Below are 103,049 nucleotides of genomic sequence, written 5' to 3'. Positions count from 1 at the left end.
TGGGCATTGTGACTCTTTCATAGAAATATTAGTATATAAAAATATATTAGTAAACAAAATATGTTTATTTAATTACAGATTAAGTTATTATGTGAAATGTCGTAAGTCATTCATCCCCTCTGCAATTAAATTGTCTCAAAAGTTATTTACACACTGTCACTATTTTTGTAATTAATTAGTTTAATTTAGTTTAATATAATTAGGCCAATTAAATAGTTTTCAAAGCATGCTAATTATATTTATTATACACAATTGTCTTATATAAAAAAATCAATGGCGCTACAACCTTTTTAGGTCTGGACCTCAGATTTCTGTATCTGTTAGAAAGAAAATCCATTGGTGCACACCCGGGGATCGAACCTACAAACTCGGACAGTCGCACGCTGAAGCCACTAGGCCAACACTGCTCTAAAAAAAAGCATTAAATTAAACCTTTTTTTAACCTAACCCAATCTAACACTCGTTACCTACTTAAAGGCTCTAGTTTGCAAGTACTACCAAAGGCTCTTGCATTAATTGTTATCTATTTTTGATTCAAGGTAATGATTACACACTATTAGACTTTAGTATAAAGTAGTTTGAAATATATATTAAATATTTTAAATAAAACTTAAAATTGGGATGCTTAAATTAATGGCGTGGTTAAATGGTAGTTTTGTTCAACTACAAAGCAATTCACTTGGTCTCAGACGCGAACATAGCCACGGGCATAACCAAATGTCAATATAAAATGCAAAGTAACAAACCGGTCCGGTATATCAAGTATTAAAATATGCAAACCCTCGTCGATTCTCGTATGAACATCCACATACATTTACGTAGCTATACGCAATCATTCAGTTTTAAAAAGATTTTACGACGGCTTTAATTTGAAGTCGGTATGTCGAGTGACTGAAATTCATGTCTGAAATTCAGTTTTACTAGTATTTCACGTATAAATAGTACATAGTTCGACAGGCTTTGATAAATATAAAGTGAAATATGCAATCTAACTAAATTTTTTTATAGAATACTTTGAATTTATTTAGTGTTAATTCCCCAATTTCGCTTGGCAGTTCCTGGTAAAAGCGAATACAATTTATGGAAATTGTACTTATGGTATTGTGATTTTACCTCCTCCACCACAATCCACTACTTATATCGATAAGGAGAGGTTTATCTTCTGGAGCCTGGTTGGTCGTACGCTTAAATTACTTCAAACACTTAAGATAGTGTCATAATATTTAATTCCTTAAACTTTTTCCGTACTAGTCAGTAGTAGTCGTAGTCCCCTTAGTAGGGAAACCTCGAACAGCCCGCTTCTGCAGGACAAATATAGATTGAACCACTGCAGCAGCAACCCACAGTAGAATACCGTACGACATAACGCTGTAAAGTAGTTGATACACAATTTCAGCCGTATTTATCAGTTAAAAATTCAAAAGACATATTTGTAGCAAATTACAATATTTAAGTTTGTAATTTTCAATTTAAATTGTATTCAACTAAAGGACGATATACATTTTGATATTTCGATGTAATATAAATAATAATTTAAACAAATATTTGAGTCTTGAGAAGATACCTGTTGATATGTATGTACCTAGTAGTTCAATAATTTCAGACACATTTCTATCATTAAATTAATAATTTCGTACTTATTCCATATACTTTTTGGGTATAAAACAAGCTGGTTTTGTTTTTTGCTGACAAACGATATTGTTTCTCTATCTTAGGACCAAGTGTATCGCACGCCTAAAATTCAATTCACAAGTCATTTCTAAGTTACATATAAAAAAGCCTTTTGATTATTTACCAAATTCAACCGAACAAATAAATTAAAAAATAAACCGGATGGAGCGAATATTTATGCGACATTCAATTAAAATATACAACCTATCTAACGCTTTTGCCGGATTTGGAATAAAATTTGTTTTTTGTTCGCTTCATTCAATTCTGTCAATAATGGTTAATCAAATTGTCAGTCCGTGCTGATGTGAGGTTTTAGCGCACTTCCACGCTATACGTGATTTATTTGCGAGCTCTTTGCTACTTGTTTTATGTGAATATTTCACAATAGTATATAAATACCGGTTACAGCCAAATAAATAGATTTCAAATATGATTCCTTACAATTTAAATTACCAAAAAAATTAAGTTCCTTCGTGTTTTTTTTATTATTATTACGTGGGTGGGTAAAGAATTATAATAATGTAAATAGGAAGATTTATATATTACTAAATTATATAACAATACACATATAAATTTATGAGGGTTGTGGGATATTACAGAGGAGATTTAAACACAAAAAAGATTTTATAAGTACAGACTATGAAGATTTTTACTGTTCTACAAACACATTAGCATTCAAAAATTTAATATAAATAGTTCAAGAGTAGGAAAAGTCTAAGGTTCGTTAATAAATAATTGTAGATATATTTCTAACAATATTCATGAACGAATTCATTATAATATAACCGAACATCTTTGAATTGAGTGTTTTAAAAGGCTTTAAGCCTTTTATTAAAGAGCGTCACAATACTTTAGAGGCATTCTAGTGGAATCACTTAACATCAGATGAACCTCCAGCCTGATTCCCTGTTCTAAAAACGAATACTGTGATTTCTACCTATAAATAAATAATCTGAGCTCTTCAACTAAAGATAATAAAACTAATATTAGACTTTATAAATTACTATTTAGTATTTAACATCTATTAAAAAGAATATTATTCGCATATTTCGTCAAACGCAGTATCGAATATATTGAAAATATTGAAAAGTTTCCTTTCGCATTAGTGAATAGAAATTCTGTTATACGAAAGTAAGAATATTTTCCATTAGGTCGTTTGCTCACGTTTTATCATTCGTGTGTCGGCGTAGTCACTCGGTGCTTCTCTCAATATAACGGCTTCACAAGATGTGAAATGAATGGCGTGAAAGCTTTACCCAGTTATACAAGCAAATAAAGAAATACTCTACAGAATTCTACTCAACCCTGGCGCTGTCATTTATGCTGTAAAAATATTTTATTTGATTTGAGATAACTATTGGTAACGGAAATAGAAATATAAAGGTAAGGGGAAATAGAATCAAACTTTTAACTAGTTTAAGTCTAAGTGCCTTCTGCAACTTCATTAATTGACATTCAATCTCTTCCTGTCGTAATCATCCTTCTTGTTGCAGCTTTTAGCTACCACACCTTAGTTTAAGAATGCAAATCGATTGTGGGTCTCGTTTAAGTGTCTTTAACAGTATCTCAAGTTTAACGTTCACTTTTATTATAATGAGAACAACTAACAATTATTAAGAAGAATCATAACAATTTTAAAGCTTTCAGGACTTTTCCAAGTCCAGATAATCACGTTGTAATTAAGTTGATGTTAAAAAATACGCATAGCTTGTTTCAGTTTAAATTTGAATCTCTCTCGTTGGGTGTCTATTACTTATAATGTATGCTTGATGATTAGAAACGTAGTTTAATAAGATAACATAGAATAGTTATTTAGAATACAAATCAATAGTAGATGACCACGCCCATGTTCGTCGTGTCCCAAATGGAAAAGAATTCAGGTGACATAGTCAGCAAGCCAAAAAAATCTAAGATATCAGCACGCAAATGTCCTTTAAGAATATGTTATTATAGAATATCTATATTTTTTTATCAACATAACAAAAAACTTAAACAAAATTTTATTTTGAATATAGTTTTTATAAAACATCGACAAAATTGCCGGCATTTTAATATTCAAATCAGAATCAAATCAATTATTTGCACGATTGAGAACGCCCATTTGCATAAATGAAAAAATGCATTTAGTTCGCGCCACTACAAAGTATTAGTCAGATTAACAATGTTCAAAAAATACATAAATATGTTGGTTATTAAGCATTTAATATATTTTATGATTTTTGTGGTTGCAAGGAGCAGTATTGGGGGCTACAATGGCCTTTCTATCTCTTGTGCGCATTAACTCTCACTTGTAGGGTAAAGGATAACATCGTGAGGAAACCGACATACCTCAGACCCAAAACATCGACGGCTTTCCTCCGGTACAGAAGACTGATCACCTACTTGCCATTACAAAAACTGATGACGAAACAAATTCATAAATTTGAAGCCCAAACCTGTAAGGTTTCAGCGCCACTTTTTGTTTTACTGTTTTGTTAACGCGGTAGCATTAAAATTGTTAATTATATTTCAATATGTGTATGTATCCCTTTTAAATGAATATTCGTGTATGTTTTTCATTATTGAATTTCGGGAATTTTTTTAAAGTTATGGAGCACCCCAAATAAAAATAGAAATCTATTAACCTAGCAGAACAACAGCTTTTTAATCAATTGATATTACGAGAATTTATATAGACAAGACATTTATTCACAATTATATTATTAACCATAGCTACATCCGCTACTATTTATGTATTATTTTACAAATTCTCAAGAACGAAGACAACTCGTTTCATATGTTATTTTATTAAGTAATATAAGATCATTGTATTTTACATAAACAAAATTATACAATTAACAACAACGTGAGGTTTTTTTTTAAATGTAATAGCGGACAAACGGGCAAGAGGCTCACCTGATGTGAAGCGATAAATAAATAATAATCATACATTCGTTTATGTATGTATTATCATACATTCGTTTATAATAATAACATAAACTAAGCATTAGCTTAGTTTAGAAATTATCATACATTGCTTATAATTATTCATTTTTGTATACACAGTTTAGCAGTTACTCAAAGGACGAACGAACCACTTTAGGAATCCGGCTTGTGTGTCAGATAGAGACTAACCTAAAATGAAAAATTATAAAGAAAAATAAATGCGGTTTTGGTGTCTTGTAAGTAACCGTAACTCGAAATATTTACTAAATGCTAAGCCATTAAAAATACCTAATGTATCTTTAGAGCTGCTACCTACTTTCAGAGCAATCCTTTTCCGAGAGAAACAATTTATTAGCTCGTGAAAAGTCTACAATTCTTTCTGAAATACGAGTTGTATTTTTAAATATTTCGCATAGGAACTACTTTGTCTTCATTCTTAATTCATTGGTCCATATGAAGTTGTAGTTGGTAATAAAAAAACGCTTCAGTAATATCAACACCTCTGTGTTTAAACTGTTAAAAAAAATAAGTTCTACTATACATTTGAATAAAACTTATCTAGATAAATCTATATTGTAAATTTGTATTTTAATTCGACGTTTCGAATACTACGAAGTGTTGTTAGATAGTTCGTTAAAAAGTTTTATTGAAATAAAAGTAAATAAAGGTTTTATATAACGTGGACATTGAGTTTGTACTATTCGATATTCTATGTTGCCATGATAACAATTCTAAATTCACGTTTAAAAATAATGATTGAATTTACAAACGATATCGGCTCTTTCCTGTTAAGTCCATCATTGCATATGGCTATCTGCTAATAAAATTTACTTATTCCAATTCTCTCGTATCATCCGAACGCTGATCCATTGGCAGGCCCAGATATCGCTGGAAAGATGCCGTAGAGACTTACGCGAGCTCCGTAAGTGCCCGTGGCGTTATCTAGTTTCAGAAGCCCAAGCTTACTTTGGGTCGCTGCGCCAGTGGAATAAGTAGTTTTATCGTATCGTTTATATTACTAGGTGTTAACTAAAGTTATAACATGTCCAACCTTCAGCTATTTTCTTCTAAGTCTCTTAAAGAATTGTCATTTTACGCTAGTTGTTCAAACAACTGATCATTCCCTCCGAATCCATACCAAGGTGTCCCGGTAAAATGTTTGCAAATGCAAAAATTTGTCGTAAGTATAGTTTCAGAAACAAGAAAAGACAAAACTAAAATGACTTTTACTTCTTCACGAAATAAAAATGACATTACATAAAGTATTAACAAATAATTTGCCGAGAGCGCGACAAATAAAATGAGAATATTCGTATCGTTAATGAAAAGCAGGAGTTTATTTTGGCGGGAAGCGGCTGGGCCGTCGGGAAATCAGGCGACGACCTCAGCACCCGGGGACGTACTTCCTCTACTCTTTCCAGAAATGTATTTATTGGGCCTCCCATACTTTTGAATTTTATCGAATTAGAAACTGAATACTTACATTCTCTTAGTACCACTAGCTATATGATATAAAAAAATTAAATCAATGACGCTACAACCTTTTAGGTCTGGGCCTCAGATTTCTGTATCTGATTCATGATCGTTTGAGAATTGAATAGGTAAGTAGGTGATCAGCCTTCTGTGCCTGACACACATCGACGTCGACTTTTTGGGTCTACGGCAAGCCGGTTTCCACACGATGTTTTCCTTCACCGTTCGAGCTAATGTTAAATGCGCACATAGAAAGAAGTCTCAGGGATGAGAGTCGCACGCTGAAGCCACTAGACTAACACCGCTCCACAACATATAAAAATATTAGCATACGCATAACCTAATCGCCGATGTTTAAAAGTTGAAATTGCTGCAAAAGCTGACAGTCACAAATCAGGCTAAATTGGACTATGTTTGTCTTTTTCTACAGAAATGGCGCACTTTCTAGAAAAATAATCAACTCCTTGATACAAGTTTCGAATAAGAAGTGGTGGTATTACTTTTACCCGTAAGATTTTTAGTATACTCTGTGTATAAAGTACGTTATTATGAAATCGCTTTGACGGTAATGATTCAAATAAGACGTTACGATACTTTTTATAGTATTAATTAACAAACAAAGTATTATTACCTCTCTGTTTATATAATATCGTGTCCGTATACGTTACTTGTCTCTAATTAATTATACTAGGTCGTGATATAGAAGTAATTGATTCCTTTTGGGGCTTCTTTCGACATTGAGACTATTCGCAATTAACTTATTCGCAATTCGGTCTATTATCATTCCAAGTTCACTCTCGGTCAACGGGCATCGGCCATTCGCTCGTTTCACGGATCGCGAGTCAATATTTCACATCGCAAACAAATTAAATGAGTTCTGTTTAAAGTTTATTTAGTTAGTGTATACAGATTCTCATTAAAAGATTTTTTATTTTTCGATACTCATAGGTGGAAATAACAATAATGGTGATATTTTAATGTGCTGTTCTGACGTAGTACGATTAGCTTTTAGTTCTCCGTATATATAATGTAAATGGCGTATTTGTTTGTCGGTTTGTTTGTGCAGAGTTCCGCAGCTGCGCCGAAGTTTCACTTTGAGCTAACGACTGCGGCTGCATTGTTCACACGTGTTCCGTTGTTTTACAGCTTAAAGCATCTGAACTACCACCTTGCTCTTGTACTGAATAATAATGATACCGAAATAACAATATCAATGCCTTCGTAATTTACCTTCGTTTAGAGCCGAATTGGCACGAACAAAAGTGACCACGGCAGGTGGCATCAATCAAAAATTTAAAGATCAAGTCTTACCATCTCTTAGTTATGTTTATATTTAATTACAGTAGATTACACAGAACAGTTAAATTGCTCGCAACGCATAAATAGGAGCGGACATGTCAGCTTTTCTGTTAACTGAAAGAAAAACAAATCCGAAACAGCCACGTAATTGCAATATTTTAGAACTACCACATAAAATTAATAAATGTGTATTTTATTTAAAATCTCCAAATGTGACTTCGACCAGGACGTAGCGCCACTGGTCTGTTATTAGATTTAATTACGGCTATCAGTATGGCACATCCTCACATTAAGCCTGCAATAACATTTAAAGAGATACCTAATTCCAATCACACGTCGTGCAGTGACAGACAAACAAACATTAATTGCGGTGTACTAGAGTGTTTTGTAAGGGAATTAATTAAGGCCAGGCCCCCATCAAAGAAACTTATGCTTTTGTACTGTTAATTGAAGCCGTCGGTTCTACACGATATCACATACCTACTTTTATCTTTTGGAAACCATTCACTGAAATATGGCTTCTATTACTTCTGTATGGGAGTTATTATTCCTTGTATGAATTTAGTTGTAAGATGTTAGTATATAGCCACGATTGTTTAGTTACTTGCTTATTTTGTCGAGTTTTGCGGTGAGTTTCTATATGTGTGTTTACTTAATGTATTTATTATCAACTATAAATTAATTAATTAACTGCTTTGAACATTGTATGTTTATTTTTTTATTGAAAACATGAGGCAAACGGGCAGAAGGCTTAACAGGCGATACCGCCGCCCTTGGACACTCTCTCACATAGTGGAGGTGGATGGCAAACACTGCCTTAAATAACACTCATTTGTGGACCGACGGACGTCGAGGTGATATGGGTAGAATAATAGTTTTTTCTCTATGATTTAAATTGATTCAAACTGAAATGTATAAACTTTCGCATATTAATTAATATTTCGCTTTTAATTTATATTAATATGGTTATCAACGTAATGTATCAATAATAACGGCGTTGCAGAATTATGCATCTGTAACTCTGGCGTGTGTTTGACAAGTAGTCTGCAAAGTATTTGAACAAAACAATATGAAATAACTACGAATTTTTATTTGCAATAAATTGTGTGAAATATGTTAAAAAAGTACTATTCAATTCACCATACAGTTGAATAGTACTTTTTTAACATATATATGGTTTCCGTATATATGGTTTTGCAGATTTTTAAACATTAATATTTTAATGATTTACACGTGTAATATATGTAAGTTAAACCTCTTTTTATTTATTTTGAATAAAATACGAAGATCAGCCAGCAGATTTGCACCTCATATTAACGTAGACTGTACCACAAAGAACGCTTCGGTTATTTATTTTAACACCCTGAACACATACCACGGTCGATATATTCCTAACTCAACTCGAAAAGAGGCAAACTATGAGAGAGGTTGGACTGATAACAAATACGTACAATACACAAAATTGTAAGATCTATGTAATACCAAGTCAGTTAATTTAATCAGTCCCTATTTAAAGAACCTTCTGTCTTAGGTTATTACGTAATTAGCTTTTTTTACGTCACGAAATGCTTTTACGCATATCCCTGCGGTATTTTACTCCAGCAGGGATTATGTGGGACTCAAACTTTATATTTGATTTGAGACCAACCCTACCCACTAACCGCGAATGCGAATGCCACAATACCTTCATGTCCTTCCACACACAAATCTTAAAAACCTTATCTTAGGGCAGACGTGCGAAAGCACGGCGTCTCTGCCCCGGTCGTCGTTTCCTTTTCGGCGAAATATCTGAATCATTTTCACGCTGACGTTCCGCATTCTCTTTCTGAGTCAGCACGGTCAAAAAACCTTGAAGGCATTCCAGGAGCCGTCAGCTTCCACCATTCTTTGAATAATTAGTGGAAGCGACAGATTGCCAACAATACTATTAGCAAGGAGCAAGCGAATTTACGTAATTAGCTAACCTAACAACATCTTATAGTGACCATATCAATATTACAAATAATTCGACTTAGGGTCCTTCAAGAAGAGAGCGTACAAATTCTTAAAAGGCCGGCAACGCACTCGCGAGCCCTCTGGCATTGAGTGTCCATGGGCGGCGGTATCACTTAACATCAGGTGAGCCTCTTGCCCCTTAGCCCCCTTATTTTATAAAAATAAAATATTTTACGTTTTAATTAAATACATTGACTTGGGTAGTTTTTTATTGATTTATACACTAAATTGGATTATAATTTTGACGTATCTATGTCTAGTAGAAGTGCTTTAAAGTTATGATATTATGATCAGTCAGAGAGTGAGTGATAAAATCAAGAAATTTGACTAGTTATAAATCTTAAGCTACTAGTTCTAACTAAGACTTCAGGATTCTAATTTTATCCACAATGAAAGTCCACGAAAATCGCCTGAAAAATAATAAGTTATTTCTCGAATTTTGCCCCCTCATAAAAAAATCTCCACAAATTATAGTAAGTCAAAACTAGGACTAAACAAGTGAGTAAACTCAAATGTTATGTCAATCAAGAGTAGGGATAATCCCTAACAAAATTTATAAAATAAAAAACATCTATTTTGTACAGAGACTAAAAGTAAAATAAATTGGTGAAGACACGCTGACAGTTGGTGTTAAATATGCCACGTTAGGCTTAACGTGGCATGTTTAACAATCTGCGAGCCCTAGCATCAATAACATGGCAGGAGTCAGGAGCATAATGGATGTATATGCAAATTTATCACATTATTTACATAATTCTACGTTTTGAGCAATCGCGGTTGAAGGCCGACACAGCCTTTTTTAATTTTTTATTTTCAAGACATAAAACCCAAGCAACGTGTAAGCAATACAACAACAAACTGAGTGGGAAGTATCTGAAACGCTATTGAAAGAAAAGTTTGCTCATTCCCAACCCTTGTACCATATTATTGCGTGTAATAACAATATCAGTTAATAGTGTCTGTTACGTGATCATGAGCATCACTAAATTTCTTACTAAATATACTTTGATTTTATTGGTCGTTTCCGCTAAACGGTTTGCTGTAAATGGCTTTATTGTATGTAAATGTTTACAATAAATCGGAATAGTATTTTTACGTTTTTCGTTCTAACATCCTAGCATAGTATTGGCAGAGGTTTTTAGCGTAAAAGTTGTTTTTTGTTTTGTTTAGCTATTTGGTAAGTTTGTTACAAATAGATACTATTGTAAATATTCTATAATAATGTATTTTGTTTTATATACTATTTTTATTTTTGGATTTTGGATTTTGTCAAGGACTTGAGTTAAGTTAACTTGAACTGAAGTTTTTGACTTTGACAGCTACTTGAAATCAATTATTATAATTAAAGTTTCTTCCTTTTTAAGTTTTTTTTAAACCAAGCGACCTTATCTTAAACGATTAAAGTCTTATAAACAAATTATAGTTAGCCATTACCGAATAGAAATGCTTGTGAAATTTTTAAATTCTGTCGGGACATTAAGCATTTTTATTTTCTTGTCACTCATAATCAGGACACAGAAAACTCCACTGTAATGATATTGTATTAAGCTTACTTTCCCTTGATACCATTTTCCTAGTCCATCAATCTCGGCCTCAGTTCATTACGTGTCGAGCTTGTTGCCGTAATAGGTGTCATTGATGTCAGATGTGTCGAACTAGAAAAATGAGGATTTCAAATTATTTTGCAGATTCACTCTACTGTTATCATACCCATATTTTGCAGTGTATTGCATGACATAGATAATTAACAAATGATTTTTACTTCAGCTCATACAAACAGTCATTTTCATACTACATCTAGTATGTTATCATAAATATTTGCTTTATCAGAATCAACGCGGATCTTGCGCTGATCTTATATAATTTCTAATAGCGATAGAGATTATCAATTTTAAAATGGCAACACACTTGCGAGCCCTCTGGCAATGTGGTAGCAATGAGGTAGTATTTAACATTAGATGAGCCTACTGTCCTTTGGCCCCAGTTGCATAACAAAAAACTTTTCTATTAAGTTTTGTTAAAATGCAATTTCGAGTTAGTGACATCAATGCTACGAAAATAATTAAAGTTGGTTTCGCTATTATTGTTCGCTATTCCTTTAGTAGTACCGCCACTATTACTCATGCTATACGGCTGTAGTCAGCCTGACAAACTTCGGATGAAGTAACTAAGTTAATTCCAATTTGCATCTATTAATTTTACTAAAGCTCTGTATCAAATTTGATTCATAATACGAGATAATATTATTGTTTAAGCTTTTGTTTACACTTATGTGATCCGCATATATTCGAAATTGAATACATTTATTAAAACATTATTTTATACTGGAAGTTTTTTCAATCCACGTTTGTATGGAAATAATTGGTTTATTTTGACGTGAATGCAATGACTGTTTTTATTGTATTATCAATTATTTAATAAATGGAGCGTAGATACGAATGAACGTCACTCGTTATTTTTTACATATGACTGTCATAATTTAACAGTAGTTATTGTATTACGTATAGGATTTTTTAATATAATAACTAAATAGCATAAGTTAAAAATGTACTATAATTTGCTCGAAAAAACAATGAAAATCTCTCTACTTTTCGAGTCTCGCCTAAGTCTTTATTTAGGTAAGTACACATGTGACCAGGGAACTGCTGAGACGTAATTACCTTTCATCCATCAAGTATAGAGTACCCATTCTTAAGAGGCCGGCAACGCACTCGAGGGCTTACTGACAATGTGAGTATCCATGACAAGCCATATGACTTAACATCAGATGAGTTTTCTGTCCGTTTATTTTATTTTAAACATATTTGGTCGCCGACTGATGTCTTACACTTAAAACCAAAAATATTTGGCACTTTGCGACAGCGACGTAGTAAATAATTAATTAAAATCATATTAATTTCCCTCTTTAAAAATGTTTCATTTCTTCTTATATTCACATCTCCTTTCGAAGGTTAGTGATCATCATGGCTACTTTAATTTTGACGCACCTCTAAACAATGACTTGGTGCTTTGACCAAACCATTGTCTAAGATTCTTCATTCACTATACAATAGCAAATTTCTCCTGCCGCAACAGTTATTTACTTTCGTAATAGTATACCATCTTGTCTTTAACATCGTCTAATTGAAACATAGATATGTAAATCCAACATCCAGCGCCTGTTTCGGTGACATCTGAAAAATCTGTATGTTTAGCAACAATAACAGGCCAAATAAATCAGTGATTGTGGAGCATGGCAGTGGGCGCGGTACAATTTGCGTGTAATGGTGCAAATCGATGATTTACTCGACCGCACGCGCCGGCTTCAGGCTAAATTAGCCACAACGAGCCGATTGCGAATTGTTACTCGATAATACGGTTCCTCATTCGATACAAATTATTGTTATAAGTTAATATGGACCAGTTGTTGCCAAAGGATTCCTGCGCCAATTTCGATACTCCACGCGGAACTTTATCGAACACGTACATATGACGAACAGTGAATTATAAGGAATTATCATAATCATTGTCAATGTTTTTATTTATTCATTTGCAAATGTACATCAACGTGAACTGTTCAATGTATTACAGAAATACTATTTAATACAACGTTTGGTATAGATATATCGAACTCAATATGATTGTATTCTTAATTATTCTTGTAAAATACAGAACGCTGTATGCTACTGTATTTTCTTGTAAAATACAGTAGCATACAGAGTTTGATGACTAAGAGGCCCAGGCCTTATTTATTAATGAAAAAACACAGGCATAAACATCATTAATATATAATAATAAAATAAAAATACGGGAGTCCTAGTTCTCTTTGCAAGTCTCGAATCAATCTTACTCTAATTTGCGAAACAGTCTCACGCTTTACGGTAATTAATTGCACATTGGTTAAAATCGTTAAGAAATAAGATCAAAGCAAAACTCTACTTCCTAGCAACGTCAGTAACGACTGAGCAAGTTTCTCATAGATTTGGTGCTCGTTAAGCAGAGGGAATAAAGTGTGGCGGTCGTTAGGTAGTATATCTCGGCTAACATTAGCAATGCCTCACGCTAATTTATGTTCCAGCTCTCAGTGCACTCTTTGCAACTTGCTCATTTCCTTGCTGAATGTGGCAATTAGAATAAGTTGTATGAAACTAATTAATTTACAACCATTATGCTAAGATTAACGAGGTTTACCATGAACTTATGTTACGCGTTTGTCAAATCACAACTTGATTCAGAAAAATAAACCAGCAGCGCTACAACCTTTGGTTTATGTATCTGTTTCACGATATTTTATTTCTTAATAGGGAAGTAGGTCTGTGCTTGATACATGCCGTCGATTTTGTTTCTATGACATGCCAATGTTTTTTTCATCGTATGAGGGAGTGTTAAAAGCACACATAGAAAATTCATCGGAGATTAGAGTCGCATTCTCAAGGCATTAAGTTAATATCACTCTCCGGTACGATGTATAAGATTTTCAAATAATTACAAATAAATAAAATAGTTTATATGTTAACTTAAAGTTATAAAGACTAGCTGGTTTACTAGTTGCATGAATATTTCATATTAGTACCATTATACACAATGTATTTTCAGTCTTCAAAAACACGAAGAAGGAGGTTGACATTATGATTTGTTTCTAAAGAAAACTCTTTATAAAAGATCTAAATTATTTCTCACTGTTTAGTTTATTTTAATAAACAATGAATGTTAGCATTGTCTTCTAAGACAGTGGCTATCAAATGCAGTGTCACCACGGCTACGGCTGTACAAAACTGAATGTCTTTGTCCCATCTTGAGTGCATTGTGCTTGCAAGAATACAATCAAGACGACATTATCGCCAACTTGAGACGTTTTACTTGTTTACAATATGCATTTTAGACATTTTATGACTATTTGTGTAGTACATATAAAATTTGATCAAGTGTTTCGATAATGCGATATTTATTGAACACGTATAAGGTTTCACGATTGTTGGCATTAGTTGATAATAAATAACACTCTTTTTGTTATGTTTCTTTTTATTCTGTTGTTTCTAGTGTGATCATTTGTTTTTTTTTCTACTAGACAAGGCTGACTTTTTGTATCTATAGGTTTCCTAGACATGTTGTCCTTCACCCTACGAGCGAGTGTTAAATGAGCACATAGAAATTCCATTGTTGCACAGCCAGGGTTCGAATGGGTTAATTAGTTTATTAATGCAAAAAACATTAATATGTCAGATACAATTAGTAAAATTATTATAAAAGCTGAAAATAATTAAATTGAGTGCATCCACGCTGATACGAAATAAACTAACATACATTGAGCTGTATTAATTACTTCCATTGAACACCTATTTGTATAAACCAAACGATTAAGCCTTTTGTTTACCCTTTAATTTTAAAAAAATAGACAACATTTGTGCCGTGGAAAATGAAACATAATTTACATGTATATGAAATTAAATGAGACAGTCTTTTCGATGATTCATTATGATACTGAAATACGGAAACGAGGTTCGTAAATTAGATGTTATTATTGTATTTAATTATTAAGTAAATGAAAATTTAATATCGATGTTTTTTTCGTATTTATTATAATAAACAAAAATTTATTTATGTTGGTCACTTATAACTAACTAGTCTGACCATAAATACTTTTACATAAAACTTATTTTTTTCAACTTTTTAATTGTTTTGGATATGGAAAACGTATATAAAAACTTCTTTCGATTTTCCGCCATTTCACATATTTCTTCGAGAATTGGGTGTTAAAGAAAATAGGATCGCCTTGCACAAAGTGAAGAAATGAATACGTCGGTCATATTCCAGACACTTCAATAGCTTGGTATCAGTCGTATGTTCGTATATGGTACTATCAACAGATTCAACGCTTCGTCTGTCGAAGACCATAAAAGATCGGGGCGACCGCGTGCTCTTAGAACTACCAAGGCTGTTAGTGCTGTTAAAGCCAGAATTCGTCGAAATTCCAATAGGAAGCAAAAAATCTTATCGCGAGAAATAAAGACTACCGCTAGGACTCTGTCGCGTATTATAAAATAGGAGTGAAAACTTCCAAAGTGTATCACGATACAGTCCTGGACCATGTTGTGAAACCTCTCTGCACCTGGTCACAAGGCACGAACTACCCAAGCCTGGCTTGAAACCAACGTTCTGGACTTTATAAGAGCTGAAGACTGGCCGTCATCTGGCCCAGACCTCAACGCTTTAGACTTCAAATTATGGTACATTTTAGAGGACATGGACATGGGCGACGTGGAGTCTCTTAAAAATATTTGGAGCAAGCAGTGGCGAAATTTCCCTTAGAAACAGTGCGTAAATCCATAGATTCGTGGCCAAACAGGTTAAAGGCCCGTATAAGGCCAAGGGTGGCCATTCGATTTTTTTTTACTGTGACTTTAATACATTTTTAAGTATAAATTTTAAAAATATTACATTACTTCATGAAAAAAAAATGCATTCTCATTTGTAACAACTTATGGCTGGACTAGGTATATGTAGGTATTCATTTTTATTGGACTGTTTACTGTCTCTTTCCATCACATCGATAAACAAATTGGATAGAAAGAGACAAATGAGACCTGTGAAAATCCTTAGAATAGAAATTCCTTTCGCTCCAAAGCGTGTATGCAAATCTCTGCTGACTCGATCAAAACTACATAATTCGCTGATATTGATTTAATTAAGAAGTGTAGGATCCTCTTATAGACCAATAATATATTTGGGAATAAATATAGCAGAGGGGAGGGAAAATTACATAAAATTAAAAGCGAAAAATTAAGACGAAAACATATAGTCATAGATGGCTTACAATATGCCCTAAAGCAGTTGTGGCAATGGACGGGGCATATACAGCAACATACACAGATAAAAGATGGACTTTAAAGGACAACTGTATGGAAAGGAGCAAGTGGAAGAAGGAGAAGAGGGCGCCCTAATAAAGAAGAAATAGAAGCGGTAACAGGAAGCGAATGGAAAGAAAGCCATGGAAAGTACTAAATGTAGATATACGATATAAATATAAATAAAATAATGTATAAAATGTAAGAAATCTTGTATATTATCTTTTATGTCATGATTGGTAATTAAACGGGCTTTATTATTATAGCAGAGGGAAAATCAAATGAAAGTTTGAAAGATTTATAACCAATAGTGATTAAAATCAGCAATAAAGGTTAGAAAAACCGTTACGTTGAAGAAATGTGATCAAATAAAATCCGAATACCCTTAGTCGGGGACGCGGATGGTATAATCTGAACTAAGATTTTCAATCTTTTACTTACGAATAAAATTCTATTTCATTGCAAGATGTAAATGTTATCACAAATGTACATTATTTATAATTTTATCGCTACACAATCTGTTAAAGCGTGGTGTTGTATGGCCTTGCTCGATTAATGGACTATAATAGCACAAAATAATTCCAACCAGTACTTGAGAGTAGTGCATTCGAAGATATCTCGAAAGAGTCTTTAGGCAAGATGTTAGATAAAACTAGCAAGAGGACAGAAGGTACCTTCATTTTTGGACTCTCACATTGACAGAAGGCTCGCGTTCCGATGCTAGTAGAATGGATAAGCTCTATTCTTGAAGAAACCTAGCGTTTGGTTTCAATACATGCATGGCAAACGTTGTATTGATACAAAAAAACTTCTACGGCTAATGCCAGACAATTGTTACACTTTTTTGGTTGAAACTACATTTATTGAATTGGTCTATGCTTCATAAATGAAATGTACGTACCGACATAAATCAATGTTAGACTTTTTCTCCCCACTTAAAGTATGCTTACAATTTGTGGGCCTCTGTCTCGGATGTAAGCCATAAATCGTGTGCCTCCGCCCCTCTACCCCCAACCCTCATGGCCACTTGCCCTGGCTACATGCTCCCAGTACTCCAGGCGACATCACTGTAATGGATTGACCTCTTTATAAAGCGCATCGCAATTTGTTGACAAATAATTCTGCGATACGGGCATTACCTTCATGCGTGGTATGTATGTTTCTCAAGTTTGGATATGCTGTATGGAAACCGGGCTAAAGACTAAAATAATATAAATTGAGGTTTATATAAATACTTTTATAATTTCAGAGGCTTGTTATTTTATTTATGTATTGTATTTTTAATCATAAATACGATTTTCAAATTAAGAAAACCATCTAATAACTTCCATTAAGCATACGACGCAATATTCTATTTTGAAACCTCTGTTACTTTTGTATTCAACGACAAAAGAGCACTCTTAGCTCGCTCTCAAAAGACTTGAATTTCAAAACAAAAATAGCAGGTACAACCTCCGTACAATGGGCGCGGGCGTCACACAAAGCGAACTAATCAATTTGTATCTGCTAAAATGAAACACGAATAGAACCTGTAAGACGGCTTTACGAGCTTCGGTAATGGAGTCCGTAATAGTTCTATTATTACTCGTAGGTGTCGTTAGTGGATTGCGAGTTAATTAAATTTTATAGTTTTTCTTTTAACTACGGTGACGGTAGTTGCTCTTCAACTTCCTAGGCTCTATGTGTCTGTACGAAAAAATAACATAACGAAGGTATTTTATTGACATCGTTCTCTTGTTTTCACATTTCCCACACATTTTTCACATTTCTCTTATCTATATATGTATCTCTGACAAGATCGCTAAGGCCACCTGTGGCACCATTAATTTATTGTTATTTTTTCATGTACAACAAAGTATGTATAATTGGAAATATTTATTGAACTATAACATAATAGGTACGTGAGTTGAATAACCTTTTATTTATCAATTAATTTTGATAATTGCCACAAGTTCTAAACTTATACCTTAAGTGTCTGTTTACAACAAAAGACCCTGAGGTGATTATAATCGCTTGTATTTATTTATTTAAGAACATCAAACTTAATATTATCGCAGCCTTTGTTATGTCTGACATTTTAAACTTCTCTTGTTACTGTGTCTACGGCCTGAAACTTGAATATCAAGCAAATAAGTCTGACAGATTGTTATATTGTAGTACTGTGATTTGTATTGCAGTTTTCATTTTTCAAATTCAATTTATTTTAACAAAATTTAACAATAAGCATACATTTTTTGTGGCAAACTACCATGAAGATATTGATCCTAGATTCAACTTCCGGCTATTCGAGAATTGCTGGAAGACTTGCTTTTCCTATAGTTACATAATCAGTGAAATGGTGGTAAAAAGTATATATGTAGCATTTACCGTATTTATACATTGATTGATTTGACTTTAATTACAAGTATTGGGATAGGTGGTAGGTCTAGTGGCTTCAGTATGCGATTTTCAACCCTGAGATGGTAGGTTTAAGCCTCGAATGGATTTTCAATCTATTTATGCATGTAATGCTCGCAGCAGAAACCGTCATGCATTAGACGCAAAATCGACGATGTGTGAAAAGCACAAAATGCTTATCACTTACTTCGCTATTAGAAAAAAACAAATAAACACGCAATAACCACAAAATCTAAAACGTTCTGTTAAGTGTATATTTAATTGACCTGACAAACTAGCTGCTGATACCCAGTGTCATGTAAAAGACATATAGTTAAAATGTTTGTTATCGCTTAGGTTAAAATTATGCAAATGTATGAGTGAATAAAGGCTTTTGTTATTATTATTATCTTCGTGAAAGGAATCGATAATAGCAACATCGCTGTATTGAATCTATACATATATGCAAAATTAATCCATGTTCATACGATAAAGGAAGACGATGTAAGGCAACCGACGTGTGTCAGGAACAGAGGGCCGACCACCCACTTGTCTTAACAAGTAAGGGATTGTGGTGCCACTAAATTATTAATCGTATTATTTACATTTATATTTAATTGTATATATACACTGGCATACAATAAGTTGCCTTGGTAACATACATGTTATAAAAATATAATTGATTTAAATGTCTTATAGTAAGGTATTGTATTTTGTGAAATAGTAACAATGTATTTTAACTTTAATATATATAAAACCTTAAATTCTGGTCTATCTCTCTTATTGACTTGTTAAAACTTTACAAATATTATAATTCTGGCTGTAAACTTTGCGTAACTATATCGATGGTGCTACAACCTTTTAGGCGTGAGCCTCAGATTTCTGTTTCTGTTTTGTGAGCATTTCTAATAGGCAAGTAGGTGATCAACCTTCTGTGCCTGACACACGCTATTGACTCTTGTTAAGTACAATCCTGTAAACCAAATATTACATCATACTTTAAACAACTTTATAAGAAATAAAATGGAATGTACGATTTTATTTTTATAACTTGATAGAACGTAAATTCAACTTCAGCTCTAACCATATTTAATTTTATTTCGTCTAGACATTATGTCTTGGGATTGCCGTCATTACTCTTAAGATACTTCAAATATTTATGTCATATAATTTCTTAGCGATAAAAAATTCATTTAAGGAATATGGCAATTTATGATTGTATGAATAGTACCGCTACGAAATTTCAGTTGCTATCGTAGCTGTGCTACAATTCCTCGTGCTCGTAGTATTCATATTTTCAATAACAGTTTTTTGTTTTAGAAAACTTTTTGGAGTGAAACTTCTTTATCGGCGTTATGAAAACGCGTGGGTTACGCGTCACATTATTCCGTTACGCATCGCATTTTTCCGTTACGCGCCATCTTTTTCTTGACCACGGTTGATTGGAAGAGATTCGAAACCATTAATAACAAAAATATATAATAACGATAAAAATGATAGTAATAAGTCTGTTGCAATTAATGAAGTTCTGTTATAATCTTAGTAGTAAAAAGGTAAAATGAAATAATTGTATTATTTGTATTCATATGATAATAAAAGCATTTTGTTAAACTTTATCTAATTTAACTTTATTAAACCAATTAATCTGTAAAGTTATAAAGAAGTTTCACTTCTTACGTGTGTACTACTAGTGCACGCACACATTTTATTTATTTATTAGATAGTTTTTAATATATTTGTTTAACTACATATAATTTACAGTAATTGCTTTCTAAAAACCAAACTGAATGTTGAAAACTATTGGGGAACCATATTAGATATCAAATGTAGGAAGCAAAGAGTAAAAACACGTGACAAGAAATGGGCTGTAATTGAAACTCACTATTTAGGCTGTTACTAGACTTGCGACAAACAATTATGCCCTATATATTCATGACAGCGACTTTATTGATATAGCAATAAGTCTCGGCTTCGTATGACTGGATATTTAATTTATTAATAAAGACATACGGTACTCAGGACTTTTTGTTAATATTAATGTCTTGTATAAAACTGTAGTACATCAATTTGCTCTATTGTCAATAGTTTCCGCAGCGTAATCGATATAGAATTTTTATTAGAATGTTTTCACGCTTTGCTACAGTATGGACCTCATATTTTTAATAATACATATTCTATTTTAGCAAAAAATAATCGAATGGTTAAAAAATATCTAAAATTAGTGTAGTAGTTACTGGAGTCTAATCAATGCAAGTAATCAAATATATCCTCTTTATAATATAAATGTATAAAATACATACGTTTACTGATCTTCGACATAATTAAGACAATTTTACATGTAATATTAAATGGATAATATGTCCATTACGTATGTACGTTTACTTAAAGTTGTAAAAAGGAATCCCCTGCTTGATTCGTTTCTTTGGCTTCTTCAGTATGATCCCTTAAAAGCTAAGCACTTGATGTACGAAGTTTTTGATCGTAGTTAATATAGTTTATAGTTTGACATATTCTTTACAATAACGCGTTTCGCGTCTACTTTAAATATTACAGTATATAGAGTAAATATAAAATTATTAATCAAAATAATACAATTTTAATATATAAGGCCTAAGTCGTTATAGTATTATAAGCCTAACTATTCGGGTTTAGCCGCTCATTTGTCCGGTACAAAAGGGCCATGCAACCGCTGTTAGTTACAAATCCCAATAGTTTCGTTTAGATTTAGTTTGCGTAATTAATTGCTTTTTATGCATCGTATTTTGAGGGGATTCATATTGCTTTTTTATATTCAAGAAAGTACTTTTAATTAGTGAATAAACGTCCAAGAATTGCTCAGTCTCTTTCAGGAGACAGTTAAATAATAAAAAATCTTATAATACTTATAAGCTAACAGACTGAAGTAGGTAATCTGTAAGTTAAGTATATTTTTTACTGATTATTAAATACAGCTTTATCAGTGTTAAATAGTTTGTCAGTTTAATTAAGAAAATAAAAATATTAAGAACTAAATAGCTAATAAGTATAGGAAGATTATAGCCACGAGGCTTATTGAATATAATCATAATAATTAATTATAATTTTATATAATCTTACGTACCAAAACTTATTTTTCTTTAAAGATATGAAACATACAGGAAAATTGTCTCACAAAAAATGAAATCACATTAAAACGTTAGTGTCGTAGCTTTGATTTTAGAAGCGACTATTCTCTGACACTACAAAAATAAAGTGGTACTTTTTATACTTTCTCCTTTAAATGTTCTTGTATATGTAGTATATACTACTATATATTAAATGTCTTTGTTATATGTAGAAAACAACAACGAATAAAAACATAAGTTTACCTACATTAAACACAAGAATTTAAAAAAAACATTCACCTAACAATTAATGACTAAATAGAACTGAAAACCCCGCTTCAAAATACAAAATTCTCACGCAAATATGACTTTAATACCTGATAACTCTATTCGCTGAACTGAAACTCAATTATCAGCAGCAACTAATAACCAGACACCTGACCTACTAAAAGCAATTAATATAATTACAAACACTCATTACCTAGGCCCCATTCACACGGCGCGATTTCGATATCAATGCAAACAGCGCCCGCTGTGTGTGCACACGGCTTAATCCCAGCTAAATGCAGTGCAAACACAAGTGATGCACACATATTGCACACAACTGTCTCAAGTGATTAGGTTCTGAACTAATTTATAGATTTAACATTGATTTAATCATTCATGTATGGGATAAATGTGCGTCTCTAATGTGTGATGAACCCAGGCCATGGACCTATGGATTTTTATAACGATGTGCACATTGTTGGTTCGATGAACGCAAATATCGTAATCACCATTTCTTAGACTCGTCAATCAACGCTGACGTGACTGACCTCTTCAGCCTTATCTATAACAAAGACAAAAGTTGACAGCAATAGAATGTATGCAGAACTGTCTGTTCTATAACAATTTTTTTTAGGCTAAATTATTATTTAACTAAAAACAAAAAGTGCTTAAATTTCAATATATTTTACCGATGTACGCTACCATTGCATTATTCTTACTTTTACTTAATAATATAATACGCTTGTGGCTTGTATATGCAAAGCAAATAGAGCTTAGAGAAAGCTCGTATATATGCCATCAACAACTGAAATATAACGAGTATTATGTATCAACAATGCAAGAGCAATATTGTAAACAAAATGGGAGTGCAGGTGAATGTATCAGTTCAGTAGTCGATCGTGTCGATATATCAGGTCGAACGAGTACGTAGAGCTTACAAGTACTAGGACCTGCTATTAAAATAGCTACAAGTATTTTGTATTGTACTTGTGTTACTCAAATGATTTTAGTGAGTTGATGTGGAGATGAGTTAAAATAAAGAACATCCGTTCGTTCAACAGTTCAACATCCTTCAAAAGTCCGCATGCTACGTTTTTCATAACATTCTTAACATTCAACAACTTAAAAATACGATCTTTTTCAATTATTAATTCAAGGCAGTGGCAAGTAGAATGAGACCCGCCCACAAATGCACGTCTTGTATGAAAAATCTTCAGCATTCGTTAACGCACGTTCAAAAAACATTGTTCAGTTGTTTCTCTTTGACTTATTTTACTAAGGTAAAAATAGTTTTATATAAAGGTAATAGGAAGATTATTATCTTTTTAAAGTTAAAGAAATAAAAATAAGTTTAGCCCTGAATAATATTACTCTAGTCTACATAACATCGTATCGTAATATAATATTCACTGCGATACCGTGATACTACGATGCAGCTATCGCAACCACATATTATAAATCATAAATCACAGTGATTTTTACTTTTATGTGAGCAACTGTGCCAACTCTACAGAGAGTAGTGGACACTATATTATGAATATTTTGTTCGTCCGGCCCGTAGCCCGGGGTATTTGTCTACGGTCCTTCTATGTAAATATCCTTGTTTTAGTAAGCATTGGTTTTTATTGTTGTTTTAACATTGAGATGTATTTGTTTTTATTAAGGTATGATATACCATTCTGAGTTATTATTGTGTGTAAACTCACTTTATATTAAGATTTTAATATTTCAAATGTATTCGTAGTTAATTCGTGGCGTTATTACCGCTCATTCACCTTAAATTAGCGTCGGTACCGATAATTCCTGAGATACACAGTTTGCCATAACATGCACAAGACATATAAGACTCTTTTGGTATATCTTCCAAAAAGAGACTTTATTTTTAATTATGAAGAGAAGTATCAAACTGTGAATCCGTAGTAAAATGACGTTACATTTTATCATTAACATTTTATTATATGTTTAACCGCATTTCGGTTAACAAGCAGCTGCTATTGACAGGGTTCAATTGTTAACGCACTCTGGGAACTTAAGTCATTCTTTATTTATTTATGAATTTCAATATTTATTCTCTTTTGATAAGGCGTCAAGGTGACTGAAAAAACGAATTTCATTAATATGCTAAACGTTTATACAGAATATGATTATGAAAAGATTTTTTTTTTTCTTAATCATATTCTGTTATTAACCAAAACGATCCCCGTGTATATAAATTATCGTTTATGATCTCGTTACGTTTTGGAACGATCTTAATGAATACTTATGAAATGATTAACTTAACCATGATATTCAAAAATCCACCTGGAAGATCTCAGGATCTTCATGCCCTGCACGTGACTAATTATTCCATTAATTTATCAGTTATATATTGTTTGACACTGTTAAAAATGTTTTTTTTAATAAATTAATCATATGTGCCGCCTAGGCGATATTATACTAATACATTTCACTAGATAGATGGCTAGTTCAGCATTGTAATTACAAGCAGTGTCCTCTAATCACGCTCGGCGAATATATTCAGCTAGAGTGTCATATTTTTCTTTTATTACATGAGTTGCCAAAGCACGGCGGAAGACCATTAAAATGTTTACCCTTTTCATTAAAACCGAAAAAAGGATTTTTATCAGGTATTATGCTAGCAACATCCAGTGTTCTTGTCAAGTAATAAAAGCCACGAGCACGGGCTGTAAAATGATAATATCTTTTATCTGAGGTGAGGCTTATAGCTCTTAGTAATGGAGATCGGTGGTAATCCCCCGAGACAGGTGCAGATTAGAGCCTTAAGGTTTGCCCCAAATTCTAACGAGACGCGCTGCGAATCATAATATTTTTTGTGTCAATGGCTGCCTTTACGCTACACTTGTGGAACACTATGACGCTACAATGTAGCAAGTATTAGTGAAAAAGCTAAATAATTTTACAACGAGTACAATTTACTTATAAATTACTGTCGGTAGTACAACAATTTCAATTTACCGTAAAATTTTTACAAAAAATGATAATCCTAATTGTATTAGGCCAATTTCACTCCATTCAAAGTTTCCTTATTTGGCGCGCCTGTCAGTTATAATTTAATGACATTTTGAGTAATTTCTTCTTAATACTGTCTTTCACGTAATCAAAAAAGATACTTTTTCAATTTTTCTTTGTCCGTATTTGTTTGAAAATTCCATTTATAAATTACATTACACAAAGTGATTATCGTGTTGATGGCTTCGAGTGGATTTAAATTTGCAATATAATGTAAAAAATATTTATAATTTTATTGAGAATTCTATTGACGTTTCAAAGTCTAAAGGGTTGTTTATAAACAAAGTTATAGTAGCAGTTATTCTGATAAACACAAACAATACATTGAACATTTTACTGGTTCTATGTAAATGCAAAGTGTTTCAAGCAGACTTGTAAAATTTTCCTGAAAAATCATAATTGGGCTTTGACGACGAACATTGCTGGACCAACAAAATAAAAAACTGTGATTTCGTTAAATCATCATAATCAACTCCAAAGAGAAATTAAAACATTGCCAACGGCAAAAATAAACTGTCAGTGAGGCATAAAGTTGAAATTATCCAAATTATCATCCCGGTAGGTTGGGGCCCACCTCCCCTCCTGGGGACTGCCGGCTGTTTCCGGATTTCCATAAAAAAGTGTCGCCATAAAAATTCTTTATTTCTCACGTTAGGTACTTCCGTTTATCACTGGACCGTAAATAACATCTATTTATAATAATACACCGACGATACGTCAGTATTTTTTGTATGTTTTGAATGCGTATTAAGTTTTCAAATTCGCTTTACAAATAACAAACTTTAGAATATAGTTTTGATATTACGTTTTTGATTTATTTGTTCAAAATTACTTCAAAACGACGCTAATAAAATTGCTTCACTTTACACACGACTTCGACCACATTACTATGTATCAAGTATCGTTCAAGAAATTGAGGAAACGACTACTAGGAACATTTATCTACGCATTTAGTAAGATGCAAATGACGATAATTTTTCTAGATTAAAAATCTTAATACTATTTTATATACTATAAACATATTTTGTGTTCTATTTAAATGTACACAAATATACGTAATATTATAATAATAACAAAGCTATTTTGTTCAGGAAAAAAGGTATTGATAGAATGCCAGCAGTAATATGAAGGTAAATAACTATTTGCTCGCAGCAGACGGCGGGAGACGAGATGGAATCGTAACGATGGGTTCTAACAACAGGCGCAGATAGGAAATAAGAAAAGTGCCTCAATGTATAGGAATGTCCTTTTCAAATGGATATGGCTTGAATACTTAATAAAAACTTAAATGGTGAAAATATAAAACGTATCGTAAAAATATACAATTAATAATGAATTTCATAAGAATTACAATTGATTAAATTAAAAACTGAAAACAAGGTAAGAATGAAAGTAAAATAAATATACCGATTTTAGAAAAATCATCTTCTGCAAATATTTTCAATTTGTTTAACAAGCGTGGTGATGCTAAGCAGGTTGAGCTACACCGTTACCTCGGACACGGGAGAAGGAATTTGACAGCGACTGAATCCCACACATGCCACCCACACATCCCACCATCATGCGGTTGCTTATAAGAATAAGCAACCGCAGGGCCTGTAGCAAATTCTATCAAGGGGCCCTTAGTTTGCTGTGGGTTCTCAAGTTTAAGGTATTAAACAAAATAAAACCGTTACAAATATTTTTTTCTGGATTTAATATTGGCAAAGTAACACTTTCAATGTAGCCTTCATTAATCAAATCATGCTCTATATTCAACAAAGTGAGATGATTAAGACGTTCTTATAAAAAAAATCTGGTCGCTTGTAAGATAAATGCTAGTCAAAATATGACGATTATAATTAAACATTACGATAAAAAGTTTGTAAAATACCTACTTATTTTTATTATTTAACGTGACTAAATTGAATTATAGATTTTTAAGTGGAAGTGACGTTTTATTACGGTTACCGGTACGTCGGAGCGCGGGGCCCCCGGATTCCTGGGCCCGAAGCATTTGCCACTCTTGCTACGTGGCTAATCCGGCACTGACATCATATATATACATACTTACAAAAACGCAATCGCATCGCTGAGTTTAGCGAAATAATGAATCTTACATTATTATTCCGATATGTGCCGCATCCAATACACAGTGAGATTGTACAACAGAAGGTTGATTAGATGTTGTGTTCGCGACGCAACGTCGCAAGTTTGAACCTTGATCGATACATCGTTCACCCTGTTAACGGCCGAGTGGCTCATCCTATATTGTGTAATCCTCTTGTAAGACTATTCTTACACTAAGTATCTTATACAATAACTTTACCAAATGTATGTTGTGTGGACTTAGTTTCCAAACATAGACGCCTGGCCTGGTGCGTTACTAGCCTAGCTCCTTCCAGATGCTCAGAACTATCCCGGGCACTTGGCAGGCTTCATGACGCGACATTACTGCTCCGAGGATTTCAGTTCGAATCTACAGATACACATTCCTTATTACTGAAAGGCCTCATCACATAACTATTTGTCGCGCCAAGCACGAAGAGATGAACCTTTACAGTATATATAGATTATTGATTCCAATTTTTGAAATGTGTATTAAATATGTGTCCTAATCCACCTTTCTATAAAAACATATGACTCTCAATCAATATAATGTAGTTATATATTTTACGTGTCTGCTTTTATTATGTCTGTTTTATTATAATGTAATGTATATCATTTAAACTATATATACTCTGTCTTCTATATATCTATATATTCTATCTATATTAAATAGCATGAAACGATTAACGAAATAATGATCTAACGATCACTCGAATTCACCTAAGACTCCTTAAACACCGAAATTACTCAACTTTGATTAGTTTGCCTTGTTCTCCATGCAATATAAGGTTTCTTTTTATTTAACGATAGCTCTTAACGTTAATTTTAATTAACTTACTTTATTTTAGTATTCTACTACTAAAGTGGAATATTATTATGGGAATGTGCCTGCATTTAAGGTAAACGGTAATTTTTTTTTCATATAGTTAACAGTGACCACTTATGAACGTCAGGAAAAAATATACTTCTAAATTTACTGCCAGTTCTCAAATCAAGGGCGTAGAACGAACGAGAATAACTGGCAATAAACTCTCCGCCACTCGCCACTCTTTAAATCGCTAAGATTTTTTTACAATATGTTTGTAAAGCTTTAACCAATATTATGCTAATATAGTATATGCCAATACTTATATTGAAGTGTCACTTAGATTTAGAGCAGCTTCAAACAAAGTTTCATTTAACATATCTACAACAACCGCAACCAAACTTAATTTGTGTTCTTAAATGATTTTTTATCGAAAAGTAGGTTAATAACTAAATACAGCATTTTCGAATTTACGATGTTTTACTTCATGACATACATTATATCAGAAAGGACAGGTTTAGTGCCGAAATTGTGATTTAAAATTTTTTTTGACACATTACTCTACCTTAACCAGAACTTGAAAATCTTTGGTTTATACCAAAGAGTTTGAAATTATTTTCCGCACAGCAAATAAAGTTGAGAGGTCGAGTGCGGATGTAAATTCAATCTTATTTACTTGTATTTACTGCATTACATTAAAGGCGAGTTCCATCCACTTATGCTGTTAACTTTAAATGAAATTGAACAAATAAAAGCGAAGAGCGGACGGTTCAAGTTTTTAATACTTTTTTACGTTCCTAAGTAAGTACTTCGCAATAAGGTTTCTGATATACGAGCGATCGTGCATTATCATTTAATGAGGAGCCACTATTTATTATTTGAAATCGAATAAATAACTTCCAAAAAAGTCCAGAAGGTCGTGACAGCATGGATTTCGAGGTATTAACCACGCCAGTTACCCTCGCATCGACAGATTTAAAAATACATCCAAAAAGTTAAAATAAATATGAATCTCCTTTAGTAATACAACTCTGAGACCGATCAGGGCATTAGATTCAGCCATATCGTAAAAATATTTATACTAAGTCGGTATTCCTATCTCAAGACACGGGAAGAAAGTCTCGCTAACAGTCTTATTACGATATAGTCTAGACACTATGGTACTACTATGGCATTCTATGCTACTCTACGGTGTTGTAGTTTAATAAAAAGCACTTTTAAAGCGGGAATATAAGAGCAATAAAATATTTTTACGGTTACATTATCCTGCAGAAAAATAATATAAAATATACAACAGTTAAATAGTCGTCGTCAAGCCCTCTACCTAAAGAATAGATTCATTATAATAAAAATTTTGTTCTCCGATCGCAGTACAAGTGGAAAATTCAAGAATGAGAAAAGTTAACATTACTGAGTTTAGAATTTTCAAGTAAATATTTTATTGAAGTTTATTAATTGTTTTAATACGCTCTCTGCTCTGTAACTTCTGTTTTATCGTGAAAATGAAATTTTAGCACATAAGAACAAACAAATAAATATATTTTTCAATGTTAATTTCATTCGTGACGTTGTTCGCAGATGTAGGATACAGAATCATTTTGTGAAATAAATAAAGCATAGCATAACTTCGTAAGATAGATTATATCAATATAAATCATCTAACGTTTCAATTAAAAGTTAAAGTACATAATTACAGAATTCGCCATTAGGGGCGCGCGTAGTTTAGTGACATCGTGGTGGCACAGATTACCAACCAGACAGAAATTAAAAATAGCAAGGGCTTGAGACGAAATTACTTTGCGACAGGCGTGTTCATTTATAAATGTCACAAGATCTCATCAATTCAACGAATCAATAATTAAACAATATTATATATTATGACATTTATATTTTACACAATTATTTTTATCATAAGTTAAGTATATAAATAACGAGCATATCGCGAGCGGACGGGTTTTAAAATTGCAGTGACTAAATAATTGTTGCCAATAATTTGATAAAAATGAATATAACATTAAATTACAATTACAATTCAAACCGCAAATTACTATCAATATTAGTTTATTTTCAAGTTATATATGTAACGTTACTAATATTTAGAATTTTTAATTAAGCTAATGGATACCGCATCACGATAAGTAATTAACGATTTTTCTTTAATTAAAATTGGATCCAATTTAAACGTCAAATCTATCTTTGAGTCTCAATTGATTTATATCAGAGGCAAATGTATAAACTATGTTATTATTAAAGTAAAATATATAAACAAATATTATATTAATTTATCCAGACTGCTAGTACAATCATCTGACAAAGGGAAACAATTTATTATAATCTTTTACAACCGATAAACCGTGCAGGTTAAAGTTATTCTGTTATTGTAAATCATTTTTATGTGGTTGGGCAAGGCACGCTCGCCAAATCCCCAACTTGTGTCAATTGTCCCGTGCACGTATTCTCTGAACGCACCATATTATTCGCCACATTTGCCAACGTATAATCTTGTTCTTAATTAGAGCAATAAATGTTTAAGTAAAATTTCTTTAACGGCTATAAAAGCGTATGTATTTATTGGTTATTTTATAAAAAAAGAAATAATACTTAACTTGATTTTTTTACCGTAAGTGCGTACGGCGGAGCAGTGTTAACCTTGTTACGCATTTAATATTCACTCGTACGGTGAAGGAAACATCGTGAGGCAGCATGTTTGTCTGGCATAAAAGGCTGATAGTAGAATACAGAATGCTGAGGCACAAGAAAAGGTGGTATTGGCACTTTTTATTTTTATTGCATAACGTACATGTCGTTTGATCTGTCATGTGGTTTAACTTAATATTTGATGTCAGGGAAATTATAATAGTTTTGAAAGAAAACAAGTTTTTAACGGAATTAAATCTATTTGTATTATTATAAATTTATAATTATTACGCAAAGCAGATGGCACACTAGGTCATACAATACACAGAAAGGCAACCCACACAGATAGGTACCTCAATGGTGAATCCCACCACCACCCTTCACAACTGCTTTCTGTCGGTAAATGTTTGTTCCAGAGAGCCCAACGTCTTTGTGATGCTGCCCACCTCGAGGAGGAACTACAGCATGTAAAACAGGTGCTACACCGAAACTAGCGGTGCATCCCCCGGCTGCATCACAGAAACAAAAACAAGACACAAACAGTTCCCCGCCAGCCAGCCTACCTGCCACATGTAAAGGGAGTTACAGATAGAATTAGCCAGATCCTAAAACGAGCTTCTGTTAATACAATTTTTAAGCCGCACAAGAAGATTCAGCAATTCCTAAGACCTATCAAAAGTGACACCCCGATGCAAGATGCAGGTATATACAAACTGAATTGCGACTGTGGCCTGTCTTACATAGGGCAAACTAAACGCATGTCCAGCAGACTCAAAGAACATATTGCGGACATAAGACATAGACGTCACACAAAATCAGCAGTCTATGAACACACACTACATACGCTTTGACAAACCGAAAGTACTTGCGAAAGAAAAAAGATTCTTCCCAAGATTGGTACGCGAAGGTATATAAAAAAACACCCCAATTTCAATAGAGAAGACGGCCTAAAATTATGGTTAAACACCTGGGATCCAATAATATCCAAATTAAAACCCCAAGACAAACAATCCGTGAAAATAGAGGACACCGTGAGTCATTTCTGCAAAAACCCGTCATCTTTTAGTCGATATCAACTCTGGGGAAGTAAATACAGATAACACAACTTTCTCTACAGCTGTTATACTTTTGACATTCAACACCTTTTGTCTTCAGTCAACATGACCACGCATGCTGTAAAGCACGCGAAACGTTGGAAAAATTTAATTTTAAAAATATGTAAAATAATTATAAGTTTATAATAATGCAAATAGCGGTTAAAAAATTGTTTTCTTTCAATGTGTAAAAGCTATGTTAACAAAAGACAATACAATAATAGTTTTCTTGTTGTTAAGAATGGTGATAATCTAAAAAGTATCAATAAAAGAGACACAGATATGAGCAGACTTTTCTTCTTCCTTAATTCAAAAATTAGATTTAATTGTAAGAAATAATAATTTTTGATCATTCAAAATGTTACTAAATATCGCAGTATATTTATAAATCGCGTTATTTTTAACCAAGAAATTCGATTTATTTGCTCTTAAAAATAAAAAGCAGAAATAAAAATTCTAACATTTCCTAGAATTTACTCTCAATATATGTGGATATTTTCTAAAACAAATATGTCCTTCCGTCCATTTAAGTCCATTTAATTGACTCGAAGCGTCTTTATAGCAGCGTCTAGGTCTCCGTAGATAATTGCAATTCGCGTCGCGACGTACTGACCACTTCGTCTCACTTTAATTAGAACGCATTATAGACCTGGCTGCCGGATTATAATGCGGTGACCTAATTAACAGTTAGAGCTAAAACTAGGAAACAACTTCTTAATACTCAGCTCTTTGTGTGAATATTTAGAACTTAAATACTCTAATATACGTAGGTATAAAGGATAATATTTAGGTACGTAATCGTGATAATAATTAATTGAGATAGGAATCTAATAAACAATGTTTATTTAATAGTTTTATTAACTTAATATAACTATGATATGTTATGACTGGGATGGCGAATCTAAATTCTATGGTAGTTGTCACGTGACTGCATGAAGTTAAATGTAAGACCGACGATGTTATACATCGATAGCTAGTAACGATTGGCTTAATACACTTTTGCTCGGTAGATGAACAGTAAGTTCCTAGGCCGTATATAGGCATTTGAAATATTCTCTAATGCTTCGTAAAATAAAAAACCTTTGAAAGCATTTGAAGAGCTCAAACCGAATTTTTTCCATGCGACGTGGTGAATTATTAATTCCATTAGCGATGCCGCAATCATGGCCACTAACGAACGCCTGCGGTCCGCTTTACACACGGCTTTAATAAAAACCCAAATTAAGTAGAAACAGCTCGTTCCAAATCATAATTATAATGGCACCGCTAGGTGCTGTTCTAGCGGTTTTGATAATTGGTCGTTTATGTTTAAATTCGGTTTGCTTCAATGTAACATATATCATTCTATTAATTTAAATATGGCCGTGGAGGATGTCTTCCACTTAAATAAAGGTTCCTCTACCTGATTAACCACGGGCCGGTCCGAAGAATGTGTTTAAGTTTAATGGTTTGGTAATTGTTAATGTTCTAGAAAAATAACGAGGGCCTCCTATGCCATCCCCAACCTGCGCAGCCCCATGGTTATGGAGATATTCATGGTTAAAGTTTTGAGGTTAAAATGGTAACGATTTAGAAACCGTGGCCCAAATTCGATGTTACTGATTATGTAGGTACTCTGTACCTTGATTGGAACACCTCCAAGTGATTTTTGCTGCCAGAGTTGCGTACCAAAGCACAGGCATTTTATTCTAAGCTACAGCGGGTGAGGGCCGCTCTTCCTGCGCGCCTCCGAGCTTTTATATACACTATAGGGGTAGGGCAGACAAGCAAACAATGAAATGAATTTATTATATTTTATATACATATTTAATCGCGGTTAGTCGCAGTAGTTCTTCGTATGCATCCAAATGATTTATCAAAATTCTTCAAAGAGCAGTATCGATTCTTTTAAAATAATCGGAACCCTACACTAAGTGATTGACGTTTGACATCAATTATTTATCAAATATAATTTGTAATGGCGTGTTATTTACCAATTTGTATGAAAAGTTTAAAAAAATGTAAGTCATGAACTTAAGTTTGCGCAACCGAAAACTTTGCAAAACTCTTTCTTGTAGTGAGTACTATCTACAATAAAAATATGGGCTTTTAAATCGATCGTCCATATTGGAAAGTTTAGCCTTTAAGATACACAAAATTTTTGATAATTTTTTATTTATACCAATTCAAATTATGAAAAATTACAAACCTAACCTCTCGTGAAAATGGAATTATATAGTTAGGTTAGGCAAAAGGATACATTGACAATAAACTGGAGCGCTAAAATAATTTTAAAGAAAATATTATTAAAACACAACGGGTCCAATATTAAAGCAATTTAATTTTTCGAGTAAATCAAAATTGTGTTAATGTCTACCCTTTTGATATTTTTGATTCAAAAACAGATAACATCTAGGTAAAATGCTTTGTGATGTCACTTACCCATGAAGTTCAAGCAAACGTCAACATACCGTCAAGTGTCAAAACACAGCTGAAGATGACAGATGTTGTGTTTTCTTTTCAGCATGTCATAAACAAAAATTGGTACGAGTTTTATGTTATTTTATATGGAAATTGTTTGCACAATGGCGACGAGTTATTTATCTGAAAACCAAGCTCCCCGCGATTTTAGAGTGTCTTCTATTGAGAGTGACGGTCACTACACAAAGTGCCCTCTTTGCTTTACTGTGAAACGAAACTTTTATTGCGCAGATTGTGTAAGAAATGGAAATTTTGTTCACTCATCATTGCCTTACTCAGACAGGTGAAATTAATATATTTTTTTATTAGCAATTTATTTACATGAAGCTTCATCCTTGTGTTACCTTTTTTAATTAATAAAAGTGATTAACCTTTTATTATATAGCTCAAATCTTTGTTACTGCAAAAGTAATGGTTGTTGTATTTTTATTCCAGATTTGCAGACAAACAAGCAAAGATAATGCGATTAAAAGTTAATCGACAACATATTTTGGACATTTGTGATAAGTTGCTGACACCTAAATTAAAGAAAGATGTACTAGTCACAGAAACTAAAAGATCAAAGGATAAGTTAGAACTTTTACGTTTAGCTATTGATCAACGGAGAAATAATGTTAAGGTGCTAAAAGAAAAACTGATTGAATTAGAAAATAGTAATAAAGAATTGAGGCTTAAGTTACCTAGGTATCAAAAAAGAGTTGCAAGTTTAGGAGAACATGCACAGAAACAACAGTTTGATGTACAGAAAAGGATCAACACATATAATGAACAAGCCCAAGACTTGGCTGAGTTACGCAGGTCTAGAATACGGCAACTTAATAGATACATTTTTCCTGTATACATAAGTTACGATCCCAGGTAACAATATCATAGTATACAGTCTATAAATAAGATCCTGATTTATTGAATTGGTTAGTTCCTTGAAAATAAGAACTTGGAAACTGCCTTCAATAATACAAATATCAATTTTACTGAATCTAGATTCAGAAATCAGCTCTAGCTTATAGCCAAATGTTGCCAAGATGTTTTTATAAAATGTTTGTTACTGCTACACCATGCTCCACATGTTTAAACTATTTTACTTTATCAACATAAGTTGTTGATAAATAAATTTCAATTTTGGCCACTATCAGCACTAGACACAATGAAATAGGAGCAAATACTTATTACACTGTACACAAATTAATGCCTAACTAGTCCTTGCAAATACTATAACACCTTACAAAAGTAATTATATGATGTTGAGGTTTATAGTGCCTGTAATATGTTTTTCAGTGATAGTATAGAAGATATGGAGTTTGTGGGTAATGATGCAGAGCAGGAGCCTCCGCCTAGACCTCAGCTCCATATTGTGGCTCCTTATATTGATATCGATGGAGACGACTCACACATTCAGATCTCAGGTATTATAATTTTTTGATACCATACTTTTAATGTAAACAACAACTGAAGCTATTCAAGCACAAGTTTCCAACTCACCCATTTATCAAAATCTTACAACTATGCAAGATGGATAAGGAATTATTGACTATATGCAATTTAGTCATGCTGCTGAACAAACACAATCAAACAGAACGCGACATCGTTTTCCTTTTGTTCATTCTTATTAGTAAAAACTTTCAGAAATATGTTTTTACGTAAATTTACAGTGAATCAAAACAAGGAGGCTTGTGTTGCAAGTGCTCCGTCGATGGTTGCCGCGCACCGCGCTACGGCTGCATTAGGTTTGTGTGCCCAGCTAACGGCCTTACTCGCCTGGACCCTTGACGTTAGGCTGCCGCATGCAGTTTCGCTTAGGTAATTCGACATTTTTCTTTTAATTGTTATTGATACACCTTTAGCATGTTTAAATTTAGTTATTGTATAATTCTACATTTATTTATGTTTTTTGATTTTTAGAAATTCGTGCATATATTTTGATTACTAAGGAGTAAGTCAAACATATTAAAGGACTTCGGGCCGATTAATTTCTGTTTTTTAAAGGAAGGAAGTCATCGGGTTTTTTAGGCCGTATGAAAAATAAATTCTATCGTACTGTAATAAAAAGGGAACGAAAAAATTTGGTTTAAGGTGACACGGGAGATAAATTAAATCGTTGAATGCTGAAACTTTAAAGCGCTCTTTGGGCGTATTTCGAAATGAACGGTCACAACTATACATCTTTCGGAAAGCATGTGTGAACTAAACAAATTATATGAACTATAGTTAAGTCATATATAGTCATAATATGAATTTTTTAAATTTCTTTCATTGAAACGTGTAGTACTCGCGTTAATATGTAGTCGTTTTACAGTGAATGTGTGGAGGCATACAGTGGGTCCCGTCGTGGCGTGTGTCGTCGCCTGCGCCTGTCGGGCGGCGCGGTGTGCGCACGCGCACAAATCCGTGCCGAACGCAGCGCGCGCGGTCTTGCGGCGTTGCATGCTATAGCCTTAGCCGCCGCCGCCGATGATCCTGCTATTGGGAGGTTAGCATTATCGAACTTGTAATAATTATAATACAGTGGAATCTCTACAACTCAAACGCAAGGGAAATGCAAAAACTTCTTACTTACAGTGGCGCGTTTGCCCGAGTGTATTGTATGCAAACACGCGCACAAAACAAAACCAATAGATTAGAAACCCCGAACCCGAACATTCATTTTGGATTTTATTCATTTTCATACTATTTCGGTGAATTCCAAGTAAGACGTCATTATATTTTACTAACTACGACTTATGCAGTCTACTTTTCACATTTCGTCATCCGTCTATTTATTAGCTAGACAGCTATCCAGACGGATACTTTAACGTTCTTCGTCCCAGTTAAGAATAACATTAGGTATGAGAAAAGATAGTCTATGTAATTTGTAAATAGCACCTTAGGTTATACATCTCGACAATTACAATCTGTACCTACGAAGTACTGCGATGACTTCATACGCTGAAACACAGTGACAAAGTTATTCCTGCCACTAAGTATATATAATAATTAAATTACAATTGGAGACAAAGATATTTTAAGATACATTTCGAAGAGTGTGGAAATAAAGTCGTGGTGGGAGTTTTCACTGTACAGGTACGATTGTTTCACCAATGTGCTGAACTGTGCTGCACAGTGTTGAACAGCGTACGCTGTAAACGCACAAATATTTATTTTGGTCGACTCACTTCAGCAAACATTAACAAATGGTGCGTAAATATTCAGCGCGTATCGTATAGCGTACGTTCGCGACCTCAGTCTTGATTGCGCTACCAAAGCGAAAACATTGAATTGTTCGCGCTCAACATAATAACACAGGCTGTAACACATTTTCCTGCCCGTCGGCAGAAAATCTTCACAGTCAATTGTGCAACACTGTGCGCTCACAAAAGTTACACACAGCATTGCCGGTGGAGACAAGCCAAACCTGATACCTGCTTGGTACGTGTTCTGCTATAGTTTGCCACAACATGTTTTTAAACAAATATGCTGCACACTATTTTGGTGGGCTTTACGTTATTATAGTTCGACGGTGATGATAATATTTTATAAAAAAAAATTACTATGAAATTACGTGTAATGTATCCGCCGGTTCTCTTTCCGCAAAGACCGTTCTATATATCGCCGATAAGGGCAAAACTTTACGAAATATTCATTAAATACAGATTTTTTTCTATAGAGTAGAGCCATGGAGTAGGTCCGACAGTGTGCAAGCGCAGTGGGAGGATTTGTGGGAAGAAGAGGGAAGGGAAGAGTGCGGTGGGGGCAGCGGAGGTGAGGAAGGGGAAGACGCAGAACCAGAACATCTGCATTGGCCGGAAAACGAGCAGGTGTGAAATTAATATTATCTTTACAATGAATTTTAGTATAGTTTTCGGTTAGCATTAAAAAAGAAGTGTTGGCCTTTTGGCGGGCCACTCTCATCTTTGAGGTCGTACGTTCCACCCCGGTCCTTCATCGGACTTAAGGTAAGTCTAATGCGCATAATTAAACTAGTATGAACTCGCTCGTACGGTAATGGAAAACGCCTTAAACCCAAAAAGTCGACGGCACGAGACAGGCACAGACGACTGATCACCTACTAGCCTTTTAGAAAAAGCAAACGATCATGAAATGGATACAGAAATCAGAGGCCAAGACTATAAAAGATTGTAGCGCCACTGTTTGTTTTTATATAGAAAAACGAAATACGATTCCATTATAAAGAAACGCATCTCTAGTCGATTCAAAAAGAATGCGTCATCATTTCGTTTTTTTTTTTAATTCATAAAATAAAGTTACAATGACGAAAATAAATAATATATATATATATATATATATATATATATATAAATATTTTATCTAGTACCTGACTGTTAAAAAAACTACAAAAGACTAAAACTGCAATTGGCCTTATTATAAAACGAATGTGTGTTACCATGATAACGATGTTTTTTTATGAAAATTTATTCGTAACTATAGTAACGGAGTGGCCACGAAGGCATCTGTATTCCAATGCCTGTCTTTAATTTCCAGGTGGAAGAAATGAGCAGCACGCCTCCAGCGACCTCTCTCGTAACTTCGGCCATTGCTTCCATCTGGCGTGGCTGGAAGAAGTGACCTATGATCGTTCTTTAACGTTACTTAAGTGCTTAGTATATTTAATTAAATTACATTTATAAGAATGCGCCTTGAAAAAAGTCATTTACGTTTTATTGCTTTGAATAGATAATAAAAAATTTAACGAATTTAGTACTAAATAACACACAATTTTAAAAAAGAGGCGTTTTATGTAAACGGGGATTATTTCACAGGGATTTGAATTTGGAATGTTGATTGTGAAATATATATCAATCAAAGAGATCGATTGAAAACTTTACTGGCTGGCAAACCAAGCGTGCGCGTATATAATAAAAAAGAAAATTAAAAAACGCGGGTTTTTTTTGTTAATCGGATTTACAATAATACTTAAACGTATCTGCCTCAAGAGAAGAAATATGATTCTTCATGAGTTGAGATTACTTATTTTCGTGTCGAGGTGATGATATCAGGTGGTTCAACTGGGGTTTGCCACATATTATTATAATATATGCAAATTCCCTATCAACCTGATTTGCCAACCATAATTTGACAAATAATTTTTGAAGATATTATTTGTAATAATATAACAAATTTTAAGAAAATATTTAAATAATCCATAATTCTTTTTTACACTTATATGTTATTAAAAAGAACTATTAATTTGACAGTCAGAGATTTGCTCGATATTGGTCACTTCAATAATGAATTTATACTTTTTTAGCATGAAGTTGATTTTGACAACAATTTGAAACAAAAAACAATACCGCATTTCGTGTGAGTTGTTAAACAATTCGCGTGTCTATTATAGAGATGCCTTGAACACAATCAAGCGATGCGAGCCATTATTTTGTTTTTCGAAAGTTTTTTTTCCTAGTTTAACTATTAATAAATGAATCTGTGTTGCATAAACCATTTCGAGCTTTAAGAGCAGTATTACATTGTACGGTACATACAGTATAGAACATTGTGAGGTAACCAGAATATCTCCTATATTTGACAATGACATTTCCTTTTTTGACACTAGACACAGAACACCCGATAGAATTAAAAAAAGATATCAAGAACTGATTTAACGAGTGAATTCGCGTAGCACAGCTAGTACATTTCTTGTAAAAAATTAGTTTAAAAAATATACGCTTGGGCAGTAGTTGTTAAGAGTATAAAATCTTCATTCATATCTAAAATAGTAGTTTGTTGAATACTACGGGTAACTTGTGATAATAAAACTAATTGGAGAAATCTTTCATTGTTTCTTAGTTATTTTTAAGGTAAAACGAGTAGGTAAAATACTTTTTTTGATATCGCTCGGTCTAGAGTAACGCTTGTTTCAAAGGTGTTTACTCAAATTTTTGTATTATCTGTTAAGAATTTGAATTTGATCTTACTCATGACATAGTGTATTAGATAGTGACATTGATTTTAATCTTTATTAAATTTTTTCTTATATTGTGTGTTTTATTTTAAACTTAATACTGAGCGTTATTGCTGATACGTTTGTATTGTTTATTAACGCATAAACGCGTTTATCTAATATTTATTTTATAACACAACTAATGAGAGAAAAACATTTTGAATTAAACAAATACAAACCTAACGAAAGAACAAACACCTCTCTCATAATAAACCTCGGACGTCAAACGGAACACATAATATAAAAATATTACCTAAAAATAAAATTTGTATTATGTTTCCTAAGACGTCCGAGGTCCAAACATTCTGGCGGCTTGCTTTAGCACGGTAAAAAGTTAGTTCCAGTTTCAACCGTTGGGCGGTGTCACGTGATGAAAAAGGGTCGGAAACTACTACTACAATTTGGGCGGAAACGGAAATGACGTACTTTCATAATGGACTTCGGACGTCAAACAGAACAATATCTGATTTTGAACGTATTTTTAATTGATGTAACACACAAGTTTTTGACATTTGGAGTCATAAATGCTCATAAAAATTATGCATATTGGTGAACTATTGCTCACCTAGTAAAACGCGTTTTTAAAACTATATCTATTTAATATAATAATAAAAAACGTGTACAACGAAATTTTAAACAAACACATGTAAGACTAGCATAGGATATCTTACATAAATAAATTCACCTATATTAAATACACTTTAGACCCGTATTATGCAAATACCCTCACTTTTACATAGTTACAAATTTTTTAAACGTATGCTTAAAAACTTCATGAAATAAAAAATATCAAAATTTGGTCAAAGGTCAAATATATCAGATTTTCAATATCAGTAATCCTCATAGTTCGTACATATGTACTTTCTGGAAGGGGTTAGTCTTACATTCCCTCATCACAATTTAGGCAAACATTTTGCTCACTGGAAAGGTAGCAAGACCTAAAAACATCTAATACACATCAATGATGTGCTGGGTTGCATAGAAATTATTAAGGTTTGCCTGTATTGGTCATTTTGGTCCCCGGTGGCACCACCGTCGTTGCGCCTGCGATAAAGCTTCATGTGCGCGTTCCACTCGCTCTAGTAACTCTTCAGTTGGGGACAACTCGCCCTGCGAACATACGGTAAAGTTTTCTTTAATACATTCACAGCCGACCCAGCCTTCTTATTCAAACAATAACGCTTCGATTCACACATTCAACATTAACTTATTTGATTAAACGAGAAGAAAAGGAAGATATGCATAATGTGGAAGCACCATTTTTTTGAAAGATTAATGGTAAAAGTGATATGGTGATGTAAATTGAGTGAACTGCCTGCTCTGTGTGCAATACAGAATAACTTACTTTTTAATTCAACTCTACAAAAAATTATCCAAAGCGTTTATAGTATAATAAAATAATCTTATTATATAACATGTTAACTAATAAAAAGATAATCTTTTAATACAAACATTGTTCCGTAAGCTACACACTCGAACAGGGCGTTGTGTATCTGTGCCTGTCCCACAGGAACTACGCGTTGGCTGTTGTACTCCCTTAGTTCGTATGTTGGGATGGAGCCAGTGGCATTCCTGACGACATAAATCAACAAAAATACCTATTATAATTACAGCAATAATTGTATTGCAAGTCTCGCTAAACTTATCTACATCTATAGCTAATTATCTTTATTTTCTTTTTATGTGCGCATTTAATACTCGCTTGTACGGTTAGGGAAAACATCGTGATTAAAGACTTGTCAGGACAGACAGAAGGCTGGTCACCTACTTGCCGTATTATAAAGCAAATAAAAAATCTGTAGCCAAGATCTAGGGGGTTGTAATAAGTTTATTTTCTAGTTCTTTCTTCATTTTAAGTTAAGTATATGAATCTTCCTGACGACGATAGGTAATTTAAATACATTCGTTCAAGGTTCAACGAGGGAGCTGGCAAGCTAAATATTTATATGATTTGCTCACGTGGCAGATGTTTTTAATAGCGATAATCATGCCACCATGGTAGAGTAACGTTGTCAATAATTGAAACCCCTCTTAAAAATGTAATAAAAACAGCATACATATCATTTGCTCATGTCTATATTTAAGGCTGATATTTAGAAAACTTGTCAAAATGTAAAAAAAATCTAGGACTTTTCATCTTATGAATTTCTGAAGATTTTTCTATAATTGATAAAATATATACTAAATGCTGGCTTGACAGACCTGCAGTGTTCGTGGAAAGAAAATAGTCTGCCAGCATAGTGTCGACAAAAAAGATTGTGTGCTATATATCTTTTTTACGTTATAGGGGCACCTAATGTAAAGTAATACCGCCGCTCATGAACACTCACATTGCTAGAAGGCTCGTAAATGCGTTGCCAGCCTTTTGATCATGTCTTACGAGTATGTGTAAAGTATGTGTATTGACCATTAAAGCCAGAGGACTTAGTATCAATTTCTTTTAGAGATTAAAATCCCTGTAGCTTAAAAAAGCAGAAACAAATTGTGTCGTATTGGTCTGAACTTTAATTCCTATCAATACGAAGTACGAGCAAATCATATAATTACATGCTCGTCAGCTGCCTAGTTAATAGGTTTCACAATAACTGTCAAAATTTATAAATATTTAATATTCTTCGATTTATAAATCTTACTTCTGCCGATTTCTTATTCTGTAGCCGTCGCGGTGGTGTTGGCGGTGAGGCTGTCTCACTTACACTTCTATTTCTATCCCCTTTAAAACTGGTAGCACTTGATAAGTATTTGGAACAACATGGTTCAGTTAATAGAGCGCTCTCCGTATCTGAATCCTGAAGAGCCTGAATTATTGTCTCCTGTTCTTTTATCCTTTGATTCTGTTCTCTTTGTCTGTTCCTCTGTCTCTTTAGGCTATGTCTGACGGCGCAAACAAGATGTCTTGCTTCTCCACACAGCTTGGCTCCGCGGGTATGTGCTTCTTTTAACTGAGTTTGAAGTTCTTGAGCAAAGCTGGATATTTCCCTAAAAATTAAATCATAATATTACTTTATCACATTTGGCAAAGATATGTTCGTAGTATTTTTGCTTGCACCATGCAATTAACGAATTTAAATACTTTAGTTAATGTACATTTTAAACATAGATATGGATTCATCGTATCGGCTAACTATTTCATGTATCTGATCATTTTTCTGGCAATTGTGTGATGGACAGGTCTTGCCATCCGATTCCTGGATCGATAAAATCATTCTGTCAATGAGATAATCACTATGTTTTTCTTCAGACAATTTAAGTTAATTTTCCCTTAGCCACAGTAAGCTTACTTGTAATGATCAGCCAGATGTCTGTACCGATGCTGTGAGCGTTGTAAGTCCTTTTGTAACTGTCCCAAACGCATCGAACCAATTTCTTGCTGCGACCGCCATGACGACACCTCACATCTCAGCTTGCTTACTTCCTGTTACATGCAAACATTCAAATAAAATATCAAGAGACTCTAAGAGTCTAAAAATAGTTAATTAATACTTTAGAGACTATAAGACGTCAATACACAGGTCTTGACTGTCAGAATTTGTGGCAAATATGAAAACAAAATTGCGTTTGTGTTTGGTCCGTTCGATACACTACAAAACCAATACTATATAATATAATTCAATTTCAGGCTTTACAATTGGCAATCGCAATCACAAATAACTCTATTTTATCATTTTATGAGGACAATTGAATTTAATATTACCGTACCTCTTCCTTAATGGTTTTTGTTTGGTCAAGCTCCTGTCTTAGTTGGCAGATAGTCACGTTTTGTTCTTCATACCTCCGTTGCATTTGCACCATCTCCAACGTTTTATCATTCAATGACCCTATATTTTAAACGATTACATTACTTTATTAACAAATTGCGTTAAACATGAGGACCGAATTTGTATTTATCTGCAATTAAACATTAACAACCGTTCCGTACCGTAATCAAATTCGACCGTTAAATTCATGCTAATAAAATATTGTGTGATCATGAAATATATGCTATATTATAAGGAAGAATCTTGGAGGAAAAATTGTTTACTTATGTGTGTTTGTAACGAAATAAGCTTTGGGGGAAAAACACTGTTAGATTGTTACATAATAGAGGAGTCAAATAGGCTAAATTTATGTGCCAGAAGCTCTAGCTGTAAGAAGCTAGACCAGGATAGTTCCCAATAATAATAAAAATACCTTGAACTTGTTGCAATTGTAAAGACAGTTGGTCACAGCAACATGAACGCTGCGACGTGTTCTCTAAGCTGTTTAATTGATTTCTTATTTCCCGTAACTGAAAATATAAAACAAATCAAGTTGAAACAACTTACTCTTACATACATATTATTATGCATCCCTTTAACACGATACAGAGAGGCAGAATTGCAACAGTTGTCTACAGAGTTGGCATTTGTAGTTACACTATTGTTACAAGTAGGATTGTCGGCACTGCGATGTATATGGCATCCAAATTTGTATTTTAAGTTTCATAATTTTTCAATTACTTCCGATAATAGTTTTAATGACTTACATAAAATATTTTTATTATATGTTGCCATATTATTTATTACTGAATGTGTGATTGCTGTGATCTTAAACATCACTTACCTCTTGTTCCTTTTCGGCAACGACTGTTTCGTAGTGCTGGTCAGTATTCTCCTTATTTACAAGATTGTCCTCTAATTTACTAATTCTGTCACGAAGCTCACCAATCACCCTCTAAATCATGAAACTAAAATGATTACTGATGCATTTAAAATACCATCTAGATAAACCAATAATTTGAATGAATTTAAAATAGTTTGCACATGGCAATAAATACAATAATTATAAATAGTAACTTACTTCATTAATTTCATTTGCACGCTTCAGTATTGTATTCTCTTCATTTAAACCACAGGAACAGTCCTCCTGTAATTTATGCATTATCTTTATTGAAATCTGTAGTTGTATAAAGTATACATATAATTAAAAAATTGGGTTAGAATATAGAAAAAAAACATGCTGTTAATGAAAATTTCATAACCGGATATAATCTATTTATTTATCAATAAGAATACATGACAGACACCTCACCAATAAAGATATGTAAAAAAAATATAAACACGTAATAATTATAGAAGTGTCCTTAAATTGTTTCACAGATAAGATTATTTCAAATAATAGTATGAGTAACACAACTAAAATTAAAAAGAAAACAATAATATGCACGAAAGTGTAAACATAGCAATTAATAGTACATACACAAAATACAAAATAATTTCATCTAGAATCGAGTTCTTTACAGCAGTAATTTGCAAAAGTCTCGCGTAAACGAAAGTCAAAGGAATATACTTTATAAAAAGCAATATTCTAAATTCATATACAATTAAAAATTTACGAAAGTGTGTAAAATGTATGAATCAAGCAGTTTTAAACACTATAAATATTTATTATCAACGGTACCCTTACTCTTAACTCTTGTTAGAATTTAATTCGTTGTTGGACGAGATTGGACTCTAGTTATATTTTTCTAGATTGTACCAGGAATCGTCAAATAACATAAATATGGGCTGGTTATCAAACAAAACGACCTAAGCATACTTCATTCTCAATAAATTTTGTTTTATACTTCGACAATTTTAATAAACATATCTAAATTATCCATTTTAGAATTGCAATTTGTCGTATGTCCGTATAAATATAAATAAAGTTGTCTATGATATAAAAAACTATCTAGATAAACCAATATTTTTTATGATTTTAAAATAGTTTGCACATGGCAATAAAAATGTTAAGCTGGTATTTTAAATTTAGAACTAAGTTAGTCTTAAAACTTTGCATGCAAACGTGTTGCATTACGGTTAGCAAATCCTGAAGTCGATGTAGTTGTTCAGCGATATGTCGGAGGTCAGCCGTGATGTCACAATCTTCGGACCTTTCCCACATGCCCTGAATACAGTTAAACCACATTTAATATTAAGTTCATTTATTAAAGAACATCAAAATATACAAACACATTTCCAAAATTACAAAAACTAATATTTTTTCATTGATTTCTCAATTATTTTTATGAACGATACGATCAAAAATTGCTTTTTATATAAATAGTTGAGGATATATAGATTAGAATCTTATATAATAATAATACCGAGTCATTATTGGAGTTGTTCAAAAAATTTGATATTTCAGCCTTCAAATGGTCCACTTCTGAGGCAATATCCTAAAACAAATGTAAAATATTAATAAACTGTTATAACGGAAAACTACTGAATTTAAATATATTTTCAATCAATTAATTAGTTAGATACTGCTAGATCAGCTATTTCTTCAACAATAATCAGGGTTTTTGACCATTATTTTATGAACATGTGTATTCAACCGCTGACTTATTATTATAATATACCTGATATGCAAAAGCGGAAGATCGCTGTGTGTCGACAACATGTTGGAGACAAGAGAGGTGGGTGTCTTTCTCCTTCTCCCTCAATCTCATTTGTAAATAGGACCCTCTGAGATTTTCTAAAAGCTGCTCTTGCTTTGCCGACTGCAAATACGTCAGCAAGTTAATCCTTTTTCATAATTCATAATGTTTCTGTTTTAGTCTGAGTAATATTTATGTTCTTAAATACGTACTAAGCCTTAGATATGTGTAGCAGTTATTAAATCTCTTATCAGAGTGAATTTTAACCCCAAAGACACTGAATAAAGGTTATGTGCGAAAACTATTGAACATTATTTACATTACAATAAATATAGGTTTATTTAAATGGTTAGTACTCGCATCAAAGATAACATTTTATTACCACAGATGAAGTAATTGAAGAGAAAGATTCCTAGTTGAAATTTAGCGTAATGACAAAATTACAAAATTCAATACGTTTTTGACATATTCAAATCGTTTTTGACATACCCAATCTTGACAATAAGAAAAAATAATCATTTATTACCTCTCTTTTTCTAGACAGTTTCCACTTTTCTCTTAATAAATTATTCTACCACTAAAAGCGCAAAGTATCAAAGTAATGTTATTCATGTAAAAAGTCAATTTCACGATTTTAATGAAAATACACAATACAGTTAATTAATTAATAATTCGACTACACAACTCCAACTTACTTCATAGAAGCATTCTCTGTAAAGATCTTCGACAACAGACAACTTATCCTTAAGCGTTTTCATCACATTTTCATCCACTCCCTAAAATAATTATCCCAAAATCTGACTTTTAATGTATTTATTGTTAGTTTTTCTTGATTGACAGATATCATTAAAAGTAGCGCCACGCCTCAACCAAATGTTTTTTAAAAGTTTAAATTTATAACTAATGTCTATTTAAATAAACATAAAAATTGCATAAATACTAAATGTTGCTTCAAACACTTAAAAATTAAATAAATAAATACACTACTCTAATATTATTTGAATCTGTATTCAAACGGATAACCAAAGTATTAACTAAGCGTTTAATTGCGTAAATTTCCAATTTATTTAATAAAACGTCATCCTTATAAAGAAAACATTCATTAATATCACTAAAATTATAGCAATTTAGTTCTTGTCCAATGGCAATAGTTATATATGGGAACACTAACCTGAGTGTGTGCAGTTACTGATACATCAGTCATTTCCACTTTACATCCGTTTCCCGATTCTTTTTGGATCTAAAAATCGTACACAATATCATAATATTAAAACATTTTGCATGAATAACCTTTCGCTGTATTATAAGAGAAACAGTGGCGCGTCCAGCTAGGCTAACTAGTTGGACGCGCGACCCTCAGTCCTGAAGTGCGTTCAAGTCACGGCTGCATCAATAGATTTTTATTTATAAGTCCGCAGTTAACACTCGCTCCTATAGTGAAAAAAATATACCAAGGAAACGACTGCCTCGATCCCAAAAACTGACGGCGTGTTGCACAGAAGTATCATCATGTCTGTTAAGAAAAAGTTTTGATATAACACTCTTCAATACTTCCAATAAGGCGAGGAATTCACTTGACATTTGCTATAATTTTTTTTAGATAAATCAACATATTAACCGGTTGAACTTGGAGGGCGCGATGTGTGTTTGCTCTTTGTGTACGAATAGCGAGTGCAGAGAGACGGGCCTCTGCCAGTGCGAGACTCTCCGCTTGAACTTTTACCGTCTCCTCTTTGTTCTTTAACTGTAAAATAAACATGACATTTGTGACGAATCTTCTTCGTCTTACATACTAGATAATAGTTTATACTGTCGTACTCAGATTCGTCGCTAATAAAACAATTCAGAAGGAACGCATTTTTTGTACTACAGTCCTTTGCTTAAATGAGAAGTGTAATCGGGATTTAAATGTCGTAAGTTTCGCGGTTCATCCGAAATGTTTCAGTAGGTGATCGGCAGTTACCGGAAACCGAAAGTCCGACTTCTTAAATAAATACGGAGTACCCAATTAATAAATGAAGTAACCAACATGGCGATTTAAGTGATTTTAGAAGCAGCCGGAAATACTTAAGCTAATGGAATATGGGAAATATTGATCAATACCAAAATAGCTCGCAATTAACTCTTAATACGTTGTAATAAATTAAGCACCAACATAAATATTTCAAAACCTTAGCCACTAGTTATTCTAGGGACATCATGAGGATATTTTATATACGCTTCTTGGTCCGTATAAAATGATGTGTGACTTTAATGATTGCAGAATTACAATTTGTAGTGTGGCATTTAGCTTGTCCTGTAGACAACGCGTCCGCTCCGCTCCACTCACGCTGTCCGCTGTGCTTGACGAACTGCTGCTTCCCTTAAACCATTAAATAAATAACATTGACTTTCATTATAAAAATATTGCAATTATTAATTATATATGTGAAGTTAGTTTTAACAAGAGCGTCAAATCGTATTGTCGTAGGCCTATGTTCATTTTCATAAATTATTGTTATGAACTTGAAAACAATGGTCCACCTTAAAATGTAGGAAAGGCGTACAAAACTTTCTCACAAGCACAAAATGGGATCGCTGCGCCAGCGAAGTAAAAAAAAATTAACTAGTTTTATTCAACTAATCATAATAACGTCCCCAAGGTAATTTGAAACGATTACGGATTGAATTTATTTTAAAATTAGGTCTAGATTGTTAGATATTACGTAAATGTCCTGGATTGCACCGTATCCACTTCACGCAATTCAAACTCATTCAAGGAATACATAAAATTATTATCTAGAAATAATTTCAACAGTCAGCCGTTTTGTTTTTGTTAATATCAACATTTTATGGCTTTCATTTATGTATTTATTAGCACTTTACTCACTTAACAGAAAGCAAATAAGTAATTATTAAGAGGGCAGCGGTGTCGTTATCGCTAACAAGCGATCTATTCCAGACAACTGTAACATGGAAATATACTAATGGGAATGTGTAAGAATTGCTAAGCTATGTTAAGAAAAATTAATAACATATATTAGTTACAATATACAATTTCTGCGTTATGATAATTTCTTGAGATAAAATTGAATAGCAGATATTAAACGCAGTAAATAGTGGGATCTAAACGAGTAGAGACAGGTGTAGATAAACACCTGGCAACCCGAACCTGCCACCGCTTTCAGCGGGAAAAGCGGGGAAACAAGCCCATTATGCGCATGCACCACTTAGCCACGAAGGCGGTAAATACAATAATGCACACTAAAATACTTACTTTAAAATAATAATTGCAATCCGAATCACACAAAAGTCCGTTAAACATCATGTTGTCCGCGTAATTAAATAACAATATTTGCCATCCTTATTCATTCAAACTAAGTATTACAGTATAAACACGACGCATGCGTAAAGACTACGCTGTGTCTCGTCCTGTTGTTGCATTGAGCGTGGGCGGTTAAAATTAGATCAACGTAAATAGTTGTATTTGAGTGGGCGGAAGCGCCTGCCCTGTCCCACTGACGCTTTATTCTTTTAGCACCCTGTAACCTGTGATATAGGGCGACGCGTTTCACAACCGAATGCTAATTCAAATTCTTGAAGGTGTCACAGAACTTGAGTATTATGGTGTGGTGGTATAGATATATATTTTAATTTTAATTTCTTGTACGTTTACGATTTTAACGCTTACATGAAATGTTATACGCATAATTATAGGTCGTGTAGCGAATAATTGATAAAAAATATATGGCTAAATGGATATCTCTCCAAAGTCTTCCAAACTTTAGATATATGTACTTATGTGTAAACAATTTACTAAAAAGAGTAAAGGGCCTATAAAGATAAAGTCTGTCTATATAAATAAAAGAGTATGGCAAAATTCAAAGACGACTGTAATTCGTTTTTTATTTCATTCTTGAAATCTGAGGATTTTATGGAGAGAAAAAATGCAAGTAAAAATGCTAAAACCTGATTTTATTACGGAAAGGCGAACAATATCTTTAGCGAACCAAAGCAAAATGTTCCATATGTTGATATGTATGTACAAAAAAGGTAGATTAAGTAAAAAACATATTAAAGCGAAACGATGTTTGCGGTTACAGCTAGGATTTATAAGTATAAAGTAGTGAACGATTCTAAATTAGAATAGTGTTGTAACGGCCACATCCTATACCCTAGCTAATTAGTTTACTTGTAGTTGGCATCCGTAAAAACATCTTATGTCGTCACACTTTAATATAGTACGGAACAAAAATCGAATTTAAAAGCAATATATATATATATAGTCATGAATCAAGATTAAAATATATTATCGACGAAAGTTGAATGATTGCAATTAAGTATATGTTTGGTTCTCCCCTCTCCTAGACTCTATTTTCAGCTTATTTCCGGCGCAGTTCTAAGAATATTCCGTTTGTTATGCTAACGTCCTCACTACTGTTATCACACATACATCATAAGTCGTGTCAAATAAATCAAACTAATTTTTATTTAAACATTTTTTAGTGACTAACAATTAGTAACGCGTAAGTTTACAAGTAATTTTTCCAATTTAGGCCGAGTCAAACAAAATTGAACCATATAGTGGTATATTAAATAGTAACTGTTTAATTAATTCAGACCAAGATAACAATGAATACATTGAAATAAAATTCCTTTTACCGGTTATAAACGAAAACCTGTCGCTGCATCGACATGAGTGTACCTTAGGGAATTCAACGAGATCGTTATTTGGGAATCGAGATTCGGATTAAGAACTAAAATCTCGCGAGATCACGGTATTTTCGAGATCTCGGCAAGTTTTCGAAAATCAATTGTAAAAATAGCTAAATTGTGTTTAATAATTGTGAACGGTGCAACATACTCATATTCATCTCTTTTTTATGAGTGACTCTAATCTATATGACCTAACAGAAACACGTGATCCTTTAATTTCTCTTAGAATCTCTTCTAATTTCCCATGAGTCGTGATAGTTTTTTATCATGAGCATTTAAATTTAAGTGTTCTAATAAAAATTTGCTCACTTAAACTCAAATCCTCTGCGATCATTGAAAGAGGCAATTCATCTTAGTTTTCTGTTGTGTTAATTACCAGCAGTGGGGTCATTTAGAGTATCTGACGATATAATCATTTGTTTATATTAGGTCCTTACATATGAAATTGGTGTATTTCGTATTGGCCACTTTAATCACGATATTCTCCTCTTTGGTAAGGAATTCCAAATTCAAATTTGTACAGCTATTTACTCATGTATTTGTGCTTCGATGACCGTCATTCATTTGTTTTTTTCTGCTGTTTTTTTCTGTTTACGTCACTCATTTTACAAAATGGAAAACTTAAAGTATCGCATTATTTACGAATACGAGTTCCGTCGTAGCACTAGTGCTGCAGAAACGACTCGAAGGGTGAATGATGTGTATGGTGGTCATGTTGCAAAAGAAAACACAGTACGTTTTTGGTTCCAACGTTTTCGTTCTGGAAATTTCGACCTGCAGAACAAGCCCCGTGGATGGCCTGAGACCCAAGTTGATAATGAAGTATTGAAGGCTATTGTGGAAGCGGATCCATCGCAAACCACGTCCGAGTTAGCTGCAGGCTGCGGTATTAGTGATAAAACTGTTTTAATTTCATTCATTGGGTAGATTAAAAAGCTTGAAAAGTGGGTACCTCACGAATTGACTGAAGCAAACCGGCAAACGCGCGTCGACTGCTTCGTTACATTACTGAACCGGCACAATAATGAAGGTATTTTAAACCGAATCATTACCTGTGATGAAAAATGGATTCTTTACGATAATGGGAAGCGCTCAGCGCAATGGTTGGATCCTGGCCGGCCAGCCAAATCCTGCCCCAAGCGAAAATTAACCCCAAAAAAGTTACTTGTAAGGACCTAATATTTATAATTCCCTTCCGTACGATATATTTGCTATGCAAATGGAAATTTTCGTCGTATTTCAAATGTTCCAAGTCATCTTTATAAATATAGGCATTTTCAAATATGTTGCAACAGTTATATTATAGCATCAGCTAAGAGATAGCTTTTTCAATGAAGAGATTAACTTTTCTGATACTACTGATACTTAATTTCGTTATAATACGAGATCTCGTCATGTTACGCTTCGGGATTGATCTAAAAAAATGCCAGGAGATCTCGCGAGACTGGGATTACATTCCCTAGTCGACGTTTGGAGTGTTTTACAGAAGTCATCCTGCCTGCCCTTTTAAATAATGTTAGTTGTATAGGTAAATAATCTAATAAATTTCCGTTAAAGAATCATTTTAATTTGTATTAGTCCGTAGACAAATTATCAAATAATATCCATAGATTGTAAATAAAGACAGCCTTTCTCTGTGACTGTCCCATTTTCAGCAGTCAACGGTCGCAACTAACACACACACATAACGACATGGCGTTGAAATATCATAAATCAAATTTGTTCCGCATCCGCCACCCACAGTTGATTTGTTATTTTAGATCAAATACGTTTACTTCATGGTTTCGCTAACGTGAAATCAGCCACTTTATTTCATAAGACTATATAATAAATAACTAATATTTCACATAAATGCATATTTTATGAATCCATTTGCGACGTGTGCCGTTGGCGTATGATACAGTAAACATTAGAGAAGGCAGGTTAACGTAAATTAAACAATAGGAACATAAGTATTGCATAAGGGTCACCTGACCCTGCTACCGGTGCGGCGTACGTACGCACAAACGTACGAATATTATGTGATATCAACGACTTAGAACACAATTCCAGAAGGTTCGCTAGTACGCTATCGGTCGTATAAGAATTTACTATAAGTCGAATTGGTGTGACACCAATTAATCAAACTTATTAATTTAGAGTTTTTTATTTCGTATTTTCACGAGACCGTACGTATGTCTAATACCTAGTTATATTATCTAAGTTACTTATTTGGTTAAGTTTGTAAAAAGTCTGTGAGTTTTCTTGTCAAATTCAAAAACAAAATAATATGACACATTACCTTTGTATGTGTGTTTTGGTTACTCCATCTAGCTAGTAGCTTGTCATATTAAATTGGAATAAAAGAGTAATTTAAATAAACATTTGTACACGTTATTGATACCGTGTGTACCTTACACGCAACATGAAATTTAATGCGTAGCAGATTAGCCGACGTTCATTTAGTCTCATAATAGTGTGTAAATATCATTTTATTATTTGTTTGATAATACAAATGTAAGTACCTACTTGCCGACCACTGCAATGACACCGAGCACTTGCAACTCCTTTACCTCTGAAAAAAATACCTTTTTGATTACCACGCTTCCCATACTAAATACAATAAGTAAAACAACTTGTGCCCTTAGGTTGAATAATAGTTAATGTTATAAAAACATTAGGATACAGGGCCGCGCTCCGTGGGCGTATTTGGAACCAAACGGAATCTCGAACATTCGAATATCATATTAAACAATCAGGCCCGCTACAGCCATTGGTATTGGCTTTAGATTAATGATTTTGTTTTATGATAATTTGCATTTTCTAATAGACACGTAGATGATCAGCCTTCTGTACACAAGTCAGATCGTTTTTGGGTCGAAGGAATGCCCGGTGTCCTGATTTCTTTTATTATACGAGCGAGTGTTAAATGCGCACATAGACACATAGGTTCGAACCTAAGAGCTGACAGTCGCACGCTCAAACCTCTAGGCCCCACAGCTAATTTCAAATTTCCTGGGAAACATTACCAAATACATGTATCAAAACAAGGTTCTCAGATACAGAAATTTTCGTATCGACGTATATCCGTATAGTATTAGTTTTGAAGTTTATAAAAAAGGATAACTAGCTTCACTAGTTCACACTATAGAACCTGCACCATCCAAACGAACTAGTAAGTACAAAATCCGTACCGCACATAACAAATCATAATAATTCGCTCACCGTAAAGCATCAGAAGTATGTGACCTTTTCTGCCGCGCTGCCACCTCAGCTAGGGAACCTACTGGCGGACTGTTAGAGATCTCTTGTTCGTCTGTTAAGTCTTCAGTAAGGGACTCGTCTGTTATTAGAAGAGGAGGCGACGTAGACTGAAAAAAATTGATATTCTTACATGTATATAATATAATGTTATTAGTAGTTCTATTATACCAAATTTGCAGATTTTTGATAGAATTTTCTTCGTTATTGGGTTTTTAATTAATTACTATGTTTTCAATCGATAATTAGATATCAACTTTTTATGTATGTGTATTAAAATATAAATTCTCCAAGAATATTGTGAACATACCCTCTCAACGATGGATATATCGCTGGTGTCAAGCAAGTTAGTTTCGTGGCTTCTGTTTGGGGTCGACGTTGGAACCCCAACCTGCTGTCAATACCAGGTTATAATATAAAACAAACAAGGTAATCTAATGCATTGGTCCAAACATTATACTTACCAAAATCATTATCGCTTATTTCTAGATTACAAATCTCTAAAATGTACCATTGCGTCATAAATACAAACTTATTTATTGCAAGACAATCCATAAAAACTAAATCTATCTAACATTTTTACTAGCTTTCATTTGTCTCTTTCTTCACTGGTTAAATCTAATTTGAGAGAAAAAGACAAATGACCTTGAATGTCGATCTTTTATGAAGATGGTACTAATCGTGGTCAAGTCAAGCCTGGCTAATATAATAAATTATATAATAATTCTGACGTAAAGGTTATATGGGAATTCTTAGTAAGGTCGAAATGCAGAATAACAGGAGATCAGAAATCTAATCTCTTCCATATGAAACAACGTCCCCGGAGCCGTCGTAGATTCTATTCTGGCATATCCAGTCAGGATTCATATCAAGATCAGGTAAGTCCCTCTCCCTCCCATTACTACGTCGTACGGATCCGTAAGACTGACTGCTTGTCGGCTCTGTGTTGCTCTTGTGGTCTGACTCCTTCAGCTGTTGAATATTGCTACTATAAAAAAAAATATACAGGATATATGTACAGATACCGGCAAACTTCTTGAACATTAAACAAGGCAGTGGGGGAAAGTTTGCGCATCATACACAGAGCGGGACACATGCGTCAACTGATTTATCAATCACACGATCGACACGTCACTCTCCCGCTGCCGCGCACCACCGCCCCCAAGTAGATTGAAGTGATAAGATGTTTGCTGGTATCTATACTATTCGTGTATTAAACCATCTGTATCCAGCGAAAAAATGGGCAAATGGGCACAGACAGATCTTTAAGTTTTTAATATATTTGATTTTTATAAGAAAGAAGGTGATCAAAGTCCGACTCGTCGCTCTAAGTTCAAATACATAACACTTTAACTCGCAAGTATTCCTCCTCCTCAGAGCAAGACTGAATTCTGTCCCTTGCAAAGCCGGAGTTCGACCACGTGACATCAGAGTAAGGAACCGCCACTGATACCAATGATCTAGAGTCCTTTAAAAACAAATAAAGATTACCTTAGCTTTAGCCCATTTGAGTTGGCGGCGCATCTCCCGTATAATTTCGTCTTTGAACTGCGCTCGCAGGGCTGACACACGGCATTGCTCATCCAAGGCCGCGCACACGCGATGCAGGGCTTGTACTTCCTCTGATAAAGACACGTTAACTTCTCTTAGGGCTCGAACATTCTGACCACTCGACTAGGGATGAAATAAAAATAGATTATATTATTATGTGTTTTTTTAAATGATTCGATTAGATTGGGATTAGTTTAATACAGAAATCTTTCAACAAACATCAACGAAAACAAAATAGTTACAGAAAAAATATACTCAACACAATACAATAGAATAAACCTAAAAACTTAAATCGCAATACGGCTTAAGTTTTTAGTCTATGGTATATTAAAAAAAACATGTTTAAATGCCAAAGTATTTTAACTATAGCTAAAAGCAATATTATTATAACTTATTATTTAGGTGATAGCTTATTTTGTTAATTTCTTATGAAAGTTACAGTACTGTAAAAGCCCTGCCTTTATGCTGACCTCCATGTGTTGTATTCGCTCCTGGTACTGCACCTCCTCGTCTCTCGCGCTGCCTTCCTTCACGGGTTCTACGTCGCCACACTATCGTTAATATAACGTTAGGAATCTGTAACACTCACGACCTGGCATCTTTAAAATTATATTTGACTTCCTCTATTTTTACAAGTTAGGGAGTTTTCAAGTATTATGTAACGAATTTTGTGGGGGGGTATCCGATGCGGGGTGGGGATTGAATTGCGCGTTGTTGTTATTTTACTTTCCAGACTTTGCACCACATAAAGGTTACTTTTAAGTCACGAAACGTTCTACTATTGGGTACAGAAAACGTTACAGCGTAATACTTGATCGCTCCCTTACCTACGAGTCTACAAGTTAAAGACAACAAATATTTTCTTAATAATATATGGATTTATAGGTTATATGCATGTTTGGACCAATGTGAAATGTAAAATAAAGACGAAAGTACCTCTTTATTTGCGGAACAGCATATTTCCACTGTAACAGCGGCGTCTTTTCTGCTTACATCCCTATAAAAAGTTATTTAGACATAAATAGATGTAAGTACATTTTCTCATGGCGGTCTTTCAAATTATTCTCATACACACTTACATACTTGAACATATTGATTAATCATATTATGTTAAATCAATAACCTTCTGAAATGGGTTTTTTGATAATTCATTATTTACACGCGTATTATATGGTTTTATTAAAAAAATAAAAATCTTACGGCGTGTGGTATTTCGACATCGATATATCATTTCGGAGACTACTGATTGTCTGTTCGTGTTGTTGCACTTCCTTGCTCAGCTTTCGTATTTCTCTATAACATATATATATATATTATTTAGGAAGATGTGTATATATATATATATATATCTTCCTAAATAATATAAAAAGTCGGAAGCATTAGAGTGAAATTACCGATTAAAAGTAGGTACTATAGTTGAAAATACCACTTGTTGACAAAAACTCAGTCGAATTAACTCTTTTCAAATAAAAAACGTAAATGCGGTAAAATGTCATCTCAATCAAAAGAGTGTTTTAGTTAAAATAATGCAACTAGACTTATTTTTTTATATAAAAAAGTTTTTACCTAAAAACGAGTGCGTTGCCCATCACTAATGGACGACATTATCACATCGCTTTAGGAGAGCCACCTACCCTTTTCCTCTATTATATAATAACACAACTAATCTCGTTAGGTAACATTTAAATATAAAACCTTAAAACGAATAACACATGTAGTTATGTTTTATGAAATAAAATAAACATAAATATTAACTAAGTTTTTGAAACTGTTGCGTATCTTGAAATTTGCGAATTTGAAAGTGAAATCTACATAACTATTAACCTAAAACTAAAAAATAACCCTTAATATAAATGTACATAAAGAAACTAAAACAGGCAAAGTGATGAATGTACGCTGTATATAAAGATTATAAATTAGTTTTTATATTCAAATTGTTTTACAGTATACCAAATTAATGTAAAATTACTGGTTAGTTTGAACAAATTAAAGCAAATTACCTTTCCTTATTAAGATTATCTCTTTGTAAAGAGTCAATGTTAATTTTCAGCTCATTCACTTCTTCGGATATAACATTCTTGCTTTTGTCTTTCTGAAAAAAACTGATGTTGAATTGTAAGTTTCAGTATATATGAATGAAACATTTTAAGAAAAATAAATTAATATTAATGTATTAAAGAAAACACCAATGAGAAAAAAGTATATATTTAACGAATGTAAAAAATATACAAATCGAAAATATTTAATTGTCAAAACAACATTAGTTACAAAAACATGAAATTTTTAATTTTATTTTTTTGCTTCTTTGTTACTATTTTTCTGCCTTTGGAATCGCCTTGCTCTTGCGTTGGAGTCCTGGAATTAACAATTTCTCAAGTAAAGTAATTTCATTTCCAACAATATAACTCGTATTCCAGAAGTACTGAGATCAGTCAAAAATGTCTAATTTCATTAACAGATTTTAAACATGATTTAGTCTGAAATTATAAAGTGAACCTACTGGGATGAAACTTACTTCAAATGTAAAAAATGATTGTTAAAATGGTATTTAAAAAAACCTGTTATCTTGCTAAATGAGAACCTCTCTCTAAGCCTAAGTATACTATTCTTAAACTCACCAAGTGACAGGTCCAAAAATGTCAGACTGTGTGACCTCGTTAAAGTGAATGCTGTCAAGGGCCCGATAATCAAATTCTCTCAGTCGTCGCAGCACCTCCAGTAGACCGCGAAGGTCAGAGTCCTTGCGCGCGAGTCGTCGCCGAAGAGATGTTACTTCAACACGCAATTCAGACACCATCTACGCGAATAAGTTTTTGCCCGATAAACAAGATAACGAGTGATATACCAGGAGTTTTATCCGAAAAATCAACCATTAGAAAAAGTATTTTAACAGTTACGTAGCTAACGATTAAAGCTTTCATATTCAATATATATTTCACATAAGTTCGTCCGATGCCGTTATCCGTATTAAATTAATAGATCGTAAACTTTCACATTGACAGAATAATTCAAGAAGATCCAACTTAAAATATATTATAATTAATATAGGAAAATATACTGCATGTACCACAGAGTATCTTCGTATTTTTATGCGAAACATTAATTTAGCTACAATCCTTAGCATATTTACTAGCTATATACACCCACCTCGGAAAACTTTCTGCGTTCACTTAGTACACGGGATGTCAATTCAATTTCCAGTTCCTCTACAGTGCGTGCCAAAAGGGTGTTCTGAGCGACAAGGTCACCCACCCACGACTGTAGCAATTGCACTTGCTTCTGAAAATCAATTTCACATATTAAACCTAATCAAAATGTATTAATGCAGTTTTTTATAGAACAGGAGGCTAACGGGCTATAATATTTATTAAAAACTAGCGGATCCGACAGACGTTGTCCTGTCTTACCAATTAATATTGATTTCGAATTGGTATAATTAACTAAAAATGCTTTACGAGATGCAACATTCTTTGTTTTTCTGGCGCGTATACAAATAGTTTTGTTGGTATTCCGACTTGGAAACCACATGTCATGGGCCATGTGAAAAACATGGACTTTCAAGACTTTAATTCCACAAACAATTAGCGACTGTAATTATTTTATATGTATTTTATAAATATAATAAGTCCGATCGAAGCCTTACTCTTAATGATTACTTGATATGGTGGTTAAATATTCTTAAATTACTTTAATTCTTCACGTGCTTTTCAGCGTGCGTGGTTACGGTCGGACGTCGGAAAAAATTAAAAATTTAGAACTATGTAAATAATTATAAGTTTTTAATAATAATACATAGCTTTAATCCGTTCAAAAAGTGTTTTTCTTAATGTGTAAAAGCTATTTTAGCAAAAGTCAATATTCTACAATTTTCTAATTTCCGCGCTATTTTCTTAAGTTTTTCTTTCATAAGAACCTTCTCCTGACAATAACAAACACAACAAAAAAGAATTAGCGAAACCGGTCCAGCCGTTCACGCGTGATTCCGTGACCAAGGGAAATAGGGATTCATTTTTAATATATATCCAAAGAACATAGCGACTCAGCCGAGGAATTTGTTGTCAAAAAAGTAACAACGACTGCTTTAAGGAAAAACTTTGATTTATAGTTATTTAACTTATTTCGCATTATTTATATTATCTTTGTACAGTATAAGTGAACATTATCTGCTAAACAAAAACATTGGGATGATTCTAGCGAAATATTTTATACAATACCTCGTGAAAGTGATAATAATCGAATTATATAAACTCCAGTTTGCAGCGTTTAAATTAGGATATAATCCTTATCCTAACAGAAGGGTATCTCTTACTTGCAGTTTCTGTGAGCCGGCAGTCTGATTTATGAGATCCATTTTCTCTTCATAGGCCTTGTGCACATCGTTAAGCACAGCCAATGACGGACCTATCTCACAGGCACAACGCCCATCGCTCTCTTTTACAGTTGATTCCATACTTTCTATTTAATAATAAATGTAAGACATTGCTTAAGTGTAAAATTCTGATTGACAAAATGTTAATTTTGACCGTATTTTGACGTTTTTGAATGATCTTGGAAGCAAAGAGATTATGGCCATAGATCGACTGTTTTATTAATCTTAAATACTCAATCATCAGACATCGGTCAAGGATTGAGCGAAGGATTTAAGAGTAAGTACACTGCAAAAAGGTTATGTTATGTTCGTTTTTAATTAACGATTCAAATTCATTATAGGATGTTTCGACAGAGTGAAGTAGAAATCTGCTCCAGCTGAAAGCGAGCAAATGGCGGTGATTGTCCTAGGTCAGGGGCTGGAATCAGCCAGATCATCGACCAGCTCAGTGAGCGTGAGTGAGGATTTTTAGAAATCAAATAAAGGACCACAAGTTAACCCTAATTCCAATCAATTGAGAACCTCCTTTTGGAAAGTCTTACTTGGTAAGAGATATGATACGCTCTTCTAAATCTCTTTGCGTAATTGTAGCAATGAAATTTAAATAATATACATGAAATCCATTAAATAAAATTAAAACAGCCCATAAATCAAAAATCCATTTATTTCTATAACATTTGGCTAACAATTTGTACCTACTAGTACGTGTGTTTGACACAACGGCGACTAAATATTATTCACAAAAGCTTACAAGCTCAATTTTTACATTTGTGCCGCGTTAAATTAATATTCTTAGAATATACATAAATACAATATTTATAATTAGTAATCGGTACATCTATAAAATATATATCATTAATTAAACTTATAAACCACAGAATTAGCAACTGATTGCTGTGTTCATCAAAAGTAATTTTTTCAAATATAGACATATTTCGCTAACTTTCCATCGACACTAAATGTTAAAGCGATATAATAAATACTCTTTTGAGACGTAGAACGGCTAATACGCTGTAAGTATTTTTCGCAACGCTAGTTACAATTCGTTTGGCTAAGTGAAATAGCTATCAAGCCCAATGGAGCTGATTTATAGATACATAAATAGAGCCACCAACAAAATATTTGGGCAAATGATTGTGTTTTAAACATTTAACTGGTACACAATTTGTAAAATATCGTATTACAAGCCAACGAATTAATGGAAACATCTTAGCAACACATGCGTATAAGATTGAATTTTATTAATGCCATTTGAAAAAGCTAGACAATGCTCTCGTTAAACAAAATCTATAAATTTTATTTTATTTCATACTGTACATACATACTGCAAGATGTATGTGGCCTGTGGCATACTAAATATTCAATGAAAAACTTAATTTGTATATTTTTGGAAAACACTTTCCAAAATTCTAAAATACAATAAAAATATTATAATTTAACCTGTATATGAGATTACTATTTTTTGTAGTATAAAATATACCGTATATCGTATTAATCTCAAAATATTGATAATGGCGTAGTTCTACGTCAGTAGTAATTGCTACTAAACGTAAATTATTCTTATCGTACAACTGTTTGTTTAAAAACATCAACAACAACCACGACTTGTTAAATATAACCAAACGTAAAACAATCCAATAAAAATAATACAAATAAATAAAAACTCAAAAAATGCAGCATAAAAAGCATGAAGTTAATAGTAAAAATACGGGAAAATCCCATGTAATCAAATACAATACTAATAAATGTTTGCAAAATCACAAATACATATTAAAGTTATCACTTCAGCTATATCTCGGATATTTGCATCATTTTCTATATAATATAAGCCAGAAGTCTATTCTAGGAAGCTTCTTTTTAATAAAACATAATGTATAGATAATATTATCTACGACGACGCGCTCCGCGAAAATAATAAATTCAATGCTTTTTATGTAGCCAATGCTTCTATGACTTTCATGTGTCAAAATCCTATTTTGACGTTTCCGAATCTTTACTCTATATAGCCATACTCTACAGCTATACATACCCATAGAATACTCTACATCTCTATTTATATCTGTCACCGTAAAATTGTAAATACCGTTAGATTGTAATGTATCTCGCGACATTGTGAACGGTCGAAATATTGTGAACCTCAATGTACTGCTTACAATTATACGTATTATTATTCGGAAGATTGTAATCGATCGAAGTGAAAACGTCAAATCACAATCTTAAAATTGTCAACTGTCCGAAGGCTGTCCCTGAATGGTCGGATTTATAGTAGACCGTAGAATAAACAAATATGGTGGCGCGGGGCATATGCCGTCCAACCAATCAGGACGAGTTGCGTTCCGTTTCACAATTTGACGGTTTCAACTCGATAGATTACAATCTCCCGAACAATAATACGTAAAATTGTAAGCAGTACGTTAAGGTTCACAATCTTTCGACAGTTCACAATTCCGAGAGGTAGATTACAATCTAACGGTATATACAATTTTACGGTGACATATCCAACACAAAACAATAGTTTGAACCAGTATTTCCTGATTAGCGTGACCTACGAAACAAATTATTATATAATTGTGTAAATGTAATGTCTTTCACGACATTGCGTGACAGAATATGCGAAGATTGTATCTATGTATTCTTGTGTGTATTACACATAAAGAATTATATTTACATGCTGTATGATATAAACTTTTATATAAACTTGAAACAAAAAAAAACATTGTGAAGACAATTTATAGTTTTTATTTTACGGTAATATTAGAATCCCCCAAATCTAAGACTTAATGTATTTTTAACGAAAAAAACTTTAGATTCTTAACGAAAGTTTAAAATATAATTTTGAACGCGTCGTGAAGACAAAATGTGAACTTAAAATTATAGGAAGTACTGCACTATGTGCCTTATAAATGATATGTTTTGCATCTAATCTATAGTTTCTTATACCAAAGTCAATTATTATACTGAATATAAATCATATTTTTTTATTTGTTTGTTGTATATAATGTAGCTATTTCAAATTTCTGTGATTTATTAAAAACCGGTACCGCCAAAAGGTAAGTGCCTTGCCAGTCTCTAAAATTGATGAATTATCAAGCGCACAGAACAGATAAATTCTTTAAACTTTATGTCCAAACCTTATAATTTTAGTTAATGTTGCTAGTGAAGGTATTTCAAATTGACTTTAGTATATTCAAATATACATAATATTTGGCTAGTTAACAGATTCACAAACAGTAAACAATAAAATTATACTTAAACTAGAAATTGAACTAATTCCATGAAGATCTGGCAAACAGAACAGAAGAATCCTTTAAGTATGTTTATGTTTCTCGGTGCAACACTGCATACAAAGAATTTGAGAGTAAGAGACAAAAGTTCTAAATGAAAATAAGCCTGATTTTATTTATAAGGGGGTAAATAGATAGGCCAGAGGTCCCGAGTTAGACTCTCACTGAAGCTATAATTGTTTCAGGTATACAAGTTATTGTATTTTAATATGTTGAATGAATTAGTCCTGACCCTTACACAAACCTTTCATACGTTAAATTAATTTTATGACAACTATGTAAATGTAAAAAAATAAAAGTTTAGGAAAGATATGGGAGTTTCCTATACTTTTATTTTTTTAGTACATACTTTATGTTTAGTAGAGAGCCTTAAGCTGCTCATAGGTGAGGAAGAAGATAATATTCCACGGCCCCATACGGAGCCATGTTGGTATGAAGCCTTTGTACAGCGCACGCGCACCCTCACTGCGTACTGTCTGCAATAAATAAAGATCAAATAATCCAGTGGTTTCCAACCTTTTATATGCCTCATTGCCGTTGTACAAGCGTAAAGTAATTTTGAATATAGCATTTGGGATGGCACTGTTTGGTTAGGTCAGATCAATAAGAAGTTCATCTCTTCTGACACATGTCAATTTGTGGTCATGACATGCTTATTTCTTTGCAATTTTGGTGTCTATACAAAGCAGTGTAAACGCTGCAACCCTATATGGGTCTTGGCCTCAGGTTCCATATTATATGATCTTTTTGTGTATCAAAGAAGTCAAAGGTCTATGCCATATAAAACTTATTTTATCTGTAAAACAGCAACCCTGAGTAGCAATATAGCAATAGTCTGTAACTGTGCGTACCTATATATAGTAAAACGTAATATTGTTATCTGATATTTTATTAAATTACAATTTTTTATGCATCAGTAAATAGCATTAGCTAACTTGACACATTTTATCTTTTTTCAAATATTAGTGAATTCAATATAACCAAACCTAATCTTAGGTTTAGCGATTGTTCATTGGTCATTATATACACATTAAAAACATACCTGTACAAAGCAGTCAACAGTCCCTTTGTATATCTGTATACTTGGATCCCTGACATTTCTTTGGTTCATAAGCCGCGTCTGAAATTTATTAAACACTTTGTTACTTATACCAACACATCCCAAAAAAAAATGAACACATTATCTTCATGTACCATGCGAAAACTACGCCATATGAAAATTATCAATCATCGACTGGCGAAACCCTTTTTTTCTCTCATATTTTTTACCAGAGATACCTGCTGATCGAAGATATTTCTGGCTTTTAGCCAAGTGTTAATGACGCAACACACACACAAAAAATGAGGGTCTTTGAGACACTTTTCGCCGCTCATCACTCATCACATCACTTTGTGAAGCGAAAAACACACTTAAGTATTTCCGAACCAGTGCGACTTAGGTCCTTTGAAAAGAGTGTACCAATTTTTTTAAATCCGGCATTGCACTTGCGAGCCTTCTGGCAACGTGAGTGTACATAGACGGCACAGGCACATCAGGAGGGTCTACTGCACTATTTATACAAAAACAAATTTATACCATTTATGAAACAATCATAGAGGTTATAACTTTTAGTGATAAAGGTGGGAGTTGGATGAACACTTACTTTGTCTATGCTTAGTTATAAAAACAATTAAAACCACTTTGTGGTTCACTCACCCTAACAACGTCAAGTGGTGTACTGGCTACTGCGCTACCAAGACTAGCGAGCAGACTAGACACAAAATGATTAAGAGGTCGGTCCCCTAATGGGGCAGTAAGCCTACGCTTACACGCATCATACACGGGCAACTCCACGGCTGCGATTAATGCCGCTCGTTGCGAAGTGGGTGCTACGCCCCTCCACAGTCCTGCCACCCCTTCAATCCTATATATATCGATGAAGCAACGCACTATGTTGCGCTTCTCATCACCAATCTGAAAACGTGGTTTGCTTAGGTTTATCAGAAATACAGAAACTCTCATTGGACGCATTCAGACTGTGACTTAATCAAGACAATGTAGGAATTTATATGTAATATATAAATAATGTATCTAATACATTTTATAACCATTTAAGTTTATATAAATACTATTAAATAAATCCCTCAACAACCTGTTTTGTGTGAAGAAAAATTTTTAATAGGTACTGACCTAGTGTTAACACTGGTTAACACTAAATGCTTTTTAAATTGTTAAGTGTTAACACTGGTTAACACTAAATGCTTTTTAAATTAATTATAACAAATATTAAACTTATACTTAATTAACAAAAATAAGACATTGACATATCATCTTATAATCTTTGAATAAAGTTAACACTTAATAATACCTGCATCCTAACTTTGAGGACATCAGTAGGATTAGCTATTGCACTAGACAGTCCTCCTGCAAATGCAGCACAAAATGTGTTAGTTGCTAAGTGTTCTCGAGTACCACCATCAGCCCGCCTGGCAGCAAATGCCTTCTTCATTGAATAATATGTCCCAAACTTAATAGTACCATATGTTGCTTGTCTAAGCACTGCTGGCCAGATACTGAAAGGTTCAAAGAGCTTGTCAATAATAGACTTTATTAGTAAAAGCAAAATCATAACATATGTAATTAGACTTTAATTCCTCAGATAACAGGGCAGAATTTATTAAACCTTTCATCTATAATAAGTTTGTTAGAACATATGCATAGTTCATTCACTCTATGGTTTCAAAAGGTGTTTGTTTTATGTTTTGCATTAAATGTATTAACTAAATTTTTAAACATCAATTAAACACAATTTGGATTATGAATTGATCATGGCTAAATAAAATGTTGAGTTATTGTTAAAAACAGGATTATTCTCTGAGTTAATTAAACTAATAAGTAAACTACACTGAAAACAAACTCACCCACAGTAAAGTGCTTTAACACCCTCTTGTTTTGAAGTTTTAACAAAACAATCCACCATTCCTGTGTATCGCAACTCAACATGTCGAGGATCTATCTTTTGCCCTTGGATCTGTAGCCGAGTCTTAGTTGTGTCAATAGGAAAAGTGCCTAGGGAAAATAATAATTCTTAGCATAACTCAATAATCAATAAACAAGATGAATATTGAATAAAATATTTTTTTATTAACTTCTTAATGTAAAATATAACATTGTATATTAAAGTTGTGCTCTTTTTTCTCTACCTATATAATTGTGCATTACTTTCAAGAAAGTAAACTTACCAAACTCTGCAACAATCGACGCTAGGCCGCCGTAAATAAACGGTCTCCAATCTCTATTTCCCATTACATGCAAGAGTAGGTAAAGTTATAAAAGCAATAGTTATTAAGGAAACCCTCTTTTTTTAATTATTTGTTTTGATGTTTAAACTCCACTATATAATATTAAGACTTATCAATTGTTTGCACTTAGTGGGTTGTAATAATTACACAAGTTCTTTAACAAAATTAATACATTGTTCTTTTTCAGTTTTTCGGTAGTCGTTGTTTATAATTTAGAATACACATGTAATACACATTCGATTAATGAACACAGTTTTACATGAAAATTACAATTCACAGATCAAATAGAAGAAAACGAAATTCAATGAGTTAAAGTGGGCACAGCGTGAGCACAGCCTCAGCCCCTGTATTCTGTAAATGCCAATTGTCAACTGACACCATACACTGATAATAATCTATGCGCAGTGCGCACTTCATGGTCATTCATTATCACGTGTCATTTTGATTCGAATTCTTTACTTTTTCACAATGCCTTCTAGTATAGTTCTAGTAATGTTCCATGCCTATTACACAGTTTCAATAAACTTTCTTGTCTTCCTAATCTCGTTGAAAGTTTCCCTAGTAATACCTTATTTTAAATAGTTACGAATCCCTCACTTTTGATCCAAAAATAATTATATATATATTATACACACACTTATATATTATACACTTAAGAATTTAAAAAGAATCCCCCCAAGCTTCCATCTGTTTTTGGTAAAAAAATTCAAAAGACTGGCAGGGTTGGTTACCGATGTATACTGATGCCTCCAAGTTTCCCAGTAAAGAATGCATCGGTGCGTCAGTATGGGACCCTTCATTCAAAATAGTATTGAGTTATAAACTTCCTCCTTATTTTCAGGTGAAGCTATTGCAGACGAAGGCTCGCCAGACCATATATTTTTAACTGTTCCTTAATTAATGACTCGTTATTTATCCTTCTTCCTCCAAATTTCCCTGGTCCATGTAACCTTAACTCCTTACTTTCACTCCCATCCAGTTTTGTCGTCAAGATTTTAGAGAATTTTATTTCTGTTATTAAGTTAAAATTATAAATAAGATTCTCCCCTCCATACTCCATACCCATATACGTTAACCTCTTCTATATATTATTAGTAGCGGACCCCACAGACTTCGTCCTGTCAAACAGATTTGAAATGTGGCAGTTTTTTGTTCCTACCAATTTTATAGTCGGCGCAAAAAAAAAACTCATAAGGGTGATGGTTCTGCCATCACCCTGATTATAGGCCGATGTGAGAGGTTCAGCTCGGGTGACCAAAGTATCTTCGCTTCCACGAACTTTGGCCATTCTTCTGTGACCCACTAAAAAACCCCGACTGGGATGTCTGCTAGAGGACTTCAAACTAAGAGGGCTTCAACTAAACCTGATTGGAAAATAATCTAAATGGATAGTGGGAACCTAAAAGTGACAAATATTTAAAAATTCTTTGCCTCATTGATATATTTTCCTATTAGTAGGTATTCAAATAATTTTGCTCAGATAGGGATATTAAATTAATAATTCAAAAATTAAATCCTTTTTTCAACGCGATTTGTTTGAGTGAGTGCTTGTAATTTAATATGAACTTTATTGAATAGCAATAAAGTTCAAATTGACTCTACATTTTATTAACAAAACGTTTGTATGGGAAAAAGAAAAGGGCTGTTTTAGGGTTTTCCCGGAAATTATTCGAATTTTTCTCGTCGTAAAAACCAACCTTCAACCAGACTTCAACGAACATTTAAAAAAAGAATTGGTACAATTGTTCCAGGCGTTGTAGAGTTATGCGCTTATCAACACATTTTGCAATTCATTTTTATATCATAGATATGTCTGTGTGTGTCTTTATTGTGTTGTCATCTTGTTTTAGGTAACTTTGCTTAGATTAAATTCTATTTATCAAAACTATCCTCACCGTGTTAAGACTTAGATGGCGACATTGGCGGAATTGTGATTTACACAGAGGTCGCCATTAAAGAAATAAAGTGAAGTAACTATTTTGCACTGATATTTTCTCAAGATATCCACATATATAATTGTTTCATATTGGCGTATAAAAGGCCTACCATGAAATTCATTCAAATGTCAGTTTGTTAAATATGAATTATATAATTTATGTAAACACTTAAGTTTTGACAGTAAGCGTAAAAATGAGCCTTTAAGAAAAGTATTCAATATCATTTTATATATTTTTTTAGGTATATAAATTACCGAGTAAGCAAGCATATCGAAATTTTAGTATGTACTCGAGACTTTAACTCAACGAATCTCCAGACCACGTTTTATGAGTGAGGGCCGTCGACACTCCACAAAAGATTGATGTCAATTGTCAAGTTTCGTTTAACTTTAAGTGTGTATTGTTTTGATTTTTAATACAGTAAACACTTAACCGCTATAAAACCTAAAATCAAACTTAAGGAAAATTATGTAAATTATTGTACAAACTAAACAAGTTTTTTGCTATTTAGTTTCCTTATATATTAAGTTAACTTTAATCTAATGGTTAGTATCAGTTACATTTTTAAATTAAGAATAATTTTTACGAAATATTGTGTGAGTGCCATTTGTAATATAAAAACTTAATTTATAATAAATGATCTCTTTAACTATAGCTAATATCTTGCTCATGCTACAATTAGTAAATTTAAAATGTTGGTATAACCGTATGATCAATAGATTAACGTAAATACCTTTTGATTTCAGATAAGAAGTTTACGATTTATTATACATGACTTGGTGATAAGCAGGTTTTCCACATTACTTTAATATTACTTGGGTTTTGATCTATACAATGTTTGATCATTTTGTACAAAACCCAGGAAATACCCCACCTCCACCGCCACCCAAAAAGGAACTTAAATTTGATAAAAATTACATAAAAACTACTCCAGGAATTCTTCAGCTAGTAGAAGTGGTAGGTCGTTATTATCTTTTACTCATATTATAATAAATAACATATATTAAATTATAATATGGCTTCACAGGTCTGTAATTTCATCGGATTTATTTGTATCAAAGTTTCCTGGTCTTGGATATCAGCCATCTTCTATAACATTCTGTATTGGATTGGAAACATCTTGACAATATTCTTGTTTTTAATGTACCTCTTTCATTTTGTTGAAAAGTATGATAATATACCATGGCAAAAAATCCAATTTTTCTATTGCATTGCAATGAGTTTGGCTTATATTGGAACTAGTATATTTGCTACTACTATTGGAGAAAGTGTTGGGTATGCTGTTGGGGTGAGTTCTAATAAAATTTCATATTTGTATTTATATAATTATTGTATAAAATGTGACAATAGAAAATACATTTGGACGACTGAAATATTTTCATAATTTACATTGAATAACATTGGATATGTATCTTATACAATCCTACTATTTTCGACATCTGCCATAAACTTTGATATACACTGCCAACTACACAGAGAAAAAAGTAAAAGAAAGCTATTAGATTAAGAGACTTCAGAAATAAACTCAGCCCTAAGTCTGTCTGTAAGAGTCTCGAACATCAAAATTGTAATTGTAAAAGTGTGTATAAATAAAGGGTGTCTCAGTAAGAGTGCACTTTTTAAAATTCAAATTTTAAAAAGTGCACTCTTACTGAGACACCCTATACTTAAAGGGCTACCAAAAAGCTTTTTAGCATTGTTTTTCTATGTATAAATATTTATATATATAATATTATATACATATATATTATAATAATATTATTAAAAGTGATAGAGTGATAAATTATTGTTAATCTTACTTCTAATAAAAAACCTTTTTCAGTTTTTTGGATTTTGTGCTATTGTGACATATGGTATTGATGCATACTTAAACTACAAAGGTTGGAAGAGAGGGTTACCAGCACAATAACAAAAATTTTATCACACTTAGTAATTTGGAAATACATATATAACTTTTATAGCTCTAAGCAACACAAGTAGATTCTGTACAATACATTTCTAAAATATATTTTTTTATAACTCAACCAGCGAATAATATTAAGGTATTGTCTTTTGTTAAAATAGCTTTTACACATTAAGAAAAACACTTTGAATGAATAAAAGCTATGTATTATTATTAAAAACTGTGACTCCGTGACCACTCACGCGAAACGTCGGAACGAAATTAAAACTTATAATTATTTACATAATTCTAAGTTTTTAGTAATAATACTTGGCTTTAATCCGTTCAAAACGTGTTTTCTTAATATTAAGTTTTAATTTTAATGAAGATCAAGCAATATATATATAATTAAATTATTTTAATTTTTATAAATAAAAAAAAAACAGTGCAGCGCGATCATTAGGGATTTGTTTTATAATTAAGCTACATGCATAAATATGCCATATTTATAGTTAGTGTTAATAGACTGATATATATATGATGACTAAATAAACAAACAACAACTTTAAAACTCAATATTTTTCTATTGTGCATGTATGTGTTACTTAAGAACTTGTTTTGTTAACTTGTGTCCTATACAAACCTCAAATAGCAATTACATCTTGTTGGCATACATTTAATATTTAACTAAAATGGCATCTATGAGATGTCAAGTGCCTTAACAATTATAAATAGTATAAAATTAAGTATTATTTGTAACTATGTATTTACAGTTTATACAAGTAATTGATATTTTGATATCTATTCTGTTTAACACGTAGCTATCAAAACATTAAAAAATCAAAAAGTAATAAATTGTTTTATTTTGTTAAATAAATTACAGGATGAATTGTCAAACAGAGCTTTGTACATACTGAGCAGTAACTTGAGATTGTAAAGTACTATTTCATTTCAAGTAAATGTAAGATTATAAACTAATGAATATTTAAATTAATCTTGTCATAATTTACAAACATACCAATTTCTTTTTTACATGCTTCACTTAACACACATGCATTTAACATGTATATGTAATTTTACTTCATACATTTTAGAAACATTTAATATTAAATTTTATACAAAAAATTGCTAAAATATCTACAAGTTCAATATAAGTGTTAATAAAAGTTATACAAAATATACACAATATTTAATATGAGACTGAGCTGAGGACGGACAATTTTTTTAAGCATAGTGTAAGCATATAGGCTATAATAATTTATAATATTATATGAATGAAAATTCTTTCAAAATAATTTTATATACATTTTAGTTAGTTATAGAGCATTCACGAGAATATTTACATAAGTGTTGACTTATTGTGTGACTACCGACTTTTAATCTAATTATCTTTTAAGAATACTCTGTTTAACATGTAACCAAAAGTTAAGTGTTTATGATATATGAAATGCTGTTGAATATAAAAATCTTGAGTGTTAGAATACTACATTGTGCTGTTGATCAATAAAGCATCTCAGCAGCTGATCTTTATTGATCAACAGCATATTAAGACCAATTACAATCAAGCCACATGATAAGTTAAAGATTGCCATTTTTCCTAAGTACAATGGATGCACAAATACATTAAACTTAAATTCTATAAATGCCTTTCAGTTTTGTATAATATTTATTATTCAGTGTGATTGTGACAATAGGCGGACATAAGAGAATACACAATACTTAAGGCAGAAGCTTTGGTAAACATTTTAATCTTATATACTAAAACTTGTTACTTTTAACAAACCATGGATACTTTTAGTAAAAGTCTGCCTGATTTATAAGAAACAGTGATGTATGAACTAATTTTCAGTAGTAAATCATAGTCATATTATTAAAATTAAACTAAGTTAAATTAAAAAATATTTAGGCATACAATGATAACAAATTATTGATTGTGTTAAGTAAATTCTCTATAAAACAAAGCATTTTGTTGCTATTTTTAAGTTTTCAATTCAATAACAAACCTTTATTTGTGGCTGCATTAGTTATAATTATTTTATATAAAAAATACATTTTTCTGGTTTAGATCTTAAGGTAATGTTCAGGGTGTAGTCACATGTGTCTGTTTAGTTATTACACGGCTGCCTTGTGCCAATTCACCACACTTTATTGCTTGAAATTTGGTGAATGCTTCAAACCCATACAACACCATAGCTAGGTAACCAAAGAACTGAAAAAATAAAATTATATATTAACGCGACGCGACGTGAGTGACACCTCTTAGCAAGTGCCTTTTTTTATTATAAATCAGGAAGCACTTCCATCCAACTTATCTTTTTATCATTAAGCAGATAAATACTTTTTTGTTTTAAATATAAATAAGGTCCAATTACTGGAATAGGTAAGAAAATAGTTGTATGTAATTTACAAATACATTCCCAAATCATTTGAACACAATAATTTGTTTTATAAAAGGTTACCAAAGCCAAAGTTGATAGCTCTGAATTTATGTTGTATAAAAAAATTAACGAAATCTCATCTAATTGGTATAGTTAAATGCCACAGATAGGCTTACTTACCCCTGCTGCAGAATATGTAGCCGTTCCAAAAGCTACCACAATTGTAGATGCTATGAGGTAAAGGAATGTTACAACTCCACATCCAATCATTTCTATATGTAGCCATTTAATATTATGATACTTTTCTATTAAGTGGAACATATACAGTAAAAGAAGTATCACAGAAAACCACAGCCCCAAGTGGGCAGTCACATTAAAATAAACTCCACGCCAGTTGGACCAGAATGCAGAAGACTGAATACATATAAAGCCTAGCAAGTCAAGGATCTAAAAAAAAGAACTTAAAGAGGGCAGGGTCCACAAAATATTGCATAAAGTAAAATCGTGTTGTAAATATTTTCACACAATGTAGTGAAGTAGTACATAAACATACAATCAAATTATCAATTCAAAACATATGTAAACCATTTATTTATCTCTTATGAAGCTTAAGATTTAAAAGTCTAATGCTATAAAAAATCATTAGTAACATCATTATAAGATCTATTTGGATTTTCTGTATGGTTTTTATAAATTGTTAATAACTTAAACATAATCTTATTTAACTTACAATTTCAACAATTTTAATGACACCCTGTTTGGTCTTCACATATGTGGTGTCAAATCTTGTTTGTGTGTTGAATACTACATTAGATGATCCCATCGATTGAGTGTTATTTTGTATAGACATTATTATCTGGAATTAAAGATTTTTTTGATAATGTAGTAGGAATAAGAATTACCAAGTGACTTTTAAGCGAAACTTACCTCAATGTGCTTGTATTTGTAAATTAATAAGAGAACATCTTTGGCAGTCCAATCATTTGAGCAATAATGTAAACCATATACAAATCACACTTTAGTACTCCTCGACATCACATTGATAAGAGCACAATGTTCTCATAGTCACGTCTCCTTGACTAAATTAGTAAGCGATATTGCGTAAATATGACCATGACTCATTTTTTAAAATAGAATATATGTTAGAATCATCAGATCCTGAAACTTGCAATGCGCTTTGATTTTCAATTGATGAACTAAGTAAAAATAAGGACGTATACCTCAAACAGAAAGTAGTTGTTACTTCATTAAATGGGAGCTTGACTCAAAGTTATAATAGTACAACTTACAATATATGAATGTTAATTATACAATGATAAAATTAATAACAAACACCAACACAGAATACAGATTATTATTATATACTTATTAATTATTTAGCACTGTCATGTAATTATTTCCACAGTCTTCAGAATTGTCACCTGTGATCAACTTTTAAATATTGGAAGGTTTAAACTTGTTTGAACACAGTTTAAAATAGTTTTGATTAGATCACAATAGGTACCTAAGAAGTAAGAGCTTAATTGAAATTACAAAAGAAATAAGCAGTCTCGAAGGTAGTGTCCCTCAGTCAATAGTAACATGATTATCGTCTTTACAGATCACTAACTGATCTGTGGTATCTAATTAGTAAATTATTATGCATCTGTGTTGTTAATGTGAAATAAGTTTCACTTTTCTTGAAAATTAATTGCTTAATTCCAGTAAAAATAAAAAATAAAAAATATTTGTAATACTTTTAATTTCGGGTAATACGTAACTTGACTATTTTTATTGCTTTATTCTGTGAAATATTATTAGCGCAATTCTTTAACTTTTGCCTGAAGTCATTCAATTAATAATAAATTCTATATTTATGACTATTTCTTGCTCAACTAGAATGTTATTTTAGGTGACAAGCGGCCGATGCAGTGTAAACTTCATTCAATCAAAATATTATAAGTTCTGAAAATCAAATAAGTAAGTATTATGGGTATGATAGTTTTTTTAATAATAACTTCTTATTTTCCTCAAGCGTTGAAATTTTAGGGATACATAATAATTTATTTTACTCAAAAACTATTAATTTGCAGCATTCCTTCATGTTCTTATCAGCTTTATCAGTATTGATAAAATATTTGTGGGCGGAAAGGTATAATTAGATTGAAGTATTTTGCTTTAAAAATAAGTAGTTTTTTTAGATTCAAGGTATTCATTGTAAAGAATATAGTTTATAATTAGAAAAATATTCTATTCTATACCATATAATATTTTTTTATTATTGACATCAGGAATGTTTATTTTCTTTTATATAAAGCAAAATGGCAGAGGTTGGCTTCCCTGGACAACATTCAACAACTACCACTGTTACATCGAATACCACAGTCAATACAAGGATACGATTTGATAAGTCCTATTTACAAACTGTGCCTGGTTTGCTGAAAATTGTGCAAGTTGTGAGTATAATAAAAGTTTTTAATATTTAGTATTGCTAAGGTAACTCTGAAGTGTTCCCTCTTGATAAAATTATGATATAATTTGAAGTTCAATTTTAGGTATATCATATGCATGTTTCAAAATGGTTAATTAGGAAACAATAATTTTATCTTGTATGATTTCTAGTCTTCACAATACATTTATTACACTTAAAAAATGATTCAGGTTCAAAACTCTGTGCTAAGTGTCATTTCTGTATGTTAAAAACTTATTGATTTTAACATAAGGGACTCTAGATAAGCTCTGAGGGCGAAGTCTCGCGAGCCTTTACCAAAAGCATTGTATAAACAGTAGTAGAATCAAAATACTTAAATAATTAGGAGGTTTAGCTCATTAGTTGGTACCAAAGTTCTGTCATAAAGAGAAATAATGATAAAAACAAAAGTACTTATCAGTTTTTAATTAGTAATATATCAATTAATATAGTACATTAATTAAGGAATAGAACTAGCATAATGACATGGCCAAGAATGCAATAACAGCTATTCACTTTTCTTTGATTGTCCACTCCATCATGACAAATTACGGAAAGTGATTGTGTTTTATTTTAAAGCAATAGTCATACATTCAAAAATAGAATGCAATAATTTTTTATGACAGAACTTTAGGACCAACTATTTATATAAGCAGAAATGTAAAGGTTACTGGTATGAAATAAATGCCCATTTTGTAATCTGCAGTCATATTTTATTTTACAGGAACTCAATACATTTGAAAATTTCTTTAATAAACACTCAGTAGTGCAACATAGTCCGTAAACTCAAAGCTCCAGTAAAATAAGTATCGTCATTTACCTGAAACCAAATTTCATCAATTGAAATGACAAAAATAGCTATAGTTCCTCTGGCTTATCTAAATACGTGATTATCTTTTTTTTATTTATTATTTAGTAATAATTGACCATCATTTAGTAAGGGAAATTTACTATTTTATGAGGGGTTGTTCTGAAAATTCTACAGCATTAACTAAAAATAAATATGTTGTCAAAAATTAGGGCGACGTATTTCTAAATCGGTAGCTCACTTCGGTACCAATCAAGCCAAGTAAATTAGTCTAGATTATACAGTAATGTCGAGGAAAACGGATTCTTGATTTATAAAAAAACAATTCTTCGGAGCTGATCTGAAATCCAATTATCATTATAATTATTCCCCTTTACGGCGACTATAATTATTATAACTAACAAGTGAAATGTTTTGGTATTTTTCTTCAATGAGACTGGTAACAACCCTCTCTAATAAGATAAAAAGTATTTAGCAAAGTCGCTATAAAATGCCGCCATTTATTTAATTTGAATTTTGCTTTATTTTGTTTAAACAAATTATAAATTTAATGCAAACCCAATTTTTTTACACATAAAGTAATTTTTTTCAAATGTATTCCGATACAATTATTAGACTTAGGGCAGGGAATGTATTCGGTATAAAATAATTGATTTATATAACCACGATATTTTTTATCGAACCACGGGTTTATCAATAAGAAACTTTTTAAACATTGTTTATTTGCGTAGTTTTATAATTATAACTCTTTTTATTTGGTAATACAGAAACATAAATAATATTTCTTATATATAGTAATGTTGGTTTTAGGGTGGCTCATTGCTGGGTTTTATCTGTGTAGTATGCTCTCGCGTTGGCACTGCCAGCAAGGGTGCGTACTTCAGTTGGGTGTCAATGATAGCCTTTTGGTTTACCGGCATCCTACTGGGGTTCTACCTGTTTCACATCGTAGAGAAGTTCTACAAGATCCCGTGGCTGCGATTGGAGTTTTTGTTCGCAGCAGTGTGGTCTCTGCTTTACCTCATCGCCTCCATACTTGCTACGACTGTAGGGGATAACGCCCACTATGCAGCAAGCGTAAGTTTCTTATAATAACAGATTAGTAAAGGTGACCAAATATTGTGTTACGATCCATATGATTTATACAAAAAGGCTCCATTGCCGGGTTACAACAGTTGAGTTATGGGTGTTGACTGGATAGGGCAGTGTTTTTTTTAGTTAGACAGATTGAGATTTGTAACGAATTGCCTATGTTCAAAGCAGTTTGTAATCTCGTGGATAGTTTTAAAGATAATTTTTGAAATGTTTTACTCAACTCACTTAACAATCCGAATTTATGAATATCGTAGAATGAGTTGTTGTTAGATTTACTATTAATTCAGTATTATTTTTTTATAAAAAGTTGGTATTATGGGAAATACTTAATAACATCAAGTATCTCCATTTATCGAAGCCTTTGTACGTTGGTGAAAATTTGTAATTGTCCATGATGTTGTTGTTCACAAAGGGTTGTTTTAATAGGGTGGAATCTGTGTCCAAGCTATGGGAGAACGCACATTTCGATACTTGTACACAATTGTACAGCATATTAAAATATTATAGAACTGTGAACTTGGAATTTGGAGTCCAAATTTTTGGAGTAACTGCTTCGCCTAGCTGCCGTTAAATGTTACAGTGTTAAGATAACTGTTATTGTAGCTTTAATTTTACAGCCATAAAATAAATGATCGATTTATGTACATTTTGAATTATAGAAATTTACAAAAGTTTTATAATCACCAATACAACGGAGGACTGGGAATGCAAAACAAAAGATGAGCGTTTTGTTTCATCGTAACGAGTTGGTGACTGATATGATGACAACACGCGACATGAACTCCATTCTTTATATCGAATCACAACCGAGCGAACGAAACACTACGCGCTACGTTCGATTGTGATTTGTCAATAGCATCTCCAAATTTCCAAAACGTCGAAAACGCGATGTAACCGTCGTAAACGTAAAAACACGGTTTGCATTCTCACGCCCAGTGTAGTAAATTTTTTAATGGAAATTAGTATTCAATATTAGTAACACAATTGAATTTTCTACACATGAAGAAAAACACTTTTTGAACGGATTAAAGCTATGTATTATTATTAAAACTTATAGTTATTTACATAATTCTAAATGTTTTCCCGACGTTTCGCGTACTTTTCAGTGTGCGTGGTCACGGTGACTGAAGACGAAAGGTGTTAAATGTCAAAAGTATTATTGTTGTTTTATCTGTATTTGTTTCTACACAGTTTTTTGGTTTCGCTGCGACGCTCGCGTACATGATTGACGCGTACCTCAAGTTTCGCTTAGTGCGAGCGGGTGGGCTGGCACAGGGATCCCGTGTCGTATCAAAACAGACTACTGAAGCCATAACCACTCCAGGGGGCCGCTATTAACATCTTGCAATACAGTATCGATAAGAACCATTGTCAATTTTAGTAACGCACTACACGACTATTAATTATCTATCAAATATCGAAACAATATATTTCAAGTTAAACGTTTTTAAATAAGTGTTTCTAGAGCCACGGGATAAATAGGTACAAGATATGATTGCAACATTATGCGAATCTTTTTTTGCAAATTTTGACGACAACCACTTTAGCCACTTTCCAATTCATAAGGTACCTGATTGGTGAGTTTTTTATGTTTTAATTACTATTCCGCGTATAAAACTAAAAGCTGATTTACATTTGCTATAAATTCCGTGCTAATAAGCATGGTTTTTTTAGCATGCTAAACTAAAGGGGTGCTAATTAAGATGCCGATATACATTTGCTTTGCTATTTTCATCAGAAGTTGTCTCAAAAGCGAAGCACTCGCATCGCAAATCAAATCAAGTCAAGTCAAATCATTTATATTTATGTTTAAAGTTTTTTCAATGTCTGCATATGCATTGTCTCTAAGAATTTTGTTTTTATAAGTTTCACTGCACGAATCCCATAAGCAGGCATGTTTTTCGTATTCTGATAACAATTTAGTTGTCAGATGCCATTTTAATAAACGCACTTTTTTAAAACCACAGATAACGATAAAAAATCTGACGGTCAGTCGGATTTTTTAGCGTGCTTTATAGCATAGCACATTCACATTTGCGAAATGCGTGTTTTTTAGATTTCTTGGAAAAAGAATGCTAAAAACGTATTAAAAAGTAGCAAACGTAAATCAGCCTTAACTCAAAATGTAATGACAGATGTTGATGTCTGTTGAAGTGAAACGATTTTTTTGTTAAAGCATAAACGTTTCGCTTTTATTCTAGTACTTACATTTGTATATAGTTGTCAGTAATCAACGAGTCATGAAAATACACACAGGATACTGATATAGCGTAATTGTGCAGCGCGAAACTAGTTATATCTATTTTTGGTCGATTTTATTTTGTACCTAAAAAATCTCTTGACAACGATAATAATTGATTCGACGGAAATGTCATTTCTTATTGCTATATAAAAAACATGTTTGTTTATCAATCTCTATTTTTGGAGCCGAGAGCTCTAACTTTTGTACTAATTTATCCTTGTATACGGTAAATATTGGCCGTTTACATTATTAACCGTACTACAATTTTACTCAGAAAACTCCTACAGTTTATTTAGTTCAAAATGGCTATTATATGGCTAAATATTTGTGCATGCTCTCACTCACATTAATATATATTTTTTTATATCGCAACTATTTTATATACGATTAAATAAATCATTTACTATTCTGTAACAATTTATATAGCAATATTTTCTAGTCTTTACATCTCTTAAGTGAAAGTGGAAAACGTATTTGTCTCACTGTAAATTTACTTCAACTGCCGATTTTAGTTTCTATTTTATGTGCCTTAAGGTATGATTCAGTGTCTCCTATATGTATTAATATAAAAGATTTTGAAACACGGCAGTCATAGTGATATGGTTGAAAAAAGTGTTATGTGTATTATAATTATGTATTAACAGTATAGAGGGTATTTTCGCTCAAAATTTGTATCTGAGAACCATGACCTAAATGTATGCATAGAAATTAGTATTATTGCTGTTTTAACTAAAGCACATTTGAGTTTTTGTCTGTTAGTGTGTAAATACTTGTTAAAGCGGTGTAATTGGAGAGATTTAGTTTTTGTAAGGTGTAACTCCACACCTAAAGTTAAGTTTTAATTTAACCTTAATTTAGTATTTTGTTACTTAATTGTTTTTAAGGTTTTATATATTTTAACGAATAAATTTAATACAATGTTATATGATACGTTAAAAGTTCTCGGCTGGACTAGGAAAACAACTGCACGTGTATGCAATTAATGCCTCAGTACTTTGTGGCACACAATAAAATAAAAATAAGGATTTTTAGTAGTAGACGTTAGAAACCATAATCTCTGGCTATCCTCATATTATGATAACGTATCTGTTTATTTGGTTTTTTTTATTATATACTCCCCCTATGCCTTAAACACGACTTAGTTTTTTTGTTCTAAGACTGCCATTTCATATTTTTTTTAAAGATTATATAACATAACAGTGAACAGTTATTGCTGTTAAATTTAATGGTTTAATATATTTATTTGTTAACTGACGTTTTCTCCGCCGTAAAAACTAGTGTTGTAACTACTCGGTTAGGCCGAGAACTTTCCAATCTATGGTTTATTTATCAAACAGAAGAACCCACACCAGTACCTGTATTGTAACATTTCTAATGTTTTATGAAAAATACTATTTCTGTTACAAATTTGGTAATAATAAAAGATTTTCTTTTCCTTTATAAAAATCATTTCAAATGATATGATGAGACTTGGCATACATCGCACAGACTTTGTTTAGATATCAATATTTTTGCATTCATGATTTTACTGTTATATGATTTGTATTATTACGTATGTTTTGTACAGAAATAGTACTTCTCAAATCGTGTAATTTTATAAGTGTTAAGTGATGTTTTTTATAATGCCTTATAGAGTGCCTTAATAACCAAATATATTTCTTATAAATAATATTTACTATTACTAAACATTTGTTGTTTTTGCTGTTAATCATTCCGAATTTACTATAAATTGTTTTGTTTTACTATTTTTATAACCTATACAGTATAAAGTGCCTTGATTCTTAAAATAAGTTTCGTGACAGTTAGAAGACAAGTTTTATCTATGAAAAATTCTAAAATATTCTAGAACATATCTGACGCTGTCATCGATTTCTTTTGCAAGGTAATTTTGATATACCTCATATAGTATTTACACTATTTTTATATTATATTTATAAATTGCATATTTTAGATTCACATAAACACTAATTTTGTAGCATTACTAATGCATTTTATTATCGCAATGTAATTTACGCTTTGTTATTTGAACATTAATAAACTGTTTACTTCAATGCCTTTTTATTTGAGCTGGTATTAAATTATAATTCAAATTAAATTATACCACTGGAGGATCAAAAAATATTAGTGATTTAGTATAAGTGAGAACAATGACCAGTCGAATATTAAAGAGGTAAAGCTTATGAGGTTAAAGGGAGTAATCTCTGGATCTACTAACCGATTTTGACAATTTGACCAAACTGCCACGACATTTGGTAAAAAAAGTTTTGTTAGTTAAAAGACATACTTGGTATTTGTAAAGTAAGTCGAAAATACTGACGAACAACAACGTTTCTACGTGTCTTAATGATGAGATATATATGATTGGGCTAGTGGTTGCTAGTAAATGAACACAGCGCCCTAAAAGGTGATATAGTAATATGAGATAATGCAGTAGTGTTAGCCTAGTGGTTAAGTAAAATCCTAACTGAAAGTCGAGCGTTCGAAACCTGACTGCAAGTCGTCTGTCAAGCTAACCGTGTGTATATGGAAATCACCAAAAACGGATTTTGTCCCTTTTTTCATATATAGATAAGCTCGGAGCAATATGGTGCCCACGACTTCGTCTGCGCAGGATTAGTATTTCGAGTAGCTTATATTAGGTCCTTACATATGAAATTGGCGTTTTGTCGTACTGGCCACTTTGACCTCAAATACCTCCTCTTTGGTTAGGAATTTCAAATTCAAATTTGTACAGCTATTTACTCATGTATTTGTGTTTCGATGACCGTCATTCATTTGTTTTTTCCTTCTGTTTTTTTCTGTTTGCGTCACTCTTTTTACAAAATGGAAAACTAAAAGTATCGCATTATTTACGAGTACGAGTTCCGCCGTGGCACTAGTGCTGCGGAAACGACTCGAAGGGTGAATGATGTGTATGGCGGTCATGTTGCAAAAGAAAACATAGTTCGTTTTTGGTTCCAACGTTTTCGTTCTGGAAATTTCGACCTGCAGAACAAGCCCCGTGGACGGCCTAAGACCCAAGTTGATAATGAAGTATTGAAGGCTATTGTGGAAGCGCATCCATCGCAAACCCCGTCCGAGTTAGCTGCAGGCTGCGGTGTTAGTGATAAAACTGTTTTAATTCACTTGAAGCAAATTGGGAAGATTAAAAAGCTTGAAAGGTGGGTACCTCACGAATTGTCTGAAGCAAACCGGCAAACGCGCGTCGACTGCTGCGTTACATTACTGAACCGGCACAATAATGAAGGTATTTTAAACCGAATCATTAACTGTGATGAAAAAATGGATTCTTTACGATAATCGGAAGCGCTCAGCGCAATGGTTGGATCCTGGCCAGCCAGCCAAATCCTGCCCCAAGCGAAAATTAACCCCAAAAAAGTTACTTGTAAGCGTTTGGTGGACTAGTGCCGGTATTGTTCATTGCAGTTTTCTTAAATCTGGCCAGACTAATACGGCTGATGTCTATTGTCAGCAATTGCAAACCATGATGGAAAAGCTAGCGGCTAAACAACCTAGGCTTGTCAATTGCTCCACGCCATTGCTAATTCACGACAACGCTAGACCACACACTGCACAAGGGAAAAAATTTAACTCTGATGGGGCAGTCCAAGTCGCCTTCACAGATTTTATTGATTCTCGTCCGACTGTTTTTTTAAAAGGGTTTTGTTTTTAGTAAAGGGATCAATGAACTACCTATGAGATGGCAAAAGTGCATAGAAAACAATTGTTCATACTTTGATTAATTAAATATATTATATTTCAAAATATTCGACTTTTTGTTCCTCCCATACAAAACGCCAATTTCATATGTAAGGACCTAATATTAGCGTGGCGTATGAAAGCGAGTGAAGATATTGAATATTTAAGATAACATTTCCATCATAGATTACATATGTTCAACTCTAGCAGTTTTGGCAATGCACGTCAGAATAGCTCGCACATGGTACATTTTTTCCTACTTCATATTTGGGACATTCACACAATATCTCTATAAATTTTATAATATGTGTGTGCCTATGTGTGATTCTGATGTATAAGCTATATTATTTTAAAGTTTTATTACAATCCATTCAGTAGTTTTTACGTGAAAGAGTAACAAACATCTATCCATACTTATAAACTTTCGCGTTTATAATACTAGTAGGATAAAATATTGATATCTGAGTGAAAGTAATGGCATTATCACATTAGTAGAGGCTCGCCTGTTAAAACCAGACAGTGGCAATAGAGTTTCCTGCCAAAAATTATCTCGCTTTTCCGTGGTTATATCTATTACTGGTAAATAGTAATTGGGCTATTGTAAATAGTACGTGATTTTAACCAACGATTTAGTTAGAATATTAAACATCAGATGGTGCCACAAATATTGAAAAATAGTTAAGTATAGCATTTGAATATAAAATAATTAAATTCGTAGTTTTAATGAGTTGTCGCTTAGGCTTTATTTTAAGAAATGTACTACTTTTGTTTATTTTATTTTTTTTTGAGAATGGAATCTCGCTGTTGGCCTTAAGGGCCTTTACAGCTCAGCTCGGGCTGTTTTGGCGAGCGTAGCTCGGCCAGAATGGACTTTTGTTTAAGTTCTATTGGTGTTGTTTAATGGTCTGTAATCCATTTTGAATATAGAATGACTAACTAAAAGACTTATTAGTATATAATATATTTTATTAATAAAATAATTTTAGAACAATATTATAATAAAAACATGGAATGCACATTATAAAATCTATAATTTCAGACGCTTTATATCTTCAAGCTTGAAATCAGTTCTGAAAAAAAAAAATTTATACATACACATTATACTACAAAGTATAATATTTTTTTTATATCAATCAACAGAGAAAACTTTAATTTTCAGCAATATTCAGAGATCCTGCCTGAGAAAGTATTACGTCAAAATAGCAGATAAGAGAACAAAATTATATCTTGAAATTTGAAAATTATAACTTTAAAATAAGAATTGGTCATAATTACAACCGACAGACTTCAATGTGGTATAGACAATAAAAAAAAGATAAAGTGCAAGAAAAAAAAACCAATTTTGATTGTCCTATTGGTTAAGAAAAACACTTTTTGAACGGATTAAAGCTAGCTAGTTATTTACATAATTTTTAATTTCTTTATTTTTTTTAATTCAGCGTTTGTGGTCACGGTGACTATAACACGGTGAAATAACTATAAGTTTTAATAATAATACAAAGCTTTAATCCGTCCGTAATAAATCAAAAAGTGTTTTTCTTAATGTGTAAAAGCTATTTTAACAAATGAAAATACTAGGTGTTCAGGAAAACTGTAAATTCATTTATTGCTGACGTCTATGTCTGGAGGAGTTTTTACCTGGAAAGGTTAGAAAAATCAATCGTCAAGTGACGATTAACAATGTTAGAAAGTATACTTTAGTATCAGTTACCTGGCAGCAAGAACTTGACGGACCAAGGTAGGTGGTAATGGCGCGGACGGGGCAGTAGGTCGATCGGCACCGAGAAGTCCCGCCAGTGCCGCCAAACGGGCGGCTTGCTCACGGGCAGAGCCCGCGTTGCTGCCCGCCCATGCGCACACGCGACGGCAGCGCCGCTCCACACAAACTCCACTTTCCTACCCACACAAACATTAATAACGCGAATTTATGAAAATTCTCACTGAAAACGATTATTGAAACAACTCGAGTTATACAAATACGTAAATATAAACAATAATAACTATTTTATTACGACATAGGACAGGCGAGAAAGAAAAATTAATAAGCTATTTACTGACAGGCCCCACAAAGCCTTGTTTGACATCGTCAAGTTGCTCAGCTGTCAAACATTTAAAACCAAACCTTCAAAATCGATTTATCAGTCAAATTCCCTTAGAATGCATTTCAATTTATTTTGTTCAGGTTAAAACATTTTATTTTTTTTGTGGACGCGAGAAGTCCTCTCGTACTTTGGGCTATATTCGATTGTGTGGTAGTTGTCTGAATTTAGTTAGCCGTGCGCCTGATTTCTTCAGATCTCATATCATTTTCAGACATGTATAATGTATATCCTTTAGCTAGAATATTTAAATAAGAGTTTGTTTGGCCTCATTTTTTATTTTTAAGAGCATAAATAAAATTAAAAAAAACTTTTCACGTTTGGTGTCCCTCTTATTAGTGGAGATAATGTTAACAAACAACACAAGTGTTATTCACAATCAGACCAAAGCAAACTTACCCTAGTATAATTATTTGCGAGCAAACTTTTCTGGGCTCTATTCAACAAGTCAGTGAGCAGTTCCGCGAGCAGTTCGTCAGCAGCGGCGGGCAACTGCGCACGAGCTTCCTCGGCTAACACGTCCAATGCCGCGGGCAATGCGTTTGCTTCTTCCTCGGCTTCTTCTACATATAATAGAAACTACGTGTTAAGGTATAAAAATTAAGGATTTCAATAAAAATACCTGCGAACCATATGACAATTTAATTTGACTAAAATAGTTATGTATATGTCGCAGTAAAGTAGTTAAATCAGTGTCAGATTTAACTACTGCGACATATACATTTTAATCATATTTGAACATTCAGCCCTCCAGAGGATACCCGACACAGTTTAAAAATAAATAACATGAAATAAAAAAAACAACTACAAACTATAATAAAATACTGATAAAGATACAAACGTATTGTTATAGTATTTTTTTTTATATTTTCTTTATCTTTAGATTTTACTTTATTTTAGTTATAGTTAGTGTTGCATATTTTGTGTTCTTTTTTGTTATTGCACTTCTGTACTTTACCCTGTTAGTAATTGTTTTTATTCTTCCATAATAAGGTTGCCTGGAAGAAATAGCTTGTTAGCAATGAGATTGCCCGTAGCCTAATTACTTATGTAACCTGTTTCTTTATATATATGTTTTAGTAAGTGTGAATAAATAAATAAATAAATGAGAAGTCACAAACATTACTAACCACCCACCGTAATATGGTCTGCATACCAAGTACATAACCAAATCAAATTTTTAATTATTCACATTTGTATTGTTTATTAATAGCACATTTCGTAATATATAAAGTATTCCCAAATTAATAAAGCGCATACATCTTCGCCAGTGGTCGTATTCTTAATTTGGGAGTACTGTATACATTCTGAGTATCTAAGACAGAATATAATTTATTGTTTATGATTTTCAAGGCTTTTATTAATAATAAAGCAAGTCAAAATTGAAATTGACTTTTATTTATTTTACAACCAGCTGCTTATATGACGTCTCACAAATTGGTTCGAGGCGATACTTTGCATCGTTATTAATAGTTTTGAACCATTTGATAAAATTACTTTTCAGATAGGGTTTCGGTAATTTCTTGTTTAATAACCTCTGTTCGTCTCCTCCCTGTGTTGAGGTATAGGAAAAAAAGGAGACTACTGTTTCGTTAGGTATTAAAGGCCGTCTTTCATAGCGCAAGTCCGCTATGAATATATCTTATCAAAAATATTACAACTTTACTTTTATTCGACTTATTTTAAGGATTAATCTTTTGCATACTTTCTATACGTAATGTAATATGTATTATACGTAGGTTGAATTTATTTTATTATAACGCTAATGAAACACCAATCACAACCCAATTCTCTTACGCAAGTGTATGTGTCTATTGTTCTGTTCTACTATACGGCTCAATTTTGGTAAATGATATAATATTATAATTGAGAATTGTATGCGTTTCTTAATTTTAAAAAAAATTGCGAACTATATAGCAGTTTTAATTTAACTAAAGAAAATAGTGGAGTATATCGTTATTATATCTGGAAACTACGGTCTATCTCATATGCAAATTTTTCATGGCAATGCCAAAGGCATGTGTGTAAACAGCAGCTAAATATAAATTGTGTTTATATTCTTTTGTTACATATAATATTTCTAAGGAGTATTTTATGTATAATTTAATGTAAATCATTGATATGGTTAACTGTATTCTTTATCGGTACTCGTGTTATTTGTGTATTGTTACTAACTGACCACACCTAGCGTTATCAATTAAATATAGTCAAAGAAAGAGACACACAATTGTGTCGAGGATGCCTGCCTTGGATAGAAATGGATAGCATACCAATATCGATGGCGGGGTCGACAAGATGATGCGCCCACAGAGCCGTTGTATGCTGCAATGCAGCTCTCAAAGCTGCGCGGGCATGAGCGGCAGCCGCGCGAAAAGCAGCAGCGGCGGCAGCGTAACCCGCTGCGCATGAGCGTAGCTTATCGTGTTCCGCGGCGGCGCGGCACAGCGGCTCGCCAAGCACACACGCGTCGCCCGCCAATCGCTCCGCCCACTCCGCTCCCTGTTCCGCTTCCGTCATGTGCGCCTGACAAATTATTATAAAGATATAAAACTACTTATATTTGCCACTTGTAATGCAAGAATGTATACAGACTTGATGCTTATCGCATCCGCTTTACCCTATTTAAAGCTATTTCTGTCTGAATGGAATATAGATAAAATATGAACACTAATTGAAAATTAAATACATAATTTGGATGAACTTATTTTAGGAAAAAAAATAGAAAAAATATATGTTTATTCATTTTAAGTTCAATTTCATTACAATGTGTAAGATTTGGGAACCCTTTTAAGTAAAAAAATATACCTGTGTCAGGGTTTCCAGCTCTTTCATAACAAACTTAGTTATACATTCCTTAAAATATTTAATTTATATATAATTTTGTTACATCTTTTATTAATTTCTTTTTTGTTATTGAATTTTAACTGTTATCAACACGCTAGAGTGCATAAGTGAGTGTGTGAATGCAAATGTGTGAGTGAGTCAGTGAGTGAATGAATAAAGTCTGTACTACATACTAGGCCTCAGAAGAAGCTCCAACTCTGCGTAGGGTATGTTCATGAGCCAGTCCTTTAGTCGTATTTTTAGATTGTGGACGGTAAGCGGGTAGATGTTAAGCAGCCTATTTAATTTATTATAGATGTCTGCTTGCATATTGCGTCTCGCAAAGTCAGTCCTTACGGTCTGACCGACGACAACATCCCTATTTCTTTTTAAGAACAGCCTACTATCAAATGGTAGCGCTCTGTGTGATTTTAAAATTAGACAGAGAAAATAATCAATATATTAAGAGCTTATACTAACAAAGTACAGCGGGTCAGTGTCGGCAGCGACGATTCCGTGCGCTGCGTGACGACGCGGCGACGGAAAGGGCAACGGCTCCGGCGGCGGCGCAGCTAAACGGCGGCGCAGTGCTGCGGCAGCGCGTTCCAGTTGAGCCCCCGTCTCGTTTACCACGCAACACACACCTTCCACACTGCCCGTTGATACGGCACGTCTGTATCCAGATAAATAAATTAATGGCGCTACAACCTTTTTTTAGGTCAGATTTCTATATCTGTTTCATGATCGTTTGTGAATTGAATAGGCAAGTAGGTGATCAGCCTTATGTGCCACACCGTCGACTTTTTTTTTGACTACGGCAAGCCGGTTTCCTCACGGTGTTTTCCTTTACCGTTCGAGCTAATGTTAAATGCACGTTGAAGCCACTAGGCCAAAACTGCTCCTGTATCCAGATAAAACTCTATAAATATTCAACATTCGTCGCTTATGAGTGTACTTGACATGACATTTAGATTGTCTTGGCGATATTAGAATCGATTATGATGCCTTACCCTCAGTAAAGATACAAAAATCTTAACCCAGTATTTATCAACCGTTTTAAAGAATATTTCACAACCCTATAGACTAACTAGGCAATTCTTTTAAAAGCAAGGAACTTCGACATAAAGTTATACGCTCCCCGATAACTTACGATTCAGCTCTCTAACGTCTTAGTGTCCTACGTAAACACTCCTTAACCATTACCTTTCGTAATTATACTATATTTTGGTATTTGTAAATAATGTTGTATACTGTATTTTGGAACCATTACTTGTGATTGATTCTTAAGATTAGCTTTTGCTCTTTTTACTTTGTTTAAGATATCAGTTGTGTAACTGTATAAAGTCTAGAAGAGATAGGTTGTTAGGGATAAAAGTTTTATTTATGAGTAATTAACAAATAAAAAATAGGGGTTGATCGTAGAGGGGTGACAAAAATTAAGGGTTGTGTGTATCTTTGTATGCTGTATCATAAATACAAAAAAATGTCTAAATAATAAAATATAAAATTTAGGAGACAACTCATAACATTTAGGGGGATGACAAATAGATTTTGTCCGATTCGCAGACCTAACCGATATGCACACAAAATTTCACGAAAATTGGTCGAGCCATTTCGGAGGAGTTTAATTACAAACACCGTGACACGAGAATTTTATATATTAGATTTTACATCCAAATGAGTTGCCATTTTTTCAAACAGTTTTTAAGGCAATGTAATATAGAGAAAATGAAATAAATAAAAAAACACATGCGTGTATAATTAGGATTAGTCATAATTATAGATGACACTAATATTAAATCAGACTAGGAATATTACTGAAAGAAAAAAACAAATACTAACATGAAAAAATATATTATTAATAGCTATAAAGACAGACTACCTGGAGACTACCACCTATTTCATTAACTAAAGAATTAAAATCAGACGCTTTAGACTGAAATTATATCTTTTTTTAATGTTTAAAACGATCAGTCTCACGTAGGATTTGTGAGGCTATACAAAAGACCATTCACTAAGACCTTAAAGTAAACAGAACGAAAATAAGGTCTGTGTTATTTTCCTTGTTATTAAAAATTTATTTTGTATAATAACCAGTAGATCATTTAGTACTTTATAGTTGAACACAAAGGCATTTCTTGTAAAGTGTTCATAATTGTATTATCAGAATATTATATTTATCATAAGATAAATATAGTATAAGTGTATGCTCGCAGCTTTATCAGCTGTAGGTAATATAATGCGATTACAAAATTTTCTTGCCAAACCCATACCTTGAACTAAACCGAACGAAATATTATATAAACTTAATTGGATATTTATATTTTAAACTTAATTCAAATTCAGCATAGGCAAATAAGATATGAATTTACTAAAATACTTCTTATAGTAACTTTAAACTTCAGCTTTATCTGTCATTGATTCGTTAGAAGGTTATGTCAATGACAAATGCGATTTATATGGCCAGTGTAGTACATGGAGTCGTGATTCAGAAGCATAAGTTTTGAACACCGAGTAATCGATTATAGAATTAAAACTGCGAAACCGCAACGCCAGTTCCAGTTCAGGAATCAGCGCATGCGCTTGTGTTGGATTGATTTTTCAATTAAATCAATATAGTCTATACAGAGGCCAGATTTCTAACTTTAGGTAAGTAAATTGATATCTCTAATTTTATTACAAAGGAAATTCAATAATTCTAAATTATAATATTTATGTTCTCTTATACCATGTTATTTATAAAATGTATATGAACATGAATTCAATTTAAACAAAATCTATAAAGATAGTTATAAAATAGACGAGCGAATTTTTGAACATTTATATTTTAAGCTGGCTTCAAGCGTTTTTCTTGAGGCAGACATATGTTTCAGTGTGTTTTATTGTATCTTTGTAAGGCCATATTTCTTCGGGAATCGAAGAACCATGAGCCGCCAAGGCTACGTTATAGCTTAGGGTTTGAAGCAAAACTTTATTTTGATACAACTTCGCGTAAAGGAATATTAAAATTTGTTGAACAAAATATTAGTAACACATTGTTTAATCTATGACGTAGATATAATGGTGCAGCCGGCCGGTACGTGAGCGTTGTTTAAACTTTGCTAAATTAGATGTTAGTAGGTACTTTATGATATAAACACTACATCGTAACGTTTGAGGGTGTTTATTTTTAGAAATCTTTTAGCATTCCTAGAATTTTTCGTTTTCTACTTGGAATAACTTAATATATAAAACTTTCGTGTACCAGTGTTTGTAACCAAGTGGTTTTGTATATGTATATCAGTAGGACTGAGAATAGGATAGATATTTCTTTAATTACCCTTCTACCACTAATCCGTTTGAAAATTTATAAGGCAAAACAAAGCTAGCCAGTTTAGTTAATATAAATTAGTTTTATAATGTATACTCAATTAGAGCTTTTCACTATACGCGTTTATCGTGTACATATATTATATACAACTAGTCGTTCCTCGTGGATTCACTGGCGTTATGTAACCTGACTTCCACATCATAAATTTGCATGTGATTTGATCATTGTTATGTCGCAGAGTTTAAAATTATGATATTTTCAAGAATATTAAATGAAATTAATTGAATTCCTAGATGTTCAAATTAAAATAAATTAATTTTACGTAACACCTTCGGGAATAATGAATTATTTTATATGATGACCATACAAATGGTAACTGTAGTAGACTTATTAAAACTTTTGAAGGGAACCGTTACTATCATACATAATGTTTCACTGTACTGAAGCTTTTGAATATAATTATTTTTCACACTTAGTCCGTTTGTATTGGGCGTTATGATAAATGGAATAACACAAAACAATCAACAAAAACCAACTTATCTAGCTATTTAATTTCAAACTGATTGATTTCAAGATTTAATAATAAGTTTGCAATAGAAGATTGAATATTCAATAGCCTAGTATTATTTATAAACAGATACTTTATCGCAACTCACTTATGATACTGAAATCTATTTAAGTCTTGTTAATCATTATAACCATACAATGTAATTAAATGATATTAATTGTATATCAATAAAATTTATTACATAATTGATTATGAATTCGATAGTAAATTGCCAACTCCAGTTTCTATGTGAGGATCCTTTTAGAGAAACGATTTGTTAGGTAAGATATTTTAAGTTCGATGTGGTTTGTGGCCCTCTTGCCTATATGCATTTTCGCAATTTTAACCTTGGAAGCTTTATGATAAGAACGTTATATTTATATCCAAAATCAACACGAGTATGGGATTACCTCTAAGAACTTTCTTATCTTGTCGCTTTTCCTTATCAATAAATATGACAGCATTACTCAGCTGTTACGTGGTACCTATTCCTTTAAACGCATGATTTTATTAATTTTATTAACTAGCATATACCTTCTATAATTAATTTCATACGGTTTGGTTACAGGTGATGGGAACAGATATGTGCAGGAAACACCTGCCGAAAGTAAAGCAACTGCTTACCAGTTTTGAAAGGGAACCTAAAGAAATTCGGGGAAGGGAAATAAAAGTGTGGTTCTTGACCGGAGAAGAAATATTCAAAACTTTATTCTTAGTGGGCCAGAGTGTCGAATGGCGCTATACAAAAATTAAAGACCATAGCGACGTATCTGAAATCTGTTCTAAGGTTACAGCCAATAAAGTCTGGCTGGAATCATTCATTAGTGTTTACCCAAACTTTCGCATCAACTTTGATTTAACCTGCTCAGCAGACGATATTTGCAAAGTACGTTCCGGAATAGATGTGCTAATAAAAGGATTCTCTGGCATTAGTCCACAATTTGACAAAGTTTTAGAAAACATAAACGAAGAAGAAGTTCACGAATTCGACAGGTGCCTAAAGATTTGGGTAGAAACTGGACATCGCCCTGACTTTCGGAATAAGCCTTCTGGTTTGCTTCAAGATCATTGGTGGTGGTTTTAATCTATTTGAAAGATAGAATAATTGTGAAAAAAAAATGGAGGTCGATGAAGATAAATGGGTTACAAAGGCTATAGAAAATGTTGAAAAATATCTTAACAGAGGCGGGGCACTCCAAGGCGATATTCCACAGTTTCTAGGAGGGTCAGAGTTACTTAACACAATAGGTATGGCTATGGGTTTGCCTATTTGCAATCCAACAGATTGGTCTCAGTATGAATTAAAGCAAGCACTTAGCGGGCAACTAGTTTTCTTCAAAGGAAAATCCTTAGAAGCTATAAACGCCGTTGCTGAAACAATTCGCAGTTGTTGTAACGGAGATGATAAAAATTATATTACCGTATTACCAATTGAGCTGTATTTTCAAGGAAAATTATATGAACTACCCATATTCAGAGCTCATAGATATCGTGATTCGAAAAAATACTATGTTGACAATACTGGGAGGTACTACGACAGCGTCAGTGATTGGTACGATAATAATAAATTACCTCCTTGTAGAATGGGGTATCCAGCTGATCTTACATTGAAACTCCGACCTGGATACACATATCCTCATATCTACTTAGCGGACACTCCGCCAAAAAGAGTAGGACCTAAGACAGCGAGGGTTGTTGATACTGTCAGTGCAGTTGCCGGAATTTCTTCCGGCGTGGGTCTGTTATTTGCTTCAGGTGGTTTAGCGGCTCCTTTTGTAGTAGCTGGAGTAGCAAGCGCAGTTTGGGGTTCCGCTCGAGCATCCAATACACTATATGATAGAGCCAGCCATGGAGAATCTGTTAACCCTTTCACTAACTCAGAATCAAGAATGTTATGGTTAGGTATTGCCGCCAATATAGCTAGTTTTGGTGCGATGGGCGCTACGATGAGACTAACATCATTAGCGGCGCGCGGCAGAGATGTATCAAATGCTTTGAGAATCTTCACAAATATTGCTAATGGGACAACCCTAACACTAAGCACGTTAGCAATTATAAATAATAGCCTTTATTTAATACAGCATTATGATGAGTTGTCATCCATCGATGTCCTTATGCATTTAGCTTCTGTCGCTTTTTGGACAAAAGGTGTGTTTACATACAAAACAGCAGGTACCTTAATCAGAGAAGCAGAAATACAGGCCTTTAACAATATTAACAAGGAACTTAGTCCTGAAGTGCAACGTGAATTAAATGAAGTGAGAGGCAGAATTCAGAACGATGCGAGTCTTCTTCGTCAATTTATTGCAGCGTCTCAATCTCAAGTATCAATTCAAGAATACTCCCAAGTTTTAATTGATGGTATGCACTATTACGATACTGTAAATAATATGAGCCCAGAACAAATAGAAGCTTTCGCCAGTTTGCGAAATGTTTTAAGTGATGACATGCACCTCATTAGAGGTCTTCAAAGAGTATCTGATACAACAAATTTAAATAGACAGGGCACAGTCGAACTCGTTTTGGATATGTGGCAACGATATGCAGATACTAATTTTGGCAGCACAGGTGACGTTACTCTGAGGGGAGGTAATCTTGTCTTGGGAAGTGCTCCACCAATTCAAATTAATCAAATGCCAGATTTGTCAGTTTCTATGATCCGCTTTTTCGGCGAGCATTTAAGCAGAATTGATGGCACAACTACCAACAATTGGTCTGTTCCTGATTTGTTAATACTTCAGAGCCGAGGCTTATTTACTACTTGTCAAGCCACAGGTGTCTGCAGAACTGGGCATGCGACTATATCTTTAAATGGTAAATTGGAAATAAGTGTTAAAAAATTGATGAGTTTGAAACCAACTACTTGTGAGCAATTGTTTGGTATGATTTCTCGATTAACGGATAATCAGTGCAGCACTGCTAGTCTTCTGCCTGCAGATTTGGTCAAGTTATGCGTTCGCGAACTCAGGTTACGGTTTGAGGTTCACAGAAGAGAAAGTGTCGAATGGGCCACCAGATGCGTAAGCAGTGAAGTTAGTTTACGTAATATTGTGCAGGGCGATTTGATGCCACACGAAAGGGATCGACTTTACACATTTAGAGCGGATGTTGACATGGTGAAAGCTGATCTATACATGAGCGACTTAATAAAGTTTGTCGCTGAAAAGAATCCAAGAAATGTAAGTGAATTAGTTGCTTACAGCGAATTTGTGATGACGTACATCGAAGAAGTATCGGGAAATATCCTTGAAGACCTTAACGAAGGTAGAAGACAGCTTCCGAATCAAAAGAAAAAAAAAGTTTGGATACGTAAGTACAATACTACTAAGTTTTCATTTCCTATATAATTGGCAGTGCAGTTGTATGACTTTTGTGACTGCTTCAGTTAGTTGTTAGTATAAACAAACAATATACTTCGTTAAATATCGGTTAAAAAGGATCTTTAAACAAAAAAAAAATACATTATAAATTTTGTAGCTTATGAGAAAGTTGGTTTTATATATAAACTATATTGTGATAATTTAAAGTCATATTTGTTTATAGGAGAACAAGCCGCCCGTGAGGTGTTTGAAAACACAAGCGCCATGACGGAAAAGTTAAATGATTTACTAAACACAGTGTCTAATAACGACATGGTGGGTGTTCAGACAGTAGGGAGTGGCCTATCTGATACTGAATTGGTTGCAGCAATCCGTTCAAATAGAATAAGGTTTGGTGGACGTATATCTGCTGCATATCACATCTATAAACATAGTACGGATCCAGTGTCAGCATATGTGGACCAGGCCAATAGCACCATTCGTTTATCCTCCGATCAGTATACAGTGACTATTGGACAAGAAGGCAACACCAGGCTTATTTCGTTTACAGATGATAACGGCAGCTGTATTGTTCTCGAAAGCAATGGTCGCGTTTTACTCTGTAGCTTTAGAGCTACTGGCAGACAATAAAACACGAACGCCCAGAGTTTCCGCGAGAGAACGCCCCCCGATACATTAAAAAAAATCACTTCTCGTAACAAATACGACTGACATTTTGCTTCCACTATGATACCATACTACCAACCCAGTTTCTCAGTCAATGTATTGTAAAAACCTAAGCTAACCCTACTTTTGTATCATAAAGTAATTCGCGGTGACAAGTAATTGGCCATTTTCATCTCTATCGATGCCCAAACATGACGGTTTTTATATAACAATGCTGTGCTGATTGTCAAAACAATGGATTAAATTTTACAATGCTTATTCTGTTCACATTTTCGTATGTTTTTTTTTACTTTTACTTATTTGTACTCCATATTGTTATTGTTCGATATTAAACGCATATAATCTCACTTTAATAATTCTACTTTGTAACTGTAGGATTGCATGTAATAAAGTGTTGCTTGTATATCTAATGATGTTTCATTTGAAGACATAAAAATAAGTTTGTTAAGTTGTTCATAACTGTAAGTTTTTATGCAAAGAAAAGTTAATTATTAAAAACTCTTTCCTAAAACCTAAAAATCCCCTTACCGATCTCAATTTTTTTTCCCCTTTTTAAAAATAATCATCCAACTCGCGTTAAATTGCTATTCTTAGATAACTTTAATACTAGTCATGAGTATGACGGCAGAGTAGTAATTCTAGCATGTGCAGTAGTAGTAGCAGTTGAACCGTTGACAAGTCCGGCAACACTTGCCAGCCTTCTGGCATTGTTAATTTTCGCGGGTATCACTTAACATCCTTCCTGTCCGTTATCTCCATAGAAAAGATGTTTATCGTAATTGATTTTAATGTCGAATTACGCCCTATATTTTTCACATAGTAATATTTGATCGGGTGTTTTATTTTAGTAACAAACACACAAAAGCTCAATTTTGTTTATTTCGATTTTATTAGCTTTTTATGGCATAGAAAATTTCAAATACATCTGGAAAAAAGAACATAGAGCAACACACAAATATCCTTACCTGATCACCTTCCTGGCAATAAAGAAGACATCATCCACTAAACTGGAAGTCGTGAGACCTGGCTGCGGCGTCGACAGCTTCAGTGCCTTGCTGACGCTTTCTTCCAAATAATACCTGGATAATCATTAAAGCCTCGTCTTTATATATTGTATCTGCATTTAGTATTTAGTCAAATTCAAGCTCCACATCCTAATTTAACGTGATTTTGTCGCCGTCATTAACTAGCAGGGTAAAGAAGAGTATTTTTGACACTTACGACCATTCAAATTTATTGCAAAGATATTTGAATGTTGTCATTAAAATAATGAACAAAAACAACAGTGTAGTGTATATAATCGATCGATCGATACGTCGAGCCAACTCCGTATACAGACTCGCCTGTCTACCATATGCCTACAGCGGATTTCTTTTCCACAGAACCGTCCTCTAACACAATTCCTAGGATGTGCAAATTAGCTAATAACTTCATCCCGGAAACTGATTCCCTCCACCTCTCTTGATTTTGCAGAGAAATCTTTTCCAAAATATCGCAATAACTTATTTATATCTCTCTTTATATCACATATTTATAGTATGTAATTCTGTTAGTTAGAAATAGTTATTTAGTATAAAGCCTGTTAAAGGAGTACAATCAATTTTTATTGTTATTTTTATGAGTAACAAAACAGATCACAGATGATGATAATTATGATTTTGTAATGTTCCCCTGTGTATGTCTATTTGTTACTGAGGAGGTGGTGATTATTTGTTTTTATAAAACAGGGGGCCAACCGGCATGAGGCTCATCTGATTTTAAGTAATAAAAAAACTCTCATTGAGGTCACGCATAAGTTGCCGGCCATTTGGTACGCTCTATTCTTGAAGGACCCTAAGACAATATTTTAATGTAATATTTACCTTTGTCTGTATATTGTTACCGAGCTTTATAAATTAATAAAATATATTTGTATAAATTTAGCATACCCATCTATTGATAAAAAGTTAATGATTATATCTCTTTTAGTTATATACACATACAATTTGACAGAAAGAGACGAAAGAGTGCAATTATACAATTATATATTTTAATGAATTATCAGTAAGATCATACCTCTCCAGTGTAAGATAATGGCTTAAGATGTCTTGTGCAGTTCTCGTCATATCACTGTCCGCTATAATCTTTTCCACCGACTCAACACAAATGTTACGCGCAGATTCGTCCATAGCACTTAACTGTTCAACATACAAAAAATCTAGGTTACACAACATTGAATATGGACATCGATGCATGTCAACGTTTCTGTACTTGACATAATTTATGTCAAAATGTGCCATTGTTTGTTATGTTTTAAATTATATTGTTAATATTTAGATTTTATTAGTCAAGCAAAAGCCGATTAAACACTTAAGTGAATAAAATAGAATGAAAAATTTCAGTGCCCGTTCAGACAACAAGACAACAGTTTTTGTGAAAACATGTTAGGGGTAAATATTTAGAATGATACGGGATATCGTTTAAGTATTTAATCTTTAAATTTAATTTAGTATATTATTTGCCAAGGAACCTAAAAAGAAATGTTTTTCTTTTAAAAGATCGTCATTATGCCACCTCGGTTGCGATATCTTTTTATCACCTCTACAATAAAAAAGTAATTGCAAATTAGTAATCACAATAAATAAACGTATTATTTGTTATATTATTACAAGTCGCGGCAGACATCATTTACAATTATTATAAATGCTAATTAAAACAATGTTACAATACATTCCAAATTTAAATAATTTTCAAGACCCATTAAAAAGTTGTGATAAAATGAACTTCTTTTAGGGTTTTTTCGAAACAAAATTTATATTCAGCTCTAAACTTTTAAAGCGATACGAGTATGAATACTTACATCGACGCGTCTCCGTAGGAATGCAAAGTACAGATAGACACGTTGATGGGCCATCGCTAGTTCATTTAGCGCAGGTTCGACGGCCAGCGATGATTTGGGTTCTGGCAATCGTCGGGCAGCGAGCAAGGAGCGGCTAACAGTGCGTACAGCGGCACATATTGGGGGTTGAATTCGCTTCAATGCGGCCGGTAGTGTGTGGCCATTTGCCGCACTCAAAGCACGTATACGTTCGAGTGCGGCCGCGCCCGCTTCTAGAACGCGGGTCAACGCGTCAGCGTGCGCTGCCTCACCTCCGCCCCCTGATACAACGCTGCAACGACGCAGCTTTATTTCTAGCTGTAAATTACATAGTAAAAAATTTAAGTAAAGAAAATTAATTATTGTTTACCTTTTACGTTTTGCAAGTTGTTTTATTCCATTAATATATTTGGGTTCCCAGTGATAGGATTTAATTCAAATGGAAATTAAGTTAACCATCCATTTATAGGTATGTAGATTTACTTTACTAAGTAAAAAATATAGATTTTTCAATTAATTTAGTTCATTAATCAATTGTATACTTATAATTTACCAATCCGTGCATATAATTAAATAAAATCTGGGTTCATTATTACAAGAATTATACGTGTTTAAAAAGGCCTATAAACAACTGATCCTATCCAACCTAGGAGTCCAAGCACCTTTCTTTCGAATTTTTCGCGATTTTAACGGATTGAATAGTGCTTATTCGGAGCTGGATATATTCGGTAGTGGGCTGATCAGTTTTGGAGAAATTTTTATGTATATGTTTTAATTGTATTTTTTAATTTTTAATTTCTTTTTTGAAACACTTATGTTTACTTCAATTGTCATACATTTTAGATGAAAGATTTTATAAAATATGAAGAAGATGAAGTACAATGTATGATGTGGTAAGCTTTAATAAATAAATTGATCCTACTAGCATATCAGAGAAAATTATCAATGCAAAAATATATCTACAATTGAGAAGTTTCTATACTAGACTTGTATATTAATTTGTTATATACTTATAATTGAAATCATGAATATTTCTATCCACAACAGAGACCTCAAATGCAATTTAAAAAAAAACAATATAACTCTACTTAATAAAACACATAAACTTGTCTTCTCATTCATCTTGTCCTTTGGGTTTTATTTAGAAAAGGGTTAAAACAATTGATCACCTGTGTTGCCAAATACTTGCTCAGCATATCTACTCCTAACTCAGCACAGCCAATCTGAGGGAAGAGTTTAAAGAACTTCTCTACTGACACATCATCTTCTTTAGCCGCTGCTTCCTCAAACCTAAAAAAATATTTGACCCATTTTTAGTGATTAACTAATTCCCTGCATCTCAATTGTGGAGAGATTTTCAAACAGAGAGTCACACCTAAATTTTAACTTCGTTACGAGTTGAATATTTTACCCACAGTAGACATACACTAATGAATGCAATACACAAAATTCTATTTGTGAACTTAACAAATATTCAGATGTCAGTCATTGGACTAAAAGCTATAATACAAAGGGATATTAAATGAAAATATATATTGTTTTCGATAATTACATTAAATGAATAAAAATATTTACTTTTTAATAAGGTGATCTCGTAATGTATTGGTAGCTGCAGTTATATCCTGCCGGAAATCTGCATCTCCCCTGGCACGAGCTGCTGCCACTGATGCTGGCTCCATACTTAAGAACCTTGAGATGTGTCCAGCAGCTAAAGGTATAAAATTGTTAAATTTCTACATTATCTCAGTCTGTTTCAGTGATAATTGATTTAGATATTTATTATTATTTTTAATTCTTAAAAGGCCGGCAACACACTCGCGAGCCTTCTGGCATTGAAATGATCCATGGGTATCACTTAACATCAGGTGAGCCTCCTGCCCGTTTACCACATTTTATTTTAAAAAAAACACTAATTTTCACCTTTATTTAATTTAAAAATTTATTAATGTTATAATATATAAGAACAGAATAAATCAGTAAAAAGTTTATAGACTACAACAAGTGCATTATGAGAAGAGCTAGTCAAGTTTCATCCATGTTTATTTTTAAGTATCTGTATGTTTACCATTAAAATAACTTATATCTACTTCACCTGTTTCATAATCGTGTGCTTTAATAGCAGCATCAACTCCAGCACTGCATACTTTTAGATCTATCAAATCATGGACCCTCTGCTGACATTCTGCAACTCGGGACTAAAAAGATAAATTTCTATCATAGAAATTACTAAGAATACTTGTGAATATCATCTCTTAATACAATATATATGTCATACTCTCAAAAAATGTAAACGATACAGTAATAAAAAGTACAATAAAATCCGTTATAATCAACTTACTCTAGCTAAGTCTAGCTGGCGCACTTTAGCGCTTACACCTCTAGCTAATGCTGCAGTTTTGTTTACCATATCAGCTGCATTCTGAGCTTCAAATTTTACTTCACTTAGTTTTGTACATGCTTGACTAGTAGTTCGAAGCCTTCCCTCAAGAACACAAGCTTTAGATAGTGCGTTTGATAGAGCATCATTTACTTCTGACTGGAAAACAAATTTACATATACAATTACAATGTTATTAAATATCATTCATATCATTCACTTTTATATCATTGTAAAAACACAGAATTTGGAGAGTTCTGTAAACTCTTTTTCAAATTTGTTTTTTCGTGGAAAAATTATAGTGCAGTACTAATTCTACAAACCTCTTCTTTCTCTATTTCATTAAGTGCTTTTTGAAGACCATCTTCAGAAGATACGTCATACTTTTCTAATAATAAAGCTATAGACATTTTTATTACTATTACACTCGAAATTAAACCTTTTTATAACTAAATAATGAGACTCGGTAATAACAAAGCACGATTTCTATTTTCGAATTTGATAATTTCTAGTACGTAACAAATAAACAGCTGATTTTATTTACGGCAACAACATCTGACATAGAATGAAATATATATTATAGAATGAAATAAATACTTTGACGGTCTCTGTCTAAGTCTGTGCCCTGTGGTACCCTAAGAAGATTATAAAATATCGATATAGAATGTTTTATTTAACTAAATTTTTGTTTTGTATTTTATAAAGCCAGTTTAGAAGAAAGAAAAGATTCGGGTTTATATTAAATATTTATTTTATCGAGAACGGCTTTTATAATTTAGGCCAATATTGAGAACATTCGCCCAGGCGGGGCAGTGCCCCGGGACCTCCTCCGGAACAACCTCATCTTATTCATGACAAGTGAGTTGAGAGAAATTCAAGAGTTATGCCTAGGGAATTCCCCCTAGATTCTTTTTGTAGGGTGTTGTCAATTTGACGGATAGTGATATGTGCGTTTTATTATTCATAGATGTGCGTTATATTGTGAATTCGAGTTAAGATTTTTTCGAGAACGGTTAAAAAATTAATGGTGTATCTGGAGTAAACTAATGTCAATCAACTTTTTTGTAATAGTCAATATAGTGGTACAATTTTATTTGATATGTCCGTTAATCATGTCAAATCTATAGATTTCCGCTACAACTTATTGTATAACGTGAAAAAATGCAAGTTACCTGTAGTAGGTATATATACATAAAAATAATTTAGGACCGCGAGTAGGAGATCGTTCATGGTCTCCGCCGTAAAATGTGGTAACACTAACGGTGATATTTTTTTCCTAACGACGCTTGTAGCGTATCATTGTGTTTCTCTTTGATTTTATTTTACTTTTAAAGTCGACAGTAATCAGTGAGTACCTACCTACTCGAGCACAATCTAATATTTTTATTACTTGCCCTGCAGTGCATGTACGTGCCATGGCTGTACATTTAGATCACTAATAAGCGTGACGATTTCCTAAATTGTGTGTGTAGACAGCATAGCCATACGTAGGCACTCTCTTTGACTGTTAAATTGCATTCATTCGGTACATAGAAATTGACACTTGATTGATATTATTATGTTAATAAAATAAAATAGATAAGGGTGCGGTTTTAAAATGTAAACCTCCAACTAATGTTTTCGAAAGTTAATAAAATGATGTAGAAATCATAGAGTAATAGTAGCATAATTTAATTTCAATCACAAACATTTTAAACAATTTCGCACTTTTACCGGATCAAAATATTTTATATGGTAAATTTGACACTTAACGTCATTGTTTTCACACATTATGTCATTTTTATACTGTGATTTATAACTATACA

The 103,049-nt window shown here is 32.9% G+C and overlaps 8 protein-coding genes across 20 annotated transcripts; 3 read left to right on the top strand and 5 right to left on the bottom strand.

Moving 5' to 3' along the window:
* The first annotated feature begins 34,080 nt into the window (after nt 1-34,080).
* Nucleotides 34,081-39,603, top strand: LOC123708903 (beclin 1-associated autophagy-related key regulator). 2 transcript variants are annotated; one of them, XM_045659910.1, is made up of 7 exons: nt 34,081-34,310; nt 34,463-34,885; nt 35,303-35,430; nt 35,677-35,824; nt 36,321-36,494; nt 37,668-37,818; nt 38,504-39,603. In XM_045659910.1, exons 1-7 carry the CDS (start codon nt 34,102-34,104, stop codon nt 38,585-38,587), a joined length of 1,317 nt encoding a protein of 438 aa, XP_045515866.1. In that variant the 5' UTR covers nt 34,081-34,101; the 3' UTR covers nt 38,588-39,603. The 2 variants fall into 2 exon arrangements, with proteins under 2 accessions (XP_045515866.1, XP_045515867.1); XM_045659911.1 differs by lacking the exon at nt 34,081-34,310 and having other exon boundaries at nt 34,545-34,646.
* A 1,030-nt stretch (nt 39,604-40,633) lies between these two features.
* LOC123708527 (putative leucine-rich repeat-containing protein DDB_G0290503) lies at nt 40,634-46,764 on the bottom strand. 2 transcript variants are annotated; one of them, XM_045659286.1, is made up of 12 exons: nt 46,718-46,764; nt 46,318-46,458; nt 46,063-46,134; nt 45,774-45,863; nt 44,778-44,843; nt 44,541-44,651; nt 44,130-44,226; nt 43,659-43,777; nt 43,241-43,374; nt 42,593-42,938; nt 41,412-41,531; nt 40,634-41,069 (listed from the first exon to the last, which is right to left on the bottom strand). In XM_045659286.1, exons 2-12 carry the CDS (start codon nt 46,405-46,407, stop codon nt 40,968-40,970), a joined length of 1,347 nt encoding a protein of 448 aa, XP_045515242.1. In that variant the 5' UTR covers nt 46,408-46,458; nt 46,718-46,764; the 3' UTR covers nt 40,634-40,967. The 2 variants fall into 2 exon arrangements, with proteins under 2 accessions (XP_045515242.1, XP_045515243.1); XM_045659287.1 differs by lacking the exon at nt 46,718-46,764 and having other exon boundaries at nt 41,412-41,495; nt 46,318-46,531.
* Nucleotides 46,765-54,938: 8,174 nt separating this feature from the next.
* On the bottom strand, nt 54,939-60,355 carry LOC123708604 (centrosome-associated protein CEP250-like). 3 transcript variants are annotated; one of them, XM_045659397.1, is made up of 8 exons: nt 60,131-60,355; nt 58,969-59,100; nt 57,822-57,913; nt 57,022-57,114; nt 56,758-56,818; nt 56,292-56,397; nt 55,762-55,892; nt 54,939-55,242 (listed from the first exon to the last, which is right to left on the bottom strand). In XM_045659397.1, the coding sequence occupies exons 1-8, from the start codon at nt 60,269-60,271 to the stop codon at nt 55,063-55,065; spliced, it is 936 nt and encodes a 311-aa protein (XP_045515353.1). In that variant the 5' UTR covers nt 60,272-60,355; the 3' UTR covers nt 54,939-55,062. The 3 variants fall into 3 exon arrangements, 2 of the variants coding, with proteins under 2 accessions (XP_045515353.1, XP_045515352.1); XM_045659396.1 differs by having other exon boundaries at nt 55,762-55,944; nt 56,292-56,372; XR_006753627.1 differs by lacking the exons at nt 54,939-55,242; nt 55,762-55,892; nt 56,292-56,397; ... (1 more) ...; nt 57,022-57,114; nt 57,822-57,913 and adding exons at nt 58,056-58,176; nt 58,440-58,618 and having other exon boundaries at nt 60,036-60,355.
* Nucleotides 60,356-61,595: 1,240 nt separating this feature from the next.
* On the bottom strand, nt 61,596-67,096 carry LOC123708657 (mitochondrial uncoupling protein Bmcp). 3 transcript variants are annotated; one of them, XM_045659475.1, is made up of 7 exons: nt 66,697-67,096; nt 66,376-66,523; nt 65,823-66,027; nt 65,171-65,428; nt 64,517-64,594; nt 63,824-63,950; nt 61,596-63,527 (listed from the first exon to the last, which is right to left on the bottom strand). In XM_045659475.1, the coding sequence occupies exons 1-6, from the start codon at nt 66,758-66,760 to the stop codon at nt 63,831-63,833; spliced, it is 873 nt and encodes a 290-aa protein (XP_045515431.1). In that variant the 5' UTR covers nt 66,761-67,096; the 3' UTR covers nt 61,596-63,527; nt 63,824-63,830. The 3 variants fall into 3 exon arrangements, with proteins under 3 accessions (XP_045515431.1, XP_045515432.1, XP_045515430.1); XM_045659476.1 differs by having other exon boundaries at nt 61,596-63,472; XM_045659474.1 differs by having other exon boundaries at nt 61,596-63,950.
* A 4,319-nt stretch (nt 67,097-71,415) lies between these two features.
* On the bottom strand, nt 71,416-74,444 carry LOC123707997 (plasmolipin-like). Of its 5 annotated transcripts, none has more exons than XM_045658404.1 (5): nt 74,319-74,444; nt 73,881-74,111; nt 73,684-73,809; nt 73,134-73,400; nt 71,416-72,784 (listed from the first exon to the last, which is right to left on the bottom strand). In XM_045658404.1, the coding sequence occupies exons 3-5, from the start codon at nt 73,801-73,803 to the stop codon at nt 72,656-72,658; spliced, it is 516 nt and encodes a 171-aa protein (XP_045514360.1). In that variant the 5' UTR covers nt 73,804-73,809; nt 73,881-74,111; nt 74,319-74,444; the 3' UTR covers nt 71,416-72,655. The 5 variants fall into 5 exon arrangements, with proteins under 5 accessions (XP_045514360.1, XP_045514361.1, XP_045514362.1 ...); XM_045658405.1 differs by having other exon boundaries at nt 73,881-74,117; nt 74,319-74,433; XM_045658406.1 differs by lacking the exon at nt 74,319-74,444 and adding an exon at nt 74,174-74,285 and having other exon boundaries at nt 73,881-74,117.
* LOC123707996 (MARVEL domain-containing protein 1) lies at nt 74,387-81,575 on the top strand. 2 transcript variants are annotated; one of them, XM_045658403.1, is made up of 5 exons: nt 74,387-74,509; nt 74,845-74,912; nt 75,250-75,388; nt 77,021-77,287; nt 78,497-81,575. In XM_045658403.1, the coding sequence occupies exons 3-5, from the start codon at nt 75,254-75,256 to the stop codon at nt 78,641-78,643; spliced, it is 549 nt and encodes a 182-aa protein (XP_045514359.1). In that variant the 5' UTR covers nt 74,387-74,509; nt 74,845-74,912; nt 75,250-75,253; the 3' UTR covers nt 78,644-81,575. The 2 variants fall into 2 exon arrangements, with proteins under 2 accessions (XP_045514359.1, XP_045514358.1); XM_045658402.1 differs by lacking the exon at nt 74,387-74,509 and adding an exon at nt 74,662-74,701.
* Nucleotides 81,576-84,193: 2,618 nt separating this feature from the next.
* LOC123707951 (conserved oligomeric Golgi complex subunit 4) lies at nt 84,194-101,819 on the bottom strand. 2 transcript variants are annotated; one of them, XM_045658288.1, is made up of 13 exons: nt 101,568-101,819; nt 101,273-101,404; nt 100,961-101,063; nt 100,444-100,576; nt 100,038-100,158; nt 98,851-99,186; nt 98,067-98,188; nt 96,977-97,090; nt 88,649-88,841; nt 87,616-87,868; nt 85,745-85,908; nt 84,958-85,142; nt 84,194-84,316 (listed from the first exon to the last, which is right to left on the bottom strand). In XM_045658288.1, exons 1-13 carry the CDS (start codon nt 101,652-101,654, stop codon nt 84,274-84,276), a joined length of 1,986 nt encoding a protein of 661 aa, XP_045514244.1. In that variant the 5' UTR covers nt 101,655-101,819; the 3' UTR covers nt 84,194-84,273. The 2 variants fall into 2 exon arrangements, with proteins under 2 accessions (XP_045514244.1, XP_045514243.1); XM_045658287.1 differs by having other exon boundaries at nt 101,207-101,404; nt 101,568-101,818.
* On the top strand, nt 90,524-96,418 carry LOC123707950. The gene is made up of 3 exons (XM_045658286.1): nt 90,524-90,817; nt 92,594-95,334; nt 95,569-96,418. The coding sequence occupies exons 2-3, from the start codon at nt 93,144-93,146 to the stop codon at nt 95,973-95,975; spliced, it is 2,598 nt and encodes an 865-aa protein (XP_045514242.1). The 5' UTR covers nt 90,524-90,817; nt 92,594-93,143; the 3' UTR covers nt 95,976-96,418.
* Nucleotides 101,820-103,049: the final 1,230 nt, after the last annotated feature.

This window comes from Pieris brassicae, chromosome 4 (assembly GCF_905147105.1).
Source record: "Pieris brassicae chromosome 4, ilPieBrab1.1, whole genome shotgun sequence".
NCBI lineage: Eukaryota > Metazoa > Arthropoda > Insecta > Lepidoptera > Pieridae > Pieris > Pieris brassicae.
This window is presented reverse-complemented; position numbering and strand designations above follow the sequence as displayed.

Excerpts from the sequence above, each read along its gene's own strand:
- LOC123708903 (XM_045659910.1), top strand. The coding sequence starts at position 34,102 with ATGTTATTTTATATGGAAATTGTTTGCACAATGGCGACGAGTTATTTA. Across the intron at positions 35,825-36,320 it reads CCGCATGCAGTTTCGCTTAG|TGAATGTGTGGAGGCATACA; the intron begins GTAATTCGACAT and ends GTCGTTTTACAG. Across the intron at positions 36,495-37,667 it reads GATGATCCTGCTATTGGGAG|AGTAGAGCCATGGAGTAGGT; the intron begins GTTAGCATTATC and ends TTTTTTCTATAG.
- LOC123708527 (XM_045659286.1), bottom strand. The coding sequence starts at position 46,407 with ATGAGATTGAGGGAGAAGGAGAAAGACACCCACCTCTCTTGTCTCCAA. Across the intron at positions 44,652-44,777 it reads GTGCAAATGAAATTAATGAA|AGGGTGATTGGTGAGCTTCG; the intron begins GTAAGTTACTAT and ends TTCATGATTTAG. Across the intron at positions 44,227-44,540 it reads TTGCCGAAAAGGAACAAGAG|TTACGGGAAATAAGAAATCA; the intron begins GTAAGTGATGTT and ends TTATATTTTCAG.
- LOC123708604 (XM_045659396.1), bottom strand. The coding sequence starts at position 60,271 with ATGGAATCAACTGTAAAAGAGAGCGATGGGCGTTGTGCCTGTGAGATA. Across the intron at positions 59,101-60,130 it reads CCGGCTCACAGAAACTGCAA|AAGCAAGTGCAATTGCTACA; the intron begins GTAAGAGATACC and ends ATTGATTTTCAG. Across the intron at positions 55,945-56,291 it reads AGCGAATACAACACATGGAG|TCGAGTGGTCAGAATGTTCG; the intron begins GTCAGCATAAAG and ends TTTCATCCCTAG.
- LOC123708657 (XM_045659474.1), bottom strand. The coding sequence starts at position 66,760 with ATGGGAAATAGAGATTGGAGACCGTTTATTTACGGCGGCCTAGCGTCG. Across the intron at positions 66,524-66,696 it reads GTCGATTGTTGCAGAGTTTG|GCACTTTTCCTATTGACACA; the intron begins GTAAGTTTACTT and ends TATTTTCCCTAG. Across the intron at positions 64,595-65,170 it reads CACCACTTGACGTTGTTAGG|ACGCGGCTTATGAACCAAAG; the intron begins GTGAGTGAACCA and ends AATAAATTTCAG.
- LOC123707997 (XM_045658404.1), bottom strand. The coding sequence starts at position 73,803 with ATGTCTATACAAAATAACACTCAATCGATGGGATCATCTAATGTAGTA. Across the intron at positions 73,401-73,683 it reads TCATTAAAATTGTTGAAATT|ATCCTTGACTTGCTAGGCTT; the intron begins GTAAGTTAAATA and ends TCTTTTTTTTAG. Across the intron at positions 72,785-73,133 it reads CTACATATTCTGCAGCAGGG|TTCTTTGGTTACCTAGCTAT; the intron begins GTAAGTAAGCCT and ends TTATTTTTTCAG.
- LOC123707996 (XM_045658403.1), top strand. The coding sequence starts at position 75,254 with ATGGCAGAGGTTGGCTTCCCTGGACAACATTCAACAACTACCACTGTT. Across the intron at positions 75,389-77,020 it reads TGCTGAAAATTGTGCAAGTT|GGTGGCTCATTGCTGGGTTT; the intron begins GTGAGTATAATA and ends TGTTGGTTTTAG. Across the intron at positions 77,288-78,496 it reads ACGCCCACTATGCAGCAAGC|TTTTTTGGTTTCGCTGCGAC; the intron begins GTAAGTTTCTTA and ends GTTTCTACACAG.
- LOC123707950 (XM_045658286.1), top strand. The coding sequence starts at position 93,144 with ATGGAGGTCGATGAAGATAAATGGGTTACAAAGGCTATAGAAAATGTT. Across the intron at positions 95,335-95,568 it reads GAAAAAAAAAGTTTGGATAC|GAGAACAAGCCGCCCGTGAG; the intron begins GTAAGTACAATA and ends ATTTGTTTATAG.
- LOC123707951 (XM_045658287.1), bottom strand. The coding sequence starts at position 101,654 with ATGTCTATAGCTTTATTATTAGAAAAGTATGACGTATCTTCTGAAGAT. Across the intron at positions 100,159-100,443 it reads CGAGATCACCTTATTAAAAA|GTTTGAGGAAGCAGCGGCTA; the intron begins GTAAATATTTTT and ends ATATTTTTTTAG. Across the intron at positions 87,869-88,648 it reads ACACTGACCCGCTGTACTTT|GCGCACATGACGGAAGCGGA; the intron begins GTTAGTATAAGC and ends ATAATTTGTCAG.